Raw genomic sequence first — 142,522 nt, 5'->3', positions numbered from 1 at the left:
CCAATTAGTAGATGACCTCCTGAACTACAGCCACCAAAAAACTGTGTTTTGGAGGAGACAATAACGTGGCATAAACACTGCACTGAGACATGTTTAAAAGAAGTGGGTGAATCATATGTGTTGTGAGAGGGAAAAAGATGCAGGATAATGTGCGTTTTAATCGCATGATTCATATACATGTTTACCAATAAGCCACTTGTAACTTCCGCAGCTGTTCCATCACATTATTGTTTCTACAAAAAAACTTTAGTTCTGTTCTGTGATGTTATTTTGGAAACTCTTGCTCCTTTTTTTAAATTTCCGTTGGGTTTTGTATGCTTTTGCAGCATTTTTCTATTTCCTTGTGTTTTCTTAAGTTACAGCGCATTTGATGTCTCAGGGCCACTGTACTCAGCATGAGGTAAAAATGAGGTAAAAACAGCATTAGATAAAGAACAACAACTATCAAACCATGTCATCATTTAACAAAAAGTTAGCTAAAATGCAAAAGCATTGTGTGAAAAGCTAAGTACGCCCATACTGCGTGCTCAGCAATTAAGATTAGCAACCAAATACGGCTAATCAAATGTACTGGATTAACTGATCAACAGCAAGTGTGAGTCTGTCTATAAAGGCAGCGGTTCTGGCAGAATTCGGGTGTGTGTTAACACAATGCCAAAGAGAGAAGACATCAGCAATAATCTTAGAGAAGCAATTGTTCCTGCCCATCAGTCTGGGAAGTCTATTTCCAAACAATTTAAAGTCCATCATTCTACAGTGAAAAAGATTATTCACAAGTGGAAAACATTCAAGACAGCTGCCAATCCTCCCAGGACTGTGCCTCCCAGCAAACTCACCCCGAGGTCAGACCGTGCAATGCTCAGAGAAACTGAAGGAAATTCAAGTTTTTGTTTAGAATTCCTTTAGTTCTACTAATTTTTTCTTTTTTTTAATCTTTAAATCTCACTTACTTTTGTGGCTCAGTCACTCAAGAGTACAAAATCAGATTGCAGCACAGTTGGCCTGCTGGGGTCGACATATCATAAAAGATATGTAATTTAAAAAAAAGGCTGACAGATTGACAACATGTTGCAATCAGTTGCAGTCACTCTGCACCAATGAGCGCAAGTGGTCTGCGGAACGTTTCTTTGCAACATGGTTGCCAAATCATTTTATTCTGATGTACAACAGATTTGTGATTTTTGCTGATTTAATACATTTATTGGTGTATTATGTCAGACAGTAGCACTGAACACAGTAGCTGACTGTATATGACTGTAGCATTACTTTGTTTCTGTTAAACTTGTTGCTTAGCTTTTTAGTTTTGGGCTCCATGTAAGCACTAAATTCTCCTGTTTTCACTACCTAATCATTTGTCCTGTACAGGAAGGTAAGATATAGTGCAAGCTTTTCGGGAAACTTTATTTACCAAAGAAAAAAGCTGCATACTCCATCTAGAAGTATTACATGTAAGAGTGCATTCAATTTCCAAAACATGCTGTGTTTTGTGAAACCTCTTGGCTAAAAGACAATTAAAATAGATGTAGGTTCAGGTTCTGGTAACACACTTACGCTTGTTTAAATTTCAGACCTCAATGAAATTGTTCCTTATTACGGGTCTTTCAAATTTCAGCTTATTTAATACAGTATTATCTTCATTTATGACTTCATGGCCCCATTTAGAGAAAAACAGACAATAAAGCAGGATATGTATGCAGCACCCACAGTTTTCAGGCAGATGCCTTTTGCTTGGCTTCAAAAAACAAACTAAAAAAAGCAGCAATGTGCAAAATGGCCAAAATGTGCAAAAAAGGCATTTCCAAACTAGTTTCTGAAGCGACAGCAGGCATCTCTATACTCATTCTAAAGTAAAACCAAATGAAACGGGCCAAAAGGTGTTAAACTACATAGTGATAAAGGAATATGGGATGTGTGATAATTCTCCGAGTGTTTATCACTACAAGCAACCTCCACCACACTGCACAGAGCCATTGCTAATATAAATAGTGTTTTGAAGCTTTAAGAACATCTACCTTATCCTTACCAGGAATATAGACCACATCATCCTGAATGATCCACAGAGTGCACTGACCTGTTTTCATGGGTTTGTTTACTACGCATAATTCTACTGGAAAAAAAAAACCTCCACAGAAAATGTCAGAGACCAATGAGAAGTTGCAGACTACCTCTGCAGCAGTTCTACAGAAATTCACTGAATAAAGATAAGCATGCACTGATAGGGACATAATTAAAAATTCATCTTGGATTTGATCAGATTGTTTGCACGTGTGCTCTCATTAGACACAAAGTGTGACTTGTCAACAGATTTTCATTGAGAACACATTTTTTCAATCAGTTCTTTATTCTGAGCGAAGGAATCCACCGGCGCTCATTTCTTTTCTTTCGTTTCGACTGTTTACACAAGAGGCTTCTGTAGTGTGTTTCTGTGTTCTTCTGACTGGTTTGAAGTGGACAGGACTTGGTTGGAAAGAGGTGATGTCATGTGCGTCAGACAGTCAAAGTCTGATCACAGTCGAGGGAGTTGTTTGCCTTTCCTTCCCACAAACCGTGTCAGCACAGTCATGATGAAATAGGTTAGGATGGAGGCAGAAAGATGTATTTTTCCCTCATGTTGTTAATTTGGTTAAAGATATTTGATGTTGACGAGTGAATTGTAGAGCCTTTCAAACAAAGCTTTATATAATAAAAGATACTGCATTTCAGCCAATAAGGAAATCCCCACATTTTATTTTGTAATAAAAAGTCATGTGTTCAACATGAGTTGTCCAGAACAAAAGTTAACTTTTTCCATTGTTTGCTTTTGTTTTTTTGTGCTGTCACAGGTTTAGGAAACATTTCCATTTTCCCTTACAACTGTGACTATATCTAAGAAAGGCACAGGATCACGAGGATTGCCAGATCCTCCTGGGCGGACACGGCACGATAATCTGCAATGACGACACGACTGGACTGGTCATGGGACGAGCCTGCGTGGTTCCCTCCTATCAGTGCCTTATGGAACTCCAAGTCCAATCAATGCAACTCATTGATAATATTGCTTTTTGCTTGAAACGCATACAAAACAGAGGACTGGTGCAGTAATATATCTATATATATATATATTTATATATATAGATATATATGACGTGACATGAATGAGAGAACAAAAGCCATCATTTGCAACCCTAAGCACATTTTGAAGTGCCAGAAAGCCGACAAATCTCACATGACAAGTGTATAATTGGTTTCTTGTATTTAATGCGATCAGATTACTCTTCATTCTTCTGCTGCCAGATTTTCACTGGTTCTGTGTGTTCAGATTATTTTATTAGATCCACACAGTGCACTGTTACACACTGGTTACAATGACATAGCTTTTATACTGCTCTAAGTCACTTCTAGTGACCATGTACTAGTTTTAAAAGATTTATCTTATTAGAGTGAAATGCTATTTCAGTCCAAAACAATGACGTGTGTCGTTTGTACTCTTAACTCTGGTGCTGCTGCCACTGTCTTCTGAAAGTTTGACAGGACCCACGGAGATGAGAAGATGACCTGGTTCAGCTTTCACGCGCTACGGGACCAGGTCATAATTCACACTTCCGATACTGCCAAGAGTGTGTTTTGTATGACGAGTGTGTAAAGCAAAGTATTTATGCCTGGGGAAAGAGAAATCTGTTTGTGATTTACAGTTTGTAAAATATCAAAGGGGCACTGACTCACTAAGGTTTGTCGCTCCGAACAGTGTTTTTTCCCGAGTCATTCAAGTCTTCTGTACATCAAAGTAATACCAAACAAAAAAGGGTAATTCAATTGTAGATTAACTGCAGTCCAATTAAAGGATAACAGTAATGGCTTTTAAACTGTAGTATTTTGGATTACCTTACCATTTTCGTTAACAACTGCACATTTTACAATGAGCTGTGGTTCGCTTTTTGATTTGATTTCCTTTAATGAGCATTACAGTGTTTAGTGACTTCACTTAGTAAATGAAAATTACAAAAAAAAAAATTATGAATAAAATGGAAAATAGATTTCTACAAGGTTAAACCAGGGAGAGTCCTGGAGCTTAGCACATTTACATATTGCTGTAAGAATTTCTTTTCTTTCAAAAAGACTGTGATTCCATAGGATTTAGGGAGACACTTATCAAATCACCTGAAACTATGGGCAGATAGTTTTATATACATAAATATATATAAATATTTAAAAAACTGACAATGTGAAAAAAAGAAAGAGCAAACAGAGAAAGATGTGTACATTTAGATAAACGAGAACTATTTATATGACACAATTGAATATTGATTTCCCCTTTTTTCCTCCTTGTTTGTTGTTTTTTTGTTTTATTTTATAAGAAATTGCATGTGAAATCAATGATGCTTGACGAGCTCTGCTACTCACAAAGCCACCTTAGGTTTAATGCTAGAAAGCCAGCCCTAGTAATTCTTTTAGTAGAATCACTTTCACCGTTTTTGTTTTCTATTTTTTCTCTTTTCTTTTTTTTTGTACGTCTCACCTTCTGCAAAAAGAAAACATAATATCGCCAGGCGTAGTAGTGGGTACAAAAGAGCAAAAGATGCATGCATAATTTGCTGAACCTCATTAGTGAGGCGCTGTATAGAGAATTTTAATACATTTTGTAAATAAAAATGTACAGAAAGGGTTCCTGTGTCCTTGTGCGTGTGCTTTCACAACATTGTTTAAACCCGTCTGCGTTGAACAAAACACTGGGGCTGATTCAGTGGCCTGAAGGGATTATAGGAAAACATCTCAGCAGAGGTTAAACACACTGCATACTTTAACTCGAGCATGATACTGCTGGAGTATGAGCATCCCGGGCAGCCCGCTCCCTCTCCTTGCAGACAGCAACACAGAGAGCAGAGTTTTTCCCTATACCAGTTCAACATTGATCTGTGGAAGTATGTGTGCATGTTTCGGATCAATAGTTAGCACCATCTGGTTCTCTCTCTGTGTCTGCATTGCATCTACTGATTGAGGGCTCCATTGACAGCTTCATCTGGCATGTGATCTTTTTTTCGCCTTCTCTCTCCATCAGATGCTTTGCGACACAATCAATAATGTATTATTACGGCCGCAAACTGCCCGCACACAATACTGCGCACGCACACGTGTCGCATCAGTCATAATTTCATCGCGCGTTTTCAACTTTTTAAAACTATTTTTCAGGGAGGACGCGTTCATGTGGATTTACTAAAACAAATCCAGCCAAGGGAAAGGAGAGTGGGGGGTGTTAATCACGTTAACTCTCAGCTTCTTATTCCCACAGTGTAAATTCTCACATACACTGCAGAGTAAACCAGGCACAAAGCGCAGTAGATTGCCCAGTCTGTGTTATTTTACTAGTCTCTGGGTCTGTATTGTGTGGTAAAAATGAAATTCCTCCTTCCAGAGATGCAGCCTGCCACAGCTCAAATAACAAATCCAACATGGCAAAACACCAGCTTTTTTTTTTTTTTGATTCATTTCTGGATGCAGACTCTATGATTCAGGATTTATTCACTGCACCAGTCCTGTGGAACAGACTTGGGCTGCATGAAATGCCACTCCACGATCCAAACAACCCATTTCTGACAAAGCATGAAAGGATATTGCTTTTTTTTTTTCGTTCTTCTTTTGCTTCACTGCCTCGCCTTTTGTCATTTTTTTTTCACTTCCCGTTTTTGTCTTTTATTCTTTGTTATGCCTGAACTGCTTCCAAATAGGAATAAGACAACGTGGGGGAGTGGTGTGCAAAGATGGCACTGCACTGCAGTAAACAATGCTCATGAGACTGTTCGCTGGAATTAGTTTATTCACCTATCAAAGGTGGGTGGGGAGGAGGCGACATAGTGGCAGCACTTGTGCTGCGAGACCAGAAGAAAAAAAACAAAGGGGCAACAAGCAATTAGGACGAGTCCTTTCATTCAGAAAGTGACACGGGGAAAGGAAGTGTTAATCTAATCAAAGGACCAGGAGAGGACATTTCCTCCCACAGAGGACAACTCATCATCCCCCACTGTGGGGTAGCACACTTTCTCGAATGTGCTGAACTGTGCGACTAGAGGCTGGCTTCTCGTGATCACTGCCTCTTTGGGCCTGTGGCTGTGAGACTTAATCTGATATAACATAGGCTCTGTCACTATGTGTATGTGTGTCTGTGTGTGTGTGAGAGAGAATAAGAGAAAGACAGAGGGAAAACTGAAAAGGCAGAGGGAGGACGTGTCATGGGGAGGATACTTTGATTACTGTAGAATAAAAGAACTTTCTGGTTCAATAGCTCTCTCACTTTGCAGCTTACTGCAGTCTTTCGCCCTATCTCCCTCTCCCTTCAAGGACATAATGAATAAATCAGATTCCAACTCAGTTGTTCTACTTCTCCCTTTCCTCCACTTTAGCTCTTCAGCTGTCTTCAATTGCACCTGAAGAGACCTGCACTTGAAGTTCAGTTGACATTGATCAGCTTCCAAAACATGTGCCCTGATATTTAAACACACACAAAAGAGTAACTCAAAGTCCTTGCTGCGCGCAGAGCACTTTTATCCACTGATTTTTGGCATAAGCACTTTTATCCCAAGTGCAGCTACACTCTAAGCTCTGTTCTTCGCTGTTATGCGATGTTTTAGCATTACCACATTCTCATTTGCTTTCATTAAGCTTTTTGAAGTGCATTTTAATGAATGCAGTGACAATAAAGACGTGGAGAGGTAACATGGAGATCATATATGGAGCCTCTGGGGCACCTCGGGAAAGAGATATGAAATGAATATTAGCACAGAAACATCATTTGTATTCTGCGCTTGAATAATTTACACTAACCGTGGCTCACAAGTCATTCTTTAACATCAACCGTTACATAAAGGATTTACATTTGCTTTGTTTTTGGTAGACGTGTCTCCCATTTATGCAAAACGCCTTTCCTCCAGACGGTGAATAATGCAGGTGTGACTCACAGAAACCATACAGACAGCAAGAGGAGATCCTGTTCCTGTTTGATCAAACCTGAATGGGCAAGACTCGTGATACGACTTTGAACACAGTGTAATCGCTGTGTAATAGACGCGCCAGTACATGGATGTGCAGAGACAGCTGTTCTCATGGGAGTGTTGTGCATCAGGGTCCACAGTTAATAGAGAATGAATGGCGCAATATACAAGACACATACACTCGACTACCATCCTGACAGCAAAACACTTCAAAGTGAAAGGTCAGACGAGGATGGAAAAGAGACGCTCAAGCCCTCAGGAAGAGGCTTCTAATATAAAAAGGCACCTACTCCAGCAAAAGCCTTCTCTCAACTGCTGCTGCATACAAGCAGCTAAAGAAAACATTTTAACTTATGTTGGCTGGATTCTCATGTGATCGGTGGCTAAGAAGAAAAAATGGAACACTTGCTTCAGGTGTCTCAATTTGACAGACAGTTGCATATCACAGAACTCTCCCGACTCTGTGGTCATAATCAAAAACTCTACCCCCCCCTAACATAAAGTCTCAGATGCTTTTCTTTTTCTTTAACCTGCCATGCTGATACCCTAGGTCATAATTTTCTACATTTCTCATTTCCATCCAAAGATTTAAAAAAGGGACTTGGGGAGGATTCAGATGGTGTTGAACTCCTTGTCCAGAGCACAAAATATCTTGCGGCTGCGTTACGTTATTAATCACTAAAGCTCCAAGGAGAGCTTGGCAGTTCTTCTACAACAAGGAACTTCACCCTAATATTAGGACTCTCTGGGTGTCTAACAAAGCCTTTGCACTTTGATTCTGAGGGACATCTGTACTTCATCTGCAGTCATATTTATTAACATATAAGTGTAAATCATGCACATGTGCGCCTACAGCTGCTGATATGAGAAACACTGGCATATTCTTCAATTACAAAGCAAACAAGTCATTTTTACATGTTGATTTTTGCAAATAAACAAGTTAGAGCATGCTACTTAGGACATTTTTGCGGTGCTGCTATTACTATGACTTGTAACCATGGTGTAGATCTATAATAGCTGTTTCCATATGTTGGCTGTCTGGCTGCTATGCAGCCATATAGCCTGTATAACAAAGACTTAGAACATGTATCAACAGGTGAATCCCTGTTTAAATTCACTTGTATGATTCTAAACAAGTAAACAGAGATGAGATCGAACAGGATCTTCACAACACAGATGAAAACCTGCAGGTGCTACAGGACAGCTGCAAGACAGCATGGGCCCATACCCCTGCAGCATGTTTCTTAGCATCGAGCTGAATCTGTGTGTTGATGAACTGGAGGGGAAAGCAAGTCCAGTGCAGTGTGCGTGAGCTATTGAGTGTGTTGAACTGATTTATGCCAGCTTTGATTGTTCATGTATGTAGGTTTGTACTTTCACTGAACATGTGGAGGACAGAGAAAAAGCACTGAAGGGATTTGCTGTGTTGTGATCACAAAGATCAGAAAAAAAGAAGAAGGAGGGGCCGAGGGCCTTCAGAGCTTTATTTAAAGCTCCATTAGAACTGACAAGGAGCTCAGTGTGACATCACATCTGGACATTGCACTTGTTCATTATAGCTACAGGCTGCAGGCTTTTATACAGAAATAGATTTGGCATACAGTTGAATGCAAAATCATACTTTTTCAAATATGTTGGCCTAGATGTAGTGCACACTTCAGTGTACATTTATGAAATGAAATGATCATTATTCATCAGCTGCCACAAGCTGTCTTATTTCTCGCAAACAACAAATTGCCTTTGTGTCTAGTCTTCTGAGTTGTGCTGGTCACTGGTCTTCAGCACTGGCTTCTGCAGTCTAATCTGTAATCCAAACATCATAATAGCTTTTTCTGTGATGCTATGATTAGTTCCCACACTAACAAAAGGGAATATGAGTCAGCTGTGGTCCTGCCCCCTAGAAACCACAGAATGGCTGATGCTGAAATTTCAGCTGCATGTTGTTGCTCAACTGCAACATTTCCTAAATCACATTATGGATTTTTACTAAACTGTGAGGAATTATAACAGTCTCACGTATTCATAAATAAACAGATGATCCCATCAAAAGGTCACCATGAAATTTCTTCACTCGTACATGAGTCATATGCAGTGATATCAGACACTGATCTGGGCCATGCTTCCCAAAGGCTTCTTGAAGCTTAAATGATTGTAGCACACGGAATTACAATCACATTAAGATTATCTTAGCCTTAAAGGAACAGTTTGACATTTTGGCAGATTTTGCTTATTGGATTTTCTTGCTAAAAGTTAAAGCCCTTTTACAGAGACAGTATTTCACAATATTTAAACAGGCGGGTGACAAATTAAAGTTTTATGTGTGTGTGTGTGTGTGTGTGTGTGTGTGTGTGTGTGTGTGTGTGTGTGTGTGTGTGTGTGTGTGTGTGCCAAGTCAAACATGCAGATCATCAAAAATGAGATATCCATATGAGATCACTAGAGGCTGAAGTTAAAGACCGCCACCAGTGCTGTTGACCAGCAGGGGGCTGGTGGAAACTACCCTACTATTGGCTGAAGACAAAGGAGAAGGAGAAAGGGAAAGCATGCTCGGACATAGTGAGAAAGAAGGAAAAGCAGGATATGTGTGAAAAAGAATATGTAGATATATATACATATATTTAAAATCTCCCTTTTCACTGAAGCTTAAGTCCTCTACCAGAGGCTTGGGAGTTTGAGGGTTTTGCATAGTATCTTTATGTTTATGTCTATTAAGACCCCCATTAGCAGCAGCAATGCAGCAGCTATTTTTCATAGGGTCGCAATTCTTACCTGTTTCTAGGACTGCACTCTTCTGGAAATAGATCTTGGATGTTGTGCCTAGAATCTGCTGGAGCCACTCTTCCAGTTTCAGCATTAGAGCTTCTAATACTCCTGTTACCACTGGGACCACTTTGGACTGTACTTTCCACATTAGTTCCAGTTGTTTCTTCAGTCTCTGGCACTTCCCTATTTTCTCATGCTCATTCTTCCTGATGTTGCTGTCTGCTGTGACTCCTACATCTATTGCAACTGTGGTCTTCTGCTCCTTTTCAACCACCACTATATCTGGTTGGTTAGCTAGCAGCTGTTTGTCTGTCGGGAAATTGAAGTCCCTTGAGACCTTAGCCCTGTTGATTTCAACAAACTTGGTGGTGTCTCCCATTGGGACTTGGGGACTTCTAGTCCATACGGGGCACAGATGTTTCTGTAAACTATTTCAGCCACTTGGTTGTGCCTCTCAGTGTATGCTGCCCCAGCTTGCATCTTACATCCTGCTACTATGTGCTGGATAGTCTCTGGGGCACAGTCTGCAACTTGGGTCCTGTTGGCTGTGGTAGACACTTGTCTCTGTGGATCTGGTGGTTGGGGTCTATTCTTCTGCTTCTGTGATCAGAGCCTCTTTACTGTCTTCTAAGTCAGCCTTTTCTAGCCACCGATCTAGTAAGATTTCTTAATGTCAGCCACTTTCTCTAGCTGTTGATGGTACATCTCAATGTGGGGGCTTAGTTGTCCATGATAGTTCCCCTTCCTGATCACTATCCGTCTTTGGCTGCCAGACTCATCCTTGGAGCAGTTCATCTTGGGGGGCATCATCCCGATATGTTCACGGATGGTCCATGTTTCATTCTAGATTTTGGCTCTGACACTCACTCCTGTATATCTGAACTTCTACCTTGTGGCAATTCTGTCTTCAGTCCGGATCATGTAAATAGTTATTCAGCCACACTTATCCAATCCAAATGTCATCTTGATGTCCTCGCTGTAGATCCTGGTGAGATGTCTCATTCACTCTTGGTGTACAGCTTGATGTCATCCATCTTCAGGAGGTGGTTGATGGTCACTCCAATCCAGAATCTATATCCATATCCACTCTTAGTAATGAGTTGTCTTAGGATGATGAGGCCTATGCAGTGTAGCAGTGGGGACAGTGGGGACCATTATCTCAGTATATTCTGCACTAAATGGTAACTTCTGTGATTGCCTTGGAGTTAGCCTCCAGGATTATCTTCCACAGTTACACTGAGTTCCTAATAAATGTGATTAGCATACTATTAATCTTGTATAGTGCCAAGCACTCCAATAAGTGTGGAGCATTAATTCGTTGTCTTTCTTGTAGTCAATCCATGCAGTGCTTAAGTTGATCTGCTAGGTCTTAGAGTCCTGATGTACAGTTCTATCAACCAGGTGCTTTTATTCACTTATTTGGCATGATGGTAAAGAGCAATGTCTAAGTATGATCTTAAACATATCTTATACCTTTAACATTGGATGACTGATATAGTGTATGGTTGATGTTTTTTCTGTATTGCTGCAGGATCTTTACCTTATAATATAATGTGTCTTGAGGTGACTGTTGTTGTGATTTGGCAATATATAAATAAAATTAAATTGAAATGAACCTGCATTTTATCTGAAGGCTTCCAGTTCCATAGAAGTGAAAAAAACATCTTTCTGTCTGGACCTCTGTAAAGACTTTCCTGCTGATTTTATGGACTATTTTGGGTGACATTGAATAAAAAATTAAGTGTGCTTTCTTAATCTTGGTCATATCCATCCATCCATTTTTGTCCACTGGTTTTAAAATCTAAAATTACAAGACATTAGCCAATGAGCATATAAACCCGCTCTTCTTTATCACATCAGTTTTTACTGCAATCAAGATGGTAAATTTGGAAATTCTATCCTCTAGGGTTCAAAACAAGACTAACAGGTTATATTATCGCAACTGTATACTCTCTTTGACTAAACCAATCAGTGTCCCTCACGCTCTGTGAAAGAGGGAGGTCACGTCCATCAGTACAGAAATGTTTTATTATCAGATAGATGCCATCACTGATGATCAGTGCGACCGTGGCTCAGGGGGTTGGGAAGCGCATCTGTAACTGGAAGGTCGCTGGTTCGATCCCTGGGCTCTCTGTCCTGGTTTTTGTGTCCCTGGGCAAGACACTTTACCCTACCGCCTACTGGTGTTGGCCAGAGGGGCTGATGGCGCGATATGGCAGCCTCGCTTCTGTCAGTCTGCCCCAGGGCAGCTGTGGCGACGACTGTAGCTTGCCTCCACCAGTGTATGAATGTGAGAGTGAATGAATAGTGGAATTGTAAAGCGCTTTGGGTGCCTTGAAAAGCGCTATATAAATCCAATCCATTATTATTATCACCGTCAAGTAGGGAGGGGTATCGTTTAGGTTTTATCCGATACTGGTGCCAAACCGGTACTTTTGAAACGCTGCCGGTGCTTAAACGGTACCTGAACCGGTGCTTAAAGAATGGAGAACACAAACTTTGTCCAAAAACCTCTCATGTTTTTATTTTTAGAAGTCTCTTTTTTTCTGCAAAATGATAACCAAGTTAGCCTTTTCTGTAGATACAACATACCTCCTTTGGTCGAAACAGGTGCTTAAACAAAGGAAAACATAAACTTTGTCCTAAAACCTCTCATGTTTAGCTGTTTTTTTGGAAAATGATAACAATGTTAGCCTTTTCTGTAGCTATAGGGCATATATGGTATCACTCTATCAAACAAGAAGACAGCCGCATGTAACTACAATGGAGTTTGCTAGTTCATTAATTTAATAATTACACACGAACAACATTAAGCTACTCACGCAGAGAAGAACGGCTGCTGCTGCCATCATCATCCGTCATCATTTCTACTACACTGGCAGGGCTAGGGGCCAGGACTCTACTCTTCGGTTTCTTGGGGGATGTTGCTAACTCCGGGTCCGATAACAGGCACCACACCCGCAGTAGATTTGCTCGGTCTTGCAGCAAGCTATCAAATACGGTGCATTTCTCAGCTTTTAAAAAAACGCTATGCGTCGCCAGGTGTTCCATCAGATTCGAGGTGTTACCTCCTTTGCACAGTATCACAGTATCACCTTAAAGCACTTGTTGCAGGCTGCTGAGTTTGCATCTTTTGCTGTGAAGTACAGCCAGACGTTAGACCACTTCGCCTTGGGCATTTTTAATCTGTAGCTCTGCTCTAAAAGAACGTACGTACCTGGGCCCGCCTACTATCCTTGGAAAGGTAAAATGATTGGCTAGAATCCAAAGTGTATGACATCTCAAGAAAAAAAAAAGCAACAAAATATGCGCTGCTTTTCGGTCTGGTTACTACCATTTAGGGCTGCCACGATTTGTCGACTAGTCACGATTACGTCGACTATCAAAATCGTCGACGACTGATTTAATAGTCGACGCGTCGTTTGAAACTTTGTACGATCACAAAAGACGCAGGAATAAGTGGCAGGATTTAAGAGTGTAATAACGGACTGAAACAGAAGATGGCAGCATTGCATGTACAAGGATGTCAGCTACCGTTAAACCCCGAAGAAGAAGAAGAAGAAGCAGCTGTGTCCCAGAATTCATAGCGCGGCCCAGCGCAGTTTCCAACAATGGCGGCAGCTAGTTAGTTTTAATGTTACTCTTATTATTCTTTCTGGGTCACAAAATAAACGTTTAACATATTTTCAGGCGAGAATGTAGCTGTGTAAACCTCAAATATCTGCTCAGTTTATCAGGACACCACATATTTTCAAAAGCGCTCCGACGTTTTCGGAGACATCTGTTACCCACTAGCTCGTTAGCGAGCCGGGGGCTAGGCTCACTAGCGCCGTGAGAACACCGGACTCCCCGCAAATCGTTTTCAAACCCACCGCCGTCTTTCGCTACTCAGGTTAAATATATATGAGTCACTTAGATAACTTAAAATGTTATTGTTTGGCTTTTTTTTTTTAGTATTTTATTTGTTCCTGAGTAAATCAGTTTGTCTGAGATTAAAGTTATAGTTTTTACACAGCTGAATAAACGTCAAGCAGACAGCTGATTATCAGAAGTGTGAGATGCTCCAGAATATACTCCAGTGTCCTGTTATATTTAAGATAGCAAGGAGTTTATTAAACTTCACCGAAACAATCTGCAAATTTCATTAAAATTTAATAAACTATCATCTTGTCTTTATTTTTAGTTAGCACAGACCTTAAACACTTAAAGCTGTAAGCTAATGATAGTTATATAAGAGCAGATGCTGCTGGTGCAATAAGCTGTAGTTTTACGTCTAATGGATGATGATCTGATTAGTCGACTAATCGCAAAAATAATCGGTGACTAGTCGACTATCAAAATAATCGTTTGTGGCAGCCCTACTACCATTTATGTCAGACTGGATGTTTGCATGATGCTCATTGTACTAACGGTTCGTTTTGCAACATGGAGATGCATGAACAGCCCGTCACTAATGGCCACTGAATCTGAACAGTCTCGGAGTTGACCAATGACAAATAAAGTGTGTGTCTGACTGTTATGTTATACTGTGGGATTTATATAATGTAACAGAATGGCAACAATTGAACGCGTCACAATAATAACTAGATTCAAAGGAGTACCGTATTTTCCAGACTACAAAGTGCACCTGAATATTAGCCGCACAAGCTAAAATCAGGGAAAAATCCCATTTTGTACATACATTAGCCGCACCTGACTAAAAGCCACAGGTGTTTCAATGTTGACTTATCACATGTAAGAGAATATGCACAAAGGGAATTGTCAGGAAAGAGATGGCTGTTTGGAGACACATCACTTTTATTAATATTTTGAAAAACAAGTTATGGGTACATATTTGCATAACTTTTTAGGTATATGTACAAGTATCTGTAATTACAAGTACGAAACATGTACTGTGCTTCATAAATGAGTAACAAATGTGGTACATAACAATAACTTACAGCACACCAGAAAAATAGATTCCGCCTACCTTTTAGGCTCAGGTGCAATGACACCACCATCGTTCACCACCATCTTTTTCTTCTTCCTGCACACTAAAGTCCTCTTCTCCAGTGTCGGAAACGAACAGGCTCAGGATGGCTTCGTCATCCACTCTCCGCTTCTCTCTTTCATTGTCACTTTCAAAACCAAAGAAATCCTCATTGTCAGTGTCAGAGTCGAACACCCTCAGAAGGGCCGTGGCAGTGTCCTCCTCTCCATCATGCAGCAGTCCAGCCGTTCGAAATCCGTTGGTGATCGTGGATGTTTACACACTTTTCCACGCTGTCAGAATCCACTGGTGGAGTTGGGCATAACTTGCTTTTCACAAGTTTATCGCTGCACGTCATCCACGCCTCCCACTGAACGCGTAGCGCTACTTTGAAGTTTGTTTTTCGCGCTACTTCGTACGCACTACGTTGCCTGGCGGACGGACATGTGACCAACATACCACTCTTGAACCCCGATCCTTCCGCCAGGCAACGTAGTGCCGTACAACAGCGGAACAAACAAAACAAATCGTCTTACGATATGACAAAAATCATGGACAATCCATAGAAAAGCCGCAGGGTTCAAAGCTTGTGCAAAAAGTAGCGGCTTATAGCCCGACAATTACGGTACATTATTGTATTTGTAAGTTGGTTTCTGTGCAGTTAGGAACACGTGTTGCTAGCAAGATAGCAACTCATGGCATTCCTCTTTTAATTTTTCTTTTTTCCCCCTTTAAATTTTTTTTTAAAATATTAGTTTAATTAGTTATTTAGAACTTTATACACGTATTACACTCTTCTAATAATTTTCCTTATTACGGCCAGAACCCGTCTCTTAAAATACCAGCAGGCTTATTTCCAAAGCAAAAAGCTCGGTCAGTGTGTGAAAGTGCATGAATTCCCATCAATGTTTTAAAATACCAGGCTTCAACTACTCCTGCAACAAAGTCAAATGAGGTGCAGGCCAAGATGTTACTTGAATAACAAGGATGAGCAGAGTCAGAGAAGTAATTTCCTTCACTCAGCGAAGCATCAGAAGAGAAAAACAGTGTGTTTGTGTGTCTGAAAGCAAGTGTAAGAGGCAGAGAAAAAGACATGGTAATACCCTATTTGTTTGATGTTTCTATTCACAACTGACAGCAGTTACAAGATAATAGCACTGCTTTTTAAATTTGACAAGCCCTTGAGCAAATAAATAAAACGTAGCCTCTGAATAAGAGGGGGGGAAAAAACACAAAACCTGCATGAGACGCACAGAGCGACTGTGCCCAGCTCATTACCGTTGGAATAAAGCGTGTGCGTACAGTACAGATGAGCGACACAGTCCACGTCTTTGAAAAGGAAGCGATGTTCCTGTCACAGTTGCGCCACTAAAACCTAATTAAAGCACAAAAGACAAAGCGTCTCGTACTAGTCGTCCAGGTAGGTAGACAGGATGTACCTAAAAACAACTTTGAGCCATCATCAAAAGTTATATCAAAGCTCGACTGTAAATTGCTTTTCTACACTCCCTTTTAATCACGCATGCTAAGTTTCAGTAGATGAGGTGTATAGTACAAATGCTATGTGTGCATAGAAATGTCTATGCACACAGGAGCCACTAATGATTTTCCATCTGACGCATCTGAAGAAAAATGTCAATTTAAGAGAATTTCTACATATGCCGTTTTACTATACTGGCACTGCAGTCAAGGACGCCTGATATTTAAGCCTCTGCTGATTTTGGTTAATGTCGGAGAATTTGTCACGGCTGGCGGAGGGAGCCGTGTGGTGTGGAGGAAAAGGAGGACCCAAGATGCAGCAAACTGATGCTACGAGTGATGTTTTATTTACAAAGGTGGTGGTGACAAAAACAGGCAACGAGGTATGAGTACTTTACAAACGGAAACCTAAACTGGGAGAAACTAAGTGACCAACCTGAGACCATACAAAAGGGGTGCGGGGCAGAGAGACGCAGAGACAGGAACACCATAGAACGCAGAGGTAGACGGATGAATGCAGACGAGCCGACAACAGGCAGGAGAACACACAGGGCTTAAATACACACCAGTAATCAGGGGATGAGGGACAGGAGGGCAACACAGCTGGGAGAAATCAGAACTGACGGGACAGGGGAAATGTAAACTGAACACACTCACATCAGACAGAGACCTTCACAATAAAACAGGAAACTCAGACACGGGGAACCAAACAAGACACAGATCTAAACAGACAGCTTCACAAACAGATGGGGTGACACCATAGACAGACAGATCCAGACGCAGACTCAGAGGCAGACCGAATATAACACAGAACTAAAACAATCATCATCATGAAAATGATAACAAACTAAAAGCGCTGGGTCACCGACCCAGGACCATGACAGTATTAATGAGGTGATGTTTTATCCGGTTGTTCAGTGATGACGCGACGAATCCTACTTCCGGGTCTAAAGTAATCTGCGTTTAATATTGCTTTTGTGTTGTTAACATGTTTAATGTTTTGTATTTTCTTCTATTTGATCTCAAAAAGCTCCTAAAACAGTCAGTGATCCCTGTTGACCTCCCTCGGCTTTTATTACCACTAATCATTTATTTAAGCTCAGTTTTTAAAACCTTAGGATGTAACTATAGCCCAGCCCATGCAGCAGTATGAATGACTAACCTCGTATTGTGGATGGATTATCTCAGTTGTTCTCCTGGCTGAAGTTTGGTCCTTTTACAGCATCCTGCCATGCCATTACATTTGTTCCTGACCACCGAGAACACTCACGTTAACTTTTATCGAGTGGAAAAAAGTTAGCTTGTTTATATTATGCTAACATAGCTGTGTCGCTAGCGGTCACGTAGCACATCATTATATACCAGCTAGCCCAACTTCAGTAACCCTACAAACGTCACTGCTGTTTAGTTTTCTGTCTTCATTTATGCTGGAAGTGATAACAGAGCTGTACGTTTTAATTTGTTTCCAAAACCCCGCAGTCAGGACATGCTATATTGTATTTAGATAGAAGCTAGCGAGCTAACTCCCTGCTAACTTCTAACTCGGTTAAATGTCATCAATTCCGTTTTCATGGATGCCTGGATGTTAAACTCAATTGTTATACCTGGTAGAGCAGAACGCTGATCATTTTATTAAAGATGAAAAACTTTAGACAGTTTTTCAACTCTCAGTAATGCCATAGTGATCATTTGATATATGGACCTGCAGCGGAGTTTAGATCCAGACACGGCTAGTGACGTCAGACTGAACAACCGGATTCTCCCCCAAGTCTCGCGCTTTCAATATTTCATAAAATCCATGAGGTCGGGGTAGCAGTGTTTGCCGGGATTTGTCCGTAATTGAACCATAGAGATGCTTCAGTCTGTACACTTCACATCACTGACATGCGAACATTACGAGGATTTTCTGTAAAATATTTACATCCCTGTGTTTATGTACTCTCTCATTTTGCACTAAGGACTGACAATATGAAAAGAAAAACAGAAAAATCCAGAATTGTTTAAAAAACAAATCTATAGCATGGGCTCAGTTACACATTGTATTCATTGGCTTGGACAGTATCATTTCCCATCATCTCCAAACTGAAATTCCAGCCAACATCATGGGGAACTTCTGGAGGGAGGCGGTGGAAACACTGCCTCGTCTACATTCAGTGCAACTGCTGTTTCAAGTGGAGTCATCAGCATATTTTTGAATTCACTGTCATTTCCTTCATTGACTATAACAGCAAATGCACTTCATCTGCTCCGCCGCTTGAAGGACGCTATACAACAGGGACCGGTTCAATAGAAATGCCGAGCCCGCAGGAAAACCAGGTCCAATCACAGGGAGCGGACAGGCACGCCAGCCTGAGAGGGAGAGAGAGAGGGAGGGAGAGAGAGAGAGCAGTGGGAAAGATACTGTTGCCCACAAATTGCATTACTGGAATGCATAAACAAAAGAAATAGGTCCGATCAATAGATTTGCTCGAAATGTCAGGGAGCCATTTATGGTTACTTAATGCAAAGTTAAGAGTGAAACTTTGCTGGTGCACTGGGTAAAATGTCTTTCACATTAAAAAGCCACTACTGCTAACCTTAAACACTGTGGACTTTTCCTTAACACAAAGAATCTTTCACACTCAGAAGGTAATGAAGAGAGGAAAAACTTCAAAAGAAAGGATCCTTTAGGAAAAATGCTTTACAGTGACAAATTTATGGGATTTTTCAATTGTCTGCACATAACACCCATGTCTTATGAGGATGGCTATTTTTGAGCAATGTCCCACAGCAATAGCTCAGTTTAATAGAACAGTAACAGGATACTAGCCTAGAACAGTGTTCAATTTGATTACGCAGTTCATGGGGACTGCGGACTTTGATAAAGGATTGATTTATTTTTCAGGGAGCTTGAAATAATAATCCTCTGCTAAACCTTCATGGCCTCCGGGCTCAAACTTTTAATAACGTTAAGCGAGAGATGAGAGTAGTGCATCACTCCCGGGCCTGGTGCAGCTAGCTCTGCTCAGCCGCTCCCTACAATTGGCTCTTCCTGTAGTTGTTGGTGCCTCTGCGAGATGGACTGTTTGTTTTTGATTCTTCTATAAGTCGTCAAGGAAAGCAACCTTGGGATGTATCTTCAAAGTCATTTGTGCTCTTAAATACCTTGTGCCATGAGTCATAGCGATGCCTAGTGTTTACAAAGACAGCAGCTCTTTTGTAAAAGGCTACGGGATCTGTATGATAAATGCAGAGGTTGTTATTAAAAATCATAAAAGAACATGAAGGTTACAGGCTAGGTGAGGCTGCAACCAAATACAAAATTAAGAAAGGCTGAGATGAGGGCACAAGAGGGAGGTTGTGATATAAACAGGCTGAACTGTCTTGAACTGCCACTGGGGGCTCATAAAAACTGAATGGAGACTGCTTTATGTGAATTATTTAAATCTGGTGGACAAAAACCATACACACGCTGCATTCTTAAAGAGCACGGGAGGGATGGGCATCGTCTTCATTTAGACAAGTAAACTGGAATTAGAAATTAGACGCTGACATAAAACTGAGATGGACTTGGTTTGTTTTTTCTACGTATATGACCAACCACGCTTTTGTATACACACGCAGCTATACTATACAGCCATTTAAAACAGCAGTAAATGTTTTTGACATATTTGCTTCCTTGCCAGGAGAGAAAATTAACTCCCACTCCAGTATCTCCCTGGTAAATATGAACCAAATGCCAGAGGGTGGTTAACAAGATTACTGAAGTTCAGTGCACAACTGCAACAGGGTTTGATATGGTTGGGAAAAAAATGTGTTTTAATTACTGATGTTTAGATTGGTCTGGTGAACTGCATCTTTGAGGGTTGCTTTCATGTGGACGTAACAGACAGATATATAAACACCTAACTAAGTGTCTCCGAGACTACAATTCGACATGATGACAGATGAGCTACGCATAAAAACACAGACAGGTTCACAAATGAAAATGTATACCAGCTTTGTTTTCACATTGGGTAAAAAAAGCTCAACCTTAACGTATACGTAAAATGTTTGCTCAGTATCGGATTTTGTGGTCGAACATGTGCTTACAAACACACACACACACACAAAACTTAGTATGTAAATGCCAGTCTTCAGGGTTAGGACAAGTTTGTAAGCCCTGAAATCATGTTGTGTGCAAGAAGGTGGATTTTAATCTTGGAAGAGATTAATGGTGATTTGAAGTCTCTAAAATTAATATGAAGCGAGCAAGCTTAGCAGGAAGACTGGATACACAGGTTACAGCTGGCGTGGCTCTGTCTAGCTTTTAAAACCTATTATGTACTCCAGATAGATTTTGCTAAAACTAGCAGATGCACTAAGCAGCCTCCAGGGCTGAAAACTGAAACTGAACAGTGTCTGAAAATAGTTACAGAGGCAGGTATATACACTTACTGTCTCCAACTAATCACTTCACATAACCTCAGCCACCAAACTGGATCTCTCAGCCATGTTTTTGATGTTTGGTCCCTTTGGAGATTTTTTATTGTGTTTGTGGTTAACCACAATGGAATATCCAGCAAGTTTGTTCCCCACTGTAGGTGACGCACATGTAGTATTTTGTTTTTAAAGTCAATGACTGCAAGGCGCCCAGGTTATGTGTAAGAGTTGGTATGAAGTCTTTTTGCTGACATGTGTTTGGTGCTGTAAATGATGGCCATACAGGTCAGGTCTTTCTTGTCTAAAGAGCATTGTTCAATCCAGTTTGTTCAGATCCAGCTGCCATGTCCTTTTTAGAGAGAAGAGGCTATCTCCTGGCATATCAGTGCTCAGTGTTTTTCTAATTTTGTCATGAACTTTAACATTTATCATGCTAACTGAGGCCTTAAGAGTCTTAGATTTTTTTGTTGAAGTTTCTCTGAGCGTCACATGGTCTGATCTTGGGGTGACTTTTGTGGAACGTCCACTAACAGGCAGACTGATGGCTGTATTTAACTTTTTCCACTGAATAATCTTTGTCACAGTTGAATGATGGATTTCAACTTGTTTGGAAAAGGCATCACAACTGTTCTGAGACTGATGGGCAGCAACAGTTGCTTCTTTAGGATCATTGCTAATTCTCCTTGGCATTGTGTTAGCAGCATAGCACCATAACCAGCAAACTTACAAAACATCTCCCCTTATAGAGGTGATCACACATGCTGGTGATCAGTTAACAAAGGGCATTTGATGATCAGAACCTGGCTGCTACTTACTCTCTTAAATCTTATGGAAACAGAGGAAACAACAAGTGAAACCTTGTACTTTCTTTTTACCATGATTTTAGGTGAGCAGTGTGTGGCTACAGCTTTACATTCACTGCACAAACACATGATAGCAACTAAGCATATTCCCTAATAGTATATCTATCAAAAAATATTTTATTTGATTTTTGACATAATTTTCTTTTATGTAACTTGAACTGAAAAACTTGAAATCTATTCTTACTGGGAAGCTGCTCAAGAAAAACCACATGAGCAGTAGCAGTAACAAAGCAACATCATTTATTTATAATCATGCTGGCACCTGGTAAATGTAAGCTCAATATTAATTCTCTTCTAGCTTTCTTTTGGACCCCAGCTCCAGAGGGAAATACCAAACCCTATAGGAACCAAATGCTCCACAGCTAGTGGCTTGTTGCTGAATAGAGCTGCCTGCTGTGGCTAAAAACAAGGCAATTAAAGTAGCAAGAGAAAGCAAAAACAGCATCATTTTAGAAAAGACAGCGGTGGGCTAAAGCTTGATAAAAGCTCCATAAAGCCCAGGGAAGTGTTAGGTTCAGTTAATAAATCTCTATGTGCTTGTCATTATGAGCCATGCCTTTCATGCAGCCGCTGGATCCGTTGTTCATAGCAAAAGCATTGATTATAGCTGCCTTAAGGAAATTAACTCTCATGTTTTTGACAAGTAAGACTGTCACATGGAATCTTATCATTGCGATCTCATTAATGCATCAAAGTGCTAATGTTTCCATCTGACTTGTGCTATGCTAATAGATATACCAAGCCCGCAAACACGGATCGACATCGTTAGGTTGGTATCTGGCCTTACTTGCTATCATCAGAGCAAGATGTTATTATTTCACCAGTCAGCTCTCGTCTCCCACAGCTACAAGAGCTCATTACGATTGATAACTGATAGCATCGCTTAATCATGACTGGACAAAGGCCATGGCCATCCCAACAACTCCCCTGATTGAATTAATAGTATTCATTAAGCCCCAACGAGAGCCTTTACAGATGCTGCAACCTTATCCTGCTACTCCATCTTCTTGAGGATGACTGAGGTAGCATGCATGCGTAAGATAGAGCAGGAGATGAGGAAGAGAAGAGAAGAGAAGAATATTAAGTATGAGAGAGGTGTTCATTTTACCACCAGTAGACTGACACATTCCCACTGGGAGGAATGGTGCCAGTGCAGATTGTCCCAGAGCAGATTACCATCAGCTTTGCAGTGACTTGAGCATGCCCGGACTAATGGTCCTCCAATGCCACATTTCATCAAAAGACTACTGAAACATATGTGAACAACATTGCAGGGAAAGGGGGAAATCATTTCTTCCTCATTAATAGGACTAACCTGAGGCAAAATATCTGCTCAGGGACCCCAGACCTTGAGTTAGAGGACATCATTCAGCTGCTGCTTTAAAATCAGTACTAGTATGAACGTGCCTCCCTGTACATTATGAATCATTTACAGCCGTGCTCTAACAGCTTGCTAACATGCTGCTGTGCTTTCTCACTCTCCCCAAGCAACCCTAAACCAGTAGCTCAGGAATACACAATAATGTTGACCCCATATGTCCATGCAGGAAAGCAAAGTTATGTAGTTAAGGCAGGGTTGCACACTTTTAACCCCACAGGGAGGGCTTACCGAGTGGTTGTGCCTGACTTCACTCTTCCTATCCCGATGATGCTTTGTATCTGGTTTAAGGTTGGCTAGTTAGGACTGAGCTTTGCAGCAAGTTCTTCGGTTGTCTGCTGCGTTGTGGTCCTAGGAAGTAAGACCTTTAAAGAGTCACAGCTACTAAAATCTGTTTATTTTTGTTTTTATACAGAAAATGGAATGCTAATAGTATCTCAGATATCAGCTATCCTTTATTGATCCTTGAAAGATGTAAGCTTGTGGGGGGCACACAAGCAGACAAGAACCAAGGACTCTCTTGCTCTCAGGCTACTTCTACCAACTGTAATCTTTCTTAAAAAGAAAAGCTAGGAGGGGAAATTCTTCCAATTTTCGTGGCATATTTATACAGTTATATAACAGAGTTTGGCCCTTACAGTTGTGAACTATATTTATATGTTGTCTGTCATGCATTAGAGTAGGCAGGTTATAGAAAGCGAACTGCAAAATAGTAATTTCCCTAAAGGTGAAGTGACTAAACTTTAACTTTATCATCAGCTCTCTTTAAGATATTGACTATGAAACATCATTTGCATCATTTAAAATGACTGATAAGATGCCTATGCCCTTCAAATATGGTATCTTGTAAATAGCTTATTTTGACACAGCAGGACATCTGTAGTAAGAGCTAAAATATAGTGTGAAATTTAGCATCTAGTACTCACGACTAACTCTTTAGCTATTTTTTTAATAAGTGCCTGATAATAGGAGCAAATGTTGTTATTACCACAGTTATTTTAGGCATATGCTTTGAGGTTACAGGGAGGCAGTAAGTTTTGTGTATGATTGAGATGATATTGCAGACAATGGACAAAAAAATTATTGTTACATTAAGAACATAATAATTCTGGGATCATTTTTACCTTGTCTGTCAGCTTTGTCCATACGAAATCAGCTCTCAGAGATAAGTGGCTAACTTTAAAGTAAATCTGTTGATAATGGGTGTTATGTGGGAAGTCAATAGCAGCGTGAATTGTGTGATCCATTCATAAGATGGTCCCCAATTATGACTAACTAGCATTAAATTCACTAGCATCATAACGTTTCCTTAATGTACTACAACTGAAATAACAGAAATCCAATAACTTTGATCTGACCTCCGATTGTGTGACTTGTCAACTGGCAAGTTAAACTGATGTGTGCGACGTATAAATAAGCAATTCATATTTGATTTTGGACTTCTTTTTTTTTAATCTAATGATCATCTTGATAAAAAGAAGACAATCTTTACTAGATCAGGTAGATTTACATTTATGGAAGCTGTGAACATGAAAAAGGTTGCTTGACAGGACAGAATGAAGAAGACTGCATTTAAAACATTGATGGCTTTCTGTAATACAGATAGCCTGGCAGTAAAACATGAAAATGAAGCAGCGGGGTCGGTAATGATTTATGCAATCGACTTCATTAATAGTTTATCAGCTCTGGAGATATGGGCTGGGTATGTCCTTAAATTAGTGTAATGCATCAGGTGATCACAGCCGTATGTAAATAAATAAAAAAACATCCACACAACTGTTCTGATATCACCAGGAGCTACACAGACATGCAAGTGTCTCACAGGAAAGGTTAAACTAAAAACATCTGTACTTGTTGCACATTGCGCCCATGCTGCGCCTTTACACTGGATAAACTGGGTTAATCAGATGAGTATGAAGCACTGCAGCAAAACATTCGTGGCTTGTTGCAGTATGGCGCCCCCTATAAAGACACCATCACCGTCACGCTGCCTTTGTTTTAATAACTGTTCTTTGAAGTGCGTATATTGTGCTACAGAGCTTCACATTTTAAAACAGACCAGGGTCATATGACACCTGTGACAAATAAGTTCACATCTTATTAGTTTGTAAAATGTTGCAAAGTGTACACTTTAGGCTGAAATTCTAGAGCGTAGGCTAAGGTTCGGGAACAAATTGCCCAGTTGTTCTACCCTATAGCCATGCATCAATGTCAGGAGTGTGCACACACATTGCACTCCCCCACTGTGAAACATATAGCTGACTAATGAATGTGTGGTAAACATAGCATTTCTTCCACTTAGTTACAGCTCAGTCAGTAATTACACAGAGGGATAGCTATCAGGCTAACACTCAATGTATAAAGCTTTAGTAGGTCGTCTGCAGTGAGACTGAAAGGGGAGGGAGGGATAAAGTCCCCGGGAAAGCTTTCAGGGTATCAGATTTGAAAGGAACAGCCGTAAGCGCACAAGGGGGAAAGAAGTGTGTGAACCCCATGAAAATGTGTTTATAATTATTAGCTCTGTTGTCATTAATAACAACAACAACAAAAACACGCTTGGGGAAAAACTCTGTTTTCTGCTAGTAAAATATTTTTTGGCATTGTACATCCTATAGCTCATTTAGCGCACATGGATATGGACGAGGGAGGTGACGTTTTTCAAAGGAGCTTCGCAGGTCAAGATACTTTTCCAGTCTCCTTCCTTCTCTCTCTCTTTCTCTCTTCTCACCTTCCTCCGCTGTGACTGGTTAAGACGGTCACGGATCATCTGTGAGCCTGTTAATTAGTCCAATCACTGGCAAACAGGCCCGCATTATCACTGCAGCACGACAGTCTTTCAAAGCTGAAATTAAACCATGCACACCACTGCTTTGGTGCCAAGGGGAGTAGAGATTTAGCTCCACTGGCGCTGTGCATGGATAAATCACCACCACTAAGCAGCCTGTAGCACTGCCATGGCAAAAATAAAATAAAATAAAATGTGCTGCTGTTTATGACAAAAAAAACCATTATATATGATGACAAACTAGTGATGAGCACTTTGGTTCAAAGAGAAATCACTCTGCAGCTTCAAAGGGAGGGAAAGTCTGTCAGAATAAGAGTGGAAAGACAAAAGAAAAAAGAAAAGACTGAAGTACGTGTAGAACTGAGAAGAAGAAGAAGGAAGAGAGATGCCCAGAAGAGCCAAGGTTCTGTTTTTATTGAAGGGAAAGACGAATGGCAGAAGATGTGAGAATTAAGTGAAGGATAGGATGAAACAGAGTGGATGGGAAAAGGCAGTGAGTGGAAGTATGTGCATGAGCCAGAGTGTGTAACAGGCATGTTAGTGTCTGAGTGTCTACGTGCACAACTGTGTGCATACTTTTTCTGGCACAGACTTTGGGCTGAACGAGTATCATGAAACTGTTTCCCAGCTTAGGGCCTGTTTACTCCCCTTAAGATGCAGATGTTGGTAATAAATCCTGCGTTTGCTCATTTATTTGGGGAGACTGCACCTTGCTTTATTAAACCCATCTATCACTCAGGGCTCCTGAATCAATGGGATGCAGAGGAAAGCAGTGTCAGCACAGCAGCACGCAGGGAGAATACCAGGAGCTTGGAGAAGTTAGAATAGAGAATAAATAGCTATAGATCAAAGCATCTCTCACACATTGTAGATGCGTGGTGTCAGAGGTCAGCTTCTTTATTTGCTTGAATATGAAAAAACCCCACTTAATTGGAAATATATGCCAACCTGTTACCTGTAGATATGAAATTAGCTTTATTATTGCATATTCTAAAGTGGAAATTCTCTCGATTCTGTGTGTAAATGCAGACTAAAATACAGTCAGGTAATTAATCACACTCAATCTGCTTTTTAGCATTCAAATATGCAGCGTTATTCCATACGGCATTCATTTAGAGAGATCCGGGGTGAACTGCTGCAATCCGAGCCCATCTGGAGACTCCCTCCCTGGGATTCACTCTCCTGTGGTACAAAGGGCCACATCAACCTCTGTTCCACAGCTGCCACATCCACCACCCAGCCTGCCAGGCGCTTGTTAAATAAGTCTGTCTCAGCCTGCGGACCTGAGCAAAAGGAATATGGAAGAGATCTGGCTCAGCGCAGGGAGATGAGAGAGCAGGGAGAGAAGAAAGTTGGAGTGGAAAGTGAGAGTGGGAGGGGATAAATGTGTGGAAGGGAAATTTGGAGTCTGCAGTGAGAGGTGAGAAAGTTTCTATGAAAACAGACATCAGAGGCTCAAGATTGGTTTGTACTTTTTAGTGCTGCTGTTAATAATATAACCGACACGTGCAGCCAACTCTTCAGATGGAGGCAATAGACAATTTTTTAAAAACATGTTAGGATAGCCTCCCTCCATCATTCATTCTGAACTAGAAGGGAGAGGTCAGTTACAATGGTGGTCAATCTGTCAGTGACTGATGTGTCTGCTTGTTTAATGATACAGTGCACAGAGTGGACAGGAAAAGGAAGCGAATACTATCCATAGAGCTGTGGATTTCAGTCTAAAATAAAGAATTTGACTTGCCATTCATTTCTTTATACTCTAACTCAGAGACAACGAGTCATTATATTCCATTTGCACTGTGGCTGCTCTGTAGGGAACACATTTAAAGAGCTCAGAAAAGCAGGCTTACACCTTGATTTAAAAAGTATATTAAAATATAGAATTCAATGAATTATAGCTAACTTAAAAGGTATGAGTGTCTTAAATGTCTATATCTATATCAGTAAAAGCATCGATGAAAAATTGAGATCGTGTTGGCAAAACAACTGATTAACTTCAGTGCATTTTCGTCAATCAAGTGACATGTCATGGGTGCTAATTCTGAAAGTGCTAATAGAGCCTATACCTGTTAGACTTGCCTCTGTTATTAAACCAGACATAGTATGATTTGGCATCCCCTCTCCACCATCGAGCCTTTATTTGCTAGTGTGCTAAAGTAATTATTAAAAATATTATCACACTGCACTCAAATTCTTCCAAGGTGGTTAACAAGAGGAAACCTATCTGGTGATAGATGGTAAGTTATAATGATAAAAAGCTCTGTTTCCCATAACTGATCTCAGGGCGGGGCGAGCAGAGCCAGCAGCAGCTTGTCTAGCATGCTGGTCTCACGTCAGTTTCTGTCATGGTCCTGAGTCTGCCGACTCAGTGTTTTGTGTTTCTTTATGCTTTTGTTTATCCTGAGTATGTATTCTGTTATGATTTGCCATTTGTTAGGTTTCTGTTCTGTGCTTACCCTGGTCCCACTTCTGTGTTCTGTCTGTCTATGGTGTCACATTGTCTGTTTGTGAATCTGTCTGTTCAGTTAGTTCAGTGTCTTGTCTGGTTCTCTGTGTCTGAGTTTCCTGTTTTATTCTGAAGGTCCTCGTCTCATGTGAGTGTGTTCAGTTTACGTTTCCCCTGTCCCGTCAGCTCTGACTTCTTCCAGGTGTGTTGCCCTCCTGTCTCTTATCCCCTGATTACTGCTGTGTGTATTTAAGCCCTCCTGCCTGTTGCTGGTTTGTCTGTGTTCCACGGTGTCCTGTTCGCCATCTGCGGCTCTCTGCCTCGCTCCCCGTTTTGTATGTTCTCAGGTTTGTTATTTAGTTTTTCCAGTTTAGGTTTCTTTAGTTCCCTGTCATCCCTCACTGCCTGTTTGCCACTACACCACCCTGTAAATAAACATCACTCGAATCATCAGTCATCGCCTGCATTTTGGGTCCTCCTTTCCTCCAACACCACACGGCTCGCCTCGGCAGCCGTGACAGTGACATGGGCAGGAACTGTGCAGAAACTTGGTAAGCAGGGGAGCGCATCATCATCTATCAGAGGCAACAGGAAAACTCTAGGGCATGTTGAAACAGTCACATACACACTGGCTGGCTGGGAGGTCTTGTCTGTGTTTATCGAAGGGTCAGCACCCACATCAGCTGAGCTCCCAGGAAGGTCAGTGCACACATCACTCACATAACGCTCATATACCCATAAATCACCATCCTGATTCAAGACTATTGCCAGCAAGTCAATTATATCAGCCAATTATGCAATTATGACAGCCTAATTGCAGGTAATGTCAGTGAAAGCCCAAAGTCAAACAGAGACATGCAACAAACTGAATACTGAATGCAGTCTGCTTGGAAACATGACAGCTTACAACATGTCTCCTAATAGCTCTGTACAAGCACTTAGTAAATATTAAAACAAACAAGTCACTGTTATCTTATAGTTCCACTTATTCAGTTGTGTTCCCACACATTTGAGAATGGACTGTGAGTGATGTAGCTGAGTGGCTTACACAAACACTTTAAGAACAGAGACAAAAGCTCTAATTTCATGATTTCAAGGACTTCTATTGGGTGGGATAGTCTTAAGGTTCCATGACGCTCATGCATAAATCATGCAATCATCATCAATGCATATTCACGGAGGCTGCATCGCTCTGCTTCGCTATGGGGGATAAGAGGGAGCCCGGACTGTGACAAAACCCAGCTGATTGTAATGAGCTTTTTTTGTGGCTTCCTGCGCTGACAAAACAAGCCTAAATTAATCATGATACCACCCTCCTACTGCGGCAAGGAAGCCTAATGCTTCCATCGGCACACCCTGTCGCAAATTGGACCCTGAGACAGAAATTTCTATGATGCAAATAGGACTGGGCTCCAAAACGCTTTAATTTAAGTCATTCATAGAAAATGGCTGAAAGAATATGTTTTCAGTAATTGGCTTGCCTTTATGAAACATGACTCAAATGGTTGCAGTTTGTTTGTTGCACCATCTGCAGTGAAAGGCATAGATAAGTGAGAGGGATGGGGGAATAAACAGGAGCAGAAATACACACTACAGCTGGCGTCACAGGAAGCTTAAGGTTTATGGGTTTGTATGCGCACATGCACTGAATTTTTCAGGGTGAGACTTGGTGTTATTAGATTTTCTTTTTTTGCACATATTAGCCAGCATTGATTTTCCATCTCTTCCAGACAACTTAAACCCTTTCCATTACTTCAGCATAAATGTTGGATTCTGAGCTAATAACAGGAAGTTCTACCAAAGTACATATTTCTAAGGAGGAACTTGCTATGTGTAAAAGTTTGTCACTTTTAATATGTGTTTGGCACATAATGCTCTCACTATTGCTGGATGAACTGGCTGCCCCCTTTGCTGTTTTCTGTAAAAGTTTCCATGCAGAGAAGAATATATATCTGGAGAGTATTTGACATTTCTTCTTCTTTAAAGACTGGTCCATGAATTACTACAACTGTGGTTCTAATGTGGCTATGCTAAAATGTGTTTTTGTAAGGACTGCTTTTCAATAATAATGTGTTAGTTGACCTAGCAATATATTATTTCATAAACCCTAACACTGATCATTTCAGTCTCTCTCTTTCCTAGCGTGTTCCCAGCACGGGGTCCGATGCATGGCTCTGTCTTCACCTTTTGGATTGTTCCCGGGTGTCCTCCGGGGCAAGATCCACACACATATCTTCAGTGATTGCGTCCATCCACCGCTTCTTCGTTCTTCGGTCATCCTCTGGGTCAGCGGCCCCCAGGTTCAAGTCAGAGGGCTGTTCTTGACTTCGCGTTTCCTGCATCTTCTTTTCAATTGGGGCAACTCCGAGTTGTTTTTGATCTTCATTCGTCACACAATCAAGGCCACCATCCACCTGAGCATCTTCATTTCGGCGTTGAGGATCTGCTCGTGTTTCTTGGTGGCCGGGGAGCATTCTGCTCCATAAAGGGGCACTGGCCATATGCCTGTCTTGTAGATCTTAGCTTTAAGGTGTTCGGGCATCCTCTCATTGCACAGGATGCCGGTGGATTTTTTATGGACATTTAAATGGACATTTACTGACAAATAAGATGACTTCCTGTATGGCGAGGTGTTTACAAGATGTGTGCGCTTCAGTTTTAGTCAGTGTATTTGATTGGTTTGTTACATAGTATAAAACATGGGTATAACTTCTGCATCAGAAAAAAGAAGCCAGTGCAGAAGTGTCTCAAAACTTCACTCTATCTGAAAGCCACCGGATGGTGTTAACCGTACTTGCAAAAAGACTTCCATCCTGTAGAAAACTATGGGAAAACAGCTTTCTTTCTTGACCTCTGTAAACACTTTCTTATAAATTTATGGACTCAGTCACTCATCTGGCCTCACACTGAATAAAATATTAAGTCTATTTTGTAAATTTTGGTCATTTTCAAAATGGAGGTTTATCCGTGCTATGAAACTACAAGTTCTTTGGCTAACATCTTGCTGATTACACGTCACTAGCCAATCATCAGTTGCCAAAAAGGCAATGGCAGAAACAATCATCTCGAGGAGACAATATTGGACTTTAGAAATCAGTGGCTGCGTCCATTTTTTAATACCGCCTATGGTCTGTTATTTAACATTAACTAGCAGGTACCTGTGTCTGTGCCTTACAACTTGCTAACCTTAGCCGATAGCATAGCACTTTGCCCTTTTGGCAAAATATTGTTGTTGAGACTTCAGAACACTGCAGTTTACAGCTGATTAATTTAAAATTAATCTATTAAATATTTTTAACTGCATGTATGTTTTAGGCATGAGGACTAGCTAGCATGCTTTCAAATGTACTCCTACTATGGCTTAATCCAATAACAACTCAGTAGACAGGCTAAAGTTGCAGGCTACTCTCACATAGTAGCCTGGCTCAGCTCCTGTTCCTGCTAAAGAGATGGTTTACTGCATGGTAAATAGCATAAACAGTTTTTTTCTCTAGTCTCTCATAATGTACTGAAGTTAGCTACTGAAATGCTCAGCAGGAAGCTGCTGTAGGTAGCTGATACTGATAACATGATCTAATTAGCTTACAGTACTCGTAGTGTTTTTGTTTTTGGAAGCTAAAAATAATATCATACCACATTTCACATCTACATAAAAAAGTAATTCAAAGTTGTACCCATTTATATGTGCTATGCTTAATGAGGGCATCATTATTTATGGGAGGGGTTTAGCAAATAGTTAATCACATTTTGACTGACCACAGTTTTGCTGAGCTGCGTGAAAGCAGAATCTCATCTCAAAATAGTCCAGAGTGTCTTTTGGCTGCCAATTCTGCAATTCAAATAGAATCAAAACTGAAAATTAATGACAGCATTTTAATGGGACTATTAAATCATTTCCTAATCGCACTGCAGTCAGCACTGCAGTGTTAAATATGTAAAATGTATCATTTCTGTCAGGACATTATCCAATAGGTAATGACACCCCTTATCAGCTTATCAGCCATCTGAAGGTGTCCTCTTGGTCAAGGAAAATGACACCTCGATTATCCCACGACAGGAGGCTGAGAATTCTCACATGATCTACGTCTAACCTACACTTGCCCCGTGCTTCTATTACCTAGAGTGCCAGAGGGCCCATGGGACAAGTGCCATCTACACAGGAAGCCAAGAAGCAAGTGAAGGCAAGGAGGGAATGAAGACAGGTGCTAGGTGGACGAATGAAACATGAATATATCAAAACGACTTGAATGTCTCCTTCCTTGGCAAACACATTGCCTGGGTTGGGTAGATTTAATTCCAGCCATATGCCTCAGGGATATACTGGGTCTTCTCATTTTAAGGCTCATCTTCCCCTTTTTTTGCATGTTCAACATTTTGCGATAATAGAGAAACTGGGTCAAACTACCACTCTCATATTCCAGTCTCATGATTTTAGTGGAAGGAGAACTTCTGAGCATTTGCATTTACTATAAATAAGTCGGCATAAGTTCAAAAAACCCTAAGTTTGCCCTACCGCCTTGAGAATATGAGTGAACTCAACTTGAAGGTGGAACAATTAGTCTCCTAATTAATTTGAAAAATTTTAAACCGGCTAAGCTGAATTAAGTAGAAAGAAATAAACTCCAGATTAATCACCAGCTTTTGAATCGCACGCACAAGCATTACAGTCAGATTTGCTTTCCACTCACTTTTTTCAGTTTGAAGCGACAGTTCTTTATTAAACAATAACAACTCCTAATCCCTAAAAATTTTTTATCTCTGCCATCTTGAGCAGACATAAACAATTTAAGAGTAATTTAAGTAAGTAAAGTCGAATCTTTCTTTAAAGTGAAAAAAATAAAATCTGGAGAATTTTAAAATAGAAACAAAACCCTGTCTTTTTATATGCTGTTCGTGTCTTTGTTAAGTTTAATGAGTTGAGTGAACTCTCACTGCACTCTTCATTTAACTAATTATTTCAATTTAAAGTTTGCCAAGAAATGGTCGTTCATGTTTATAAGTTCTAAAGTGCTCTTGAAATCACTGGTTATTGTCGAGAACTATTAATCTACTTAATAGTTTTTTTTAGAAAATGTAAATTTAATTGTAAATGACTGGTGGATGAAACAGGACGCCTTGGGCTAGATATCTCTTGGTTACACGGAAGTTCAAAAGAATTGATATCCGCCTACAGAGGCTAAGTTGGCAGGAAGTCTGCTTATGTGGTAAGGCATCAGTGATAATAATCCAATATTTTACTATGATACACCAAATCTATGCCCATCTCTCTTCCCTTGAACCCCTCCTACACAATCAGTTCAACAACCTGAAGGGTCTTACCTATATCAGATATTATGACTTTGTCATATACCTACGCTATGCTACCAGTGGGGTAAAATAGCCATCACACTGACTGACAACCACCTAAAAGCTAAACATAAATTTATATGTGACATTTATATAGCGAAGCAAAACTGCACCATTACAGAGGCCTACAAAAATGGCCTACTTTTTCAGTCCAGTATTTATCTTCTATTTATTTACACAAGACCCAAGTCACCCAGCCCCAGAAACCAGTCAGTGGTTCTGGATATAGCTGGCAGTCACTATAATGGAAATGGTTGTGGTTGTGGTTGAGGTGTGCAATGCTACTCTGAAAACCTTGTGAATGCTTTGGTAGTGAGCAGTTTGCCACGTTCCCCCAGTTGTTCAGTGATAGATGCCACAAACACTTGTAAACTATTTGCCAAGAGACAGTAAAACTGTAAGTCCAATCCAAAGCAGAAACAGAGGCCATTTGCCTCAAAAGCTGCCCTTTTGAAATGCATTGTTTGAAACAATAAGTCACAATTTTTACTTTGAAGGCAAATGTCATCCATTTACAGTTTGCATTGCCCCTTTTAACAGTAAAGTAAGTAAATGGTGAAAATTTGCAGATAAATTGGCATCTTCCAAGTTGGCAGTCAGCTACCAGCCACCCTAAAGCAACAACTCACCAACCACCCAAGGGCCACTGACCAGTCTCTGGGGTAGCAGGCCTAAACAAGACCTGCTACCCCAATTCTATGACTTTCCTGTGTATGGTGAAGAAGATCAGTTTTGGAGATACAAACAAACCAAACAATACTGGAGCATGGGCATGTACTCGTTATTTTAAAATATAACACTGAGAAGGCTGATTTGCATAAAGAATACTTTTATTTAAATATATTTTCCAAATGCATGTATTTTTTGTTTAATGTTCATGACTATTTGAGTGAGATACAAATCACTGTTAAATTAACTTCCAAACAATAAAACCTACGTTAAGTCTAAGAAGATTAGCGGATTCCACTAAATTGCAGTGTAGTGTTTTTATGGTGTTATAATATTACAGCTCTCTTCTTTATAGTGGAAACTAAAACAGCTAAATCTAATTCAGCAAGTGAACCTTGGTGACTGCTGTTTTTAAGCAGAATATGGAAAGAGTTAGTCAGAGCACTTAACTGCAGCGTGGAAAAAGAAAAGGGTGGAAAAGGTGAAAGGATTACCTCTAAGAAGAACTCACTGACTCAAGGTTATCAAAACCAAAATCTCCCAATTGCAACAAAAATGGTGTGCTATTCTCAACATGGAACAAAAATAAGAGAAATATACACTTCCTAAGGGTTTAATATGAGAACAGGGATGCCCCAAAGTAATTTACCCAAAACGGCCTAGCACATGAATAATGCACAAAAGCCATACAATAGCAGAAAAAAGAAAAAAGTACTTTAATGGTTTTACCTCGCCTTATACAAACTGTCCCAAGAGAGGTGACATTACAAAAAAAAATTATATGAAAACTGCAGCTTCCAGAGCAATATAAGCTATAATAAAGTTGCTGACAGCAGTAAATATGACTCCCATCTCAGCCTGCAGTTTAACCGGTGGTGAAAGGCATTGAACTGAAGACTGTACAGACTGGAGTGACTTTGACAAGAAACTTGGTAACCGTGTTTATCGATGCACAATCATCATTTTAAAAAGCCTTTAACCAAGGCTTCCCAGGCAGAGGAAAGAGGCAAAGGGAAGATGAGTGGATGTGTGAAAGGAGGAGTAGGAGAGAGAATAATAAGGGGAGAGCAGGGGGGAGAGATTGAAAGCATGGGCCCTAGGACTGAGCCTTTCTAACTGAGTGAAGACTATAGGCGGTTATTTGGACGCCACCCAGACACCTGGAGCTGTTATCAGGTTGCGGTGAGTGGTGCTTTGAGAGGGCTGTGAATGGGAAGCTGGAACTCAGCACTAACAGGCATTTCAAGGCTCTTTTCCTCCGATGATGGTAGCGTTTTAAAGCAGGTCAAGCTAACGGGGCAGCACCCGGGACCTCTGAGCCCCAATCGACTTCAAGGAAATTTGCCTGAATGAGGGGGGACAAGTAGACTGCCTAACTTCGAGGCCAGCTCCTGGAACTGCATTACACACATCAGGGAACAGAACAGCATGTTCAGCCAGTGATACATCTGCAAACATACAGTAAATAGCTGTGCATACAAATACAGATGGTCACACTGTCTGTTTGGATTGAGAAAAATGGCAAACTTTCCATGAAATCAGAAAAATCTCCTAGAAATCTTTAGTATGGAAAGTAATGCCGTGTATAAAAACTGCAAAGTGTGTCAAAAGTATAAGTATTGTTGGTGCGGACGATAAAAACAGCAGGTAATATATGTTGGCTTAGCTTTAGTTCTGTATTTATTAAAAATGGTCGTATGGTTGGAGTGCAAAGTCATAATCTGTGAAATGTGGAGGAGTTTTAATTGTAGTAAAGGTGTACAGTAACAAAATTGATAATGCCTCGACTCCAGTGCAGCACAGCAGTAAATTCTTTTACTTTTCACTGCTTATAATTGGTCTTGACCTTTTCTTGACCACTGGAGACAGACAACATCCTTTTCCTATAAGAAAAATAATGGTGGTGATTGTGTGGAAATATGAATAAGTCTTCGCCCCAACAATGATTCTAGCTTAAAAAGGATCAGCCACAATGAAAGCCTGACAGTCATTCGTCTTTAGGTGGTGTTCTGGCTGAGTGGAGTTGGAAGGAAAGGCAGAAAGAAAGAAAGGAGGATGAGTTTTCTTTTTTTTTCTCCTCCCGCTGAACAGTCTTTGGTTGTGTCAGTCAGTGCTGAAGCAGCCTTTTAGTTTCTTAGCTGATTCCTCTACTATTCCTTCTGAAATGCTAATATGGCAACTTAGTGTGCCATCGTCAGCCTTTCCCAGCCTCACATCTTTATATCTCAGGGACGAGATTGCGCTCGCTCGCCCATTTTTCGTCCCTATGTCTCCTCTTCTAAAAGTGCACACACAAAAGCAGAGTTTAAATTCCGACTTATTTAGAATATCTACAAACGTAGGAGAAGGTCAGCGATTGTGTAAAATTTTGCATCTTCCATGACAAAAAAAACAAACAAAAACATCCAGCTGCATGCTATTGAACACTACACCTTGTCACAATTCGCCAACGCGGTGACCTTTCTTTGTGCTGAACTGAAAAGAGCCAATTTCTGGAACCTTTATCTGCTTTGCGTGTGGATGAAAGCTATAATTTCAGCCGTTTCTCCAAACATCTTTTGACAGTTCTTTCAGTGTACCTGAATCCCCAGGGTGCCCGCTAGAATATGAGAGAGACACGAGTGCTTTCACAGTCTCAGCACAAGGTGTCAAATTCTTCCGGATGCATGCCAGCTTTTACGTCCTCCTGACAGACACGTTTACTTATTCATCCAAGAAATATAAATGCGATGGCAATTAAAATGCCTCTGTGTATCAGTCAAAACCAGCGCAGTAAGGAGTTTGAATTTGAGTATAACAAAAGAATCTGACGGCATCTCGCCTGTATGTAAAACCTTGCGTCTGACTTGCTTAGGAGTTCTCGGAAATTATACTTCACATTATGACTGCAGAGCACCACGTCCTCCTTCTATTGGACCTGCTCTTTGGTTGGCTGAGTCCTTGCCTGGTATCTATTCTAATAAGCGGCCGAGTTAATCGAGAGCATAGACCAACACAGCTTCCCCCTGGGAGCATCCAGGCAGTGCTGCTGACTGTGGCGCTGACAGCCAGAGAGCATTAAGCACAGGGGTACCGCTGCCCAGTGCAGGTGCTCAGTGAACCATGACGGTGTCATTTCTTTTAATAGGGCAGCTTTTTCTTTTCCTCGTTTTCTTCCTCTCCTCTTGTTTCCCACCCTCTTTCTTTTTTTCTCCCCCATCTTATATTTTCTTTCTCTTCCTTTGTTCTGCCAATCATTAACTCTTACCAGCCTCCTCCTTCCCAGTTCTCACTTCTTTTGCTTTCTTTCTTTCTTTCTTTAATCCCAGCTCTCATCTGCCTGTTTAAAATGCAAGACGTAGGGATGCAGTTGTTGCCGAGAACCCCAACGGCGTGTGGGGAACTCTAATTGGTTTGCTTAACCTTCAGAGCACAATGAGCAGGCTGTAATGAAGGCTCATGATTCATGGCCAGGTAATAAAGCTGAAGAGGGCCGTTTACCCAGCCGTGCGCGCACACACACACGAGTACTGCAAGACGCTCTGAGTAACGCACAGCTGCATATGGGATTTAACACAACATCGGGAGTATGTTGTCAGACAGGCGTATGGTCCCTAATAAAGCCCTAAGCTATGCTACTCAGAGACTATTGAAAAGCATTCCTTGTTGGCAAGTGATTTTCATCAAAAACATGCAACCAACATGGCAACCAGGTGCGGGTAATTTAAATGTTGGATGCCAGGAGGGAAAATGATCAGAGCGTGTGACAGTTGACAACATAATGTATAAAAATTTCAGTTGAGCCTTTTTTCGCTTGTGACAAAGAAAGCTACAAAGGTTGTGCACAGGTTTGCGGCAAGCACGCTCTCTCCAAAAGTCCCGTGCATTTCACTTTTTTCAGCCTAAAGCCAAGCCAACCTATCAGCCATGAGTTTCAACAAAGGCCTTTTAAAGTGGACCCTTTGCACCCTGGTAAGACACTTATATGAGAACTAAGGGGAAACTTGTTAGCACCACAAGGCAAGGCTTCCCAGAAAGCTGAATTAGCTTGTGTGTGCATGTGTCTTAGTGTGCTCCTCTCTGCATGTTTGTGTTGTGCATGTTTGATGAAGTTTTTTAATGAACTGGCAGACTCTAGGTGGATATTGCTGTGTCAGGGTATAGTCTCCCTTTTAAGGGCTTCTGAATAAGTTATGATATTTGGAGAGATAATGAAATGGAGGGAAGGAGACAGAGGGCGTGAAGGAGCTGAGATCATCAGCACAAAAGTCGTAATGCAAAGTGACAGCTCGAGGTTTCCAAGGTCAAACTCATTTATGCAGACCAAAAACTTTCACCCTTTTACAGTTTTTGCTACGTTTGAGCAAATAAATATACTGGAGGTAAAAATTCAAGCACATTGTCAAGACTTTATTTTTATCTGGAAATATTTACTTCAAGGTGTAGAAAGCAATAGTTCCTTTGCCTTTTCCATCTAGTATTTACACGGGACTTGACCTTAACAAAATAAAACTTGGCCAAATACCTCCCCCTATAAAGTTGGACTTCTGCTCAGTCACAGTGAGAAATGTGCGGATTGCAGCAGCTAGATGACATCATTTTTCAGCATAGTGCACCAGCCAAAGCCACTTGTATGAGCTAATGAAACTGCAACACACCAGTGTGACTGCTGGTTCTTCTACCTGCGTGTCAGGGCAACATTTCAAGCTGGCTTCCACTTCAGCCTGAGTTGACATGTTAGAAATCAGAGGAACCCTGATGCTCTGAAGCACAGATGCACTCTGTCATGTAGGTGCATTGAATTATGGTCATTGCAGTTCACTAACAGGCTCTGGGGGCTTGGTGGCATTAAATCTTGATAGTTTGAAAACTACATCATTTAGGCTTATGTTTCGTGACAACTGCAATAAATCAGGAAAAGGGTTACTGGTAATACATCCTCAGGCTAATGTCTTCTGGAAACGCTAACAATCTTTGCTGGTTTAGACAACATATTACCAATATAGTGTAGAAGTGGCCTGGCTTTAAAAACACATAATAATGAGGAATGCACTTAAACTCAGAACGAATCCAGTCTGTCTCAGAGAGAAAAATAGAAACAAGCCAAATTAGCCGTTGCAGTTCCCAGGGAAGAATCATGCATTGCAATTTCTCGGAAGTGGGCAAGTTAACCAGAGACACGTGTGTCCCATTGTACTACTGTGTACAGTGCATGTTGTTATGTCTCTGTTAGCAATGTTTGATACTGTTGTGATTCTTCAAAGGAAATGGGTCATTGACGAGAAGCTGCAGAAATACAGCTGGAAAAAAAGAAAGAAAAACTCAGGCAGTACGCTGACATTTCGAAAAAGGATTACCAAGTGCAGCGGATATGGGTGTAAAGTTAATGTTACATTCAGTCCGCTGACTTTCATGTTAAAAATCAGAAGGAATCACTGAGTTCAGGGATTCATGTTAACATGCCACCTTCAGATGTTTGCTGAAGAAATGTCACCATGTTAATCTTGTCCAGTGATTTAGCCTTCCCTATCAAGCTTAACCTGCGATGAATATCAAACAAGTACATTCATGCAGTTTTTTTTACATTATGTCTTGCTGTGGACAGTACATGCAGCTAGTTGAAAAGGACTGATAAAAGAGCAGAGTATACTTTAGAAAGACTGCTGCTGCTCATAGATTTGCAAACATAAAAACCTCAATGTTACAACTGTATCTGCCCTACCTGCAGCAAAAAGCATGCCCCACAAAGCTGATTTTGCTACATGCTTCTAAGGACTGTCTGACACTCAACAGTGCTACAAGTTACCCAAGTAGAACTTGAACAGAAATTCAAGCAACTGGACTGCAGAGGTATTGTAGTCATCACTAGGTAGTTCTAATATTTGAACGTGCCTCAGTTAGAGGTGTCTGTCATTAGTGAAGGTAACCTCAACTTACCTCAATTTACCCAAATATGCTGATAAAGGTTAACTCGTATTTCATTGTTGTACTGGTTGCTTAGATTTCCTGAGCTTTAATCTCATGCTGTCATGCTCATACCAAGCACCTTACTTCTTCACACTATTAACTGTAAGTCATCCATCCACTAGCTGGACACACATATTTCTTCTCGAATACTGGAATAATGAGTTTCTTAGCAATACACTGGTCAGTCCTCAAAGTTGTTACAAATTTAAGTATCTTCAGAGTTTATCAAACAACAGTTATACTACTGACTTTGCTGTTTCCCAGTCCATCTCTGCGAGATGTTTGGAACAAAATCCAGTACAGGTATTCAGGATTCCAAGATCTAATGACTTGTCTTTAATTGCAACCAGGCTGAGACATTTGGTGCTTAGCTGAGGAGCCAATAGTCCAAAGCTACTATCTGCAGGATTATGACTGAACACCTGTAAGTCTGAATCCTGCCTAGACGCAGCGATATCGTAGCATCGTAGTTCTGTTTGTCCCGGACAGCATGAAGGAGGCCATTCATGTCTGTGTTGTGGGACAGCTGAACGATGGTCATTGCTCTCCAATGTCGCACTCATGTTTGTGTAGAACCTTGTGCAAAGTATTACTTCTATGCGATACTGCAGATTTTGATATTGATCCAATAGCAAGAAAATATACAGCCATTACTGCTGATACCAATATTAATACCAATGCTTTAGACTTCAAAAGGCAGCATGTGTGTCATGATTTATGAATCATCATCAATTAGCCAGATTCTGAGCACATTTCCACCACTAAATCACAATAATTTTTCTTTGCCACAATAATAACACACAATAAAACCAACCTTTCAGCTTTTCATGTACTTTAAAACTAGGTTTTTGTGGAGACCCAAAATGTAAATGAGCTTGTTTCAAATGCACATTGGGTCAAGTCCTGATGTTTAAACGTTATATAGGCTATAAATTAAAGAGGTGTGACCGTTAACACAAAATGCATCAGACATTTTTCATAGTGCATGTTTGAGGTATATTTTTTTTCATTTCCAAAAAATTATTGTTTAACACCAGTCAGTGGGCAACATACTGAACTTACCGGAGAAAAACAAAGTATTGATCCTATCATGCTAGTATCAATTCGATACCAGTACCAGTGTTGGTACAATGGATGTTTGGATCAGTCCACTCACCTCAGAATACCCCTCAAATCACACAGATCTGCACTGCTGCAGATCAACCATCCATCCATTCTAGTATCTGTTGAAATAAAAGTGCTTAAAATGTCCACTTTAATTCTTCACTTTATGGCTAATGACTGTAAAATCTAAAATCAGATTATATGTGAATCATACTAATGTGAATGACGTTTTCAGCATAGTTCTCTGAGGAGTTGTTATCATAACAGGATGATACTAAAGTGGTCCCTGTATGATATTCAGCCCTGAACAAAGGGATTTGAGCAGTTAAGAGACTCTATCAAATTTACAGTTCAAAGTGTCACGAGCAGCATCACTATCATTGCTCATTGTATCTATGTTGGTTAGAAAGAGAGTCAAAATAACACTTCAAAAAGTAATTTGTTCATTTCAAGCAATCAAACCTTTGCAGCTTCTGCCGGGGCATTTTAAACTCTTGCTCTTACAGTGTGCTGAAAATAACTTCTTTGTGTGTTTTTCTCTGGTGGATGGCCTTTTCAGAGCTTCCATTTGTATTATTTTCTTTCTTTTTTTGAGCCTGACCATTCAGCTGTATGAATGGAGGAATGCAGTTGTATTGTTTAACAAGAGCCGTTTTCAAGTGAAAGCATTAAAGTTATTTATCTTGTAGAGTGCAGGTAAACTCACCCTGTGTGGGAAAAAATGTGAACACTGACCTGAGTAAACTGGTATTTTTCTTCCCAGCAATCACTGTGCAGCTAAGAAAGAATGCTGTGTTGAGAATAGGAGTGAAATTTAAGGAGATAAACAAAAGTGCCCGTGGTTGATGAAGAGGACTAAGGTCACTCGGTCTCAGGAAATGGAATGCCTCACATAAAAGAGTTGTAAACTGTCATGACATGATATCACAGAGGATTCACTGAAGTCGAATCAAGGGAACGAAACTGGTGTCCTCTACAAAATATTATTTCCATTCCAAACTGAAAGGAAATCCAAGCAAGTAAAACACATAAGACAGGGAGAAATGAATGAAGAGGGTGGCACAGAAAGAGAGGCGGGAATGTAGATTACCTCTGGGGTCACCCCAGGTGTGCCTCTTGATCATGCTGTTGGTCTGGCTTAGAGGTTTTGATAAGGGTAGTGAATGTTTATTGAAGGTGGCAGCCTCACACGAGCCTCAGAAACAAACAGCGCGGAAAACATCCAGGGAACAGAGAGGCAGTAAACCATCATCCTGGCACGTATAAAAGCTCATATAAACATGTACCCCACTCATATTTCACCCCTTTATTGGACTCGGCTTCCCAGCATATCCAAGATACACAAGTGTCTACAAGAAGATAGTCTAAATTATATCTCTATCGCTGTACCTGCTGTGGGTTACTGAGCAATCTGATGCCTAAAACCCCAAAACGTAAACACTCCTCTGATAATGGAGCTGGCAGCAAAGCATGAAGAATCTGAGTGGGATAATAGCTCACAGTTTTGTGATTCATATCTCATGAATTCTTTCCGGTGGCATACTTTTCACTGTCGTAACATAAAAACACAATAAAAAAAGGGCACTGAGAAACTTCGTTTTTTTGATATATATTAAAGCTGTATGTACGTTTTTACAAATATAGATGTGCACCTTTCTATTTATAATATTCATTCCAATCTTCCTATATGTAATGCATTCAGTATACTTCAAAAAGCTTAGAATTGAAAGAAAGTAGACCCTTTTTACATTTTAAGGTTCTATGTATCAGGACATAAGAAAACATTATCTAGTACTTAGCAGGTCTTAAAATTAGGTAAACACAACCTCAGATAAATAACAAAACATATTACAGTGTCATTGATTGATTTCACAAAAATTAGGCCAGAATGCAGAAGGGATGTGTGAAAAAATGCATCCATACCGCTTTCATAGGAGTTACGAGGGTAAGTAGCAGCCAGGTGCTGCTAATCAAATCAAAGTTTGCTGGTTTAGCGTGTTCAGCGTGTGTTGCCAAGGAACAATGCCAAGGGAGAAAGACATCAGCAATGATGCTAAGCAATTGTTGCTACCCATCAATCTAGGAAAGGTTATAAGGCTGTTTCTAAATGATTTGAAGTCCATCATTCTATAGTGAGAAAAATTATGCACAAGAAGAAACATTCAGCGCAGCTGCCAATCATCGCAGGAGTGGGCGTCCTGGCAAATTCCGCTCAAGGTCAGAAAAAGACAAAAAAACAAAAAACAAAAGGTATATTTTTAACTCTACAGGCTTCGGTTAGCATGTGAAGTGTTAAAGTTTGAAAATCCAAAAACATTCAGCTCTGCTCTCTAACAGAATATGGCAGCACACTTAGGTTTGTTTGGCCATAATGCACAATGCCAAACACTGCATATCAGAGCAAACACCGCATACTAACTGCCAAGCACGGTGGTGGAGTAGCAATTATGTGAGCTTGTTTTGCAGCCACAGGACCTGGGCACTTTGCAAACATTGAGTTGACCATGAACTCCTCTGTATATCAAAGTATTCTAGAGTCAAATGTGAGGCCAGTTATCTCAAGCACAGCAGTAAAACTACGACAGAATAACTGAAATAGGAAATAATCACGGTGCTGCAATGGCCCAGGCAAAGTCCAGATTCCAACCCCACTGACAGGCTGTGAGAGAATCTTAACAAAGCTGCGCATAAATGAATACCCACAGACCCCAATGAACTGAAGCAAGAATGAAAAAAGAGTGCGAGAGACTGACAAAGAAAAGTCACAGAGAAAACAGTAACTTTTGCTTTTTTTTTCAGGTCTACAACTATCAAATGTATGACTGTTTAGGGATAAAAGGGCTCTGATAAACGTACCACAATACCTACAGGAAAAAAAACAGGTAAAAGCTAACTACCATTTGGTGAACTTTATTGATATTTAGAGGCGACTGTAGATGACAGTATTAGCCATACACTCCTAATAACTAACAAACATGTTAAACATGTTGCCTTGTTAATTATTGATTACATTAAAAAGTGAACAGTTGTGTTAAATCGTACACTCTATTTTCATGTCCATAAAATAGTTATAAATAAACACCGGAGCATCTTCCACTCTGCACTTAATGTGACATGAGCATGCTGCATGTTAAGCTGATCTTCAGTTTTTTTAATAATAACAATATACTAACACTATACTAACACAACAGGATACTCAAAGAGGGCTGACCTTTTCATCTTTTTTTATCAAAACATCACATTTTAATATGCTGTTCAAAAAATTACAAGAGCTCTTTCTGATCAGAGTACATCAAGTCAATTACTATTCTGGGATATTGAAATGTTAAAAAGTTTTAACTGCTTTAGTGTTTAGTGAAACAAGCATACAGAGGTTGCACATGAAATCCTGGGATGCATTGTCAGACCCTACGCTGGTGCGGTGGGTCCTGAGTCACTCCTGGTGCACGACAATGTCCGGTTTCATGTGATGAGAGTATGCAGGCAGTTCCTGGAGGATAAAGAAATCGGTGCCACTGACTGTCCCCCCGGTTCGCCTGACCTAAATCTAATAAAACACCTCTGGGGCATTATTCTTCAGTCAGTCCAGCGCTGCCAGGTTGCACCTCAGACTGTCCAGGAGTTCAGTGATGCCCTGGTTCAGATCTGCAAGCAGATGCCCCAAGACACCATTCATTTTCTCACTGATCAAATGCCCCACTTTGATTTCTAGGGTGTTTTTGAATTCAGCCCCTTGTAGGTTGATCATTTTCATTTCCATCAAATGATGTGGCATCATGTCATTACTAGCACATTACCCAGTCCTTATCATTATAGATATCCAGCATGATTTTTCCCCACTGAAATCTGATGTGTTTTCAAAGTGTTCCTTTCATTTTTTGAGCAGTTACTCCTTAAACAACAACACTTATAGCCAAAAGTTGCTTTTAAGCACACAAATTCCATAAAAAATGTACATACATTTCAGGTGACAAAATTCCAATGTGATTTAAACTTCCACTTTGTGATCATGTAATCTTTAGAAATGCAGAGAAAGAGCATAGAGCTTTACATTTGTGTTTATTTCCTTTATTATGTATATGGGTCAACAATAAGGCATACTTAGTACCTTTCAACAAAATGCTTTAGTGTTATTGGACGCAACTTTAATGTTGAGTTGTTTCTTGCAGCAGTGTGTCTGTGTGTGTGTCTGTGTGAAAAAACTCTGAGAAACACACTCTGTGACACTTTCCAAATGGCAGAGAAATAAAGTTAGTGAGTGAACATAGTGGAGCACTGAGGGGCGAAAGAGCCAGATAATTCCATTGGGAGAGATGAAAACTTGAGCTAAGCTGGAAAGAAACAGGATTCCTAATGAATTCGAATGGTGAACTTTTTAATGTGTCAGCCTTGTGTTCACAGCTTGCTCTACTTCCCTTTAAGTGTCCAAAGAAATAAATGAGAGCTATAAACTACAGTATTGTGCAAGTCTTGAGCCACCACTCATTTCTTTGTCTTTTGCTAGGAAAGAGTTTGTAGAATTCTAACAAGCTTAAAAGTCAATAATTTGATATGACTGTGTTTATTCTTCAACACAGGCTGAACTTTCTTAAGTAATCTTCAGGAATAGTTTTCCAGGCTTCTTGAAGGACATTCAAAGCTCTTCTTTGACTTCTGGTCAGTTTTCTCTCAAGATGATCCCACACTGCTTCATTAATGTTGAGGTGCAACCTCTGGGGAGGCCAATCCATGTATCCCTAGTGATGCACTAAACATTTTTCTATCCAAGTATGCTTTCATTGCACTGGTAATGTATTAGGGATCGTTGTCATGCTGGAAAATGAAGCCACTGCCTATAAGACACTTTCCAGATGGTACTGAATGGTGGATCAAAATATTATTGTGCTCATAATTCAATCGATTTGGAAACCATGACCATGAGCCTCCAACGTGTTTTACAGATGAATCTAGACCCTCATGTTGTGTCTCTTTTCTGACCTCCTTTGGATTCCATAAGACTCGTTGATACTGATTTTCCCAGTCCAGTTCTTGTGTAATTTGGCATACCTCAACCTTTTCTCCTTGCTTTCCTTCATTATGAATGGCTTCTTGACAGCCACCCTTCCACTGAGACCAATTCTGATGAGATTTTGGTGAACAGCAGTTGGATCACCTTAATGGTCAGAGGCATTCTTAGTCTTGTGTCAGGGTTTTGCTGGATTTTTCCTTTTCTTAAATATATGTTTTATAGATCATTTATATAGTTTTATAGTGCTGATAATTCTTCATTTGGTCCAGTCCATTGGTCCAGTTTCCTTTTTAAAGATAGTTTTTAGTTCTTCGAGCATCACCTTGTTGGTGCAAAAATACTATTTTATACCTGTGAAACTGGTATTTTTCATGGATTCAACTAAAGAAATTTGTACAAAAACAATAATATTTTGAGAAAGGCTGCTAGTTAGAAAGTATCTAAAGATACCATTTAACCTCCTAAGACCCGAACTCTTCCACGACATGCATTTTTAATTTCTCTTTATATTTGGGCATATTGGGGCCCGATGAATGTAAAAACAAAGAATTACCTGATTTTTTTTTTTTTTACCTTATTTTGTTTTTAAGAAAAATAAGAGCCACATATGAGGATATTCGTTTGAAATTTTGATAGAACAGTGGCAGTATAATGTCCTCGTAAGTGGATATCAGGCCCATGTAGAACAAAATTGAGTATTTTAGTCTAAATAACCCAAAATGTGATGTCCACATATGTGGACGTCAGGTCCTAGGAGGTTAAAATTGGTTATTTGATAAGTTTTCTGGCAAGGTTAGACACACCACTGGCTCATTCCTTACATTATGTGCCTCTTTTATGCTTAATGATTCATGATTCTGTGTTATGTAGTTTAAAAAACATTTATCTGAAAATGGTCAGATACAAGGACTGGACTAAAAATGAGTGGAAATGTCAAAAAAAGACAAAACAAACTTTTGCCACTGAACTATTCCTCAATACCACTAAAGATTAAAAATCCTCTGAAGCAAAATATAAAGAAACGGGGGGTGACTCAATACTTTTGCACAGTAGTGTACATAGATTATATGAAGTATTTTTTAAATAGTTTCTTTTTATGCTGTTCTCATCTTCTTTTTCAAAAATACTGTTTAAGATCATGTTTGATATCAAACAGCATATAAAACTACAACATGAATTGCTATAAAAAGACTAATCAACCAATGATGATTGGTTAATGTATAAGAATTTCTAATAATTTAATATTCTAGGAGAGTTGGATTGCATATCCTAATCTTCATTTTTTATTTGTAAAAGTCTATTTTTAGGGAGAGTGCAGCATTTTTAGAATGTTTTTAGATTTTAATGTGATAGCTTTTACTGTACAGTTTATGGGTTTTTTTTGTTGTTGTTGTTGTTGTCTGGATTACTTCATATGTAATAAATATCTATTAAAAGAGTTAGTGAATTTCTGTTAATACTACTACTTTGCTGTATATGTCCTTTGTTGCATGCCATACTCTCCTTTCTCAGTCTGTGTTTCCTGTCTTTATCTACTCTGTCCACATTTAATAAAGGTGAAATGCTACGAAACAATAAAAAAACAAGTCCTGTTAATGAATAAGTCCAAATAGCATTGTTTCCCCTGAACACCATTGCCTTCAGAAAAGACACAAAACAGCATTTTGCATGCTAAAAAGGCCACTAAACTCAAGCGATTCTTTGTGGAATAAAAAAAAAAATCAATTAAGTTACTCACACCGGATTGGTACTGAACTGCACACAGCAGTCAGCAAACAGAAAGAAAAGGAAAAAGAGAGAAAGGTAAAGGAACAAAAGCAGCACAGTACAAAAAGACCAGAGAGCAGGAGAGAGAGAGAGAGCTCCAATCTTGATAAGGACTCTTAAGATAGACACCCACAATGCGAGTGGATGAATCATTGTCCGGGGAAATGGCAGAGATGGTCCAATTTACTGGAGATTTATAGGTAGGAAATCAAATGTCACAGTATATCAATTAGTCAAGGTTACACCTCTCCAATTCAATGTGCAGAAACAGCAAGTCCTTCCTGAGAAGGTGATGTACGTGGTGCAGAGGTCCAAAACAATTTACGCGTGTAGTGGCATTATACTGCTGGGTTTGAATCGTTTTAGCTCAAATTTGAGTCCTCCTAATAGCAAATGAAAGTTGATTTGAATTTGCGTTCTTATCAGAGGACTAGAGAGGAACTCTTCAGCCAAGAGCATCTTCCAGCAGCCTCCCAGAGCCACAGCCCAACTGCTCAACTCTCCGTGGCAAAATATAAGAGCGCCTATTCCTTCTGTAAAACTCTATCATCTGGCAGGGAAAGCCTCTAAATCTTGTTATAAGCTCAGAGAGGATAGAGTGGCACACCATTTATGAATGCCGCATTGAAGCCCGGGGGACGTTATACGAATTACTCCTGCTCTTTTCAATGCCAAAAAACCCAATCACGATAAAACTGGTTTCATTTGTCACAGGCTTTAATGTTGAGTTGTGTTGTCTGAAACAAGGCAGGGGATAGAAGATAGGCGCATTGAGTTGAGTTTGACCTTTAGCTAAGGCCTCCTCAAAAGCAAATAAGTTTTTTTGTTTAGTTTTTAAATAATGCAATAAATAACCTAGGGGAATCCTTCATATACATTTATATAGAATAAAAAAACATTTTAAAATGTGACCATTTGTCTGAAAATACAGGAAGTGCGTGCCCTTAACTATTCCAGTCCTAAATCATCTGCTTCTAAAAGTCATTGTGCGTGCTGCTTGGATGAGAAGCGTGGCAAACGTGCTTAGGCTGAGCCCTCAGTCACAGCTCCTATGAGGGTTACTTTGAAAATCTTTCTCTCTTCAATTTCACTATCGTATGCTAACAATGAGGAAATGACTTCTCAGGAGAGAAAGGGGATGATGCTGAGGACACAATCTCAGAGATGCTATATGAGGCTATGCAAGATGTATTTACATGTTAATATGCAACTTGCATGGCGCTGGGTTTTTTTTGTTTGTTTGTTTCTTGTTTTGTTTTTTTTAGTTCAACTTTATGAGGGCACTGGAATGCAGCGTTATTGATTTATGGCTTGGCAATGCTGCCCTTCAGTGGCAGCTGACTAGAATCACTTTTTTTTCTCCTCTAGATGAGCTGGTGAAAGGAAACTAATTGTGCATGGGGGGGGAAACGTGATGATATAGTGGCAGTGGGAATTGGCTGAACCAAAAGAAATACAATAACAGATTCTTATATTTGTACAGTGGTAAACTTCACAGTAATATATATAGAGAGAGTACACAGTGATGAAATACCATTCATTGAAATTCCAAAAGCCACTTTTCATCATTATTTAGCCTGTAATATCGAGTGAGACCTAGTATGAGTCTCCCAGCCTGAAAATGTTTACCTCCATATAGGTCAAGTGCACACAAATGTCAGGGTTTGCCCCAGTGAAATAAAGACAGATGTTTGGCAGCAGTTGCCCGGAAAACTAATCTAACGAGGTGATCTATCAGCCCTCCGAGTCTCTGCCCTGCTTAGGTTTCATCATCCTGGGGCCCGAAGACGGCCAGATTCACAGGCTACCTCTGGTTCTTGGAGATCAAAGTGTCGAGTTTGGATTTTGAAAATGTGCAAACCACAAAGCCCACATTCAGCCTAGTTAAAGCATTGTTCTCAGCGGGCATTTTTGTAACACAAATGTCAAACCGTTCCCTGGATCCAGCCGAATGACACATGTTTAGATTATTTGATGGTGTTGTACACAAAGTGACGCTGACCTCACCGTGACACCGACTCCCTTCCAGGCCCACTATCATAATGTTGAGCCTGACAGAGTTCAGATGCACTAACCTATAATCAGATAATTTGTAGAATGTTTAAGAACATAATTTGTACTACTTTTCCACTCTTTGATGATTGCAGTGTAACCATCAACCGCTTGTTCTCTTTCAATAACAATACCGGGCAGTATTTTCTGAATCAGTTCTTCACACAGGACCACCACTTCATGTGCCACCCACATAACAAAACCAAGTGCCAAACAAAGCAGGCCAGTGAAAAATTGCATGTCCAAACCCCTAAAACACATTTTTAAAAAAGCACACATATAAACATTATACATTACACCGGTGACAACCCCCCTTTTCCTATTCACACTCGGGTAAGATATAATAAATCACTGAAAGAAGTCCATGAAATAATCACACAACACTGAACAACAAACATAAGAAAAGAGCGGGGGAAGAAATTCTCACATCTTTGTCTCAGAGGCGTTGCAGTAGCTCCTTCTCTCCATCGGGTGTCGCTCAACCACTGCACCTACTGCATCCCCCCCCAACCTCTGGGCTGCTAATTGCGCCGGACCAATCACAGGAGAGGTGGGCGGGTTTCCATTGTTACTACAGATACTCCGAGAAGTTTGCACCGACCTGCTGCAGCTGCACCTATGAGTCTCCATGTAAATGAATAGCCGCGGCCCGCGCGAGACAGACGAGCCGATTATGCCGAGATAAGGAGCATATGACTCGCCCCTCCGTCCGATAATGGCACGCGATGGTTCATCCGCGGAGGATTTCCCGGACAAAGTGATGCCCATAGCGGCTCCGTGCACGTGCAGCAAGAAGTGCAGGAGTCGGAGCAGCAGCGTTGTGTTCCTGGGATTATTCCTGCTGTCGCTGACCCTTCACGCTGTCACCCTCGTCTGCTATTTGGACCTTCGGTCCCAGGTCAAAAGGGAAATTATTCACCAGAAGCGGGACTCAGTGATGACACTGGCGGGGAGTGACCTGGCTGACCCGGCGGAGGTGCTCTCGCTCAGCCACCCAGTCCGACTGGACTCCGGCAGCAGCCGCGGAGGAGAGAGTCGTGAGGTAAAAAAAAAAAACAAAGACTTAATGAAGAGACACCGGAGCTTCTTTAAGGCGACATTGTTGTCATTCCTCACGCGGAGGCTGTTCGTGTTCATTCACCTCCGCTCGGTCCTCCTGTTCCCGGTATCACGGTGTCAGGTTTTGTGTCTGCGCTGTTACGGCATGTTTCTGGGCAACTTCTTTTACAGTAGCCTGTCACGGCGTTTTATCAGCTCAGTTTCCAGACAAGTATGTTTTTTGGGGTTTTTGTTTTTGAAAGGATGGATTTGCGCCCCCGTGTGCGTCATTCCGCCTTTCTGGACTGAGACGCGCTAAAAGGTGTAGGCTTTAAATCTTGTCACCTAGCCAGTGTCTCTGGTTCAGGTAAACACATCCAGGGTGGGCATAAGTTGAACAAGAATTAGGGCAGTTGTGGTTCCGATTTTTGCCTTTGTTGAGTAAAGAAAATCCTTTCTTTCATTTATTTATTGTGGGGGGAAAATAACTTTCAGTAAACTCATTGATTAATATAATGGGCGAATTATTTATTAAGTAAAACCACATTTTAACCCAATTTGACTCGGTCCCAGAGCAGACAGAAGTCCAGTACTCAGAACTTAGGCAACCTGCCCAGCTGGAATCGCAGAGGCAGGTCAGGCTATGTGCTGGAGCAGGTGGACAGAAAATTAACTGGATCACCAGCAGGTGCAAAGCCCAAGGGCTGATGTAAATTCATCAGGACTTTAGATGAGGGTACTTGGTACTTGGAGCAAAGCCAGCCCCACTTCTTGTGTGTTTTCTTCCTTGGCAGCAGGGCTGACTGAACGGTCATTTGTGTTGTCTGTGGCTTTTGGCAACAACCCACTAACCACTAAGACCACCACAACACCACCACACACACACACACACACACACACTACCTCCCTAATTTCATCAGCACAAAAGGCCCGAGTGCACCTCTCAACTTTGCATTGCTTGCTCAATTAGCTCATATGTCAGCAGTTGTGTAACCTTTTAACAGAGAAAATTATATTCTGTGTGTGGGGGGGGCATTGGCTGGACATTTAGTTGTGCAGAGCTGTCAGCTGGATAACCACCCAGAGGAATTCAAGTTATCCAGGATGGGCGCATTTATTCCTCAGTAGGAAAGATTAATGAGATCCATTGCTCATATTTGGATTTGCTCCGTTAACATTTTCCTTTCATGAGCTCAGCCTATTAATTTAGTCCTCTGTGTGTCCTCTTTGCTAAGCTTATTTTAGATAGTAGTGGTTTCCTCCAGTTAAAGCCGAGTGAGATGGGCCTGGTATTTGGCCCAGATGGTGACGCTTCATGAGGTGAAAGACTGTGGCCCAGCTGTAAATATTTAACAGTGCTGTGATGCTGTCCTTGCCAGATGTCTGCATTAAACAACTCTGATTACACATCCCACAGTTTACATAGTTGGAGAAACAGGAGCATGTGGCATTTAGACGCAGCAGCCACACTTGTTAGCTTTTCTGGCATTTCCTTTGAAGGATCTTTCTTCTTCTTCTTTTTTTGGGGGGGGGGGGGGTTAAAATTGTTTATTGGATTTTTCACACAGCTCTTCATCAAAGGCACTTCAGGAGCATTGGGGAAATTTCACGTGATGGCCAGGTATATACAGACAAGTATAACCAAAAACATGAGATGCCTTGAGAAAGCTAAAGCAAAGTACAGTAACGTCAGGTCCATACCAACACAGGCCAGCTTTCCAACAGCATATATGATACAGCGAGGCTCTGTTGTCACGTAAGTGCAGTGCTGCAGCCTCCGTTCAGATGGACCTGTTTTGTGGTCGAATTGTGTCTTGAAAAACCCAAGCGGTGTGGTCTGTCGGCATGTAAAAGCAACCTTAACATCCGGCCATTCAGCAGGGCTGGTCAGTGTCAAACAAAACTAGAGAGCGCCAACGCATTGGCATCACACCAACCGTGACGCCCAGGTACAGAGTGGTTGCGGCGTTAGTACGTAATACTTCATACATATGAGCATAACCACACCTGTCTTTGAAGTCAGCCTTAATGTTGATGTCAGCTACACACCTGTGGGATAGCGACAGAGAGTCTTTCTGATAGGTCCCACTGCAGTTGTTGTGTCAGGAGCAAATTTTGCCACAATGAATTAATGAAAAGATGATTTTATTTTTTAAATTTTTTTTGGTTAGTTGAAGTCATGATATCAAGGAAGAATAAAGTTGTTTGAAGTGAAAATCAGCTGTCTTAGCACTAAACTAGTTTTAAATGATATAAATATATTTATTCTTTTCTTTTTCCTTCTACTCTTAAGTTAGTTTTTTTGTTTCTTGAATGTTTAATCTTGCCAACACTTGTCATTTTTTCCACTGAAAGAAAACACAAGTAGAGTTATTACTGAGGCTTGGCCTTCTCTTTGCAGTTTCTTTTTGCAGATGCACACCTGATCTGAAGGTCATGATCGTGGCTAAAACTTCCAGATAAGAATCTTGGCTGTACAAGCCGTGATACTACAAGTGTGTAATCGGTTTCCAGAATCTCTCCCTGAACAGGGGAGGAAAGGCCCGTGAGGTGATGCGAGGCGAAAAAAGAAAATAACCAAAAGCTATCAAACTGAGTTCAGACTCTGTGTGGGACCATTTGTGTCTCCTTGGATGTTTTACAAAAAAAAAAAATTTTATAATCTTCATTTTCTCAGATGTAAGCACAGTATTGGAAACAATATTGTTTTGCAGACAAAGCTGGCACTGTTTATAGGTCTTAAGAGATCTAAACTATGCAGTCAAACCACAAGTGGAAATATGAAATGTTTGGTAACAGAAATTCATTTAGTTTCTTTGGAAACAGTTAAATTTTGAGCACTAATTTAAAAGCTCTCACTTTTTTCAGATCTTTCTAGCTGCTTCTTAATGAGTCGATGATCTGTTCATTTATGATCTGGGCCCACAAAGTGAACAAACAGTCGTCACCTCACCAGTCGCAGTGGGTATGCCCGTGAGCAAGGCAGTAAATCCCAGCTGTCCAGCAGACCCCGCATAGTTCCCAACAGTAAAAAATCCCCTTCCCAGGTGTGTGTGTGTGTGTGTGTGTGTGTGTGTGTGTGTGTGTGTGGGGGGGGGGCGCTAAAATCTGTGCCACAAATGTGATGTAAGGCGAGCGAGAGCAAGTGTCTCCCTCAGTCAGCCTGACCCTCGTTCACCTTACAGCAGCGAGTGAAATGTAATAAACGTCCACAGAAACATTTCAAAATGTAAGCTCAGAGAGCGTTTTACTCTTGAGCCTAACACTTTTCTTATAGCTATTATATGAAATAATTTTCCTCTCTGATGTATGCCTTTAAAGTCCCCCCGAAGAACAGATGCTAAAACATCTGGAGTCTAGTTAACGGCTATTAAAAAAGTCAGTTTGATGGGACGCAAAGTCCTCAGCAGCGTACAAGCTCTGGGGCGCCCGGGTGGGCTGTCACCCACATCTACTTTAATTGTGACCGCTGCATAATTGGTTAAAACAGCAGTATCGTACATGCGCTGAGAGCAGGTCGACATATCAGGGATCAATCAGCGCAGACATAAAAGCACAAGTCGTGAGAGCAGAAACATCAGAAATGGCGAGGCTGCGAGCGTTTGCTCCGTATAAGCTTGAATCGTCTTGACAGACAGATGGCGTAGACGCCCAGTAAAGATTGAGTCCAGAGTTGCAAACATCCACCATAATAATAAATTCTCAAGGCCTTCTCAGCACTCAACAAGGAGTAGGTTTGCCAGCGAGTGTTGCAACAATTTGAAAAGTGATTGGCTGCTGACAGGCTACATTTCCCTTAGGTTGAGCTCCACAGATTTTCAGATGACAATCTATGCATAGCGTTATTAAATTACCCAAGTTATGGTTAAAAACACATGGCCTTTCAAAGAGCGGGCTCTGATACGGGCTATGGGGAGGATCCTTTTCTTTAAGTGATATTTAAGAAGAAAACGCAAAGTCGCTGTCGGACCCAGGAGTGCACATCACAGGAATATTAGGTGTAATCAGCTCTCAGGAGTATGCATGCCACTGAACTTGGTAATGCCCATTCAGCCAGTGATGGGCATGTAAATCGCAACCACACCCAAACAGCCCTCAGTTTCACCGTCTCAAGCTTTGCAACATCAAATTTTCAACTACAACTTAGCGGCCACTAACTGTTATTGACTTTGCAAGATTTACAGACAATGCTGCAGCCAGAAAGTCTGTATTTGTGGAAAACTGTGAGTAAAAAATGCTACTGGAGACCTGCAGCATTTTATTTCTTGCATTACACTTGAAATGCTGCAAATGTCAAGGACCTTTTGAGGCTAACTGGTAAGAATATATGCAGTTTGTAATAGTAAGTGTTAATAAGGCAAAAAAAGGAGTCTTGTTATCCCAAAATTACACATCCCTGGGGTGATTGAATTTTAGTCATATCCTCACGAAGCAACAGGGAATCTGCGCGCAACAGCAACCCCCACTCTTTGAAGATTTGAAAGCCCTCTAATTAATAGCATTTTTTTCTCCCCATGCACTGAAAAAGAATGGTTTACTCAATAGTTGGCACTTGGCATACATACCAACACATTGTCATCCTGATTTACTGTAACTCTGCGTGCCTTTGAAGGGTACGAAGGCTGTAAATGTTGTAATGAAGTGAAATGAAGCAAAAAAGGGCGAAAAACCATTTCTCATAGTCATATAATGGAAGGAGAAGAAGAAAAAAAAATCACTTTGTTGCCTTCATCTAAAGTACGATGCGCACCAGTTTGGTAGTAGCCCCGTAGACTGCTTGTTTGTCTTCTGTCGTTCTGCAGGGGCTTAATCTCGGGCCAGAAATTGGCTGTTGAATCGTGTTTGGCTGTCAGAACAGAAGAAAGTGTAACGCCATATGGCTGAATATACACCACAAATCCTTTGAGAGGTAAAAGCTAGCCCCCCCCCCCGGTATGCCAACAGCTGGAGAGGAGATGTGGAGGCACCTGCGCACCAAATGAACAGCAAACGTTGCCGCTCGCAGGAACATCTGGAGGTCTGCGCGCCGATAATCTGTTCCAACACACAGTCCTCCATCAAGCTGGAATTCCCGTGCTCGTAAGGTCAGACACAGCTGGCAGCTGGTCAGGGATGTAGACGCTAACTGCGTCGAACTTGCCTAACACAGTCGGTGTCAGGTGTTTGACATGATACATCTCATCCCCCATCCAGAGGGGGGGAAAAAGGGAGGGTTCCCACATCTGAGACGAGGTATAGAAGAAATTCGAACCATAACTTCTTTTCGTGTTTTGCAGCGGCTCCGCCTTGTAAAGGCCCACAAAAAGACCCTGGGAGTTCACGCTGCTTTCAGGAGAAGGAGCTTACTTGTCATCGCGACTTAATAACGATGTTTACTCGAGTGTCACAGATGGAAACAGGGAATATATCATCCTGGGCACTACTGGGGTAGGCCCCCCAAGGAAGGCCAAAGTGTCTGTCGGTAAGCTTGTCTGCTTTGTTTCTAAGCAGTAAGGCGAGCCGATACGTGGTTATTTATTATCTTTTGATCCGTGCTAAGGTGCCGCATGCGTCACTGCTTTGGTAGATGTCAGTTATCCAAACACCGAGCAGATGTCCAGCTCTCTACAAGCTGTCTGGTTGTCAGCAATGGAGGGCCTTAATGTCTCGGGCTATTACTTTTTATTTATGCTGACACCCCAAAGTGTGACCAAAAAGCTGTCTCATTTACTGCGAGGCCTGATGAAAAGAGTTGGCTTTGGGTGGTCTCGTTTGTGTTTTCAGTGCCAGTTTTTGAGTTTTTTTTTTTTTTGGGGGGGGGGTTTTTTTGGTTTTTTTGTTGTTGTTTTTTGTTTTCTGGGAATCCTCCAAAGATGTGATCACAAACTGGCTGTTCAAACAGAAAGCGACTTGGAGCAATCCATATTTTAAACTCTAAATCCTTAGCACGAAACATTGCCTTGTCAGCACCAGACACGTCTCGAATGTCTTACAGTCGGGTCAGTGCGTCCTACCGAGTTCATGTGAATGTAGGTCGACCAGAACCAGTCCCAGATGAACAAACGTGCGGTTTGTCCCGCCGCTCACTTGCCCATGGGAACAATCCGCCGCTGTAGTGCAACTTCCCCTGTTTTTAGGGATGAGCTCAGACCAGACCAGCTACATCAGATCCTTTTCCTTTGACAATTTATTTTGTAGCTTATTCATGCCAACACTGAATGGGGCTGGGACCAGGTGCCATATGAATGGGTATTGCTCTCAGATTAACCGCAGTTCATGTCCTCCTTTTGTATAAAAAGGTGAATTTTAGAAGCAGTCGTGTCCAGGTGACTGTCTCAAACGTCAGAAACTCAGACAAAAGTGACTTGGGTTACAGGATGCGTTACAGCCCAAATGGGACAGACAATGACTTGGCCGCATGTGAATGTGCTGGCTGACAATCTCGCATCTTTTCAACTGCCCCAAGTTGTGTCTGTGCAAACATTATACCCCCCAAGAATAGAAAAGGCCACTTGTAGCAAGAGTTTCGCTCTCAAAAACTTTGTAGCATTCAGCCCTTTTGTGTTGGGTTCACCGAATTCATCTAAGGTGGCAGCAGCTGGTAACAATAGGCGCAGCGTGCTCAAAAGATGTGGCACCTTTTTCCATGCGTAATTTTCCGTCTTTAATGATATTTTCCTTTGTGTCCCACCAGGAGAAGTTACTGTACAGAAAAGCTGACTTCCACGGCACAGAGGATAACAGGGGCATAACTCAGCGAGCGAAAAGAAGCCCCGGCAAGGAGCCAGAAACAGGTGCAGCCCTTTTTTTGCGTGTGTTATGAGCATTTGACATCCTTTAATACTATTGTCTCTTTGATCTTTACGCCTTGATACACAAGACTGTTTTTTGCCTCCTAAGTTGGTCTTCTGTTTTGTTTTTTGTTTTTGTTGGGGGGGTTTTCAAGCACATCATCTATTTTCCATTAATCATTAAAAAAAGAAACTAACTTTAGCTCTCTGGTTGCACCTACATCAGTTTGTTTTCTGGATATGTACTTGGCAACTAGCGAGTCAACTGTTGAGCAATGTTTTCTGTAACACGCATTTGCTTGAACAGGACTCAATTAAGTGTAATTAACTGGCTTATGGTAGGCTTAGAGGTCTTAAATTTTGCAAACTGTTTGCTGATGGTTTCTCACTTTCTTTCTTTGTGTGTGTGTGTGGAATTGATGTTTTATTGATTTGTGCTTACTTAACAAAGCAGCGCCACCGCATAATGTTGCCGTGTTTATAGAGCGAGAGATTCAATGGAATGGGATTGATTATTACTTGGATGGCAAACAAGGACAACAAGGAGTTTGGGAGGGCTGCACCAATTTGAAACAGACAACGAAGCCCGGGTCCCCCCCAATCCCCTGCCCCTCCACTAAAAATAACATTACGTCCACCAATTTTTTTTTTTTTTAATTTAAAGTAATTATTTTTTATTTTTCTTATTGTTTGAAGCTGTCAGCAAAGCAGTTATGTACTTTGGAGTCCAGCTGTGTTATCAGTGACATTAATATCGCAGCAGATGACAAAAAGCATACTGACTTTGTGAGTCATTTTCGAGAACCCGGCAACCATGCGTGAGCATAGCTTTCATTAATTCTGCTGAATTGATTTATGCTAATCAATAGCTCCGTGGTAAACCATGTGGCCGGTATGTCTGAATTTGCTTTTGTAGTTTGTTTTTTTTTCTTTTTGTTTAGAATCTGCACTATGCAAATTAAAAAAAAAAGGAGAAAGAAAAGGGAGGGAAGCCTTTGAAGTTTCACGTCTGAGTGCAACAAGTGCAGCACGATCACAAGGCATTCCAATGTCTGTCTCGTGACACTGAATACTTGGGGGCAAGTTTAGTGATTGTGTTTAAATTAGAAGAAAAAAACTCACCTTCGAGACTTTATACATAAATCAGTAAAGTCCCGAGCCTCTAAACACTAATCATTCCCAGGTCTCTCCTCTGCTCTTAGCGCACAGACAAAGGCTTTTGTAATCTCAGCCTTAGATGTGTGTGTGTGTGTGTGTCTCCTGTGTTTGCACATGTGCGCACGTGTGTGCGTCCTCGGCACTCCTAACGGGCACCAGATTCCAGATAGGGCTGCTCGTTAAGAGAAATCTATGCGGATGCATCCAGTCATTTAGCCAGAGGAGAAACACTGGCCATATGTTTGAGGGGGGACTCAAACTGTGAGGGTTTAAGGTTAAATGGCCTTTGTAGTTATAATGACATGGTAAACACAAGAGCAACCGAGACAGCTTTTTGAAAAGGATTCTTCAGCTGTGCGCGGCACATATACGTGTGCGCGCACACACCCTCTTGCAGATGCAAACATTGAGAGTGCTTTCAAGCACTGACATAGATGCCCCACCAACATCCGTGCATGCACATCCATACACATGGTTGTAAAGGAGGAGACACGCACACACACATGCACACACACACACTTTCATCTGCATTCTCCATCTGGGCTTAATTCAAAGAAAAGGATTTTGGCAGGATAAAGTATCTCTCTAATGATCTTCTCCAGTTCCACTGCCTGTGAATGCTTAAGGCACTTGTTCATACAGAGGAGGTGAAACCACACTTACAAATTACTACACTACAAGATACCACAGACTGACATACCTCCACTCTAGTGTTCAGTGCACACCATCTCAATCTGTTATTTCAGCCTATTTAGGATACCTACATGGAATGATCTGGATGCTCGATGTGTCATTTGAGATGATAATTGTTGAAGAGGGCATTTGAAGCTTAATCACGCTGCTTCGGTTTCTTTCAGAATCAACTGGAAAGGAAAAAAGGAAAGAGAAAAAAAGAGGTATGACAAAATCCGGCATACGTTTCTGTTATTATGGTCATTCATTTGACTGTTATCTGCTGCACGTTTCTACAAATGCACTTGAGAAGTCATCCAAAAACCGCCTTAACTCAAAGTGGGCGACAAGCTTTCAGTATCTATGTAAATGTAATACTTGCCGGCAAATTAGTGATTTGTGGTGATTTATAATTAAAACTAACTTGAGTGCTAACCGTTTATTCCATCTTTCTCCACAGTGAAAAAAAGGCCTGTGCCAGGACCACCTGGCCCTCCTGGTCCCCCAGGTCCACAGGGGCCACCGGGTATCCCTGGAATCCCAGGTATTCCAGGAAGCAATGTTGTGGGACCTGCAGGGCCTCCAGGACCTCCTGGGCCACAAGGACCACCAGGCGCTCAAGGTCCAGCAGGTATATAACTTGCATCGAATCCTCCTCAATAAGCAATACTCGAGCCAGAGAGCTTGAAAACGAGCAGAGAGATCCTTTTCTTAGATTACAGTTATTTCCTGTATCCAGACACTTTCCCACAGCAGAATGGGGCTCAAGTTGTCAAAATTGATTCACTCATTGCTCGCACTGTGAGAGTTTCTGGTGCAGGATGTCAAACATTGTGTGGAGCAGAAATGATCTATCTTTAAACTATGCCAGAGTTTGTTTTCTTTTAATCATCCTCTCACCTCGGCAGTGCAGAGGCCAGAATTTGAACACGTCTCCCTCTTGCTCTTGCAGGGGTTCCTGACAAGGGCAAAACAAAGGAATTCCAGGTAAGAGTATGTCACCGTTTTAAAATTTTGCATACAATTTTCTCCCAGTCGCAGCTTCTGGTGAAACAGCTGTTCTCCTGTTTTACGTGAATTTGGATTAGTCACCAGAGATCTTTTGTCTTCCAGCCAGCAGTGGTTCACTTGCAGGGGCAGGAAACTACGATCCAAGTCAGAGAAGGTGGGTGCTCAGTCTACGCTCATTTAGTCACAAAGAACAAAAAAGCATGCATAATCCCTGCCATTGGTTAAACACAGAGTTCTGGATGTGTGCTAATAGACGTGCCTGCTAAACCTCAGAATTACAAGAGAAAAAATATAAACACAGTAGATTGTTGACATGCAGTGAATGTTTATACTTGAGATCCAGCATGCCAGATTTGGTCATTTTTAAGTATTTCTGTGCTCACCAAGGATTTTCTATCCAGGGTAAATGTTACTGCCAGTTTTTACCCATAGCACTGTGTAGGATTATAGACATCCTAAAGTTATCCTATAGCCGTTTTACAATCTGGAATGGTAACTCATACTCATGTTGCATGCTAACTGATTCTGATTATCCTTCATCACATCACAGGTAAGCATCATTAGCAGGTTTATACTGTGTGTCAATGCTGAGCTCTGGTTGCAGTTAAGCTCTGCTGAAAGCAGTTTATGTTGACCCTCTTTGTGTGTTTGTTGTGACATGTTTAGATCTGTCTCAAGGCATCCTTAAGAATTGGAAGATGGTGTCCATCCATCACCGCGTGTTTAAAATGCACTCTCGCACTGGGCAGCTAGAGGTGCTGTTGGACGGTGTCTACTTCATATATAGTCAGGTAGAAGTGAGTACGGTCCTTGACGTAACTCTTTAAATTTACAGTTGATAGTCAAAAGAGCTGGCAGTCGTTCTAAAGCTAAGCTCAAGAATGACAGAGTTGACCTGTCTGCTTTGTTTAAGCATATACATGTTACCTTTTTAATGTAAGATGTATTTCTTTTGCCCTTTCCCTGTGGCTAAATGTGAAGCTTCATAACTCATATTCATGCTGGCTTCTTTAATATTGCAGCTGTTTCAGCTTTAAATAACCCCTGAAATTATCATGTGGAGTCGTACACACTTTAAAGTCTTGTGATTTGTATGCCCCCCTCCTCCGCCCCCTCCCCGCCCCATTTACCAGGTGTACTACCTCAACTTCACTGACATTGCCAGCTATGATGTGATGGTGGACTCCAGCCCATTCCTCCGCTGTACTTGCAGCATTGAGACGGGCCAGCGCAAATTCAACACCTGCTACACGGCTGGTGTGAGCCCACTCCGCGCTGGCCAAAAGATCTATATACGCATAGCTCATGAGTACACACTCATCAATATGACCAACCACACCACTTTCCTGGGAAGTGTCAGACTTGGAGAGGCTCCATCTGCTGGACAGAACGGATAACTGCACAGTCACCAGCACCCACCCCCAACCCCCCCCCCCCCCCCCCCCCCGATGCGTAACCAAAAAGCAGCAGTCACGTTAGCCCAGAATCGCACTGCCTGTTCATCCTGCCTGACGTGGGATTGACACAGTAATTTAAAAGCCTATGTTTTGCCTCTGTTTAGAGGGCTGGTAAAAATTGAGGACGCCCCTTTAGTGACTTTTGTTCACTTTCACAGATATCTGTATTCAAATGAACCAAATAAGACAACTTCTGCTGCCCTTTACTTTAATTTTGCGCAGAGATCGATGAACCAAATGTTCTCATCAGAGAGAAGTTTCTATTTGTAGTCGCCATTTTGTACCGGCAAAGACGGGATCTCTCTTTAAAGTGAGGAAGGACACTGTGTTGATGTATACTAAGTGCTGTTGAATGATAATCTTGTATCTCCAAAAAAACAAAAAACGCTAAAAATAGCTAAAATAGCTATTTGAAATGTTTTGTTCTGGGGCTTTGTTGGCCTTTTTTAATTCATTTGAATATATTAACATTTTTAAGAAAATGAAAGATGATGCAAATGTTCAACACAAGTATAAAAGTATCTATGCAAAGTAAAGAAAATCCACTAAAACTGGAGTTATAAGGTGTTCACAGAGCAACAGCACTATATATTTTGCGCGCATTTGCACTACAACATCCCTGCAGAATATCAGTGATATGTTTTGTTACAGTGCTATTGTTTAGTTACCTTATGAATGAATCCATGTAGAGAAATGATAGTTGTTAATACATGTCTGTACATACTGTATATAAAATGGGATATACTTTTGTAAATGGAGTTGATTGATGGATTAAAATGTTTCATTTTCTGTCTAAACCATTCGTCTCTTGTGTTTGTGCAGCCAGTGGTATTAATTTAAAAGGTTACAACTTCTCTTTCATATCGGACTGAGCTGGCACGAGTACTGACAAGAACAAATGATGCTCTGCGAGCGAGGCCTTTGTCTTTATTAAAATGTGGCTTTTTACTTCAACTGCGAGTTTCACAATACATCTCAGAGTTTGGCTGTAATTTTCATGCAGTCCAAATGAGTTCCATCTTGAGAGGCAGGGCAAAGATAGTTCCTCATTTTAAAAACTAATTTTGAAACTGAACGTTTAGGTTTCCGGAGTGTACTGATGTGTGACTTCACTCGTTTGAGTAACTTGGGGACTGGGGGGGGACAGCTTGTTAGTCTCAAAATGCTCTATAATGCGTTATTATCACTCACAGCGTTCATGTTTTGTCTCAGTCTTTTCCTGGTGCACAGAGCCAGGGTTTTAGAAAATGATTTTCGCAAACTCCAAGGAGACATAATTCTACAATTAAATCAACCATGTTCTGAGGGAGTCGATGGGAAATTGGCCAAGATGCTTAAAACAAGCGAGGTATGTCACTGATTATACAGGATGGAGTCATCTTGGACATTGTACTACTGAGATTTATACCATTAGTGAGTTGTTCAGATAGCGCTGCAATAATAAATTTTATCGCAAGGCTTTGTTTTTCTCATAGGACATTAAGTCAAGAGTCTTCCAGGAAGCTCACAGTTCTCTGAAGATATCTTCTAGGAGAGTCAAAAGGGACCCAGGCAGTTCTAGAGGTGGGTCAGAGCTGAGAACTGAAAATATCTTGTTAGTTCCAGTCTAATCTGGTAATGACAGCACAAACAGTATATGCTAAGTTAATAAAAAAATGAAAGTCAAGTGTTTATTTCCTTCTCTTGCCAGCTTCAACAGCATTTCTGCAGTTAAGGGCTGACACTAACAAACGGCCAGACATAAGAGGTAAAACTAAATCCAAGTCGTTGGCTGTACCGTCTGCCATTATTTTGATGAAGCGTATCTTGCCTTTTTCTCACAGGAAATATAACTGTGATCTCTTGGATTGTTTCTGCACAGCGAGGAAATGCAATTTCACAAAAGGAAAACAGAATTGTTGTCCAAGAAGATGGTTATTACTTGGTGTTTGGACAAGTATTGTGTCACTCTAACTCGAGCAGAACTAAATTGATCATGCATATGATTTGTTCCAACCAGTTAGGTAATGTTCTGCTTAATTTGCAGGTTTTGTTTGAAAGCCCAAGCACAGTTATGGGTCATGTCGTTCGAAGTAGGGCCTCAACTGAAGCCGAGCTGTTGCGCTGCCTGCAAGCGATGCCCGATAGATATCCTGCCAACACATGCTACACTGCAGGTCAGTGAGAGACTGCTGCTGTGGAGGTTTTTTTGCTTTTGGATACAGGCGCTCTCTGTAATACACAGCGCTGTTCCTTCCTCTACTTATCGAGGTCAAATAGGCATATTTTTGAAAATGTTACACTGTTCCTTGAAAGTGGATCTCTCGTGCTGATTTCTAGTTCCACATTTTTATTCTTAGACACTATACTAAAGTAGCTTTGCAATAATTTACAGTTCAAAATAATCCCTGTTCATCTTATATCGGGGCCTTTGTGCAGCTACACAGTTTATTCCAGGTTTTAAGCCTGTGTCGGCCAATAGTTTGAAGCATTTTGAGAGCTGCTATTTTGCACTTTTGGAACCAGACATAACCATAACTGGAGCTTGCTTAGCTTTCTGCAAAGGGTATCTACTTACTGGTGGTAAATAAGAGGCTAATGAATCTCAGGAACTGTAGTAATTCAAACAAGTCAGCAAATTATACTTTTTCATATAATTCAGTTTATAAACGCTCCAAAAGGCCCTAACACCGCAAGTGCAGTCAACTGTAACTTCCTGTGTTGGGACACCTGTCAAGCTGGGCACACCCTGAGTTTTAAATATCACCAGCCTCCATTTAAAAAAGAAAATTCAGCTACCATGCACTAGCTTATCGATAAATTCCCAAATCTTTCTTTTGTGCCAGGCTATAAACATGCTTGTTAATGCTGCACAGGCCTTTTAACTGTAGTACTATACTGTACTATAGAGTATTTGACCTGGTTTTGGTGCCAGCCTCAAGCATCCATTAGACAAACTGCAGTTTTTGGTATTTCTGCACTGGCTCCATTTTTCTGCCCTGGGCAGTGCCCCTCATCTGAAACAAACCCATCAAGCCAACTTCCTAGTGGGGGGGCCACCCCTCATAAAAACCATGAGATGGCCATAATATCCAGGATATCCGACAACATACAAGTCCATTAGCAGAAAAAACAATTCAAAAGTAGCACCAATAGTAAAAAGGCTTTTGTGTATAGCAAACATGTACTGTACGTTTAAATACATTTACACTTTCTGACAGCGTTTGTCCTCTGTTGCAGGCACAGTGCAGTTGCTTCAGGATGACGAGCTAGAACTGGTGATCCCAGACAGGCCCACAGCCCTGATATCTACAGATGAAGACTCAACCTTCTTTGGTGTCATACAGCTGAACTGAGACAAGACAGTAGGAGGATGATAAGGATGCAGCTGACTGTTGCTGGAAGTGGGAAACTGACACTGAGCAGCGTGAGGGCTGTGCAGATATAAAGCAGAGTGGCAGCAGCAGGAAAACTATTTTTCCTGCCAGGCAAATACATTTTTTTCAAATATATATTAGCTTTAAAATGTAGAATTTGGGTGCATGTCCTGGGCTGACTCCCAAAAGTTTGTACTCATGTGCCAGCACCTCCTTTCATCAGTCTATTTTAGGCGTGTTCCTTTATACCTTGCTGGGGGCTTCCCTCCTGTTCCACCTACGCGCTGTCTGCTTATTTGTTCCTCTTGTCTATTTTAAAACGCTTTCCGTTTCCAGAGACTTTGTCAGGAACAAACAAATGTATAAATTTATCTCCCAGGAAGTTTCTTGAATACCACAATAAATAATGTATCATCATCTAATTAAAGTTGTTATAAATGGGATAATGTGTCGGTGCAAATTATTTCTCAACTTGTATTTAAAGTGCTAGCAAATCCTAAATGCATTTATCTCTAAAAGTGGCTTCACTTAGCACTAAAAACACAATATGTTTGTCTACAAACCTTTTTTTTTTTTTTTTTTTTTTTTTTTTACAAATTATAAGGTTTTCGCTTACATGTGACCTAAGCTTGACAGAAAGAGGCGGTCTACGTGGTCATGTCTTTATTGTCTAAATATAGTATCCACCTTCCCTATCTGGTGGCCACAGCTGTTTTCTCTCTCCCTTTTTTTTGATGAAGCATGGCTATAAGAGGGTGTTGGTGTGTGTGTGTGTGTGTGAGTGCATACGAGCTCTGACAACAGCAGTGGTACAGTTTAGCAGCAGCAGCAGAGGGAGAATGGTCAGACATATGTTCTCCAACTTCCTACTACTCTGGTCACTCAGCCATGACCTTTGCGTAACAGGACTGACGTATTATGCTTCGAGGGTAGGTTCAACATGGTCAATATAAATGCTAAATGTTTTTAAATTTGCACTATTTATTTATTTCTTAAGCCTACAGAATTGCTGGTTTTGATATTTTTTAAAAGTGCCCCATCTCTGAGGCTCACACTGTGTTCCTTTAATTTCAAGGAGCAGTCCTGGAACAATCGGAATCTCTCTTCTATCCCTGTGGATTTGGATATAAGGATCAGAAGACTGGACTTGTCCAATAACTTCATCAGACAGCTGCACAAGCTTGAGCTGCCTTGCTTGGAGCAGCTGGACTTGAGCAACAACCAGCTGGATCTCATCTCCGAGGGGCTGTTTGAAAACCTGGTTCGACTTGAGCAGCTGAATTTGTCCAGAAACGAACTAAACAACAACCTTGGCAATAACAGCAAAGCCCTCCAATCCCTCAGCGGGCTGAAGGATTTGGACATATCAATGAACGGCCTGAGTGACTTTGCAGCCGAGCACTACCTTAGAAACAAATCCGCCCTCGATCAGCTCAAGATGACCGGTAATGCTTTAACAAGACTTTCACACAAATTATTCACAGAGAGTAAAAGCCTGAGGGCCATTGCTATTGACGACAATCTGATATCTGAGATCGAAGAAGGGACGTTCGAATCACTGATCCAATTAGAGGTGTTAAACTTGGCTAAAAACAATCTTGCGCACATTTGTGATTTTAAATTGCGTCAAGTGAAATTTCTAAATCTGAGCAGAAACTCTGTAGAGTTTTTTGTCACACATGAGGACAGCAGGCTGTACAGGCTTGAAGTTCTTGATCTCAGCCACAACAAACTTCTTTATTTTCCAATCGTTCCGAAAACGAACCGTTTGCGGTATCTTTATTTACAGAATAACATGATCGGTTCCTATTCAGAGGCTGCTTTGGTGTCAGAGACAAATTCTCTTTATAGTGAGATTGTAGGTGAAAAAATTGCAATAAAAAACAACCTACACTCAAACTGGAGGCCCATGCCACTGATTTATATTGACCTGAGCTACAACCACTTCAGGTCTTTCCCAATCGAGACTTTAAGCCTATTGCTGTCTTTAGAAACTCTGAATCTCAGCTATAACTGTCTACAAAGCATCATCTGGGATGTGAGAAATGACTCTGACTCAGGACCCCTTCGCCAGCTTTTCTTCCGCTCCCTAAAGCACCTTGACCTGCAAAGCAACAGGCTGGTATATATTTCCCCACCTTTTCTCAGTGCACTCGCACAAATAGAAAGACTAAATCTGCAAGACAACTCAGTCCAACCTTGCACTTCTGCTGATCACTTAGGAAGCATTAACTCAACACAGCAAACAAATCTTGATGACCTTTGTGTTGAATTCGCCTACTTAGGGACTCTAAAACACCTCAATCTTAAAGGAAATGGCATAAAAATGCTTCAGCCTAACACATTTCAGGGGACTTCTTTGGTTTCCCTCAGCCTTGCAAAAAATCCATCACTGGTCATGCAAGAGGGGGCGCTAGAAGGTGTGCAAACAACTCTTCAGTCCTTAATTATCAGTGAGATCAACTTAACCAGCTCTCGTCTGTTGTCTCTACCGTGCATGCCGGCATTAACCCACCTGAACGTATCGAACAACCTGCTGGATACAATTCCCAGAAGTTTAAGTTGTTCTCCCCTGAGAGAAATTGACATAAGACATAATGTTTTTATAACTTTAAACCCTTCGTTGATTCGTGCTTTATCCACAAACCTTACCGTCATGCATATAAGCGGGAATCCTTTCAACTGCTGTGACAACAGATGGTTGATGGTCTTAAATGAGACAGAGATTACAGTGCCCGATATCAGTGAGGCAGAATGCTTTACGAGAGTTAGAAACCTTACGGTGACAGAATATCTGATGAACCCTTCATTGTACTGTTCATTGCGCACAAAGGCACAGGAAGTTCATTTTGGACAAATGATGATAATTGTCTTATTTGCAATTGTTTTGTTAGCAGTTTTCATCATGTTCAGCAGGAAGCTGTGCTGCACACAGAGATCTGTTATGGTGTGAAGTCTCAAATCAGTCTTTTACAGTTTTTTTTTTAGATAATTTTAGACATGCACATGGGCTATGTAAAGTAAGCATACCATAAACTTGGTGGAAAAGTGAAGATTGTGGTTATTGCACATTACAGTCTTACAGGACATACCTGCAAACTTTTCGTGACCTCTGAAGCTAAAATCTTAAACTGGAAATTGGCATTACTGATTCCCAAGTGGTTTGGTTACAGTGCACGTCAAATCAAGAATCACAAGAGTTCGTATCCATTCTTCATCGTGAATGTTTGTTTTGAAACTAAAAGCTTTAGCCAATGGATTACATTTTTATGACGTCTATGAAGCCTTGCAGAACATTCCAAGAGTCACGACTGGACTCCTGAATAATTCAACACAATTGCCATATAGACCCTTGTAAGAGAGCTTTTGTTTAAACATATTGATTTGTATATATTTTTAAATAAGAATGGCTTATTTTGTCTTTATACAAGAAATGTCATTATACCAGCCTGTTCTGTAATATATAATGTGTGGCTCTGACCCTGGAGACTGTGGTCAGATGTTGCAACGGTGTATGGTTTACATAATAAACATGTCGCACTGAATAACCACGATATCGTGCAGTTCTTTATTTAAGAATACCATTCCCCGCATTTCAGTATCTACAAAATAAATCAATGAGGTGGGAAGGTGAACAATTATAGTTGAAATGCCACCAAGTCATAGAATCCTAACTGTAAGGTCATGATCAGAGAAGGTCATCCATTAAGATTGTGAAACTAAGCAACACAACATTAAACTTTGACTTGCATCCTACAATACTGATCCACTGGCAATGGCATGAAAAGATATTTGAAATTGTAAGCAAGTACCTCTGGATGTACACCAAAAGAAAAAAAAGATATGCCATTGAGCAATCTTTCTTGCTGTCTTCCTATTGGCAAATCCCTCTTCTTGAAACTGATGCAAAGTGCCGTTTTGCAACTGGAACCAGTATATGTGATGTCAGCATTATCACGGGTACAGCAAAACTGCCTATCAATCTAACTCTTGAGCAATATTAACTTTAGTAAAATGTCTGTATTGCCCCACCCACACGTTTCAGCTTCTAGATCAAGTAGCAGCTTGACAAGTTCAAGCAAAGAGCACTTGAAGAAAAGAACACTGTGTGGATAGCATTAGGTGTCAAACCATAGGAATGCAACAAGTAAATTATATTCATTCTTCTTCTTGGTGTTGATAGTTACTGGCATTTAGACATTAGCAACAGCTTGCATGCAAAGTTGCACGACTTTCTGTTTCTACCTCTACACCAGGGGTGCCAAACACATGGCCCCTGGGCCAGAATCAGACCGCCAAAGACTCCATTCTGTCCAACTAGACAGACTTGGAAAAAAATTGAGAAAAAGGGCATAAATTTGGGACTTTTAACTGTATTTTCTATAAGGTTGACAGCTTTTTCTACTGATAAGGACCTCCTTCGTAACCATTCATAACACACCAAAGTAACTAAATAATAGATAAACAGTTAAATGCAATATCTACAACTGAAACTTCTATCTTTTTAAAGAGGGTCCACAGTTAGAAAGTCATAGTCTGTTACATCCAGTACTTACAATATGGACAGATTTCTTCCATTTAAAACAGCAGCATTTCTTTATCGTGTAGAAAAACTGAGACATTCTGCTTAAAATGTACTTCTTTTTTGTTATATGAAGATATCTGAGAAATTCAATGGATGGTTAAACTTCTTATGGATCAAAGTGGGCTCTATGCAGCCCACTATGTCAAATGAGCTTGACATCCTTGCTCTAGACTAGGGCTGAACGATATATCGCATTTGCGATAATATCGCGACATGATCAAGTGCAATTTTCTAACCGCAAAGGCTGCGATTATACTCTGGACATGTCCAAATTCATGGGCTGCATCCTCCTGAGGCCGCATTTGTAGACCGATTACGTCACAGCGACGCGCCGAAGGCTGTCCAAATTACTACCATATCCCAGAATTCATAGCGCGGCCCAGCCAAACTCCAGTTTCCAACAATGGCGGCTGCTACTAAGTTTTAAAATTACTCATACTAATCTTTCTGGGTCACAAAATAAACTTTTAACATATTTTCAGGTGAGAAAGTAGTTGTGTAAACATCAAATATCTGCTCGGTTTATCAAGATATCCCATATTTGCAAAAGTGCTTCGACGTTTTCAGAGGCGTCTGCTACCCACCAGCTCGACAGCTAGCCGGGAGCTCGAGGGTTACTGATGCGGCCGAGAACGGCACAACTCCCGGCACATCATTTTCAGATCACCGCGGAGTTTCGCTGCTCGGGTTAAACGTGATATATAAGTCACTTAGACAACCTAAAAATGTTATTGTTGGGCTTTTTTCAGTGTTTTGTTTGTTCGTGAGTAAATCGGTTTGGCTGAGATTAAAGTTATTAGATTAGATAAAATAAAACTTTATTAATCCCCCGGGTGGGTTCCTCCTTGGTTTTCACACAGCTGACTAAACGTCAAACAAAACTTATTAAACAGAAGTATGAGACAGTCGAGAATTTACGCCAGTGTCTGGTTATATTTTAGATAGCAAGAAGCAGACGGCCGAGTTTATTAAACTCCACTGAGACAGCGGTGACGCTAATCAGAACTAGACCGTCCAATTTCACGCCTTTAAATTTTAAAGGCGTGTTTGTGTGTGTGTTTATACAATTGCTATTATGTTTGCACTTTATGTGTAATGTTACTGACTGCAGAGATCAGTAAGATGTGTGTATTTTTTATTTATTAGTTTTATTTATTTAATATTATTTTTTAATTGAATGACTGTCTAGTAGTTCACAGATGTCGAAAAACTGAGTGTGGTAAAGCCACTGATTTTGTTTATGTATATTTCTGCAATCTGCACATTGTACTGACTTTCATTTTAATGTTTACACCAGGGTTCCTTGTCAGCACTTTATGCTCAGATGTTTGTAAGCTAAAAATAAACTATTGTGTATGTTCAAATATACTGTTGTGATTGAAGAAGTTAAATAAAAATGTCAGTCATCAATTCATGCATCACCTCATGTCATCGTAACAGAGGTCTGTCTTCCAGGAAAGAACAGTTTAAAATTAATGTAATATAGTATTGGCCATACTATATGATGTATTGCTTGTCTTTGTTTAATAATACAGAAGACAAAGACCTTAAAAAATAATCGCATATCGCATCGCAATCACAATATTGGGGCAAAAAATCGCAATTAGATTATTTTCCATAATCGTTCAGCCCTACTCTAGACTGTCAAATGCTGTCTGATAAAAAAAAAAGAAGTTCTAAATTCTTTTAATTGTTAATTTAATTGGAAATGAAAATAAAAATCAAACATGCACTATGAAAGATGTCTGAAATCTATTTTTTTTTTTTTATCATTTTAAAAACAGATGTAGACGCAAAGTACTTTAGAGACAGGCACATTTAGCAAAAAAAAAAAAAAAAATCAACATTCACATTTCCCTCATTCACAGTAATGCTGTTCCATACTACAAATATTGGTATCGATCCAATACCAAGTAAATGCAGGGCCAGGATTGGTTACTATTTGTTATTCGGGTAGCTAATTGGGGGAGAGTAGTATGCCATGAATTATCGTTTTAATCACTACTATATCAATGATTACTTTCCACAATAATCAGTTAACGCAACAAAACACCACTTTCAGCTTTTCAGGTCTTTTGAAACGGAGTCTTTGGAGACCTGGAATGCAAGTTTTTCTGTCTCTAAACCACACAAAAAGGTTTGGACTTTCTTCATAGTGCAGGTTAGTGAGGTTTATTTTTCGATCCATTCCGCCCACCTCTACTGGCTGGGGCCTCTTCTCAAGATGGCGGCCTGGCATTGGTGGAAAAAGGAGTGGGATACATTTTTATGACAACCGGGTTTTTAAAGAAGAAACCGAGGTCAAAAAGTAGACTAAAAGGAATCGTTCCACTATGGTAATTTGCGGAACCCCCAAGAAAATCTATGAAAAGAAAAGGACCGTCAAAGTCAGGAATAATAACGCTAATTGGCTAGCTAACTAGCCGCTAACTAGCCACCAGTCATACTGGCAGGGGTCACGCACGCCATGGCTCCTCACCAGCTGGCTGTCACCCTCCAGTCGGCGCCCTCCATGATTTCCCAGAAAGTGCAGTTAACTTACCAGCTGTTCTTGCTGGAAAATGCCCGGAATAAACTTGAACAAGACCTTCGCAACTTCACCATCAAGGTAAAGCTAGCTGGCAAGCGAGCGACTAATTAATGCATTTACTTACATTAGCTGATATTGCTAAGACCAATGGAAAAAGGTACAGTGTGTTCGTCATTACAAAAACGTGAAATATCAGCTGACTGCCAAAATTGGTTTCCTCTGAACTAATAAACACAATGTATGTGTATTTTTAAATAAACCACACAAATTTCCCCCTTTTTTACAACCAGGCCTATAAAGATGTCCAAGGTTACCTGAATTCATCTTGTCCCAGGAACTTGTTCAGCGATCTCTCAAAAGCTTTAGATGTGAAATGTCAAACAGTCGCAAAGCTTTCAGCTTCATTAAAGGACCTCACAGCTGGTAAGTTATAAATTAATCGTATAGCTACAGATGGATAAGTAACTGTATTAATAAACCTCTGCTGCCTGCTTTCCCTGTCAGACCCGCAGGTTTGTCTTCTTCCTAAGGTTAAAAATGGAGTCAGCGGAAATCAGATACAGCAGCTTGGCATCAAAGAGATTCAGATTACAGATGTTTTTAAGTTTGGGCCCATGTTAAAGAACTCGCTGATGGCGAGCTCAATAGCAAAAGCAATCCAGGTACTGGGAGCCACGGTGTCTCTTCAGCAGCTACAACGCTTCCTCACCTCGAAGCCTGCGGCAGGCTATCAGGACAACATGATATGCAGGCGTTCTTCAAGCCTCACCAGCACTGTTTTGACTTCAAGTTGTGATTTTAAGGTTGAAGAAAAGCAGGTTGATTTTGAGGAGAAGAGCCAAGTGGATGCTGGGATTTTTCCACCTGTCACTGATGAGAGCCGTGACAGAAGTGCAGAGAGGCCTCAAATACTTTTACCTCCCTTAAAAGCTGTTTTCCCCGAGCTCAGTAACCCAAAACCCATGAACACCACACCACTATTACACTGGGGATGTGAAGATGATGTCAAGGTGCAACACCAAAAACAAACATCCTCCCAGCTGCTGCACTTCCTCAGAGCAAAAGTTAAAAACATGGGTTCACTGGAGGTCACGGCCATGGAGTGGGCTAAACGTGCATACAGTTCAGATTTACAGCAGCCTGTGTCACCTACCATTACACCACAAAAAGACCAGTTCAGTCACGTTGTCACCGATCTGGTAGAAGTTCTTGCTCCAAAAACTTTGAATGCAAAGTTTGAAACCCGAGCCCCAGTCTTCAGAGTGAAAAAAGCCGAGTCAAGTGGCTCTCTCATCTATAGTTGCGTGATTGCAACACAAACTGAACTCTGGGATATTGGAGACATCTTCGCAGAGGTAGTGGAGAGGGTCTCTGATCCTGGTCCCTTGGGAAGTGAAGACTGCCAAAATATAACTACTCAGCCAGAGATCGTGGGTGTGAATATCCACTGGAAACCCAAAAGTCCCAAGTGCGCAGAGCCTGAACGTGATAACAGTTCTGATGGTGCGAAAATGGCAACAACCAACAGTTTAAAGATTCCCGATTTCCAAATCCGAAGATTTGAAGAGACTGAGGTTGTGGTGTCTCACATTGTGAGTCCGAGCAACTTCTACATCCAGCAGGCAGACTCCCATGAGAAGCTACAGGCCTTTGCCACAGAGTAAGTCATTCATTGCTGAGGCTAAACTTAAGTCTGCTTTTTCTCAGATTTTCCCGCTGATTCACTGATGACATTTTCAGAACTTAAAGAGCCATTTATGCCTTTTATTCATAACCGTTTTCTTTGTAGATTTTTTTTTCTTTTTTAATAACCCACATGTTTCTGGTCATCATCATTATTATTTTCATTTGGCACAGCTGGAAAGCCAGTAGTTCAAATGCTGAGCAGAACTGCATTCCAGATATTGGAACCGTAGTAATGGGTTGGGTCGCCGAGCGAGAACAATGGTGCAGGAGCCAGGTGATAAAGATATGTGGCGTGAGCAGAGGTGGGTTCTGTCCTTGTGTTGAAATGTTTTTGCAGATGTATGCCTCTAGATGGTAGCAGTGTCACTTTTTCCTGGTAGCCACTTGGGAATATCACACTGGATTTTTAGTCTTGCTTTGTATGCTCTCTGTCTTTTGGATGTAAGATGGTGCTGGGACAGAGACATCCATCAAGGTGGAAGTGAAAAGGTTGGACTATGGTGACACTGCCTGTCTGTCACTGTCAAATATAAAGGAGCTGACCCCTGAAATGGCTACTATACCACTTCAGGCTGTGCAGGTTTCACTGACTAATGTAAGTGGATTTACAGTACACCTGCATGGACATGTAAAAATATTCAGAGAGAGTCATACGGACTGTCCCTGCCAGAGTTTGCATACATGGAAATGTTAAAAAGCTGTGCTGTGAGAGTGTGGGCTTAATTATTTGCATTTGTCCACTATTAGTCACAGCGTTATCTGTTACTTGGTGAGAAAAGGAAATGAATTATCTCAGTTCATGGTATTTTGTGTGTATTTCCTACCCCTTAGGTGATGCCTCTGAATGGGAGAGATTGGTCTGAGGAGGCAGTCGGCTGGTTCAAAGCGACTGTACACAACAGGACCCTCTATGCTAGGCTGTACCCACAGGAAGGCAAAGTTACAGTCGAGCTGTTCATGGAGAAGGGAAAGCTCGGAGCCATGAGGTATCGAAACATAAAACACAGTCAATTAATTGTGGCGTAAAAAGTTTCAGTGGACAGAATTTTAACTGTAAAAAAATTATTACGTCACCATTAAACAATGTAAATTGTTAAATTAAGAAGTAGCATGGTGACTGTATAGTAATGTGAAAAAGTCTTGAGCCACAACCCATTTCTTTTTCCTTTCCTTTCATGTATTTTGCTAGGAAAACAAGTGCAGCAGTTTGTTGAAACATATGCAAACATACCTGGAAATGCAGGAAATAAGGCAAAAACAGAGTTTGCACAATTCTTACAAATTTCAAAATCAATATTTGGAATGACCACTTATCATTTTGAATGCAGCGTGAACTCTTAGGCAGCTTCCTTGTCACTTCTTTAAATGGTCTTCAGGAATAGTTCTCCGGGCTTCTTGAAGGTCATTCAGCACTCTTCTTGGGAAGTTTGCTGTCCTTTTGTTCTGTCGAGATGATCCCACACTGCTTCAGTAATCTGCTTTGAGGCAGCCAGTTCATTACTGACTGCGGTTTTCTATCCAGGTATCCTTTTACTGTATTAGCAGTGACATTGGGATTATTGTCATGCTGATTGGCCATCTTCAGTTGGATGCCTTGCAGATGGCATTGCATGGTGGTGGATCAAAATCTTAACAGTATTCATCAGTCATGACAAGATCCCCAGTACCTCTGGCTGAAACTCTTTTTTCCGTTTCCTCTGTTAAGCTTTGTTTATTTATTTATTTATTTATTTTTAATATAAGTTGGCTTGGCTTGAAATGGAACCTCAAACCATGACGGCACCAGAAGTTTCATCCTCATAAGACCTTGTCGCCACAGATTTTGCCTGCTACTTCTTTTGTACTCTTCTTGTCCAGTTTGCCCAAAGTCTTTTGAGGACACACTGCACTCCATGCTGAAATATGCTAAGTGTTAAGTTCATAGCTCTTTAGGAATCACCTTGTTGATGCAAAAATATTATTATGCCTGTTAAACTGTTATCTTTGGCATTTTTCATAGATTCAGCAAAAGAAATGGGAAAACATAAACAGGCAACAGGCTGTAGTTTACTTTTTCTTTTTTCTTTTCTTAATGCTCAAATCATTTAAAGGCCACAGTGTTGGGTGGCTTAACAAATGTTCCTCTTAAAATGAGCAAAAAAGCAGCAAGGGTTCAAAGAAACACTTTGTTGTCCAGGCTTTCAGAAAGACTTTTGCACAGCACTGTTTCTGTTTGTGCCACAAATAGGCAAAATACAATCATCTACTCTACATTCAAAAAGGACCAATAAGTAATGAACACACTTAACACATCATTTCAGGAGGGGTGCTTCATTGTCTTTGAGACTGGCCCAGAATGGACACGCCATCCACAGCAAACTTAAGAAGACCAGTCTCATCAAAAGAAGTAAGTTACATTATATTTTAAAAATGCATTTTCTCTAAGAGTCCACACTACACTAATATACTTCAATGCGATGTGTTTATTCCTCATTGTCACCGCTCTATGTTGATATTCACAATTTTCCGTTTTGTTTTGTAGACAGTGTTCAGCTTAAAGCCCAGAAACAGGACTCTGACTGGGAGAAGTATCTCATATCATGCTACACTCAAAGGAAGTAGTTCAGGTGTGTGTGTGTGTGTGTGTGTGTGTGTGTGTGTGTGTGTGTGTGTGTGTGTGTGTGTGTGTGTGTGTGTGTGTGTGTGTGTGTGTGTGTGTGTGTGTGTGAGAGAGAGAGAGAAAGAAAGAAATTAAAAGTAGATTTATAAAGGATTAACTGGACTAGTACACATTAAGTCATGTTTTTCTTTTGTATCTCGAGCTTTTATTCTTTATGTACAGGGAAAGCATACAAAGCTAGTTTTGCTTGTTTTATTTTGACTGTATAATTTAAAGATATTGGTTAACCTGTTCCATTTTGCTGTGTTTAAGAACAGAACTGTATTTCAAGTCCTGATTATTTTTAGCCACTAGACAGTGCCTGCTCAGTCTGATTACCCGCTTTCTATTAAGTTGTATTCATATCTATATTATTACCTTATCTGCATGGTACAACAGGTCTTTTTTGGTTTTGTTTTTTAAATGTATAATTTTTCTTTGATCACAGAAAAGCTTTGCTGACTTAATAATATTGTTCTTATGCAATGGCAAACCTATCATTATTTGTGCAGATTTGCCTTTGAAATAAAGATGTGTTTGCTACAATTGCACATTTGTGTCTCTTCCTTGTGTAGAGAGAATGTAAATGAGGTGCAGTTCATTCAGATTATTAGCAGGCCACCCAAACCCTCCCACTACGGCCTGCGAGTGATGCAGGAAAACCCATGGCACAGTGAGCCACTGTGTGTCATCTGATTGTACATGACAAACGACCACGTTGTGTTGCCGTAAATCATGGTTTCTACTGTTACGTGGAAGGGGGTGTGACCACAACTAACCTGTTGACGGTGCTATGTAAATAATAACTTTTAATATGAACCATTTGGTAACATGTTATATTGGACTTAACTGGACTAACCTGTGTGACTGGGTTAATATATTCTTGTGCTAGTATTGTTGGAATTAAAAAGTCTAGGTAACATCAAAAATTAAAGCTGTATTTTATTTTTAAAGTGCAAATGACAATTTAATCAAATCAATCTTTTAAAGTGCTGTAGCATTCAAATTAGCCACTCCATTAGACTATGCAGTAGTTCCCTAGTTCATATATAATCTGTGTGAATTCGTAAACCTGTTAATGTCGCAGCAGCAGTGACTCGGGTCAACAGCGTCCTTCACTTCCCTGCCCTGCCAAGCACAATAAATAATGTGGCAGGCTGAGGCCTTTTGTGTCCACACAGATTCTTTCTTTTGCCCCGGGGTAGGCGGAAATCGAGGCGTTTGATCTGAATTCTGAAAGAGTCTTGTTGCAGCCCCATAAAGGGTGCCATTGTATGTAAATAGTTTATATAAGAGCATATGACCGCTACGGTGCAGGGCAGTGGCTAGTGGCGGAGGAATGATTAGCATTTTCCAAACGCATGGTGTTCTCAATCCAGCCTTTTGGCTCGCTAAAAAACACAAATTTGAATTTATTTCTTCCCATTTTGTACACATTTTTGTGTACCACCAGCAGCTGAAGGTAAAAATTCATGTTATCTCCTTTCTAATTGTTTTATACTAACATTCAGTGAGAGGTTGGATTTGGGGTGAGTGATGACTGACATGCCCCAGTGACTTGACTTGGCAAATACTTGGCATGCTTACGGTCTCATCATCATTCCCTTTATGGTAGCAATGTTTTACTGAATATGCTTTAAAAGTCACATAATTTTAAGATCTGTTAAAGGAAAACCTTAAAGAACATAGCTATTCTCAAACAATAGAGATCTCTCAAGGGGAAAAAAAAAAGGAAAGCCTCAATGAGATGCATGTCTTGCTGCTCCCTTGGAGAAATTTGCTGGCAGTCTGTCAGTCTGTCTGCAGTTGGGCTGTAAGCCAGCCTGGGAGTAGAGTATTAATACAGGATGAGCATATCACGTGGTTCTGCAAATGTTTTGCAATTGGTTTCAACCTGTTGCGTCTTCTGACGGTGCATGATGGCAGGCCATCGCCCCTGTTTTTATACAGCCGGCAGGCTACTTGGCAATTCTTGTCTGTTGTTCCTGACTGCCAAATCCGGCTTGATGCTCAGGTCATACTTCAAGATGGTCATCTTTGGACCCGGTGCTGCTTACGCCGCTTGCACCGCCGGCTGAGCCTGGTAAACCTCTAACTACTCATGTTACACCGGTTCGATTTTTTCTGAAATGCTAAGTTTTGTGTGCAGTTATAGTCTAAAGACCTTATTTAACTGGCAAGCCATTGTGACTTCATGCCAGTAATAAAAAAGGGAGTAAATTTTCTTAGTAATTAGAATTTTGGGTGATTTTTAGATGCAAAGCATCCCACACATGTAACTGCCTACACCTGTAAAAACTTATATTAATCCCCTTTTCCCCAGACCTGGAGTCGAAAATGAACTGGGGGTCCTTTTATGCCGTGATCAGCGGTGTAAACAGGCACTCTACTGGCATCGGACGCGTCTGGCTGTCTGTCATCTTCATCTTCCGCATCCTGGTCCTGGTGGTTGCTGCGGAGAGCGTCTGGGGCGATGAAAAGTCCGGCTTCACCTGCAACACCCAGCAGCCCGGCTGCAATAGCGTCTGCTACGACCAGTTCTTCCCAATTTCACACATCCGTCTGTGGGCACTCCAGCTCATCCTGGTCTCCACCCCTGCACTCTTAGTGGCCATGCACGTAGCCCACCGAAGGCACATCGACAAGAAGATCCTGAAGAGGGCAGGCCGCAGTAGTCCCAAAGAGCTGGAACACATCAAGAACCAGAAGTTTCAGATCACGGGCGCTCTGTGGTGGACATACATGATCAGTATCATCTTTAGAATAATTTTCGAAGTGGCTTTTCTCTACATCTTTTACTTGATCTATCCTGACTTTAAGATGGTGCGTTTGGTGAAATGTGACTCATTCCCTTGCCCCAATACGGTGGACTGCTTTGTCTCCAGACCGACAGAAAAGACCATATTCACTGTGTTCATGCTGGCAGTGTCTGCGGTGTGTGTGCTGCTCAACCTGGCAGAGGTGGTGTACCTCATAGGCAGGGCCTGCAAACGGTCCTTCCGCAGCTCTGAAGACGAGTCAAAGTTACCATGGATAAGCCAAAGATTGTCCACTTACAAGCAAAATGAAATCAATCAGCTGATAGCAGATCATTCTCTCAAGTCTAAGTTCACTGTGACCAAAAAGAGCCCAGCCGAGAGGGGTGAGAGGTGTTCTGCTTTCTGAGACTCTCTTGAACTAATAAGCAGTAACCTCACCTGACCACGTAGTATCTCATGCATTAAAGTCACATATATACTGTGTATTAGGTCAATTTCAGCTTTTTGGCTATTTATTTATACATAATTCAGTCAGTGGATCTTAGATACTTGTTTTTATCTGTTCATTTTTACTCACAAATATTGGCTGCCGTTCTCGCCTAAACTAGAGTCTGTAGTGAAGGTTTAAAGACCAAACTGGTGCTTAAGAACATTTTAACTCAAATCCAAGGTGGCTGTTGTTACAGTAAAACCAAGCTTACCTTGATTAGATCTTTAGGGTTTTTTTCTTTGTTTTTCTTTTTTCTGGATTCCACAATGCTTCTGAAGGCTTCCATTATATTATTTTTTTAGTATAAATAGCAGTTTGTCAAGTTGTTGACAAGCTTAGGCTGACTATTAGTGTGATGCCTTGTTTTTGTAACAGCCGTATTGTTGTTGCAGCTCAGTATTCTTAGAAGAATAAAACAGGTGTACAGAATTGTTGTTGAATATGAGCAATTTAAAACATACCAGTTATAATTGGTGCAAAAAGTCTGTAAAGATTGCTGTTTGGAAAAGGGTTTGTAATCTGTACATAAGTCCACACCATAGCAGATCATTCGATACTGAAATTTAAGAAAATTGTGGACGCCACGATTCCAAACTAAACAAACGAAAACACGTAATGGTAAAAGTCAACCGAAATGCTCTGAAACATCACTTTGGTCCTTTAAAAATCAGAGGTTATTGAAGGAGTTGAAATGCTGGATGAGAAATTCAAAAAATGAAACCATTAGAAGCTAGTGGATGTATAGGAAAGCACATATAAATGGGTAAAATGACTTGAACAGCTGTTAACAGTATGGTGGTTAGATTTTATTTGATGGTCACTGATTTTTTCTGAACTTAATGTAGACCGCTTGTTGCTACAGTTGGTGCTAGAAAATAAATTTTCAATTCAAAACAAAACAATGTAATACTGTCCAAACATGATTGCCATGTCATCACCGGTGCCTGTAAGCCACAGTGTTGAAACCAGCTGCCTAATATCATGCCATCAAAAGAGCTCAAATGCACTGAAGCATGAAACTTCGACTTTTTGAAGTTGTGTGTCTGGAGAGTTTGGAGGCCAGGTTACTACCTTGATCTGTTGTGTTCAGATGGTAGCACTCTCACGCATGGAAAGAAGTTTCCACAGAGAACACTGTTTTGTAAGGATGTTCAACCATCAGCGGTTTTAATATTGTGGCTTCTACATGTGTGTTCACTTTGACTTGTCGGTAAACCTTCATCAATTTTCAGCTCATAATCCCCAAAAAGTTAAAAATGTCGGTGTTAGTCCTTTCCGCTTGTCTGCAGAGGTACCTCAGCTTAGAATTTGTCCAGTCTCATTACTGCAGATATATCCTTGAGTTAGAATACCTTTCCTTACTTTTCATCTTTGTAAAATTTTCTTCCAGTGGGCTTAAAAAAATGTTTGCAGCTGACGTACTGTTTAACAGACCCTAGTATTAACCATCACGATATATTAGTGAACATCTCACTTGTCCTGTAAATGTAAATAAAATGTAAAGTAGCTGTTTATACAAATCGTTTGCCATGTGTGCGTGTAACATACAAAAAACCCTTTCTAAATGCACCTGTAGCATTTTACATCCAGGTAATCAACCCTGATAAACTATACAATGGGTTGAAACAGTGTACATTGTGGATTATGAAGAAATAAACTGGCAGATAATATGAAATTATTTAGCAAACATGCAGTGTGTTGTTTCTTTGAGTACCTGATGAAATAATGAAATATGTCTGAAGTGAGTTGTTGTGTTTAGTAGCTAGGATTTTAACTCATTGAAACTCAGCTTTTTTAATAAATACATTTACCCCTTTCCTGTCACTGTGATTTGGAACTTCAGGATGCCAGTAGTTGTTCATCTCCAAATCATTCCTGCACCACCACCATCCCATCTCCACCCCCATGATAGGAAAAGAGACCCTTGTGATATATTTAGATCTCGGGAACACTTGTGGCCAGACAGACTTAGCAGACAAGATCATTGGCCAGCTGCCCTGTCACTCGCCGTAGCATGCGAGCAGGGGTTTGTTTAATAGTTTACACTGGACAGTGCACACCGTGCCAAATTTAACCGAGGGGGGAGGGAGGGTCAAGGGAGAGCAGGTTTGTTGGTTGGTTCTTTGGTTGAGTGTGTGTGCATATGTGTGCTGTGGCCGGCTAAAGACCCCTGGGCCTGGATTCTGATTTCTGCGAGAGTTGTATTTGAAGACAGAAGACTGAGTCACTGAGCTTGTCGGCGTGGAACTAAGTTTGTGGCTCGCAAGAGTCTGCTTTTCCTGTCCATTCAAGGGCATTGTTGGGGGTCCTAAGATTAGTGTTGCACTGAGGCCAGTCGGTAAAGCAGTGAGGCCTCATGGACCCTGCCAGACGTGGGAAGCTTTGCCACAGAGGATGTATGAGCTGACACGGTGACTTTCTCCAGTAAATGTAAGTTTTCTGTGATTTTTTTTTTTTAACTTTATGCTTTATAGACTGAAATATTTGTTTCTTCAGGAGTTTAAATTATAGTCCTAAACCTAAAGTTAACTTATTAATGGTTCATGCTGTGGCCAAATGCTGTAAGTGCAGGTTAACAGCTGTCTTATGTGAGAACAGAAGTTGAAGTTGTTTCACTTCTTTTTCCTCGAATGATGGCATTATTCTTCATTGTAATGTGGGATCTCACACCGTGGAGTGCGGGTCCCATATTTAAATTGCTGTCCAATCTGCGATAGCTGGTGCTGGCTCCCTCAGCGTCAGCCCACCTGCCACATTTCAACACTTGAATTCATCCTCCAGAGCAGCATACCTTCTACTTCCACTCTTACTACTGTATAGACCATTCATCAGAAGCAGAATCTATTTAAAACCTAATGTGTCACAGGAGCTGACAGCTCTAACATTACTCAACTGTTTCTAATTCACACTCCCACCACATCTGCCCAGTGTTTGATTTCACTTCGTGTGGCTCGTGTTGCCATGGCGTGGGTCATGAAGGCCAGGAGCCGCAGAATCATGTCTGAAACCTGCTTTCCTCCTGTCCACACTTGCCAAATATATACCCTCCCAAAGTAAATATAATCCTGTTTGCACCCACGCGGATAAGACCACTACCTGCTCAGTGGCGGCCGCCCAGTTGGACGCTCAGTTAGCAGCTTGGCTCCCAAAAGACTTGGTTGTTCTGATCTCTGCTGAACTTGGTAAGAGAATTTTTAGTCGTCAGGAAGGATGAGGCGTACGCTCAGGATTAGTTTTACTGTAGTCATTTAATCTCTGTTGCTGTGTACAACAGTCTATAGATGAAATAACTTTTTCTATTTTCAAATCCTCTGTAGTCCTAGATCTGACCTCTCACAGCCATGGGGGATTGGAACCTGCTGGGAAAGCTCCTGGAAAAAGCCCAGGAGCACTCCACCGTCGTGGGGAAGGTGTGGCTCACTGTCCTGTTCATCTTCCGCATCCTGATCCTGAGTGCTGCGACAGAGAAGGTGTGGGGCGACGAGCAGTCGGGCTTCACCTGCGACACCAAGCAGCCCGGTTGCGAGAACGTATGCTATGACATCACTTTCCCCATATCTCACGTCCGGTTCTGGGTGCTGCAGATAATCTTTGTATCCACACCGACTCTGATATACCTGGGGCACATTCTCCATCTAGTCCGGATGGAGGAAAAGCAGAAGGAGAAAGAAAAGGAGAGAGAAAAGGAGCACAGTCATCAATCAGACAAACAGACTCTCATTGTGGATGTGAAGCACAAGAAGGCTCTGATAAGAGACAATAAGGGACGAGTCCGCCTGCAGGGGGAGCTTTTGCGGACATATGTCTTCAATGTGATCTTCAAGACGCTGTTTGAGGTGGGCTTCATCGTGGCCCAGTACTTTTTGTACGGCTTTGAGCTCAAACCCATGTACACATGTGACAGACCCCCCTGCCCCAATGTGGTTAACTGCTACATATCCCGCCCCACAGAGAAAACCATCTTCATCATCTTTATGCTTGGAGTGGCCTCTGTGTCTCTGTTCCTCAACCTCATAGAGATCTACCATCTGGGTTTCACCAAGTGCAGCCAGGGCATCACCTTCAGGAGGCGCAACCAGTCCAATGGGAGTATCTCCAAGGAGCCTGGTGAGACTGCAGTGCCATTTGCCCCAAGTTACGATGACTACTTCCACGAGCACCGCCAAGTCCAGCCAGCTTACCCACCAGTGCCGTGCTACACCGCGGCCACAGACTCGTCCTTCCACCCCTACCACAGCAAGGCAGCCTACAAACAGAACAAGGACAACTTGGCGGTGGAGAGGAGCAGCACCAGCAAGCCAGAGGAATGTGACCTGAAAGGAAAGAAGGGAGCAGGATCTGCCCCTGGGTCACCTACGCAGGCCAGGCCTGGCCACAGTGCCAAACACAGCAACAACAAGACTAGAATAGACGATCTGAAGATATGAGGAGGTTTATGTTTCTCTGAGGGGTCTTAAAATGTGCAAGGGGATCATATGTTGCTTGGAAGTGTTCATACATGCCAAACTGACTCCCCTCTTCAAGATGGCACTGCTTTGACTCATTCCAGCTTAGAGGGGAGTAGTATTTACAGGGCACAGAGAGAAGCCTGAAATGGAACCACAAAAAAACAGCAACAACATTTCTGATAAACTTTCACAATAAAAGAAATTCTGCTTCTTTATATGTGGAGAAACAAAGTTGGATCTCACTTCAGACTGTAGCATTAAATGTTAGATACTAGTCTGTTGCTGCGGCAACAGACTAGTATTTGTATCTGTGTTTTCTAAGTTGTGTTGACTGGTATGAATCTTTCCACCATTCAGAGAGGGTCTGCTCAGGTTTACAGTGAGCTCGTCTTTATTTTTCTCAATGTGTGAAACATCTAGAATTCAGGGCTGGAACTTGCACAGCACTGACCTGACCTCATTCGTGGAAATCAGATAGGGAGAAAAGTTAAATTTAACTCCCTTTAAATGTTTTGAGGTCATCATCTAGCATAGTTCACTTGCTTAGACTTGAAGTAAAGAGTTGTGCAATACCTGACAATTTATTGGAGGCTTGAACTGCTGTTACTAATTCCACAGTGCGCCTCAAAAACAGATATTGCACGGGTCTCAGGAGTTCCCACATTTTTACTGTCTCTTTCCTTTTTTTTTTTTATTGAGGCAGCCAGAAAGTAGGTAATGAAAAGCATGTCGATTGGTTTATTCTTGTTCATGTCTGGATTTGTGGCGTTTGTTTGCTTTGAAGCACTTGATGACAACCTTGTTTGCAAATCTGCTTGAAATAAATTGTCTTAAATTTGCACTTCAATTTGTGATTTTGAGTCTTTATCACACTGCAACTATTCATATGTCATAACCCTGGTGATAATACATGAAAACCAGCTGTAATATTGGCCCACACAGAAGCTGAAATGCAGCGCAGCTCTGAAGGCTTCTCTTTTGAAAACGATCACACTGTTAACGAACACGGGGTCTCTGAAATGAGGACATGCCACGTGATGTTTGACTCATCATTTTAACGTGTTTAAAACAGACATGTTGAAGCGAGAATAAACACGTGGAAAGTCTTTGCTGTCTGCGTGTCCCTCGCATGCATATCTTATACTCATCTGTGCCAAGAAGGCACACATCGCTGGCATGGAAACCTTGAAACTCATAGCATGTACATCATGAGGAAGCACCCTTGTGACTCTATGCTTGATGCCTCAAGGAGTTCATCCATCCATTTTCTTAGCTTATCCATCCGGGTGTCATTGTAGTGTTTTCTAGATTCATCTAAATATCGATAGTACTGATGCCAATACTGATATCGGTATGAGATCAATACGAGCATGATAGGATCTTTACTGTGTTTCTATCCTCAAAGTTCAGTATGTAGCCCACTAAAGTGTGTTGAATAATTATCTTTTTTTGTACCTCAAACATGCGCTATAAAAAATATCTGAACCTTTTTTGTCTTGACTGTCACGTCTGTTTCATTTATAGCCTACACCACGTTTAAACAAAAGTCAACCCAAAGGGCACATTTACATTTTAGGTGTCCATAGAAAAAAATTAAAAATCTTTTCAAAATAAAATAAAAGTTGAAAGGTGTGATTTGTTGTGTCAAATAACTTTTGTGGAAATTAAATCATTAAAATATGTTCCGAATTTGCAAATTAATGATGATTCATGATGGAGTCATGACATATTATTCTCCTCTACATAACCTGCCATTATATCATATATATATGTATGTATGTATATATATATATATATATATATATATATATATATATATATATATATATATATATATATATATATATATATATCAATCAGAGGGCTACAGTTTCTCAGTTTCTATCTGCAATGAGCAAAAACTGGACGTACTAGACTATTCTTGCGTCTGTTGTGGTGCCAAGCACAATATGCTTTACATCCCTCGTGTGTTACTTGTGAAAACACATAATAGCGCAACAGACTAAAGAGTCAGCTTCATCAATCAATAAGTCAGTCTTTAAAAAACATTCCACCCATCTTTGGAAATGAAGATAAAAAATGGAGGCGATATTGAAATAAAAATGTGACCATATTTGAGAGAGAAGAAAAAAGATGACAGATGAAGAGAAATGAGTGCGCTTTGAAATGAAATCCTTCTGCAGGGCTTCACTTTCACCATCAGATTGTTGGACTGTGATAGAACATGTCCAGCGTAGCACATTTTTGGACATATTCAGCACATTCTGATAAATTATCTACAGCCATAAAAAGTTCCGTCTGTTACATAAAGCATAAATAACCTAAGAGTGGCGCTTTTATCTGTTTCCTGCTTCACAAAAATAAAAGCATCCATGAAACACATTTCTTGGACAAAACTGCGTTTTTTCTAATGTCCCGGGAGGTTTTGATAAATGTAGCATGACCACCAAGGACGACAAAAAATATTGTTATTTTAATTGGGGTGATGGACCAAAAATATTATGCTACTGATGCCTCATGTCTGTCATTATATGTGTGTTATTAATACTTTCTTTGCTTCACATGATCTCTGTTTAATATAACAAAAAAAAAGTAATGACTAAAAGTATACAGAGGTGTGCTGTGATTGTAAATTGAAAGAATTGCTATATATGACAGCTGGGATAGGCTCCAGCTCAACTCCTTTCCCTGAATTAGAGATGGATGGATGGATGGATGGATGGATGGATAGACAACTGACTGACTGACTTATTTCACTTGAAGGTTTAGCCATTTTCAAATCCCCCAAACACTACAGCAGGATCTTGTTTTTGACTCAGTTCCAGGTTTCAGAGACATCCATTGATAGATTTCCTTGTGCACTTAGCATTATCATCCTTTTTAAAGGTGCACTTCCTGTTAACATTTGGCTCATGGACAAATGGCTTTGCATTATATTCAAGCACTCTTTAATGTGATGCAGAATGTACACAGGTGAATCAGTAAATGCTCTATGTCCTGTCCCTGAGTTAGCAAAGCCACCCTGAATCACATTTTCACCGCCATTTTTCACAGCTGGTTTGCAGTTCCGCTACTGCAAAGACAACTTTGGCCTTTGTCAAGGATACTGTTACAGTTAGAGAGCATAATAGTTATTATACCTCTATGTTAGCTGTAAAAGTGGCTCTGTTTGAGTTTTCCTGAAAGACTTCATATTCTGGTCATCTATTTCTGATTGTAGCTACATGCACTATGACACTACAGCTTGCAAGAGTTACCTACATGAATTTTATGGCTTCATGGAGTCTTCTTGGGGTGTATTTAGTGGAAAAATCAATTGTTGTTATTTTCCTTACTATGCAATATTTTATTTGAAGATCTTTGTGGTTTCTCTCTGACCTTAAAGGTATCTAAAATAATAATGATAATGATAAATAATAGAAACTCGTTCTGAAGGACTTTAGGCAGGTCTTTGGATCTTACCCTGATGTCACAACACGTGTCACATCAGAGAGGACACCAGAGCATAAACAGGATAGGTTTTTCACTCCTTGATGAGCGTCTGGTCATTAGCACCTAATCTAAAAGCGCCTGATGATGAAACTTTAGTCAGTGATTTGAAAGTATGATAGATGTAGAAATCTATGTGACATATCAGTTGTTTCTGGTAAACCTAACATGTAGCTCTATGTACTGAGAATTAAATTGTCTTGAATTCTAAGTTTTAAACACCTACACAGATGAAACTGTGAAATAAAACCTTCTAAAGTGTTGAAACATATCCTGCGTCTTCTCAAAAGCACCTGAGCTGAATTTCATGGGAAATAACAACGCAGACTAACACAATAAAGTGCCTCCTTCGTTGTGTTTAATGGTGGATATGATCTCAAGTGTCCAGATGAGTTATTCTCCTGTCTTACTCTGTTTGCTCCCCGAGGTTTCAGTGTGGTGGACTTTATTTTCCACCAGCTGTAGCGTGGTACTCTACTGCCCTCTTTCTTTACTTTCACTTAAACACCAACACAGCTGCTTGTTTGAGCTTTGCATCTGTTGGGCACGCCATCTGCTGGGCAGGGAAATCTAAGTGAGGGAGGCATCTGATACACTCAGCAGCCACTTCATTAGGTACATGTTCCTGGTATTGGGCTGAACTCCCCTTTTTGCCTTCAGAGCTGCCTTAATTCTTTGTGACAGAGATTCAACAAGGTGCTGGAAACAGCCCTCAGAGATTGTGGTCCATATTGACACAACAGCATCAGACAAGCTGCGTCCATGATGTGAATCTCCTGCTCCACCACATCACAAAGGCGCTCTACAGTGGGGCCATTCTCCTCTGACCTCCGGCCACAACAGAGCTGCCGCTCACTGGGCATTTTCTCTTTTTCAGACTGTTGTCCGTAAACCCTAGAGATGGTTGTGTGGAAAATATTCAGATCAGCCCATCTGATGCCCACAACTGTGCAAGGGTCAAATGAGCTAAATCGCTTTCTTTCCCCATCCTGATGCTCGGTTTGAACCTATGCTTGGCTAACATTTGTGTTAATGAGCAGCTGAACAGGCGTGCTTAATGAAGGCTGGTGAGTGTATGTTCTACTACATGCAGTATGAGCCGATGTAAAGTGCACCAAGAACATTTGTGCTATACATGAGTTATCTGAACTCTGTTACAGGACAGAGTATACAAAAGAAAATCATCAAGGAGTGCTGACGTGTATCGCTTGTAACCCTTCATTTAGGTAGACGCTCAGCTCTCTCTGGCCTGCTTTTCATGTCACTGACACTATGCATTCAACCTGCTAATGTGTGCTAAATGACAAAGAGCCAAAAGCAAAGCCTGCCCTTGCCCCATCTTTCTGTTGTTGCAAGGGTAAGCGTATGAAATATCAGCCAAAGGAAGGGGGGGAGACATCTGATGTTTGCTGACTGAATCAGTCTGATTGCTCGCAGGCCTGTCACCTCATCACCAACACCAGCCTGTTAAACTCACTGCAGGCAGGCTGCACAGCTCCGACTCTGGAGTACAGTGTGGGAGCTACACACACATAAAGCGGTGCTGGTGAGAAGAGGCTCTCATAGTGTGAAGGGAAAAAACGAAGAGAAATCAGCTGCTGACATGGTTTCCGAGGCAGAAAACGTTGTTACGGCCAGGCAGCTGCCGGGTCTTATCCCTGCTTCTTTTACCGCGCTGTCTGTGGGAACTGGCTGACCATTTACTGCCACCATGTGACAATTCAGACTCCCTGCAGAGGTCAATAAGGTATCTTCCCAGACATGTGAGACAAAGCTTGTTTTATTTTGGCAACCAAATTCTAATGGTTTTCACTACAGTCTTTATCAGGCCTGGGAAACATCTGGGTCATGTTAATGAGGTTTGCAAATGTTTTCTTTATTTCATTAAGATATTTTTATGAATTAAATAATCAGTTTTGACAGTTTTCCACACTGAATGTTAGGATTGGAACTGTTGTGACAATGTGTAAATGTGCTTCTGGGGTGGACTATTAAAAATAAGTTTGTTTACGAGGATGTTTGATCTCTGTGCGCACATTTTTTGGTTAGTTATGGCAACAAATAGTAGGGGAAGTCATGACCTCTTGTGTGATAAGGCTCACTCATCACATGCAGGCCTTATTCATAAAAATACAACAAAAAACAAACAGTTCATCCAAGATTTAATCAGAGGATTGCAAAAGATAATACTTTAAATGTGTTTTTTAATATCACATTTATAGTAGTCAGTTTGTTGTTCTGGTATTAGACCATGTAAAAAAACAGGACGCACACTAGAAACCTGAAAACAAAACTCTGCACTTTATTAAAAATAAAAGATGATTTTGTAGAGAATCAGTTTAATTCTTTAACCAAGCACAAATCGTTTCCTTTCATCTTTGTATTTTTAGAAAATACCACTAGAAACAACAAAAATGTACACTTTCCAGTTTATTTGAACAAGTCGGCACTCACATCTGCATGACGACCAACGTCACTGGCTACATCATCGACACAAAACACACAAATTTAAATACAGTGTGAATTAGGAACTCACTGCAACACCAAAGTTTCATAATGTCGCCACGCTACGGCACACAAACGCACATCAACTGAAAGAAAACCAAATTTAAACACTATTTAAAAGGGTTAACAGATGACTCGAATGATATGGTTTGCGTGAGATTTAAGCACATTATGGGTTTATAATGATGCTGAGAGACATCCTCAAATGTACAACAACTGAAATGTGATTAAAATAACATGACTTCGAGCTAATTGAAGCATTTTGGAAGCAAATCTTTCATATGCATTAAACATGAGGCAAAGTGTGTGTGCGTGCACACCTGCACACATCAGTCAAAACCCAAGATGCTTTCCTACAAGACAAACTCTTTGCTGAGAAGGGACTTAGAGCACTTAGCCAAATGGCAGCTTATGACAAAGCCTCTTAAAAACCACGGCTGTCCTCTGTTGACAAAAGTAATATTTTCAGAGAAAAAAAGAAAGTCAAGAAGGCGGGCCCGCTGAGGCTGGTGAGCAAGCACACTCAGCAAGCTCCACTCCCCCCCGCCATTGCCGGGGAACACAGAGTAGTTTCAGGCTTTAACCTCGGAGCTCTAATGCAGCTCATTGTAGATGGTCTTACAATGCCCATGACCTGGGAGGGGGTGTGAGGGGAGGGGGGTGGGCTTGGATCCCTCCCCACGTCGGTCGGTCTGTCTCCTCTGGTCTTCTAAGCTGATAAGGATATGCCTTAATCATGTTTGCCCTTGCCTTTAGGCGCGCCTTCGTTCCAGGCCACATAAACAAACAAAGCCAGAACCACATGCACAGCGAGCACCGCAACAATGGCAGCGTAGAAATAACTGTCAGAGCTTGACATCTTCATCGAACCTACGAAACAGAAGCAGAGCGTTAATGGCGACGACCAGCAGCTGCATCACGGAGTTTAAAGTGTCACAAGTCAGGTTTATATTGAGGTGCTAAACACAACTTTCTCTGGCACAGAATGAAACCCAGAAAAATAAAAGCTGCAGTGGCTTGTTATGTCTTTCCATATAAACCTACAGCATCTCTGGTTGTATTCGATTATTGTGGGTGATATAAACCAGTATATTTGTCATTGTGGGTACTGAGGAGGTCGTCAAATGTGATAATTATGGGGGAAAGAGTTCCGATAAATCCCTAGATCCAGAATAAATGCACATTCTCATCTGGATTAGCTTTATTATATCATCTAAAATGGAAATGTTGGTATGGAATGACAAATACTATGCTAAAAGACTCTTACTATTAGAGCTTAAAGATAAACTGACTGCTCTATTAACCTGTCAGCAGATGACCACTGATCAATAGATTTTAAAATCTGGATGATGTGCTACGTTTACAAAATAAAGTAAAAACCCCAAGAAAATGTGAAAGCAGGAACAGAGTGGAGGTAAGTCCACAATCATCCGGACACACTTCACCTTCAAAGATGTACGCCTTTGATGCGAAATACAGTCCAATGGGCACCGTGACCATGAGGATGGTGAAGAACAGCAGAGTCTTGAGGGCTGAAACCAGGGAGCTTTCATTTCTGCAAAGGAGCACAAGTTCATGAGTCAGCCGGGATCAAACCACACAGCGACGGGGGCTCTGACACGCTGACTACGGATGTGGATGTGTACCCTGGTGAAAATTACATCTATGTTCCCGGATTGTGCCACATAAAAGATATGTCTCTATGGCAATGAACGGCACCGCAGAGCTCGGGTTTTCAGGTCACTAGGTATACAAGCTAGCCGTTAGCTTAGCTAGTTCGTTATACTATTTTCTCACCCTCTGAAATACTGCGGCGGTGGGGCGGAAGCGTCCAGAGATGCTTTCATAGATCCGTCCATTGCTGTACTGTAAATGAAGCGACACAACGACGAAACTTGTGCGCGAATATTCTCGCGTTTATTCTCTGTAAGCGTTGTGTTGACAGCGCTAAAATCGCTTCTTCCGGGATGGTCACGAGACTGGTCACATGATGAGATTAGACGCCAGATAGTCTCGCGATGACAGAATGTATTTGCCCGAGTAATCTGAGGATATAAAGGCTGGCTTTATCTTTCAGCAACATAAAGCATCGGACTGTTGACTGCTGTAGAATCATGAGGGTAATTTGCAGCCCAGATGTTGGTAAAAGTAGACTATTCACCACTTTCTGTTTGGGAAAGCCTTAAAAGATTCAAGTTCATGACAGTACAAGTATGACTTGTTTTTCCCAGAACTATTGGTGGTGGTGGAAGGTGATGATTTGAGCTTGTTTTGCATCCACAGGACCTGGGCACCAGTCATGAACTCCTCTGTATACCAAAGTATTCTACAGTTTAATGTGAGGACAGCTAAAACTTGGTCAAAATTGTAATATACAGCAGAACAATGAGCCAAAACACAGCATCGAATCTACTGCTGCATGGCTTGAAAAGAATCAAGGTGTTGCAATGGCCCACTCAAAGTCCAGACCCAACTATAATGCTGTGGAAGCATCTTTAGAGAGCTGTGCATATGTATAGAAGAGTGGGCCAAAATTCCTCCACAATAATGTGAGAGACTTATATAGTCGTACAGAAAATGATTCATTCAAGTTATTGCCAATAAAAGTGGTTCTGCAAGCTGTTATGTGAAATCTTAAAATTGCTAATTAAAATGGTTATTGCAATTGGATTAGTTTTAAAAATAAATGTTTTCCTAGCAGGGAGCTAGATAAATACAGTCATATAAACAGCACTTCACTGCCCTTCCATTCCCAAAGATATTCTCTGAAAATAAAAGTGGGTGGATTTTAATACGTCAACTATCATTACTTCATTCTTAAATGGAAAAAAATAACATGACATAACATAGCCTCAGTGTCCTCAGTGGCTGTGCATGCACAGTTCACATGGTCGGCATGTGTTTGTACACACACTCCTGAATAACACTGCTACACTGTTATCTCCTGTTTAATTGCTGATGTAACAGAAAGTCCATTATGAGCAATTTGTGTGGATTTAGTATTGGTGCATTACCTACGTTTCTGGTCAAAGCGTTCCTCTCTGAGTCTCAGGGAGTGGCACTTTCTGCTCCAGTTGGCTTTTGTTGTTACCAGTTTCACGCTCAGCAGGCTCCTGAAAAACACATTCAGTTTGAAAAGACTCAAAAGAGACGAAAGAGAAGCTCTAAGAAGAATCTAGGGACCCATGTTCCAAATAATCGTTTCGCTTTCAGTGGCAATTTCACTCTCAAGTAGTTATCCGAGGGGAGGAAAAAGAAAAGAAAAAAAAACTCGCTAAAGACGTCAGTGAGTGTGAAGATGCAGCCGATTGTCATGGTGATTCATATTAATTTAAAATCTTCTTGCAGATGAACCAACATGAGCAATTTTAAAAACTGTTTTCTGCCTCTTTTGTTTTGTTAGATTTTGCCCTTTGGGAGACAGAGAGGAAGCACAGGAGAGCGGTTTCTGAATCGATCGTGCGTTCTTGTGTGTAAACTTGTGAAACCAAGTGTATTTCTCGTGAGGTGAACGGGTAAGCCTTGACCTTTATATGTGGAGGAAGGAGGGCGGAGGAATTAGCAGTTTGATGAGATGGCACTGAGGTGTGGCCCTTTTCCCTGTGTGGCATGAATATTACTGCTCACCTGTGTGGGATGATGATCTCCTGCTGTCTCTCTGTTAATGTCCTGTGTAGTTTATACATCGCTTGCTTATATATAGCGCTTCACCAATTCACCTTTATTCCTTCAGTATCTTATATGATGAGCTTAATTATGATTCTGGTGATTGTAGCGATGACTCACATGGATCAGGTGGCTCGGTTTCGTTCTCATTTTAAAAGCTGTCAATCAACAGCCATCATCCCCAATGTTGAACCGTGCAATAAACCTGTCAGTGTAGTTCATTCACCTCCTGTGCCTTTATTGTGTGTCTAACCATACATCCGGTTTTTATCTTCACCTAAAAAACTACTACAAATCAGCCACTTAATATTTTTTCATTCAGTTTTTCATGTCATTCAGCCTGAAATGTAATTTCACCTCACAAATAATAAACTCTTGCTAAAGATTCTGCTTTTCTTTTCTTCCTTTCTTCCTTTTTCAGCAAAATGGATTCAGTCTGTTGCTTATTTTCAAGAGACTTCACATTTTCTGCAATCTTTTAAGAGTGCTTTTTTTACGTTTAAATTTCTTCACTTTTCACTTCCATAATGTGTGTTTCGTCCTTGTCTCTCTGTATTTTCTTGGTTCCTCTTCTACTTCCCTTCAACCATTTGAGGTAGAAGGCTGCCCGTCCCTGAGCTTGGTTTTCCCAGAGATTTCTTCCTGTTAAAAGGGAGTTCTTCCTTCCCACTGTTGCTAAGTGTCTGTTTGCTCTGTAATATTTTATGATATTTATCTTATGATAGAAAAGTGCCTGTTTAAAGCAGTTGCTGTTGCAAATTTGCACTGTATAAAAAATTGAATGATTGCATTAAAAATTCAGTATCAGTATTTGTACACGTTATTGATGTAGGGGTTTGAATAAAAGCATTTGAAAGGGGCTTCTCTGGTGTCGTGGCTCAAAGAGTTGGCAGTTCGTCTTGTAACCAGAAGGTTGCCGGTTCAAGCCCCAGCTCGGACAGTCTCGGTCATTGTGTCCTTGGGCAAGACACTTCACCTACCGCCTACTGGTGATGGCCAGAGGGGCCGATGGTGCGATATGGCAGCCTCGCTTCTGTCAGTCTGCCCCAGGGCAGCTGTGGCTACAACTGTAGCTTGCCTTCACCAGTGTGTGAGAGTGAATGAATAGTGGAATTGTAAAGCACTTTGAGGGCCTCGAAAAGCGTTATATAAATGCAATCCATTATTATTTTAATCACATGTCATTCAAATATTTATTCTATTATTTTTTAATTTACAGTTTTTCATTAATTATTTTAAATGTGAAAAACTGGCGACATGTCTGCTCTATCATGGCTGGGATAAAGTCCAGCTGTGATGACCCTGAGTGGTGGATGGATGGATGGATTTTTTACCCACAGTCTGAGCCCACTCCAAAGGGGTAGAAGATAAATCTGAAGGGTTATGAGGCAACTGATTAAAAAAAGAATAGAATAAAAGCCCTTAGTTTTTTTTCTCTATTCTTTCCATTGTAATTTTATACTTTCGTGCTTTTTATTATGACACATTCTGAGAAGCTGAGATGATACATCCCGTATTGATGGAACGGCAGGACATCACATGCTAATCATTACAGTTAGGACCAACTATAAAATAAACAGTGACCTCTTCTGATAAACAATAATCCACATCAAAATTCCTTCATCTAAACATGTTGGACTTATATTTTCCCTGGAAGCACATGAAAAACTGGAAATTAATTAGATGGTTTATTGCAGTGAGCTTTGGGAATAGACCATAAACCACACAAGACGGAGTCAGTACAGTCACTAGACGCACATGTTCACCCCGTCATGGTGGGATTACGAATTTTAATAAAACAACCAGCTCTAAAATAGAAGTCTGACAAAACTCGTGTTCTCAGTGGAATGCGAGCCTGTAGATTTGGTCTGTAGGCGTCTTTAATTGGAAGTTCATTTGAAGGTTGCCCTTCAAATGAATCTTGACCTCCGACCTTCTGGAAGTATTTCTCATGGACCCCTGTGTCTGGACTCCCCAGGCTATTTGGAGTTCACATCTCACCGACAGTCAATGCCAAACATGAGGTCCCGTAAATTCCACACCTGTTGTTTAGACCAAGCTACTCAGTCTCCTTAACAACAAGTAAGAATGAAACAGCTTTCCTGTTTGTGCAGCTCCTGATGTGGTTTAGGATTGTTGTTGGAACACAGTCATGTCAGCAAGCACTAGGAATTTATTTCACTTATTATTTCACATGATGTGCCAAACAGTGGAATCCTGGTTACTTTATAACTGAATATTTTACATAAAAAATAAATGACAGTGTGTTTTATTAAATATAGTAGCTTCTTTTTTCTGGCTTGGAACCACTTAAAAAACAAACAGATAACCTTTAAAGGAAATGATCAGGCTCTTTTAAAACAAAGGAAAATGTAAACAAAGACTTTTAGAACAGTTTCACCCAGACTCAGCTCTATATAGATCTGCTCTATATGGACAAAAGTATTGGGTCACCTACACATTACACCTGCAGGACCTTTTATGGTGTCCAATCCCTCAACCATATGCATAAACATGGAGTCTGCAGATGATGTCTAAATGATGTCTAAAGTCTCAGTTTTTACCCAGTGCATCTGAAGGGATGGCTCAGATGAAGGTCAGCCTGTCTAACGGTGTGTTCACACCGAACGCGATGGACGCGAATAGAGCGTCAGGTTTACATGTAAAGTCAATGGAAAGGCGCGATGACGCGCGATTGCGGGTCCCGCGAAAATTCGGAAGCAGATTTGCGTCGCCAAAACGCCAAAACGCGTGAAACGCGCGTCAGTGTAGCGCGTCTGGCGCGTTTGACTCGCGAATAAAACCACGCGCGTGAGTTTTTGTGTTGCATTTTGTGCATACGCGCGTTTCGCGTCTACCGCTCGAGTTGGAAAAATCTGAACTCCAGCGTCAAATCGCGCCGCGACAACCAATCAGGAGCCTGGTGACGTGGCTGTTACCTAGGTCAAAGGGGCAGATCCAGCCAAAGCCTTTCATACTTCAATGGAGGGGAAGGCTAATCAATGCGGTAGCAAACAACTCGGAGCTGTACAACACCAGCTGCTTTCAGTACCGAGACAGGAATAAAAAGGACCGAGCTTGGAGGAAGATATGTGAAGAGATCGGGCAACCTGGTAAGTTCATTCATTTCTCTTTTGAAAGTTTTCACTGACCCGGGGAAGCCGCACAAAAGCTAGCAAGCCACCGCTATTTTCCCACTGACATACAAATACCGTTCTGCTTTTATGCATGTTGTCATTTAGGAATATATTTTATTGTTTATTAATAAACAGCACACAGTGGTCCCGCTGTTCATCCGTCACTGCTTTGCTTTTTCGCTGATTTTTTATTGCACAGTACAGCATTGCATTCTGCAGCCTGATTGACAAATCTCCTGCGCTTGCCAAATTTATCACGTTTGGTTTTGATAACCATCGCGTCCAATAGAAAAAACAGCACAAAAACACCCATAACTATGAGCCTCATTCGGAAATACACACCTGCACCGTGAGGGAAAAAGGCGCACGAAAGTGGCGGGCAGATGAAGACAAACCGCGGCATAATAATACTTTTACGTTTTGCAATCTACAAAGGTTTGCACTTTGAGAATCAATTGTGAGAACTGTGACCAGGGGCTAGTTATTCTGAGAACCCCTGCAATAAATGAGGGACCACTGTCTACTCTACGATTATTATGTCCAACCTGTTAACATTTAATACTGTATTGATAGAACCAACTGATTCTGCAGCAGAGCATCCCCAGTCCCTGAGCTCCTGCTGCTGCACCCACAGATATGTACAGCAAGCACTGATACCTTTTTAGTCGGTGGGATTCCCTTGTGATCACCTTTACTAAATATCTACAACCAATCTGATTATATCCTGTTATTGTTTTTTTTTTTTTTCAATATTGAAATTAAAATCTAGTAGCAGCCTTCTCATTTCTTTGTGTTTTGTGCTGTTTTACAGGCCCACAGAGGAGGACGGCTCCGAGGCAGATGAGGGACGGGTCCCAGGACGGTCCATCGGCGGTGGAGCTGGCCATCCTGGAGTCCCTGAAGAGGCCACACCAGTCTCCAATGGAGCATTTCCTCCTCAGCCTTGTTCCTGCTCTGGAGAGCAGCTGGTCCTTTTTATTCCTGTCTCTCTGTAAATTCTTATATTTTATATATTTATGTTTAATGTTTTTCTGTTTGAGACTTTTAATATTATTTCAAATAAATGTTTATAATGACTAATGTCTCAGTTCTACTACACAGCAAATGTTGGCACACAACTTGACACATGTAGAATTTATTTCATATTATACTAATGACAAAATATACTGATACAGTGGGATGCAGAAGTTTGGGCAACCTTGTTAATAGACATTATTTTCCTGTATAAATCGTTGGTTGTTACAATAAAAAATGTCAGTTAAATATCATACAGGAGACACACACAGTGATATTTGAGAAGTGAAAAGAAGTTTACTGGATTTACAGAAAGTGTGCAATAATTGTTTAAACAAAATCAAGCAGGTGCATAAATTTGGGCACCACAAAAAAAGAAATGAAATAAATATTTAGTGTATATCAATGTGTGTGTCTCCTATATGATATATGGGGTGCCTTTGTCTGGATGTGCTTCCCATCCAGAGCTGCACAGCACAGAGGAAAGTTCCAGCGCTCCTGGAATCCCTCTGTGATGGACCGCCAGTCTCCAGGTGAAGGCACAGCCATGAAGTCGTCCACTAGACAGTCCCAGATGGACGTCGCTGCCTGGGGGGTGATCTGGCTCACCGTGGACACACCGACTCTGAAACTGAACGCGATGGTCCTGAAGGAGTCCCCGGTGACAAGGAACCTGGACAAAATTGTTCAAAATCAGTATTATGTGTACTGCAGTTACAAAATACATTATTCAAATTCCAAAATACTTTTGTGATGTCAGATATAAATCACAAAACTTAAATCTTACATAAAACATTTTGTAATTATAAGGATAATTACAAAATGTATATTAGATAATATCTAAAACAGTTGTGTTTTGTTTTAACTTTAACATATCATAATTTGATTGGTAGCAACTTTCACAACTACAGTGAGCCAATCACTCATAATTCCTAAACATGTCAATCAGGTAGGAATGAAGTAAGACATTAATAGAAATAAAGAGTTGTGTGTTGACATGTAGCCCTTTCCTTGCTTAAATCATTAATATTTTTGAAAAATTAATCTGTGATAAGACAGCTTATCAAGATAGAACCATGTAACTAGAGATGAACCAAACTGTTCACAGTTTTATCTAACTCTGTTTTAATAAAGGCTGTGACCCCTGCTATAGAGTCTGACAGCTGCAGGGATTATATACAAATATTCAACTATCCCAGAATTAAACCAGGTCTAAATAAAGAGTGAGTATCACTACAAAGGTTAACTCAGTGGTCCTAATGCTACAGTTTGATATCAGCAAACACCGAGCGCATACATTGATGTGACACCACAGCCATGCTATCATTCAAACACTGATAACAGCATAAATCGAATTAAATCGGGACTTGATGAGAGCTTCTGAGTATCACTAGAAATATTATAAAGAGTCGTCTCTGTACCACAGTTTGCTTTCAGTAAACACCGACAGCATTCACTGTTAGCATAGCACATCCATGTTAGCAGTGTATAACTGGATGGATTAGCATATTAGCACAGATATCAATAAAGGACTACCGTATTAAATAGTTTTACTAACCTCAGGCAGACGGACAGGCGCTCTGCAGGTGGGATTGAGCGTCTGTAGTTGGTGTCTAGGCGGGCGATGCTGGGACCGACGAGGGAAAGCAGGTCCTCAAACTGGCCGACGGTGATAGCGCTGGAATCGGCCGTCATCCAGGCGCAGCTCCTGGAGCAAGTGGTGAAACTCACCAAACTGCTCATGCCTCTGGAGGACCTGATGGACCCAGGTACGGCGAGGACGTCTTTTACGCTGCTGCTCTGCTCTCCACAGTACATAGAGAAGGGAGTCTCCCGCTGCTGCTCTGCTTTCCACAGTACATAGAGAAGGGAGTCTCCCGCTGCTGCTCTGCTCTCCACAGTACATAGAGAAGGGAGTCTCCCGCTGCTGCTCTGCTCTCCACAGTACATAGAGAAGGGAGACTCCCTTCTCTATGTACTGTGGAGAGCAGAGCAGCAGCGTAAAAGACGTCCTCGCCGTACCTGGGTCCATCAGGTCCTCCAGAGGCATGAGCAGTTTGGTGAGTTTCACCACTTGCTCCAGGAGCTGCGCCTGGATGACGGCCGATTCCAGCGCTATCACCGTCGGCCAGTTTGAGGACCTGCTTTCCCTCGTCGGTCCCAGCATCGCCCGCCTAGACACCAACTACAGACGCTCAATCCCACCTGCAGAGCGCCTGTCCGTCTGCCTGAGGTTAGTAAAACTATTTAATACGGTAGTCCTTTATTGATATCTGTGCTAATATGCTAATCCATCCAGTTATACACTGCTAACATGGATGTGCTATGCTAACAGTGAATGCTGTCGGTGTTTACTGAAAGCAAACTGTGGTACAGAGACGACTCTTTATAATATTTCTAGTGATACTCAGAAGGTCTCATCAAGTCCCGATTTAATTCGATTTATGCTGTTATCAGTGTTTGAATGATAGCATGGCTGTGGTGTCACATCAATGTATGCGCTCGGTGTTTGCTGATATCAAACTGTAGCATTAGGACCACTGAGTTAACCTTTGTAGTGATACTCACTCCTTTTTATTTAGACCTGGTTTAATTCTGGGATAGTTGAATATTTGTATATAATCCCTGCAGCTGTCAGACTCTATAGCAGGGGTCACAGCCTTTATTAAAACAGAGTTAGATAAAACTGTGAACAGTTTGGTTCATCTCTAGTTACATGGTTCTATCTTGATAAGCTGTCTTATCACAGATTAATTTTTCAAAAATATTAATGATTTAAGCAAGGAAAGGGCTACATGTCAACATACAACTCTTTATTTCTATTAATGTCTTACTTCATTCCTACCTGATTGACATGTTTAGGAATTATGAGTGATTGGCTCACTGTAGTTGTGAAAGTTGCTACCAATCAAATTATGATATGTTAAAGTTAAAACAAAACACAACTGTTTTAGATATTATCTAATATACATTTTGTAATTATCCTTATAATTACAAAATGTTTTATGTAAGATTTAAGTTTTGTGATTTATATCTGACATCACAAAAGTATTTTGGAATTTGAATAATGTATTTTGTAACTGCAGTACACATAATACTGATTTTGAACAATTTTGTCCAGGTTCCTTGTCACCGGGGACTCCTTCAGGACCATCGCGTTCAGTTTCAGAGTCGGTGTGTCCACGGTGAGCCAGATCACCCCCCAGGCAGCGACGTCCATCTGGGACTGTCTAGTGGACGACTTCATGGCTGTGCCTTCACCTGGAGACTGGCGGTCCATCACAGAGGGATTCCAGGAGCGCTGGAACTTTCCTCTGTGCTGTGCAACTCTGGATGGGAAGCACATCCAGACAAAGGCACCCCATATATCATATAGGAGACACACACATTGATATACACTAAATATTCATTTCATTTCTTTTTTGTGGTGCCCAAATTGATGCACCTGCTTGATTTTGTTTAAACAATTATTGCACACTTTCTGTAAATCCAGTAAACTTCTTTTCACTTCTCAAATATCACTGTGTGTGTCTCCTGTATGATATTTAACTGACATTTTTTATTGTAACAACCAACGATTTATACGGGAAAATAATGTCTATTAACAAGGTTGCCCAAACTTCTGCATCCCACTGTATCAGTATATTTTGTCATTAGTATAATATGAAATAAATTCTACATGTGTCAAGTTGTGTGCCAACATTTGCTGTGTAGTAGAACTGAGACATTAGTCATTATAAACATTTATTTGAAATAATATTAAAAGTCTCAAACAGAAAAACATTAAACATAAATATATAAAATATAAGAATTTACAGAGAGACAGGAATAAAAAGGACCAGCTGCTCTCCAGAGCAGGAACAAGGCTGAGGAGGAAATGCTCCATTGGAGACTGGTGTGGCCTCTTCAGGGACTCCAGGATGGCCAGCTCCACCGCCGATGGACCGTCCTGGGACCCGTCCCTCATCTGCCTCGGAGCCGTCCTCCTCTGTGGGCCTGTAAAACAGCACAAAACACAAAGAAATGAGAAGGCTGCTACTAGATTTTAATTTCAATATTGAAAAAAAAAAAAAACAATAACAGGATATAATCAGATTGGTTGTAGATATTTAGTAAAGGTGATCACAAGGGAATCCCACCGACTAAAAAGGTATCAGTGCTTGCTGTGGGTGCAGCAGCAGGAGCTCAGGGACTGGGGATGCTCTGCTGCAGAATCAGTTGGTTCTATCAATACAGTATTAAATGTTAACAGGTTGGATATAATAATCGTAGAGTAGACAGTGGTCCCTCATTTATTGCAGGGGTTCTCAGAATAACTAGCCCCTGGTCACAGTTCTCACAATTGATTCTCAAAGTGCAAACCTTTGTAGATTGCAAAACGTAAAAGTATTATTATGCCGCGGTTTGTCTTCATCTGCCCGCCACTTTCGTGCGCCTTTTTCCCTCACGGTGCAGGTGTGTATTTCCGAATGAGGCTCATAGTTATGGGTGTTTTTGTGCTGTTTTTTCTATTGGACGCGATGGTTATCAAAACCAAACGTGATAAATTTGGCAAGCGCAGGAGATTTGTCAATCAGGCTGCAGAATGCAATGCTGTACTGTGCAATAAAAAATCAGCGAAAAAGCAAAGCAGTGACGGATGAACAGCGGGACCACTGTGTGCTGTTTATTAATAAACAATAAAATATATTCCTAAATGACAACATGCATAAAAGCAGAACGGTATTTGTATGTCAGTGGGAAAATAGCGGTGGCTTGCTAGCTTTTGTGCGGCTTCCCCGGGTCAGTGAAAACTTTCAAAAGAGAAATGAATGAACTTACCAGGTTGCCCGATCTCTTCACATATCTTCCTCCAAGCTCGGTCCTTTTTATTCCTGTCTCGGTACTGAAAGCAGCTGGTGTTGTACAGCTCCGAGTTGTTTGCTACCGCATTGATTAGCCTTCCCCTCCATTGAAGTATGAAAGGCTTTGGCTGGATCTGCCCCTTTGACCTAGGTAACAGCCACGTCACCAGGCTCCTGATTGGTTGTCGCGGCGCGATTTGACGCTGGAGTTCAGATTTTTCCAACTCGAGCGGTAGACGCGAAACGCGCGTATGCACAAAATGCAACACAAAAACTCACGCGCGTGGTTTTATTCGCGAGTCAAACGCGCCAGACGCGCTACACTGACGCGCGTTTCACGCGTTTTGGCGTTTTGGCGACGCAAATCTGCTTCCGAATTTTCGCGGGACCCGCAATCGCGCGTCATCGCGCCTTTCCATTGACTTTACATGTAAACCTGACGCTCTATTCGCGTCCATTGCGTTCGGTGTGAACACACCGTAATTCACATCAGCAAAAGCTACAAGGTACCAAAAAGTCACAAGCTTTGATTATGATGAAAATTACCAAAAAAAAGTGAAGTGGCCAAAAAAACCCTGAGAAATCAGTTTTTATTTCTCTATTCTCTTTTTTTGTTTTAATTTTGCATGGGAGTCAACAGTATGTCAGTGTTATAACTGGCTAAAAGTTGGTAAAACTGTCAGACAGAGATGGGCGTTACTGTAATCTGATTACTTTTTTCAGGTAACGAGTCAAGTAAGGGATTACTATTGCAAAAACGGGAATTAGATTACCGTTACTTTCCCGTAGGAACGCTGCGTTACTGCGTTACTAAAACCGTGATTTTTTTGCCAGAATGTCTCATGACAGTGACGTAAGCAAGTGCGACGTTGGTGACAAAAGCTGTGTGCAGATCAACAGTGGATCATATATGAATGCAGGAGAGAGTGTTTAAAGCGTGGAAGTACTGACCTTATTTTGAGTTTAATTCCATAAAAAGTGACAAAAACATTAGTGTCCGTTGTGCGTGGGAAGAAAACTTCTTTTTACAGCGAAAAAAAACCCTAAACTTCCAAGCAAGCACCGAGTGCGCTGAGAAACTCGCGGATTCTTCAACTGACCGCCGCGGCACACCTGCACCAGGGCAAACCTCCGCCTACGCTACTCCTGCTTTACAGGTGAAAATAGAGCAACAGGACCGCTAGTCTTTGATGTTATTTATTTTCTGTGTTTTACTTGCATCTATTTGAAAGACTGAGTGAAACACACAAAAAAAAAATTGTATGTGCTGGAATGTGCAGAAAATAAGTTTAAATGTTAAGCAAATTTCTTCAAGTCAGAGAATGTTGCATATAATTAAATTTTTGCTTGATGCATAAAGTTAAAAGATTAAAACTAATAAAACAAGTTTTAAAAAGAGAGACTTTTCCATTTGATTACATTTTGTATGATGGATTATACAGAAAAAGTAGAATTGGGCTGAAAGATCTATCGGTTTATCACCTATTCAGGTTGTAAATTGTGTTTTTAAAAAGTAACTAAGTAACTAAGTAATTAATTACTTTTGAAAATAAGTAATCAGTAAAGTAACGGGATTACTTTTTTGGGGAAGTAATCAGTAATTAGTTACTGATTACTTTTTTCAAGTAACTTGACCAACACTGCTGTCAGATGTAGTTGAAAAAGGTATTCCAGTCTATAGATGCATCAATACTGAACTAGAAAATAGCTCTTAAATAACAGAAAATAAAGGAGTATATAAAGACTGCATAAGCCCATAAGAACATTCCTTTTATCCTTTTTGTATTACGGTTGGAAAAGTTCCAAGATTTTGTCCTGGTCAAAAGCTGTGTTTGTACCACATTTACTTTATTAGGATCTGGTCACCACATGATTGGAAAGAAAAGGGCCTTTCCCAAACTGTTCCCACAGAGCTCAAAGGATTAAGATTTCCTTTCACCGGAACTAAGGTCAATCCCAAAAAAGCAATATACTACTGTCATTGAATTCAGTCATTAAAAGGTGTGGCTCAGTAGTTTTTACCATGTAGGGTACTTCCCAAACACGACATTTATGATTGACATAAATGTCAATCAAGTTGTAATCTTCTACTTTAAAAATGTATTAAATTTTGGTAATTTAATTAAATATTAAGTATGACGAGCTACATATATTTTCGGCACAATGGTCCAATAGACCTGCTGTCAATAGTGAGCATGGGAACATTTTCTCAACCAGAAATAACTGAATTAAATTAAGTTAAGTCCAATCCCCAGTGTAGACTATGATACAAATAAAGTCACATCAAATCATTGTCATCTTCCCCATTTCTTGCTCTCGTTGGCCTCTTTGGATGTACGACACCTAAAACCTCCTGATACTACTGTGACCCACAGCCCATCGGGATATGTAGGAACACATCATATGCATGATAAGGCAGGCAGCGCTAAACCCGATGGACAAATGCATTAGGAGAATTGCCATTGTAGCAGCAGGCCCACAGTGAGACTCCCCCGCTGTAAAAGGCAATGATGCGCAAGCGCTGTAGAAATTCCTCTGTGCAGAGAGCGACGTTACGTGCGGCTTCATCCAGCGGGCCAAAAAACCATCCTGTCACGCAAGAGCTGTGCCATATAATGCCTCATTGCTCATCCATTTTGTGTCAGCCGTGTTTGCGACAGAGTTCTGCTGCCGTAGAAATAATCGCCCACAAACGATTTGTTTCTTTAACACTTCTCATGTGCACGTTAAACTGAAGAGGGAAGAAAATAGGTAAGTAAATGAACAGCTGTTTCATGTCAGCAGATGAATTTGAGTTTATGCCTTGCTCCACTTGGTGCAGTTGCACAGAGCTCTGAGAGATCCGCTAAAAACAAGGCAAGAAAACCGGTAAAAAAAACAAAAAAAACAAGTTATTTACATATTATCTCAATATTTTACGCTGTAACTTAGCTCTAAGCTTACCAGACCGCTGATATCGAGCTGAGACTGAGCGCTGCTCAGAAAGCCCACGTGACTCATGCGGGACAGAATCACATACGTATGTGAAATTGACAAAATAGAGTCATGAGTTATGATGGATCGTGTAGCATAAAGCGGGGTGGGTAGACCATGCTGTCCTTGAACATAACAGAAAGAAAAATGTCTTCAAGCTTTTGCCCTTCATATTAAATCACAAAGTGACAGGCACAGCGGGGGGATCACTTCAGCCATTCATCCCAGATTCTGGATTCTATTACGGACGTTTCTGCTGAGTAACATGAGTTATGACACAGTCTTTTCAATCAGTCCACTTAGTTTAAGCACAATTATTATTTTACAAAGACGCTCTATTTTAAAATGATCTAAGATGGTTAGACATATTAAAGTAGTAAATCAAATATCAAAGAGACTGTGTAAGTGATTGATATGATATGATTATTACCAGCAGTGACATACAGAATTGATAGCTGCACATGGTGTATATAGATGAATAAATCCATATGTATTTATAAATGACTTACTAAGGAGGATTAATGATATATAAAGGATTATTTAAGCACTCGCTACCTTACTAATGCTTAATAGTGTTACATTATTATAAAGTCATACCATTATTTTTATTATTAGCGGAAGCTCGACCTGCATGCAGTTTTTGCCAGATTTGCATCAGATTCGTTACAGTTGAGAATTCTAAAGAAAACATGTAATTGCTAATAATTTGGAACCATTCAAAATGTAGGATTTTTAACTTGTAAAGTGTAAAGTGTAAAATGTAACAGTAACAGTCCATCAGCCGTTGTACAGCGATTTACCTTGACCATTGTAGACATCCTTTCTGTTATTTATAACTTGATTTAGCTGTAAATCATAAGCCTACATCGCTAAATTACTGCTAAATTTGATTTTGAGAACTGTTTAAAGCTGTGCATTTCATATGTGCAGCTATATATATACATATTATAGTCATTATAGTATGATTTAGAAATAATATTTAAATGGTGCTTTAACCCTCTGGATTCAACGAACACACCAGTGCATCCAAATCACATCACTGATTTAAGACAAGCGTGTTGAAAGCGTAGGCTTCAAACTATATATGTCACAAACAAGGATGCGGTGGACTAAATGAAGAAATGGATAGGCTCAACACAGCAGGAACTCAGCGCAATTGGCAGTCCACAAATATAATCAAACAGTATATGAGCGACTTTGGCCTTCGCGATGCATGGCGCTCCCTTCACCCCAACAGTAAGGAATATACTTTTTTCTCGCATGTTCATCACTCCTATTCTCGTCTGGATTATTTTTTGGTCAGCAGCTCACTGCTGAGTGACATTTCAGACACTGAGATTCATCCTATAGCTGTCAGTGATCATGCTCCTGTATCTTTAAAACTAATACACAAGAATAATACTACGCCAAGTAAAAACTGGAGATTTAATACATCACTGCTTAAAGATGAAGACTTTATTAAATATTTTAAAAAGGAATGGACTTCATACTTGGACTTTAATGACACTCCCGGAATATCTGCGTCTGTTCTATGGGAAGCAGGAAAAGCTGTGATGAGAGGTAAAATAATTTCTTTCTCATCACACAAAAAGAAAGAAGAAAACAAAAACATTCAGGAATTAGAAAAAACCATCAAATCACTAGAAGAAGCCTACGCGTGCGACCAAGATCAGGAAACATTGAACAAAATATGCAAAACAAAACTAGAATTAAATGAAACTATTAATAAAAAAACACAATTCCTTATACAAAGACTTCGCTTGCAGAATTTTGAACACAGTAACAAATCAGGTCGATTTCTAGCTAGCCAGTTAAAAATAAATAAAGAAAAAACAACTATATGTGCTGCTAAAGATTTATCAGGGAACACAATATATGACCCTGGAAGAATAAACAACATTTTTAGGGATTTCTATGAAACTTTATACTCACCACAAATAAACCCATCTAAAAATGAAATTGATCGGTTTCTTGACAACGTAAATCTCCCAAAATTACTAGACAGTCAAGCAATGGAACTGGATTCGCCACTGACTCCAAGTGAGTTCCAGGAAGCCCTGATAAGTATGCCCAATAATAAGGCTCCAGGTCCAGACGGCTTCCCTGCAGAATTCTACAAAGAATTCTGGACAATTCTGGCACCAGTATTCCATGGAATGTTGCAGGAAATCGAGGAAAATGGCAGATTACCACCAAATATGAACTCTGCCAACATTAGTCTCCTGCTAAAACCAGGCAAAGACCCTTTATTTCCCTCAAGCTATCGTCCAATTTCTCTTTTAAATGTAGACCTTAAAATAATCTGCAAAGCTCTCTCAAAGAGATTAGAGAAAATGACCCCCCTCTTAATTCATCCTGACCAAACTGGTTTCATAAAAGGTCGGCACTCCTCAACAAACACTCGTAGATTACTTAATTTAATAGACTACTCATACAATAAAAACATTGAAACCATAATATTATCCCTAGATGCAGAAAAAGCATTTGACAGAGTTAACTGGAAATTTTTATTCGCAACTTTACACAAATTTGGTTTCGGAAACTCTTTTATAAACTGGATAAGAATATTATACAATTCCCCAACAGCTCGTATCAGAACAAATGACCAGACATCCCCCAGCTTCTGTCTCCTGAGGGGCACCAGACAGGGATGCCCACTCTCCCCTTCACTTTTTGCAATTTTTATCGAACCTCTAGCAGCAGCATTTAGACAGGCTACAACAATTAAGGGCATAAAATGTAAGAACATAGAACATAAAATCAGTCTCTATGCGGATGATGTGTTGCTTTTTCTGCAAAACACACAAACCAACCTCTCTGAGGTAATTACTCTAATAAACTGGTTTTCAAGAGTTTCAGATTATTCAATTAACTGGCCAAAATCTACAGTTCTCCCCATTAACTGCTCCTTCCATAATTCTTCCTCTGCCCCACTGCAATCCGGAAATATTAAATATTTAGGTATTAATGTTTCTCCTAAGCTTTCAGACTTAACTAAATTAAATCACATCCCACTTCTAAAGAAAGTAGAAGGCGATCTGACTAGATGGAAATCTTTACCCATATCACTCATGGGAAGGGTCGCCACTATAAAAATGATGATCTTGCCAAAAATAAATTACTTATTTTTGATGATCCCTAACAAACCATCACAAGATTGGTTCAGATCTCTGGATTCATATATTTCCAAATTCCTTTGGAAAGATAAACCCCCGCGCATCAGCTTAAAAACGCTACAAAGAACCAAGGATAGAGGAGGATTAGATCTGCCTAATTTTCACCAATACTTCTTAGCCAACAGGCTTCAGTTCATCTCAGAATGGTCAAAACATACCTTCCTAGATGAACCTTGGCTAGATGTTGAACAGGCACTATGCAAGGATCTAGAGATTTCAGACCTACCATTTATTAGCTCAAACATCAAAAAACATGAATGCTTTAAAAGTATCAACATCAGCTTTTCTCTGACAGCATGGTGGGAGTATCTAAAAATAACGGAGTCTTCACTAATCCCATGCAAACGTACTCCTATCTGGAATAACCCTGACATATTACAAAACAATAATATGATTAACTTCCCAGAATGGAGTTGTAAAGGAATTAAATACTTAGAACATATATTGGAGGGAACAGAATTGATCCCATTCGACAGACTAGTTGCACAATATGGGATCAACAAGACAAGATTTTTTAGAATATCAACGAATTAAATCCATAATAAAAAAGAAATTTAACCTCAGTCAAGTTGAATTACAAATACCACCAAGTGCGGCACATTTCCTTACTCTTAAATCCCCCAAATTATTATCTAAAATATATAGAACATTCTCTAAATTAGATGAATCAATATCCCTTCCTATTGCAAAGTGGGAAGCAGATTTATCAGTCAGTTTAGACCAAAACTTCTGGTCTCAGGTATGCTTAAAAACTTTTAAATTGATTAAAAATCCCAGTCTGCAATTAATACAATACAAAATACTACATAGAGTGCACTATACAGGTCATCGGATGTTCAAGATGGGCTTTACATCTTCCAACAACTGCTCACACTGTCAAAACAATACACCAGACAATTACATTCACGCTCTTTGGTTCTGTCCACCAGTGCAGAAGTTTTGGCGCGAGATATGTGAAGACTTATCAAAGTGTCTGAAATGTAACATTCCAACTTCCCCCTTAGTGTGTTTGTTGGGCAGCTTAGATAATGTCACCTCAGAAAACAATTTAGCCCATATGGTTTTCACTGCCCTATGCATAGCCAAGAAAACTGTCCTCATGAACTGGAAAAATAAAAATAATCTTAATTCTAACCAATATAGAAATTATCTATTAGATTACATTAGTCTTGATACAGCCTCGGCCACCACATCAGATCAATTGCTCTGGGCTCCTTTGATCGGCTCCATCACCTAGTGGGGGTGGGGGGTCATAGTTTGGTCCCGCCTTCAATGTTGTGATTGGTGTGGGGGCAGGGACAGGCTTAGGGCGTCGGGGGGTTCCCCGGAGGCATCTTCCTTGGGGGGCTCAACCCGGGGTAGCGGTCATGTCCGGTTGGGGGCCTTTTTCTGACCATTTCCTCGTGGCTGCGTGCAGCGGGGCTAGGGGAGGGTCTGTGGTGATGGACGTGGGTTACTGACCTGGTAGCCTGTCTGCCCCTGGGTGGGTCCGGGATGGGCGTGAGGGTCTGGGGCCGGGGCCCTGGCTGGGCCTCGGGGCCTTGGGTCCTGGTTTGTGTGTTGCCGGGGTTGTGGGCGGGTGGGTGCATGGGAGCCCATCCCTGGCGCAGGGTGCCGCCGGCGTGTCGAGTCGCCTGTGGGGCTCTTCAACCGGTGGGGGAGATTGTTACACCTTGCAGGAGCTTTCTTCCCCTCAGGAACTCTCTGCAGGAGGGGGAGATACAGGAGAGGTGGAGGAAGATCTCAGCCTGGGCGTCTATTGTCTCATGTAGTCTGGAAGACGAGTGGATGGTGGGGTGGGTGCAGTTTTCTCTGTGGTGGGGTTGGGTGGACTGTCCCGGGCTCTGTGGGGCCGGGGGGCGCTGCTGCGCTGGGCCCCGGTCTGGATGGGCCTGGGCCCCCCTTTCCCTGGCGGGTCGCGGAGTGTGGGAGTGCCTGCTGGGGTCAGCGGGGGAGCTGGCCCCAGGGAGGGGTCACCTGCCCCTCCCTTCCTTCCCTCCCCATCTCCAGCTGCCTCCCTCCTCCTGCTCCACCACAACCACCCACACATGCAGGGCCTTGGAGTAGGGGTATGTCACCAGGATGCAGAGGAGGCTACCCCCCCCTCTGTCCCCTTCTGGCTGCCTCTGCCTCAATTTTATCCCACAACTTAGACATTCACATTACTCACACCCTCATTACACATACATATAGGATCTTGGGGGTGGGCACGATACACGGAGTCCAAGTTACCATCAGGGTGTACGCCTCACCCCTGGCGTCGTTGCCCACCTCTCAATTTTAAATACATGTAGACATTGAGGGCTAGCAGGAGGGACTATGCGCTTACCTGCTGCTCTCTGGCAGGTAGCTCCATGCCCTCCTGGGTTTTAATTGCACCTTAGAACACACATGCATCAACACTACAATGAGCGGGTGGAGGGAGGTTTGGAGTCTTCTCTCACCCCCATTCTCTGCGGCCTGCTGGAGCGGGGGGGCTAGGAGGAGTGGGCCATCCGACTGCGGTCTGGGGCCTCCCTGCTGCTGCGGAGTCGGGGCGGTCTGCCTCTCCCCACCGCAGGGAAAAGGGTAACACCACCTGGGTCTGGGTGCAGTTCTCCCCTCCAGGGGCAAGGGTACCTAGACCCGGTTAGTAGAGTACGCTTGGGGAGTGTGATCGTGTATACAGCGTCCCTTTATGTCTGTCTCCACGTCGGTTGAGTGTGAAGTACATATGAGAGCATGAGGGTGGGAATGGATGTTTGTGTCTGTGTGTGCCTGTATGTCTGTGTCTATATGTCAGGTTGGGTATCAGACGCCACCTCTCTGGGGACATCTCGGGCCCTCCAAGGTTTGGAGGCCTATCTCCACCCACCACCACTTCCCCTGCCGGTGGCAGACTCCCTCAGGTATCGGTGCGTTGGTGGTTCTTTGTATCTGGGGGTGGGTGTCCGGGTACACACCGGCTCACTCCTTGGCGGCCGCTTATTGGGGCTCGCTCGGGCCACTTTGGAGGTGGGGTGCCCCCGGCCTCTCGGCCTGGGGCTCGGTCACTCAGGCACAGCTGGCTGCCGGCGGAGCTCACGGGCGCGTCACTGCAACTCCCCCTGGCTTCTGCTCCGCGGCTGCTGAATGAGCTCTCATCTGGGACTCTCCTTAGCTCTTACTGGGACAGTGGCGCGGCTGCCCCTCTGTGGGTCTTCCTTGGTCTCTTGTGTTCTGGGTGCCTCTGGATGTCTGGAGTTTTGATCTCCTCCATACCTGCTTGATACCATAGAGGACAGGGCTGTGGCTCCCCACACTCTCTAGCAGATCATTACATGGAGAAACCTTTGGAATGCAAGCATGCTGATCCACACAGGTATGCACACAGGTGTACACATGGGTATTCACAGATGCGGACTACAGCTTTCTTGGCTGCTGCCTCAAAGCACACTGTGCGCTGTCTATCTTGCGTGCTGCACAATATCGTTTATTATTTAGTAACTATTGATATCTATGACTAGCTAGTTTATTGTGATGGTGCTTTTTTTTTTTTTTTTTTTATTATGTTACTCTTTGTTGTTTGCTGTCTCCCCTGTTTTTTTTGTTTTTCTTTCTCTCCATACAGGTGACCCAGGAGTTTTTTTTTTTTTTTTTTCTCTCTTCCCCCCCTTCTCACCGTCTCTTCTCCCCTTTGGTTTTCTTTCTTCCTCTCCCCCTCTTTCTTTCATTCTTTCCCCCTGTCCTATTAAAAAAAAAAAAAAAGGATGACAAAGGATGAACTGAAGCTCCGCCATCACGTGATGTCACATGCTGCTGTTTCTGATGTCACTTCCAAAAAAAAAAAAAAAAAAAAAAAAAAAAAGGATGCGGTGGACTCAAAAGCAGACTCAATTGCTCGAACTATGTATAATTTATTAGAAGGAACAAAAACGTGAACAGAACTGGGTTTAACAGAAACCATTCGCAGAAACTAAGGGAAATCCGTGGGCGGGGAAACAGGCGTAGAGCACAGGGAGAACTCGAACGGGAACTTTCTGTAAACACAGGAGAAAGGTGTTACTGAGTGACAAACGAGTAAGGGACAGAGGTATGGAGTGCCAGTGGATAGTCTTGGGCTTACTTGGAGACCCTGGTTATTAAGCGGGGGAAAAGGCTGCCATGGGAGCATTCCAGAGAGGATCGAGAGTGGGGAGAGTCCGGTCCAGATTCCAAGGAGGTGGAGAGTATGGACTGAAGGGCAGGCTGAGAAGAAGTTGTGTATGTGGTCCTTGGGTTCCGAGCAGACGGAAAAACAGGATGGAGACGGAACCAGCACTACTGGTGAGTGCGACGGGTGATGAATCACAGATGGTAGCAGGACGAACTGGCAAGGAGTGGCAGGCAGTGCTGGCTTAAAAACCCTCTAGGTGGAGCCCCGGAGATTGAAAACAGGTGATGAGCTGGCCAACTCCACCCCAAAGGACGGATGACAGGAACCTGGACCATGCCCAACCAGACACTCCCACAGCATATGACAATATATCAATGTCTATGCATATTGATATATGCATAGACATTGATATATGTATATTTTGTGTGACGGTGGTACTGTTAAACTATAAAATAATCTATACAAAAGCAAAAATATTCAGAATCACATTCTGTGTGTGTACATATTAAAGAACATGCCACTAGATATTTAGGATTGAGGTATTCATTTTAGTTTGATATTGCAAAGCCCCATTTGCTGACAACGGTTGGTGTAGGTCCCCCACAGTGCGGAGTAGGATTAGGATTAATCATCAGAATCAGAACCAGAATACTTTCATAATCCCTAAGGAAATTATGTGGGTTACAGTTGCTCCAAAACAGTAACGGTAACAGACTAAACTAATTAAATAATACAATATATTACAAAGTTTACAAATGTAAGAAAAAGCAGTAATGTATACAAATTTCTTAATTATAAATCTCAAGAATATTACAGAGGAGAAATATATATATATATGCCATTTAACTCTAACCTGTGAAACATTTGTTATTTTACTGTTGGGCGAGTGCAAAAGGGTGTAACAATTGCAGTGGATTGGCATGTGGACCTCAGAGGGTTAAAACGAAACCAAATTAGAATAGATGTAACTCACTAGATGAGTGATTTTTTCAAAATAATTTCCATGCATGCTTGCACACCTGTAAACAGATCGCATTGTTTGGTTAAAAGGAAACCACAGGTTTGGTTGCTTATGGAAACCGTTAGGTTTTTCTTTCTTTGTTTAGAAAACTGCTAAGCTGGGTTATGTTAGAGCAGTACCTGCAGCATCGCTCCTCATGTAAAGAAGAAGCTATAGCGATGGGGAAAGATTACCCATAAAAGAAGGACAACAGGTAAATAGGATCTATAGCTTAAATGTTTTGGCTAATGTCTTTTTGACTGATAAGAGCTAATCAGCAAGCAAACATGTTTCCAGAGTGTCAGCAGCATTTTGCGTCATATTTGTGGATGTACCCAGTGTACTCTCTGCTCCACTCAGTATGTGTCACAATAAAACAGATGCAGACACGTGGACTGTAGGAGAAAAGAGACAGGTAAAATGAATATAACTCGACTTGACAATCAATTGTGACATTGCTGTAAGTGTAATAAAAACTTACTGAAAGAGTGTTAGTGTGCGTTGATGCTTGGCTTATAAAGACAGGTTTCTTTTTTAGGTTTTTTTACAACTATCATCTTGCTGGCCAGTGCACACCAGGCACTGAGGTTTTAATGTCCACTGACTTTTTTTCTCTTGTGATCTGCTGCAATAGGACTCTCTCTGTTTGAGACCTGCATTATAGTTTAAGTACTTTCCTCAGCACTGTGGATGAGTGCTGTGTCGCTACATGTAACAATAAAACTTAAAGGGGAACAGTAGAGTGGGCTGAGAAAGAATTGGTAAAGCAGGGGAAGCTTGGCATAATTATGCATATATAATCATAAAGTGAGGTAAATGTGCAATGGGAGTGCAAACTTTTAGCTTTATTTCAAGGCGTTTAACAAAAGCTTTGCCTAAATGGTTAGGAGTTACACCCATTTTCATGTTTAGTCCTCAAAGACTCAAAAGTAACTGGACAACTGACTGACAAGCATTTTCCTGGCTGGCCAAAGCTTGTTACCTCATTATTCCAGAATAAATTGAGTAGATAAAAGATCTGGAGGAGATTCCAAGTGGTGAACTTACCTTTAGTAGCTGTTCCTGGAGCTCTCAATGCTATCAATGCCAAGTCCAGAGGGATGTCAAAACAACTAGTGCATGATACTAGAATTGTTTCTCTGGTTAAGAAAAACAACTTCACTGCATCTAGCCAAGTGAAGAACACACTCTAGGAAATGGTAAGAAGAGAAAAGTATGGGGAAAAAGAAACAGCTCATACTTATCTGCCAATCATGCCGGAGTCAGTTTTATGGCATGGACATGTATGGCTTCCTGTGGAAGTGGGCCACTGGTGTTTATCGATGCTGTGATTGCTGATAGAAGCATCAGGATGAATTGTGAAGTGTACAGAGCTGTACTCTCTGCTCAGATTCAGCCAAATGCTCCAAATCAAATCAGACAGCACTTCACAGTGAAAATTGATAATGACCCAAAGCATACTGCAAAAGTAACCCAAGGGTTTCTTAAGGCAAAGAAATGGGAAAGTTTTTTAATAGGCCAGCCAGTCACCTGATCTCAACCCAACAGAGCATGTTTTCAGTTATTGAAAACAAAAATGACGTCATAGTGACTCACAAACAGCCGCAACTGACGGCAGCTCCATAAAGGTCTGGCAGACTCCAGACAGTCATTGACTGGAAAAGACTTTTTTCAAGTATCCAAGTATCAAAAAACATCCTTAGATTTTAAATTATGTTAGTTTGTCAAATTAGTTTTGAGTCTCTGGAAATCAAATCTTGATAGATTGGAAATCCACCGTGGTTGTGTACCAGTGTTGTGTCCGCACGCAACAGACAACTTAGAGAAGAGCAAAATTCATTTTGTATAATAAATTACATTTTGTATCTTTGTTACTAGCAGCCTTTTGGAAGAATGCATCATTTGTCCCAATTTCTTTACTTGAATCTATGAAAAGTCTCAAAGATAACCCAGCTTGACAGTAACAAAACAATGTTTTTGCACCAACAAGGTGATTCCCAAAGAGCTATTAGCCAAAAACTGTGGCATATCTCAGCATGTGTGAAGTGTGTGCTTAAAAGATTTGAGGAAACTGGACAAGTGGAGGATGAAAGAAGTGTCAGGAAAAAAAAACCTACATCCAGCAGATGAGCAGTATCTGAAAGTCATGTCTTTCACAAATACGAAAAATCCTGCAAAGGACCCTTCAGCTGATCCACCTACTGTTCGCTGAAGCCTCATCAGAAATGGTCTCAAGGGAAAGGCGTCTGTCCAGATGCCAGTCTTCAATAAGAGGGGCAGGGAGAAAAGGCTGAGGCATGCCAAATTACACAAGAACTGGACTGAAAATCAGTGACAAGAGGCCATGGATTGGCCTCCCCAGAGCCTGGACCTCAACATTAATGAAGCAGTGTAGGATCATCCTGACAGAGAACAGAACAAAGGTCAGCCAACACCCAAAGAAGAGCTTTGAATGTCCTTCAAGAAGCCTGGAGAACTATTCCTGGAGACTATTTCAAGAAATTACAAGAGAGATTGCCTAAGAGAGTTCAGGCGGTGTTGAAGAATAAAGGTGGTCATACCAGTACTGACTTTCAAGTTTGTTAAATTGTATAAACGCTACTTTTGTCTTATGTACTGTATTTCCATGTACCTGTTTCACATGTTTCTCATAAAATGAAAACAAATGACTCAAGACTTTTTCACACTCCTGTAACTGTGTCTCATTTTGATGGACAGAGATTGCCTGGTGATGCACTTTGTTTATGTCACAGTGAGCAAAATCTGCAAATTGATTTAAACAAAAAAATCTTGGGTATTTGCCTTGCTCTTTAACAGTGATGTGATGCATAATTGGCTAACCAGTGTGACGCAGTGATCAACCTTTCTTCTTTAAGCGCTCTCTCTTTATTAACCTTTTGTTTCAAACAAAATGTGACACTATTATAAGACGCCTTAGGGGACAAGAAGAGAAAATAAACAGCACAGGTTCAAAGGAGCAGAAAAAGCAGAGAATGAAAAGTAGAAGGTGAAAGCAGAGGGAAGAAGGGTGACCAAGCCATCCGTCTGTGACTCTTTGGTTCCGTAGTGAATGCTGTCATTTCCCCTCAAGCCCCTTTAGTCACTCATCTGTGGCCGACCTTGCGCTGCCATGTGGCCTGCTTCTTTTCTTCCACATCACACACACTGATTTGTTAGAAGCAGAATTGAACAGTTTTGTGTCATTTTGCTGCTCCTGAGCGAGTTGACGCCGCCTGGCTCTGTAAGACAGCTTGAGTGCTGAGCCAACATCCCTCGTGAATTCAGATTCCTATTTCTGCATCTGTAATCCTCCACTGACGATTTAAATTAGTCAGACATCAGGAAAACTATTCAAGGTTAGCTGCCTCAAAGCACAGCAGAATGCAAAAGCTGGACAGTCGACCTGTAGATAAATGTGAAACATGCCGGTGATATTTACAAATACCGAGCTACACATGTGTAATTTCTTTAATATTCCAGTAACAGTGCATCATATCAAAAATGTGTCACATTGACATCTCGGAGCCTCCCTGTGAGGTGAACTGCTCAGAGTTTGTTTGCTGGGTGGAAGTTGTGCTGGGAGGCTGTCAGAGCTCATCTTGGCTGGGGTGACATGTGCTCAGGCACCCTTGCACTATCACGAACTACATCTCCTCTTTCCTGATGCTTATCAGGTCCCCCAGGCGTTTTATAAAGAAGAAGCCTAGCTTTGTTTACCATTTGTTCTTCCTCATTGCACAGTCTCCCCAATCTTTAAATCATTTAGGGTCTAAAGGGCGATGCCCAGAGCTTTAAATGTCCTAGTCTGATAGGCATATGAATGCAATGGTTAGAAATAGTTAATAAACAGTCGTGTTTGACAAAGATCTGCCAAAAAGCTATGAGAGAATGTTTTTCAAACAACAAGACATGCTTTGTTGCATTAACAAATAAAAACCCATTGTGATATACTTGCTTTCCCCCCTCATTTCTTCAATTATAACCGGAAGAAAAGCTTCCAAAATTTGTTCCACCGCGTCATTGCTCAGAAGATGAACCCAAGGGTGAAACAGCATCACGGTGAATTAATAAGCCAGTGAAACTGAGGCTGAGATGCTCACTCAGGCTGAAGAAGAAATACGAGGTTTGAGTTAGACTGAAACTGAAATGTGTTTTGGAATTGGCACCTGCCCCAGTTTTAATACTCTTGAGTCACTACCATCCAAATAAGAGCATTAAGTCTTTGGTAATTGATCCATAAAACAGCTTCTGTTTAAACCTAAAATTAGATTAAGGATTCTATTGAATGAAAATAAAACCTTGAGGCTTTTCTATAATTATTACTGTATTTAAGACCCCAAAGACACTGTGGCCATAGAAAATACATTTATTTCATTATCACCATGGTGCTGACATACTCGTAATTGTTCTGTGCAAATAGGCAGTGAGTCATTCTCGTACACGTGATATACACATGCTGGGACTTGGCTTTAAAAGTAGGTCCCTCACCCAAAGAGTATCGGACCTTAAGTGTTCGTGAAAGATTTTGAGAATTTAAGAAAATAATTTTCACAGCTGGCCACTATATACAATCTGAATGTTCCCAGTAATTTGTTCTTTCTGCACTTTTTCCTCCCAGTTTGTTAATCTGTCTTGAAACTCACTATTGAACACAAAATACTTATAATTATACAATCGATGTTTGTTCTCAACAGGAGTGCAAAGTGTCCAGCAAGCTGGAAGGAATATGATGGCAGCAGTGTCCTCACCAAACACAAATGCATCTTTACAACATGAAAAAGAAACAGATCCTGAAAAGGCACTCTGTGAATCACAGGACACACCCACGTTCCCGGTAAAAGTTCATACATCTATCTCCGCCACATTATTGTTTGTTATAGCTGGTGAAGGCTTGCTCTTCAGTCCCTCTGTGGCACATCTTGAAGTTTCCGTGAGGAGCAAACGAGGAACGCAAAGAGCGAGGAGAATGGTCTTGTACTCTTTGCGGAAATTTTGGTTGAGCAGTCCATATATGATGGCATTGAGGCAGCTGTTGAAGTACGCCATAAAGTAGCTTGTGACAAAAAGCCACTCGGGTATGTTGGGTGCAACCTTCGGAGGATTTATGGCTACAGCCAGGCCTATGAGGTTCAGGGGGGCCCAGCACACGGCAAACAAGACAAACACCATAAACATAGTCAGGAAGTTCCTCACATCACTAGGTTTCAGTTTGGTCCTTTGCTCCGGTTTAACTCGGTGTTTCACCTGAATGACGAGCACCCATATCCTCATGTAGCAGTAGGACACCACCAGCAGAGGGATCAGAAAATGAATAATCACCACGGAGATAGTATAGTATGAGCTAACGGTCTGAGCAAAGGTGCAGGAGTAGATGCGAGGGTCATACTGCAGTGAGCCGACGAAGAAGTTGGGAATAGTGGCAATGGCGGTGAGTAGCCAAGTAAGACCCAGGTAGCAGAGCGTGTTCCTCAGGCTATACAGACGATCGTAGTGGAGACTGTGGCAGATGTAGCAGTAGCGATTGATGGCGATAGCCGTGATGTTGAAAATGGAGCCGATAACACTGAGGCCCATGATGAAGCCGCTGACCTGGCAGTGCAGGTCACCCATAGTCCAGTCATTGTGAAAGATGGCTGTCAGGACCAGTGGATAGGGGTACAGCGCCACCACCAGGTCTGCCACAGACAAACTCACCACAAAGATGTTGCCTAAAGAAAAAGAAAAAAAAGGAGGTTATGAAAACTGACAAAATGTGACCAAAAGAGAAGGTAAAATATGCAGGATCATGTTTGTAACTTTGCTTATTGGGACAGTGGAGGCTTGACTGTGACTTTCCCTTGATTAATAATGTGTTTCATCAGTAAACAGGGTTTTTCTCCTTAATCTAACCATGTAGTTTTAGCATTTTAGCCAAACAAAGAGTGATAGAAAAGGTCAAATTCACAACCAAAGTCAAATAAAAGTGCATAAAAGCAGCGATACATGCATCTGGTTTTTGCACATTCCCCATGTTAGGAAACCTAGCTAGAGAGGTATCCAGGTGCACTGGGAGTTAATGCTTAAGGGGTATAACCCTTCATGCATGAAAACATGATCCTGATGTTAGTATTTCATGAGCTGGGAGCAAGAATCTCTACATCCTTTTCATACTACATTATTTTTTATTGCCCCAATCTGGATCCAGGCCCATACTGAATTCTCTGTGTATGCTAATGCTGCTAGGTGTAGACGAGCGGTCTAAATGGGTCCAGCTGGAAAAATATTTTAACTACTAGGAAGCTGATTGCTGTGAAATTTGTCACACTGCAATATTTCCTAATTGGCACTTATTGGTCATTATATTAGGCACACCTGTTCATATGCTCATAAATATAAATATATGGTCAATGGCAGCAACTACATCTACACATTTAGACATGGTCAAGAAAGCTGCTGACGTTCAAGCATCAGAATGGAAAAGAAAGGCAATTTTAATGATTTTGATGGTGTTGGTGTAGTGGTGTGGGGAATTATTTCTTGACACACTTAGTGCCCTTTAGTGCCAACTGAAAATCATCAAAATACCACAGCCTACCTGATTATCGTTGCTAGCCATGTCTTTCTCGTTATGAGCACAGTGTGCCATCTTCCAAAGGCTGCTCCCAGCCACAACATTCCATGTCACAAAGCTCAAGTCATCTCAACTGGTCACTAGAGCTCAATCCAGCAAAGCACCTTTGTGGAACAGGGGATTTCTATCCTGAATCTGTGGCGCTATCATGTCAATATGAACTAAAATCTCTAAAACTAAAATGTTCCAGAACCTTGTTGAATCTATGCCACAAAGCATTAAAACAATTCTTAAGACAAAATAGGGTCCAAAGCTGTACTAGCAAGACATTCCCTAGTATATATAGTTTTTATTTTAACAAATATTCGGTGAATTCTCTGGATACTCATGTCCCTTGCAAAGACAAATTATAACTGACTTTTCATGGAGCCCCATCATCAGCTCAACCTATTTTGTCCTGTACTTTGATTAAGCCCAGATTTAGTCAATTTAGCTAGTGTGAGCAAAAAGTTATCTCCCTATGGGCAGGTCCATCCCAATAATATGCTCTTCGCAGTATAATAATGCTTCCTCGCTCCTGGGAAAATGCAGTCACATACTTAGAACGCAGTTAAAGTACATATCAACAAGGACGCGGGTGGTTTCGGGGTCCGATTACATCCAGACAAGCCCCCATCCTCCCGAGGTCAGAGCTGATTCTGGTGTGACACTGGATCTCCTCAGATGAAATGAGTTATAGAAAATGACATGTGATGTTGTTACAGTGCAGCTGTTCTGGGTGGGGAAGAATAAAACAATAAATCAAATTGTAAAGTCAGATAAGAAGACAGATAAGAACAAGATATGCTGGCGCCATAACGCAATTGTGTTGGTTTTGCAAAATAGGGATTAACCTTGTGTGAGGTTAGAGTAAATGTGCAATATGTTAAGGACAACATAAAGCTGTTGTTTTGCAGCCAATAGATCGAGTTGGTCCATCTTTTTTAGAGATTAAGCGCTTTAGTGTATGTTAAAATGCTGAGTGACAACTTATGAAGCCAGAATGTAAAAGGAGCAAAGCTCTTGCTTGCTCAGGCAACAGCTGAAACAACAGCGCTGGAAGTGGATTTGAAACATATGTGGCCATCAATCCGCATTCAGGTCCTGTTGTAATCTCTGCACGCCAACATGGCTGCGTTATGTTGTTTAGCAACCGGTCTAATTTCATTTCACTCCTGGAACTTTATTCAAACGGTGTGCTAACGAAGCAGACAAAACAAACAGGGGCACAGAATATTTAAAGTTTCATGAAGAAGAAAATCAGATGGTTGAGTTCACCATTTCCCGCCGATCTGGAGTTTTTACAGACAAGTCAATTTTCCAAGTCACTAAAACGGCACCAGCCGTCGCTCAAGCCTGCTGGGACAAAAATAAAATGCATTTGTTCTTCATCCTTGAGTCAGCTCAGTGGGCAAATCTGTCAGATTGCATTTGTGATGCTCCCAGTGCTCGCTCTGTGCTCTTGTCATTGTGCAGAGGTTTGATTCCTCGTTGACATGGCTCCTCCGTGTGTGTGTGTGTGTGTGTGTGTGTGTGTGTGTGTGTGTGTGTGTGTGTGTGTGTGTGTGTGTGTGTGTGTGCCGGCTGGACGGGGCACGGTCCGGCCAGCTCACTCTGGCTGAACCCTCTTACTCGCTTATCATCAGGAGGATGAGGTAAGTGCTAAAACACCGCTGAGAGGATCGCTGTGGAGCGGCCAGATGACTGTCTCTGTTTTGTTGGCATCGATTATTCAAACCCTGGACGAACCATTACCTCTCTACCTCGGTTTAATTAACCGACTTGGCCGGCGATGATGCTCATGACACCCAAACTCACAGCACTCAAGACCGCTCTGTCAAACAGAGATGTTCACACACGGATACGAGAACGGAGTCGACGTCTTTGGGAGCTATAATTACCAAGTGTTGAATAGACCTTAACCTGAATGCTAATTGGTTACAGGCCATTAGGGACAGCTGACACGCAGCCTTCGACTTGTCCTACACCGCTCGCTCTGCAGTGATCTGATTTTGCACTATGCGCGCACAAAAAACTTGTGAAACAAGCGAAATGTTGCATCAGATTAACTGAGACTTCTGTCCCGAGAAAGCCGCGCAACCGCCCAGTGAATTTCCCCAGTGTGAGACTCTGTCATATTTTTCTGGTGAATGAAACATAAATTGAAACAGCGCATCACAGGGCACAGTGTCAGAGAGAAACTGGATATTTGTCATCGCTTCGTTCCAACCTGGCGGTTCAGAGTAGTAAAACAACGTGGGAAATAAAACAATATATATTTTTTTTTTTTTTTAAAAGAGAGTGTGTGTATGTGTCTGGGGGGGGGGGGGGGGGGGGTGAAGCTGGAGCAATACAGAGTTACATTATGAAGATGCGGGCAAACGCAAGCAAACAAACCGCAAGACAAAACAAAAAAGGGCTGCCGGTCGATTTGGTTTTCAATCTCACTGCTACGCATGTGAATCTCTGGGGTGCGTGTTCCTATTTTAAATCCACCATCTGTACCCCATCACTCTCACTGCTCATACTGGAAACTTGATTTACTAAGCTTTAATTCACCCGACTATATTTATACACCTTCTGAGGAATTCACCAAGACATGCAGAAGGGTTTGGCAGTGCCTGAATCCATCTGAACGTCAGCAACGCAAGGCTTATTACTGCCAGAGCATACCCCGAATATAATTGCATTCAACTTAGTAAGTCGTAATCATAAATAAGCAAGAATAACCTTTTGGCAAGGACACGGGCGCTGATGAATTAGTAGTGGCGACTTCGTGACCTCGTTTTCGTGAGGCTTTTCTGGCCAGAGAGGCCCCAGAATGAAACTTAACATTAAACTGACATGAGCTGCCTTTTGGTGATACAGCCCGCTATGAGCCTGGTCAAAACCATCATCATCATCATCATCATCGCCAGAGCCCATCTACCAATCACAGGCCGTATGTCTGAGATAGGAAAAAACGCAGCAGCCTGGAGTTGAAAAGGGCATAAAAGAGGATCACTGGTACACAAACATCGTCCAGTGCAACAGGATTTCAAGGTAGGGTGAAAAGTGGTCATTTTAAAGAAGCCTCTTCCTGTCCGAGATGGATGAGCTGCAAATATGAGATTACATTTCCAGGTGTGGCTTAGCAAGATGATTAAAATAATCTAACAATGCCCCACGACCATGCTGGAAAACTTAATATCATCTGCTCGGGGGGCATGTTTAATGGAGCGTGCTAAGTGATATTCTCCGTGGATCTGTGCTGTCAATTTGAATTGGGTTCTGGTTTGAGTCACTCAAGTCCACTGACTCAATTAAACCCACCCACCCCTACTCCTGTGGACGCTGAAGTGTCACTGTAAAAACTGTGATTGGGGTTAATTAGAATCTAATAGGAGAGTAATAGTAATTATTACTCAGTAAAAACGTGTATGAGTAGTTTTAATCAAATCTAAGCAAAATTCAACAATTTTGAGATGTTCAGTTATTTAAATTTACACAGTTTTGTTTGGGGTAAATTCAGCAATGGTTTGTTGAGTAGATTTAAAAAAAATGTTTGAGTACTAAAAAAATTTAAGAAATCTAATAGATTTAACTGATGAAAGCATTTTCATTTTAATCATTGTACACTTCTGCCCATAATCCTTTGTGCCACGTGCAGGACACACGCGCTTCATGAGTGGACGTCTCCATTTTGTCAGAGGTAAGACTTCTTAATTTGTTCAAATATAAGACACGGTTTAAACAATAACGTATATCGGTTTTGAGTAAAGGTTTTAAACAGTATGATACGTCGAAATTTTATTAATAATCATCACTGTAATGATAGTATCGTATTTTTACACAAATGGCAGTTAGTGGACTGCTAGCACAAGGTCACTTTCCAAGCCTTCACGACTGTGTTACTGAACAGCTTTAACTAACCACATGTTTTACCGTATTAAAAAATATCAACGGTATATTCCGATGAGTTTTAACGTCTTTCATCCACGTTTAAAAGTTCATGAAAAGGTTTTGCGGTCAGTTGTGAGTGATTTTGTCAGCCACAGTCAGTTTTTCGAACTCCAGTTTCCAATAATGGCGGCCGCTACTAAGTTTTAAAATTACTCTTAGTAATCTTTCTGGGTCACAAAATAAACTTTTAACATATTTTCAGGCGCGAAAGTAGCTGTGTAAACATCAAATATCTGCTCGGTTTATCAAGATATCGCATGTTTGCAAAAGTGCTTCGACGTTTTCGGAGCATCTGCTACCCACCAGCTCGATAGCAAGCCGGGAGCTCGAGGGTCACTGAAGCCGCTGAGAACGGCACAACTCCAGGCACATCATTTTCAGATCACCGCGGGGTTTCGCTACTCAGTTTAAACGTAATGTATAAGTCACTTAGACAACCTAAAAATGTTATTGTTTGGTTTTTTTCAGTGTTTTATTTGTTCGTGAGTAAATCGGTTTGGCTGAGATTAAAGTTATTAGATTAGATTAGATAAAATAAAACTTTATTAATCCCCCGGGTGGGTTCCTCCTTGGTTTTTACACAGCTGACTAAACGTCAAAAATGATAATGTTGCTTTCCTTTCAGGTAATGGAAGATCCCTCAACTTAAATTCACCTGATCAGCATGGGATTGAAGTTGCAGGCTATCATAGCCAAGGTATTTTCCACAGACATTTCAGCTTGGAATTTTATTTAAAGAATTTTTTTGTCAAATTTCATTTGCATGGTGCACAGCTCCACTAATTTGTTTGCATGTTTTTGTCAGTGCAAGAGGACGCCAGGACGTCACTGATATAATTAACAACACAATTATGGGTTTCATGTTTTAATTGTATTTTAAATACATGTCTATTCTTAGTAAAAAAAAACAAACAAAAAACAAACAAACAAAAAAACACAAGTACAGGTATTGCTGGGTTTTTGTTTTGTCCCAAGAAGGAAAAACCCTTTCTGACGAACATAAACTAAATTAAATAAAAAAAACTAAATGACTAAATTAATGTAATTTACTAAAACGACACATTTAAAGATTGAACCTGTCAAGCATGTTGACAATACCTTTGTGTTGACTGTCAGCACCCAGGCATGTGCATTAACATCAGCTAATTATCGCACATAATGCTCCATGTGATGATAATTTGATATTTAACAGTTTTTTTTAATACTGCCAATTCTCACAGTTTTGTCTTAATAAATGGTCACTTATCTGATGGTAATTTTTGGAATTCTTGCTCATTTTTAGTCACCAAGCAATCCTAGCAATAACATAACCAGAAATCTGGTTATTCAGTGCTTGATGGTGTACCTTGGGGAGTCCATTGATCAACTGATCAAAGAGTACAGTGTAAGTGTTGAAGTAGAAACATTATTCTGTTTTTGTTATTCATATGTGTTTGTCAAGTTTCAAATAATTTGAGGCATTATCATGTTTTATTTGTCATTCAGCTACAGGATGTGTCCAGGAAATATTTCATGTGTGCAACTACAGTCAGAAAACCCATGTGTTTGTTGTTTCAGGATGCTGATGAGGATGGTGTGTCACAAGATATTTCTGAACAGAGGATGAAAATCTACAAAATCAAGGCTGTTGGATCTGAGGAGGATGACATTGGCATTGTGCTGGAGGGTGTGAGAGTTATGCCTGCTCTGGGCAATTTTCCAAGAGCATGCGCAATGCTGGTTGGATTGACATATGCAGTCGATCTTGCCTATCCCAAAGAGCTAAAATACACCTTGGAAGTATTCCAGAAACTTTTCCTTGAACTGGATTGTGCTAAGCTCTCACCAAAAGTGAACAGCCTCAAGAACAAGTTATTGGCTTAAACGAGGACTCTGAAAGAATGAAAGGGAAGTAAGCTCACTGAAAACCTTTGGTTTGTCTTTGTTAGATGCAGCTATCTTTTCAGTTTTTAAGTTAATTTCATCTTATTCATATCTTACCCAAATGACCTGCAATGTGTCAGGCTGTATTTGTGCTCTTCATTTTAATTTTGTTTTTTATTACCTACAAGTTTCTTAGGAATATTCTGTTTGAAAGGCAGCAAATTGGAGGAATCACTAGTGAAGCTTTTCTTTGTTTATAGTGTATGTTACTATAAAACATTGGTTTAAAACAACTTTAAAATTTAACAGAAGTGCAGTCCTGTAGCTGTAGAAATGTTACTTCCTCTTACATGTGTCTTAGATTTTCTCAGGTTAAACATCCAAATTGGGATAAAAGGTTGATTTACATTATTGATATTCCATGTACATGAGTGAAAAACCTTTGTTCTACAGTTATATTGAGTGATTCAATTTAACAAAAGATTGACAAACTAAAGTTTTTGTTTGTCAATCATAAATAAGTAACAGAGATAAAGGAAACGGTAAAGGATATTCAAATTTCAGGTTCATGTTGACATTACAGTCTAAAGATTAATTTCTTTTTTACAAAACTGGTTTACATTCATGCAGTTTATGTTGCTGTTGCTCTGTACACAAAGCTGTGTGATAAACTGTTTATGACACTAAAACAAATTTACAGCAGAGGAATGTATTTAGGAGATCAGGAGATTGTTGATGAGAATTCAGTGTATACGAGCAGAAAAATGTTATATTATAAATTACTGTGTTTTATTTTCCACAAAACAAATTACTGTTTTGATGTTTTCTTTGTGAAATTGATTCATTTTACTCAGAAAATAAGTAAAATTCATTTCATTTTCTCTTATTATTCAGTCATTATTTTTAAGGTTTATTTGGAAAATTATTGAATCCAATTTGAGTTTTACTGAAAAAACAAGAAGATTTCATTTCTTTGTAATGGATATTTTAGGAAGTTTTTACTAAACCTTTGCCAGATAGTTAGTAAATTCAAAGTAATTTTTCTCAGAGACTTATTTCATATCAATTATTTTTTTTGGTAAAGTTGGGCAATTTCAACCTTCAGTTTGAGATTTTGACCCTAAATCCAACACATATTTACAGTTTAATTCTATTAATATCTACTTTTGTTTTCTATTTGAATTTAATTAACATTTTCTCTACATTTTACATAAATCTTTTGAAATTAAAATCTACTTAATTATTTCAAGTGTCACTTTGTTGCCATAACTTTTTTAAGTAACCTCTAGTCACAGTTTTTACAGTGTGTCTAGGTTTTATTCATGACTGTGGAGCAGCTGAGGAGGGTGCAATGCATGATTTAACAAAAACTCAAGTCCATCTTCAACTCTCACTACCCCCCCCCCCCCCCCCCCCCCCCCCACACACACACACACACACACACACACACGACCTAGAGTTCGCACGGCACGGCAGGGCGCAAACTACACGCGCATGCGCAGCGTGGGATCTCTTCCTCCATCTACTTCCCTCTCATCCTTTTCTTTTTCCAACCCTCTTTCTCTCTCGCTCTCGCTCTCTCTCTTTCTGTCTGTGCCGCACTACTCTTTCTCTCTCCCGAAAGCATTTTGTGAGTGTATTTTTAGTATGGTTAACCCCCAGTGGAGAAGCGTAGTGTTAACACCCCATTGGCAGTCCTATAAGTGCCATGCTGTACACTTTGAGGATCTGGTGGATACGCCCTGTTACATTTGCGCACTTTGAAAGACCCCCTGGAAACCTGATACAAATGAAACATAAGGTACCAGATCTCGCCCCCAAGATGTTTCAGCACTTAGAATGTGAACCTCGTGCTTCCATGTACATGACTGTTTGTTTTTTGTTTTTGGGTGTGTGTTGAGGGGTTAAATGGTGGAGAGTGTGTGTGTGTGTGTGTGTGTGTGTGTGTGTGTGTGTGTGTGTGTGTGTGTGTGTGTGTGAGGGGGGGGGGGGGGGGGAGGTATATCGAGGAAGCGTGCAAAGCGAGTGTGTTGAAATGAAACAGAGCGGAAAGGTCCTGCTGCTGCTGTGTGAGGAAGCGAACCAGCTGTCTGAATAATGTGTAATGGAGAGATAGGATGTTTTCAGCACCCCGCCTGACACATCTATATCTGAGTGCGTGCTTTTATATATGTATGTAAACCTTAAACTTAGACTCCTTGCGAGGCCTAAAGAGTGACGCTGCATGAAATCGTATATGCAGGCCCTGCGCAAACAAGCAAACAAGAAGGGGCCCGTGTATAAAGCTACAGCTGTTCTTTAGCTGTATCCATGCTTCCCTTTTGGAAACTGTACAATTAAACATTCATACAAAGCGAGTCAAACCTATAAATAGCTTGTTAAGAACAGAGAGGAGATTGTTGATAGGCTAACGGCAGCAACAATTTCAGTCACTTAAGGACACACGTGGAAAAAAAAAAGCAAAGCGATAGCAGGATGGGCTCTGAGCTTCCACTGGAGTTTCAGGTTTCTATTCATACATGCGAACAAACCGAGCAGCACAACTGTGGGGAGGACTCGCGTGTGACTAGATATGTCAGCAAGCCCAATTAGAGCAGGGGAACACCGGCGCGAGGTCTGTAATCAGTGCAGTGCGCATGGTCCACCAGCCCAAGGTGGACTCTTGAACAGGCCATTTAGTCCTGGCCTGTTGTTTGAGATCAGTGGACTGTGCCATTATTTATTTATTTGTCTTTGCCAAGCAGATAATCAAATTATTCTCTGGGATCCTCAACTTCTTGCCAAAATGGCTTTGGGCTGCTGTAAAACGGGTATGTTATGTAATGTATTTGAAATTGTAATTAAAGCCTTGTTATCCCCAACACTGACCTAATCCCGCTGCCTCATTAGCATGCTCCATTAGCATTTTGTTGTGATCGCAAGGTTTACTGTGTTTTTTCGCTCGGGCTCAGAGGGCGTCCTTCGCTTTACTTTGAGCCGCGGAGCTGCTGGGTATAATTGCCTGGGTGCACGCTGCTTTCTCCTCCAGACCTTTAAGTTCAAAAACAGCAGAGTATCAGATGCACCGCGTGCGTTGCTCTCTGATATGTAGTCAGCCTCTGCAGGACATCTCGATGTTCTATTCTGCACTTTTTTTAAAATTTTTAGTAGGGAAAAAAAATCACGAGATCCGGTCAATCAAAGCAAAATAGGCTCCTGTGTCCACGCATCTGTTGCACAGCTGCCTCTCATGCCATAAACTCTGTAGGGTTTCAGGATCTTTACTGCTCAGTCTGTCCTGTGGCTGAGGAGGTGGGTCGATTACTGCTCATGTGTTTCTATGCCACACAATATTGGCTACTATACAGCTTTTACAAGTTTATTTACAGAGAGACACGACAAACTAGTAATGACTGCCAACATTTACTAACAAGAGACTATTATTTGTCATCCAAGAAAAAAGTGGGAGCAAATCATGAGAATATCTCTGCATATCATCTTTTCCTTTCACACGGGTTCTTTTATTTTGAATAGTTAGCATCAATATAAGGAATAACTTCCTGCAATCCTCTGTGCGTCTCACCTGGGTTCCGTAGCTTTTTGTTCCTGTACACGGACAGGATGACGAGGACGTTTCCCAGGATGTCTACCACGATGGTGAAGATCAGCACGCTGGCCAGCGCAGTGGACACTCCAGCCGAGGTAGCGCTCAGCCCGCAGTCGCTCTCATTCCGCAAACAGCTCGAACCGTTCACATCCTTCTCCTCTACATCCATCTCCTCCACCACCTCCTCAGGATGCAGCTGCCATGGTGGGCTTACAAGTGTTCAGATGAAAATTTGAAATTAAGAAGAAGAAGAAGAAGCACAAACCAAAAAGGCAAAATGACTTCACGGGAGGGAGTCTTGAACTTATTTGCGCATGAAACCACACTCCTCTGACTGTGGAATACTAGGAGGCTCAGAGGACGCGAGTCCTGACATGATCTTTAGAATAGTCACACGCTTTGCCCATCCTAGGGGAAGTATGAGGTGAGAAAGGTTGGGAAAGCTCGAGTTTCACGGCGGCTCTGAGTGCGGTCAGTCACACAGGCTCCTGCTGCGCGCCGCTCCAATCTGACAGGGTAGCTCTTCCAGGAGGCATGTGAGCGCTGTCCTGTGCGTAATGGAAATCCGAGGATGCAAAAGCGTGCGCGCACAGAGCAACACGGAGTCTGATGGCTCTGAGAGCACTGTGAGCAACACAACCTGCGTTCAACTTAAATACTGAAGCTCACCACTTAAAAAAAATAAAAATAAAAAAGCTGCCAGAATAAAGACTGGGGTCTGTTTCAAAATCTATAAATATACTCTGCCTCCTTAACCGCTGTGGTGTGCCATTCTTGCTGAATAACAACTCGTGTGATCCAAATGGAGACGCGGGCTGTGGAGAATCGTGGCCAGGGAAGTGCTGCTTATTTTCTAATCTGAAAACACGAGGAACTGTGACTAGCATATTCATCGTGGAGCCAATGTGACACATGATTTGTAAGAGCCTTTATTTTGAGAGCATCCAGAGGATCGAGAGAACATCCATGTGCATGGAAATGGCGCCTTCATGTGTCCAGAAGACATTCTTACAGTCAGATGCATACAGAGAAACAGAAGCTAATGATTTCATTATATATATATATATATATATATATATATATATATATATATATATATATATATATATATATATATATATATATATATGTATATGCATGCAGCCCTTAGTTGCCCAAATCGATTTGTGACATCCATTTGTGCATTGACGTAGCCTACCTATGTTATAGTCTAAGAGCTCTATAGAATGTTCTGAAGAGTATCATAAAAGTGGAATGAATATATATAATGTATACAAAGTCTCACATTTGGTCACATTTCCCCTGCAGTGCACTTGAATTTGTGTCCCTTTAGATGTGGAGAGAACGGGTGCAGTTTGCGATCAGTGTGTCTGTACGCATGAGGTGATCACAGGATGCCAGAGGGTGCAGAGTGGAGGTTTGAGCAGCTGAGGCTGAGCTCTGTCCTGACCATACGCTGACCACACAATGGCAACTCTTCTTGTTTTTTCCAGCTAAGGAAATATACATGATGTCATGTTTTTCATATTTGCATTGTATTATTTTGCTTTTAAACCTGTGTTATTGTTTACGCTGATGCATTTTACTGCCTAACTAAGCACTGGAAGCCCCCTTACAAATTCTGTCACCGCTATTGGTCCTCTACAAAACCAGTAGCAGAGGCATTTAGTTCATGCACACACAGAGACCTGCAGCACCAAATGTTTTTATCACAGAACAGTCTGTCCCACCTCAAGATTATAATTAAACTAATCAGTAGCTTTTGGCTGTGGAGCTCCCCTCACTCTCCTCAGCTCATTCTTATTCAAGGTGTGTCGCTTCCTTCTCAAAACCATATCGAAAAAAAGACCTCAGATATGTCATTGCTACGTGACTGGCCTGGGGAAAACCGTATAGCTCATATAAAATGCTGTGTGACTCGCCGCACATGTCCCCAATCTGCTGCCAGATGCGAATCAGAGTTCAAAGTGATGGATTTATGAGCAATGCCCAAAACAGCACAAAAGTTCACTCAGCAGCTACAAACCTACTGAACAGTAAAAGGACAACAAACAAACAAAAAAACTTTATAAGCCAAGTTCCTCAACCAAAAAAAACTTCTCACCTCTGCTAAACCACTATGAGATGCTCCGTATTTACAGTGTACTGCTACACAAAGCTAAAGTCTCGACTACCAATCAAATCCACATTTTGCATAGTTTCCCTGCTCGTGACAGAAAATCTCTCATGACAGTGAACTCAACTAACTGCTGGCTTAATGGTGGGAGTGGCAGGGATGAGGAGAGGGGCTGCGGTGGAAGTCAGCTTGAGTTAAAAAGGCTGCTGTCCTACATTTCTTCAATCCACAGGCAGCTAGCTCTTCAAAATGGAACAATCACAGCGCCCCACCTGCTTCAGCATCAGACACACAAACACCCACACACTCTCAGCGAGAAGGCGAGAGAGATCTACGCAGATATAAAATCACAGCATCTCCACACCTGAGAAATGTCAGTCAGTAAGGGTTGAACAGATTGTCAGTCTTTTTTAAACCCTTTCCTATAAGTGAAATTCCTGAAGCGACAAGCAGATGAGGTGTTCAGCATCTGAGTCAGTAACACAAAAGGAGTTTCCACTTGGGGTGGATGGGGACAAGATTGGACCCAAGGTGCACTTGGAAACATTGCAATCTCAGTAAGGCCGAGGCCTCTTTCTCAGTCCAACTGGAGCGTATATCCAATATCCACTACTGAACCATCAACCTTCTGTGCAATGCCTGTACTGGCTAGTTTTGCACTGAACTGAATGTGTCAGCTTGATGCAGCGGCAGACTGAAAGTACTTCTGAACTGACAGTTTGCATCAGCGTGAATGTTGCGGGTATGAATGGTGATGCTTTTAAGCCAACTGTGAAGCATTTACTTAAAAGAAACAGACCAAAAATGCAGACTCAGTGGAGGGATTTATACTACCCACTTTTATGACAACATTTTAATAATGCTTTATATCCATAGATGTGAATAAATCTAGGATTCATAGCTGAAAGTATTTCAAATTCCTAAACATAGAGGCTTTGTGTCTCACTTGCACTGACGTGAGAAGCTCCCAATATGATGCTGCTGAAATTAACAATGATGTCTCAGTATGGAGACTCTGAGTTATAAGCCTGAACTATATCTGTGTGACTGCAGAAAAAATTGCCCTAAAAGTGAAAGAAAGAAAAACATGTTCTCCAGTGGTCACTTAAATATTTGCTGCACTTAGAGACAGTGCACAAGAGAGGTGAAGAAGAGAGTGTAGGCAGGGTGGAGTAGGTGGAAACAAGTGTCAGGGGTGATCTGGAACAGCAAGAGCGATAGGGAAGGTTTACAAGACTTTACTGAGACCTGCTGTGATGAAAAAGAGGAGCTGGAGGTGGCAGAGTTGATGATGTTAAGGTTTTTATTGGAAGGGGTTATTAGTGCTGTGCCATACTGCAAATTATGATATCAATCAGATAGCAAGTAAATACAGGGCCAGTATTGCTCATAACACTACAGATTCTTTTGACTTATAAAGGCAGCTCATGTAGGGGACAGCATGTGTCATGACTTAAGAGATGAATAATCATTTTTTATTTGCAAATTAATGACGATTCATCAATTCTGAACACGTTTTAATGACCACTAAATAACTGCAATGTTACTTTCCACAATAATTAGCTAACACAACAAAACACACCGTTCTGCTTTTTGTGTATTTTTAAACTGTCTTTTTTTGGACTTTTTTTTGAGACCTGGAAATGTACCTGTCTCTAAAGGACTTTGGATACCAAACCTAGAGGATAGAAAGAAACTATCAAGTCTATCATGCCAGTACCAGCTTTGGTATTGATACTATCAATCCGCCCTCCTCTAATGGACAAGATTAGAAATGAGTACATCATAGGGACAGGTCAGGTCTAGGGCAGTTGGAGGCAAAGTTTGAGAGACATAATATTGACATTAAATATGGAGCTTCCAGCCAGGAGGACATGAAGGCCAAAGAGAAGACTCCTGTATGTAGAGAAGGAAGACATCCGGAGTGTTGATGAGTCAGAGGAGGATGCTGGAAATAGGATGAGATTAAGGCAGATGATCTATGATGACCCCTAAAAAAGCAGTTGAAAGTGGAAGAATAAGAGAGTGGCTGTAGGGTCAGGTAAAATGTAATAAAAATGTCAGGTCTGCGGGGGGTAAAGAGAGGGAATGTGACTATAATATGCACCATGGAGCCAATGTGACACACAAAATAATATTGGCATCAACTCCCCAAATAAAAGTCAGAGAAGCTGACACTGTGGACTTTCAGGAGTCAGACTTGTTTTCATCCCCAAAAACGCTTCAGGCTCTGCAGCAGGTCTGATCAAAGCAAGTTTTTGGTAGTCTGTTTTGCTTGACTGTAAAAGTCATCACATATTTTAATATTCTACAGTGTCATTCATTATAGAGGAGGAAGCCAAAATTCAGCCTGGAATAAAAGGCTCCCACTACCATTAAGAGAGGCCAGGCTTTAAAAAGACAAATACCTCTTTACAGTCTCTCTTTCTCTCCACACACACACACACACACACACACACACACACACACACACACACACACACACACGTTGGGGGGTCATTGTCCTGATGAAAAATAAATGATGGTCCAAGTATATGAGATGGGATGGCATGTCGCTGCAGCATGATGTGGTAGCCATGCTGGTTCACTGTGCCTTCAATTTTGAATAAATCCCCAACAGTGTCGCCAGCAAAGCACCCCCACACCCTTACACCACCTCCTCCACGCTTCACTGTGGGAACCATGCATGTAGAGACCATCCGTTCACCTTTTCTGCGTCACACAAAGATACGCCAGGAGGAACCAAAGATCTCAAATCTGGGTTCATCAGACCAAAGCTCAGATTTCCACTGGTTTAATATCCATTCTTTGTGTTTCTTGGACCAAACAAATCTCTTCTGCTTGTTGCTTTTCCTTAGTAGTGGTTTCTTAGTAGCTATTTGACCATAAAGGCCAAATAGATGTGTCTGCTACTGGAACTCTGTGTGACATTTATCTGGGCTCTAATCTGAGGTGCTGTTAACTTGCGATTTCTGAGGTTGGTGATGAATTAATCCTTAGCAGCAGAGGTGACTCCTTAGCCTCTTTTCCATTAGTACCGACTCAGGTCGACTTGGCACCATTCACCACAGTTTTTAGGGTTTTCCTTTAGGTTATAGTACCTAGAACTTAGGGTGACCAAATTTGATTTCCAAAAAAAGAGGACACTTGGCCCAGTCATGAAGAACTTAAAGTTTTCTTTAAACAAACAGTTAAACACATTTAAACGACATCTTCTCTGTGCGGTTAATGAATGGTGAAATAAAAAATGTCATATAGGCTTTTACAAGTCAAGAAGTGCAAAAAAAAAAAGAGGACCGTTAGTCACCCTACTAGTACCAAGAAAGTTTTTTAGTACCTGCTCACCGCTGCTCGGTTCTAAGTGATATGGGCAGGTACTAAAGTGTGACATCATCAGACTGCATGCCACCGATTGGCTGATCAGTGGCATCACTCGATGAGTCATGAGAAGGTCTTGTTCACAAAAATTAAAACCCCCACTTTTTAAAACCCAGCAACAGGAGAAATGGCTACAAAAACAAAACAAAGAGTGTCTTGGTCTTCCTTTCCTGGGCCGTCCTCATGTGAGCACATTTCAGCATAGTTCTTGATGGTTTTTTCAACTGCACTTGTGGACACAGTCAAAGTTTTAGCAATTTTCCAGGCTGACCAACCTTCACTTCTTAAAGTAATGATGGACTGTCGTTTCTCTTTACTTAGCTGTTTGGTTCATGCCATAAAATAAATCCTACAATTGTCAAATAGGGCTGTGAGCTGTGTACCAACCTGACTTCTGCACAACACAGCTGATGGTCCCAACCCCATTAAGGAGGCAAGAAATTCCACAAATGAGCCCTGACAAGGCACACCTGTGAAGTGAAAACCATTTCAGGTGACTACATAATGAAGCTCATTGAGAGAAGGCCGAGGGTTTCCACCACTGTCAACAAAGCAAAGGGTGGCTACTTTGAGGAATCTAATATATAAATATATTTAAAGTTATTGTTATTTCCATATATCTTGTTTCATATTATCTATCTATCTATAAATGTAGATATTTTGTGTATTCTAAAATGCCTCTATACTTTGAATATACCCTAACCATAGCTTCTCTGTCTGGTTTGATCACTGGTTAACATATAGTTGCAGCAACATTAGCTTTTATTTGATGTGAGCTGCTTGACTGTAACTACATTCTCTGGCAACTTCTGAGAAAATCATGAACATTTGGCCCAACTTACAGCATTTGATTTTCAGCCACTCCAAAACAAACCCACAACCATAAACCCATAAACTTGTGATTTTTAAACTATGAGCTTCTGGCTAACCACTTACCAACAAGGTTCATATTTATATACCCATGACAGAGCTGGAGAGTAATTAGCATCTCACTGATGTCATGTCCACAGTATAACCACAGCATTACACATGTGCTGTTCTCCAGGCTTTCTGAAGTTTTTCAAAGTTTTTCTTTGGTTCCTTTTTCGCTCGTTTTCTGTCCAGTCCTTCTACCTGACCATTTCAGAGGAATGTTTGGTTTGGTTTCTTAAGGCACCACACACTGACCTGTGGATCAGTCATGAAAAAAGATGCAATAAACTCAATGGATGAACCAGTGTTGTGTCACTCAAAGAACCAATTTTAAATAATATAATTTGGCCTTTGGCAGCACGGTAGAGCAGTGGTTAGCACTATTGCTTCGTAGCAAGAATGTCCTGGGTTCATATCCACCATCTGGCCTGGGCCTTTCTGTGTGGAGTGTGCATGCTTTTGCGTTTACGTGGGTTCTGGCTTCCTACCAAGACATGCGGTGAGCGCGGTTAGGTTAATTCTAAATTGTTTATAAGTGTGAATGGTTGGCCCTAGCGATCTGTTCAGGGTGTACCCTAGATGGGACAGGATAGATAGATAGATAGCTTTACAGGCACTTTGTTGTTAACAGTCTGTCGCAAAAAACACAGTTTGTTCCAATTTGTTTAGTTGAAGGTACAAAAACTGCCAAAGACAGTTTGACAGACATAAAACTGTACTTTTACACCAACAAGGTGTTTCCCAAATCTCTGCATTGTGTCCAGTATGTCATTAAAAAAAACTTGGAGGAAACTGTACAAGTAGAAGTGACGGACATAAAAACTACGCAGATGAACAGTATCTGAAAGTCATGACTTTAAGAAAACAGCAAAATCCAGCAAAGGCCTGGATTTGCTGGACCTGCGAGATCCAGCTGACCCATCCAAGTAATCCATCTACTGTTCACTGAAGCCTCATCAGAAATGGTCACAGTGGAAGGGTGGCTGTCAAGAAACCATTCACAAGGAAGAGAAACAGGGAGAAAGGGGTGAGGTATGCCAAGTTTACAAGAACTGGACTGATATCGGTGGCAACAGGTCTGATGGAATGAAGACTACTCAGAGAAATTACAAGAAAGCTTGTCTAAGAGTTTAGACTGGGTTAAAGAATAAAGGTTGTCACACCAAATAATAACTTTCAAGCCTGTTAGAACTGTACAAGCTCTGTTTTTGCCTTCTGTACTGTGTTGCCATGCATGTTTAAATCAATAGATTTATAGCAATAAATGACTGCACCTACTTCCCATTTTCCTAGCAAAATATAAAGAAATTAGGGGTGTCTCAAGACCTTTTGTACAACAATTTGTAAAATCATAAAAATTTCTATATACTATAAACGTTTCTGCAATATTAAACAATAAAAAGTATAATGTAATGCTATACAAAACTACATTTCTACAAACTGAACTCTGATTACACAACCTCATCAGATGATGGGTGCTTTTTAAAGTTCTGTATAAGTGTTAATAAGAAAGGCGACACACTTAAACACACTTAAATCATTTTATTAATCTCACGTTGTGCAAAGCCGGGTCCTTTCTATTACACTTTTCAAACATTCAAATCCAACACACTCATATATACTAGAACCTTCTTTCTACCTACTACTACAACTTTTATTGCATAAATTCTGTGCCCTTTCCCACCACAAACTTTTAGTACTGTACATTGGAAATATGGCTAGGATTGTTAGTATAATTACTTGGACACATTATGTGACAAAAATCTAAGGCACTAGAAGTCATAGACGATGGTCCGCATATTCTGCTAAAGCACACATAATTCTAGGACGATGACGATGACAAACGAGAAATTCAGGAGAGGCTTTTTCTGCTCAACGAATAGATGTGACATCACATGGGAAATACAAAACGGGAGCACGGGTTTCATCTCTTCTTTCATAGCCAGAACCCAGGTGCTCATGTATGGATACTGTGTATTAAAAATGAGCCTCAACACAGTTCAGTCTGTCTCAAGATATAAAATCTGATAGGCACAGTTATGTCCTAGTGTGGCTAATCTCCAGTTGAGATCAAGATCCATGTACACGTGTACAGCAAAGCCTGAGAAGGAGCAACAGGTGGTATCCCACAGCGGAAGTCACCTCACCTGTTTGAACTTTTGAGCCATCACGGCCGATATGTTTTGATAACATCTTTGATAGGCCTCCGGCATATCGGACAGCAGGCATTAATCTGTCTTTTCAACTTGAGCCCGCAGTCGTTGCACAGGCACATATGTCCGCAGGTGTAGATAACTGTGTCGACCTCTTGGTCAAAGCAAACGGTGCATTCTCCGTTTTTTCCTGCAGAGGGCAGTTCTGAGGCAGTGAGAGCCGGAGAGGTGGGAGGACTGAGAGGCGAGCTGGGAGCAGTCACTGGAGAAAAAAGCAAGAAAACATATGTGGGTATTTTAAAAAAGAGCAGACATGGGTGCATGCAGACAGATACCTTTAGGTCATGTTGTTATAGGAAGAAAATTCCAGGTTCAGATCAGCACTACTACTACTTTTATTCATTTGTGAATGAGTTAGTTTTATGTCTACTTTTACATGCCTTTTTAATTTATGAGCCAGTCTTAATCTGAGACCAAAATATTTGCTAAATTATCAATGCTTAATACAGCAGCAGAGTTTACTGGGGCTTAATCAACTGATTGTTGGTCATACATAATACAAGAACCCACACAAACCCTTATTACAGTGATCTTGAGAGGGTTTCTATATACATTGTAGCCTTGGGTATGTTGTCAACATTTGGCAACTTACCCAGAGAGGATTCAGAGGCAGAGGAGGATCTGTTGACACTGAATGCCAGGTCTGAGTCACTGTCATCTGGGCTGCTGCTCTGTGAAGTGGTGGGGGATGTAGAAGGAGGACTGGACTGCAATGTTCCTGTGTCGCAAATATAAATACACATGAACAAACTCCATATAATGTAGTGGCTTTTAAAGGTGAGCTGTGTAGCTGGTATGTTCTGGGGCAATGTGCCCTTGAAATGTTTGACAGTAACACTAGAGATTTGGGATTTATTCTGACCATGTCTAACCAGTCAGATTAGATATGCACGTGTCCTTTGTGGACTGATTTTACTTTTTCTTTTAGGAGAAAATCAGGGGATCAGAAACCGTTAAAAATGAGACTAGGAAAGAGAGGTCACAGCTCAAGGCTGAACAAGCTCACATAGACGTAAACTATTCAAATGCCTTCAAATTCCTTCAGCCTGGGAAAAAATGAATTGTAGGGGGTAGAATAGACTTTCATTATTTTAGTACTAAAGCAAAACATTTTACGGAAATATGCTCATTTGTTTTGTGTCAAAGAGATGAATATGAAGATTGATGTCACTCTTGTTCTGTACATTACATAAGCTTGTCTCCACATATACAGAACTGCATGCCACAGACAGTATCACTGTGCACAGAAGAAGGTATCACATAGTTTGTTTTTTTTTACTCTCCCACACTCATTTTGTTTGGAGATTATAGGGCAGGAACTATAGACTTAGATTCACTTCCCTCTCTGCATGGATTTGTTCATTAGTCTGCTTGTTTCAAGAGACATGTGACTTTAAAAGTTGTTTCCTTTTTAAACTTTAAACATTGAGAGTCAGTGAAACAAGTAAGGGCATGCTGTTGGGGGATTAGCTGGAAATCCACTCAGGCCAAATGAATACGCTTACAAAAAAACAAAACACGGGAAATGACACATGCCCAGGCTAAAGGCGTAACCTATTTACTGAGTGGGAAAACAACAGGCAACTTCTCAGTCATGACTGAACAAGAGGAATTTTGATCACATGATATCTCAGTTATTTTTGTGCCTTCTCTTTAATGCAGTTTTTTTAAACACAATGTAAACAAGTTTATAAAAGAATCAGACCAAAAATTCTTAGGTAAAGTAATTCAAAGCTAGAGTGTACCAAAGAGTCTTCTTGTCTTTGATTACAATAGATGTGTCTTTTGCTAGTAGCAGCTAATATAAAACTGACAAGCTTAGCAGGTGGCTATCTGCTACACTGCACTTGTAAATGGAGGCCTTAACCATTTTTTGGAGTTGCTGTTGATGTTTTGTGACACAGTTTTAATGCAAATTCCTCACTGACAATATGCCCAGCTGTGGAGTTATTTGTGCATGTGAACAAGACTTCAAAGGTAATTATGGAGTTCCACAGGGTTGTGTGCTGGGACCACTACTTTTTATGTTATGAGTGCTTCCTTGAGGCAATATTATTAGAATATATGGTATATATTTTCTTTGCTTAATGGACGATACCTGGTTTTATTTATGTGTGACGTCAGATGACGAATCAAAGAAATTAGTTAATCAACAGGCGCATTTTAAATACGTAAAGGGCTGGATGTCATGTAATTTTCTTCTCCTAGATTCAGACAAAATTAAGTCCATCTTTGTCCTTCTGCGTGCGCATTAAACAAATAAAATGACTGCTTTCATTCAAATGCACAATATCTCTAAAATTAGAAACACCGTCTCTTAGAGTGATGCTGAAAAACCTAATTCTTGCACTCATTACTTCAAGGCTGAATTGTTATATTTCATTATAAGAGAGATCATATTTCTCCAATATTGGTTTCTCTTCGCTTGCTAAACTGAGAACTGAAGTTAAAACTCATCCCCTTACATACAAAACTTTTAAAAATCAGGCCTCATCATATGTTGAAGACCTCATGATACCCTAATAGACCAGTTCATTCTCAGAGGGAAGGCTTATTTATGGTTCCTAGAGCTTCTAAAAGTATTTTCAGCTATCAGGCCACTGTCCTGTGGTACCAGCTCCTAATTTGGACTCAGGCAACAGGCAGTTTTAAGATTAGGCTTAAAGCTTTCGTTTATAATAAAGCTTTGAGTTTGGGCTGAATCAGGTGACTCTGAATCATCCCTTAGTTATGCTGCTATAAGCTCAGGATGTTGGAGCTATTCTCCTCCACTTCCCATGTGTTTATACACCAGTGCTGTATGTCATTAAATCTTGTCTTCTCTCTCCAAAGTGTGTTTTTAGTCCTGTCTCCCTATGCTGTCTTTTTTTTTTTTCAACTCAACCCCAACGAGGCATGGCAGATAGCTGCCACTGCCTAAGCTTGGTTCTTCCTGTCAAAAGAGAGTTTTTTCCTTCCCACTGTTGCCAACAGCCGACTGATTATTAGAATTCTGCCTCTAATATTGTAGGGTCTTTACCTTACAATAGTGCCTTAAGGTGACTGTTGTTAAGATCCATAGACATATGGATACCATAGACGTATACCTTGCTCACCAAGCTTGCTAATATTAGCTGATAACTTCTAACTTAAAATAATGTATTTCGTCTAACCCTGGGTACTGCTAAAGTCAGGGCTGCAAATGCATGCTGGCAAACAAACTGGTAAAGTTGTGGTGGGCAAGTCCCTACAGTCTATGGTAATGTAGTCTGAAACTGGCAGCCTCAAAGAGATGAGGAGTAAGCTACAGAGGTCTGGCAACTTCTTTCAAACTCCTTACCCTTAGATATTTATTTCATCTGCATGCTAGTAGTCCTTAGCCTTGAATGACACTGACTCAAGTGACATCAATTGAGGCACATTACGAAACACTGCAATCTGTTTTATGTAATGCAGTGATATTACCTAAGACCTGTAACTTTTTTAT

General features: G+C 41.0%; 12 protein-coding genes and 2 long non-coding RNA genes across 22 annotated transcripts in view; 9 read left to right on the top strand and 5 right to left on the bottom strand.

Moving 5' to 3' along the window:
- Window positions 1-4,636, top strand: part of LOC308408256 (glutamate receptor 3) — a 108,494-nt gene extending 103,858 nt beyond the window's left edge. For both annotated transcript variants that reach the window (XM_080900431.1, XM_080900430.1), the window contains exon 16: window positions 2,823-4,636. The gene's annotated coding sequence lies outside the window, so the exon portion shown is untranslated. The remainder of the gene's footprint in view (window positions 1-2,822) is intronic.
- A 45,893-nt stretch (window positions 4,637-50,529) lies between these two features.
- Window positions 50,530-62,814, top strand: eda (ectodysplasin A). Of its 2 annotated transcripts, none has more exons than XM_080901139.1 (8): window positions 50,530-50,983; window positions 57,653-57,752; window positions 59,765-59,803; window positions 60,040-60,210; window positions 60,532-60,566; window positions 60,693-60,744; window positions 61,257-61,381; window positions 61,724-62,814. In XM_080901139.1, exons 1-8 carry the CDS (start codon window positions 50,657-50,659, stop codon window positions 61,985-61,987), a joined length of 1,113 nt encoding a protein of 370 aa, XP_080757265.1. In that variant the 5' UTR covers window positions 50,530-50,656; the 3' UTR covers window positions 61,988-62,814. The 2 variants fall into 2 exon arrangements, with proteins under 2 accessions (XP_080757265.1, XP_080757264.1); XM_080901138.1 differs by having other exon boundaries at window positions 61,257-61,387.
- A 366-nt stretch (window positions 62,815-63,180) lies between these two features.
- LOC308408947 (tumor necrosis factor ligand superfamily member 13B-like) lies at window positions 63,181-65,718 on the top strand. 2 transcript variants are annotated; one of them, XM_080901432.1, is made up of 6 exons: window positions 63,181-63,395; window positions 63,523-63,610; window positions 63,738-63,794; window positions 63,871-63,983; window positions 64,074-64,203; window positions 65,267-65,718. In XM_080901432.1, exons 1-6 carry the CDS (start codon window positions 63,210-63,212, stop codon window positions 65,380-65,382), a joined length of 690 nt encoding a protein of 229 aa, XP_080757558.1. In that variant the 5' UTR covers window positions 63,181-63,209; the 3' UTR covers window positions 65,383-65,718. The 2 variants fall into 2 exon arrangements, with proteins under 2 accessions (XP_080757558.1, XP_080757557.1); XM_080901431.1 differs by having other exon boundaries at window positions 63,871-64,203.
- A 426-nt stretch (window positions 65,719-66,144) lies between these two features.
- LOC308409258 (transforming growth factor beta activator LRRC32-like) lies at window positions 66,145-69,392 on the top strand (the record flags this gene model as incomplete). Its single annotated transcript, XM_080901869.1, is given in 3 exon segments — window positions 66,145-66,171; window positions 66,174-66,332; window positions 66,479-69,392. Coding segments are annotated over 3 exon segments (2,064 nt in total). The 3' UTR covers window positions 68,357-69,392.
- Window positions 69,393-72,212: 2,820 nt separating this feature from the next.
- LOC308408670 (uncharacterized protein) lies at window positions 72,213-77,326 on the top strand. The gene is made up of 8 exons (XM_080901038.1): window positions 72,213-72,596; window positions 72,809-72,941; window positions 73,023-74,178; window positions 74,376-74,506; window positions 74,651-74,799; window positions 75,036-75,190; window positions 76,505-76,590; window positions 76,726-77,326. The coding sequence occupies exons 1-8, from the start codon at window positions 72,456-72,458 to the stop codon at window positions 76,803-76,805; spliced, it is 2,031 nt and encodes a 676-aa protein (XP_080757164.1). The 5' UTR covers window positions 72,213-72,455; the 3' UTR covers window positions 76,806-77,326.
- Window positions 77,327-78,175: 849 nt separating this feature from the next.
- On the top strand, window positions 78,176-80,182 carry LOC308408645 (gap junction beta-1 protein-like). Of its 2 annotated transcripts, none has more exons than XM_080901009.1 (2): window positions 78,176-78,304; window positions 79,166-80,182. In XM_080901009.1, exon 2 carries the CDS (start codon window positions 79,180-79,182, stop codon window positions 80,005-80,007), a length of 828 nt encoding a protein of 275 aa, XP_080757135.1. In that variant the 5' UTR covers window positions 78,176-78,304; window positions 79,166-79,179; the 3' UTR covers window positions 80,008-80,182. The 2 variants fall into 2 exon arrangements, with proteins under 2 accessions (XP_080757135.1, XP_080757136.1); XM_080901010.1 differs by lacking the exon at window positions 78,176-78,304 and adding an exon at window positions 78,906-78,925.
- Window positions 80,183-82,193: 2,011 nt separating this feature from the next.
- Window positions 82,194-85,895, top strand: LOC308409246 (gap junction alpha-3 protein-like). The gene is made up of 2 exons (XM_080901862.1): window positions 82,194-82,521; window positions 83,409-85,895. Exon 2 carries the CDS (start codon window positions 83,433-83,435, stop codon window positions 84,516-84,518), a length of 1,086 nt encoding a protein of 361 aa, XP_080757988.1. The 5' UTR covers window positions 82,194-82,521; window positions 83,409-83,432; the 3' UTR covers window positions 84,519-85,895.
- A 4,414-nt stretch (window positions 85,896-90,309) lies between these two features.
- Window positions 90,310-92,505, bottom strand: vma21 (vacuolar ATPase assembly factor VMA21). Its single transcript, XM_080901590.1, has 3 exons — window positions 92,331-92,505; window positions 91,979-92,088; window positions 90,310-91,403 (listed from the first exon to the last, which is right to left on the bottom strand). The coding sequence occupies exons 1-3, from the start codon at window positions 92,390-92,392 to the stop codon at window positions 91,264-91,266; spliced, it is 312 nt and encodes a 103-aa protein (XP_080757716.1). The 5' UTR covers window positions 92,393-92,505; the 3' UTR covers window positions 90,310-91,263.
- A 5,601-nt stretch (window positions 92,506-98,106) lies between these two features.
- LOC308408772 (uncharacterized protein) lies at window positions 98,107-100,300 on the bottom strand (the record flags this gene model as incomplete). Its single annotated transcript, XM_080901184.1, has 2 exons — window positions 98,107-99,023; window positions 99,909-100,300. The coding sequence occupies 2 exons, from the start codon at window positions 100,298-100,300 to the stop codon at window positions 98,753-98,755; spliced, it is 663 nt and encodes a 220-aa protein (XP_080757310.1). The 3' UTR covers window positions 98,107-98,752.
- On the top strand, window positions 99,916-101,898 carry LOC308409051 (uncharacterized protein). The gene is made up of 3 exons (XM_080901593.1): window positions 99,916-100,056; window positions 100,306-100,583; window positions 101,472-101,898. Exons 2-3 carry the CDS (start codon window positions 100,324-100,326, stop codon window positions 101,740-101,742), a joined length of 531 nt encoding a protein of 176 aa, XP_080757719.1. The 5' UTR covers window positions 99,916-100,056; window positions 100,306-100,323; the 3' UTR covers window positions 101,743-101,898.
- A 183-nt stretch (window positions 101,899-102,081) lies between these two features.
- On the bottom strand, window positions 102,082-103,571 carry LOC308409052. The gene is made up of 2 exons (XR_013973908.1): window positions 103,172-103,571; window positions 102,082-102,346 (listed from the first exon to the last, which is right to left on the bottom strand). It is a non-coding gene; the product is annotated as an uncharacterized lncRNA (long non-coding RNA).
- Window positions 103,572-118,902: 15,331 nt separating this feature from the next.
- mtnr1c (melatonin receptor 1C) lies at window positions 118,903-130,796 on the bottom strand. Its single transcript, XM_080900397.1, has 2 exons — window positions 130,414-130,796; window positions 118,903-120,165 (listed from the first exon to the last, which is right to left on the bottom strand). Exons 1-2 carry the CDS (start codon window positions 130,604-130,606, stop codon window positions 119,300-119,302), a joined length of 1,059 nt encoding a protein of 352 aa, XP_080756523.1. The 5' UTR covers window positions 130,607-130,796; the 3' UTR covers window positions 118,903-119,299.
- On the top strand, window positions 123,405-127,605 carry LOC308408227. Of its 2 annotated transcripts, XR_013973760.1 has the most exons (5): window positions 123,405-124,088; window positions 124,696-124,737; window positions 125,614-125,685; window positions 126,271-126,372; window positions 126,546-127,605. It is a non-coding gene; the product is annotated as an uncharacterized lncRNA (long non-coding RNA). The 2 variants fall into 2 exon arrangements; XR_013973761.1 differs by lacking the exon at window positions 123,405-124,088 and having other exon boundaries at window positions 124,681-125,685.
- A 7,580-nt stretch (window positions 130,797-138,376) lies between the features above and the next one.
- Window positions 138,377-142,522, bottom strand: part of neurl1b (neuralized E3 ubiquitin protein ligase 1B) — a 28,114-nt gene continuing 23,968 nt past the window's right edge. For all 4 annotated transcript variants that reach the window (XM_080901001.1, XM_080901002.1, XM_080901003.1 and 1 more), the window contains exons 5-6: window positions 139,649-139,774; window positions 138,377-139,258 (exon numbers count right to left, since the gene is read on the bottom strand). In XM_080901001.1, the coding sequence (XP_080757127.1) occupies window positions 139,011-139,258; window positions 139,649-139,774 (374 nt within the window). In that variant the 3' untranslated portion in view covers window positions 138,377-139,010. The remainder of the gene's footprint in view (window positions 139,259-139,648; window positions 139,775-142,522) is intronic.

Source organism: Rhamphochromis sp. 'chilingali' (genome assembly GCF_963969265.1).
Source record: "Rhamphochromis sp. 'chilingali' genome assembly, chromosome: 13".
NCBI classification, from domain to species: domain Eukaryota; kingdom Metazoa; phylum Chordata; class Actinopteri; order Cichliformes; family Cichlidae; genus Rhamphochromis; species Rhamphochromis sp. 'chilingali'.
This window is presented reverse-complemented; position numbering and strand designations above follow the sequence as displayed.

Coding starts and splice junctions, on each gene's coding strand:
- eda (XM_080901138.1), top strand. CDS start 50,657: ATGGCACGCGATGGTTCATCCGCGGAGGATTTCCCGGACAAAGTGATG. Junction 57,753..59,764: donor CGGCAAGGAGCCAGAAACAG/GTGCAGCCCTTT, acceptor GGTTTCTTTCAG/AATCAACTGGAAAGGAAAAA. Junction 60,211..60,531: donor AGGCGCTCAAGGTCCAGCAG/GTATATAACTTG, acceptor TTGCTCTTGCAG/GGGTTCCTGACAAGGGCAAA.
- LOC308408947 (XM_080901431.1), top strand. CDS start 63,210: ATGCTCTATAATGCGTTATTATCACTCACAGCGTTCATGTTTTGTCTC. Junction 63,611..63,737: donor GGACCCAGGCAGTTCTAGAG/GTGGGTCAGAGC, acceptor TTCTCTTGCCAG/CTTCAACAGCATTTCTGCAG. Junction 64,204..65,266: donor CAACACATGCTACACTGCAG/GTCAGTGAGAGA, acceptor CCTCTGTTGCAG/GCACAGTGCAGTTGCTTCAG.
- LOC308408670 (XM_080901038.1), top strand. CDS start 72,456: ATGGCTCCTCACCAGCTGGCTGTCACCCTCCAGTCGGCGCCCTCCATG. Junction 72,942..73,022: donor ATTAAAGGACCTCACAGCTG/GTAAGTTATAAA, acceptor TTTCCCTGTCAG/ACCCGCAGGTTTGTCTTCTT. Junction 75,191..76,504: donor GGAAAGCTCGGAGCCATGAG/GTATCGAAACAT, acceptor ACATCATTTCAG/GAGGGGTGCTTCATTGTCTT.
- LOC308408645 (XM_080901009.1), top strand. CDS start 79,180: ATGAACTGGGGGTCCTTTTATGCCGTGATCAGCGGTGTAAACAGGCAC.
- LOC308409246 (XM_080901862.1), top strand. CDS start 83,433: ATGGGGGATTGGAACCTGCTGGGAAAGCTCCTGGAAAAAGCCCAGGAG.
- vma21 (XM_080901590.1), bottom strand. CDS start 92,392: ATGGACGGATCTATGAAAGCATCTCTGGACGCTTCCGCCCCACCGCCG. Junction 92,089..92,330: donor CCGCCGCAGTATTTCAGAGG/GTGAGAAAATAG, acceptor GCTCCTTTGCAG/AAATGAAAGCTCCCTGGTTT. Junction 91,404..91,978: donor AAAGGCGTACATCTTTGAAG/GTGAAGTGTGTC, acceptor TCTGTTTCGTAG/GTTCGATGAAGATGTCAAGC.
- LOC308409051 (XM_080901593.1), top strand. CDS start 100,324: ATGTACTGTGGAGAGCAGAGCAGCAGCGTAAAAGACGTCCTCGCCGTA. Junction 100,584..101,471: donor CGCCTGTCCGTCTGCCTGAG/GTTAGTAAAACT, acceptor AATTTTGTCCAG/GTTCCTTGTCACCGGGGACT.
- mtnr1c (XM_080900397.1), bottom strand. CDS start 130,606: ATGGATGTAGAGGAGAAGGATGTGAACGGTTCGAGCTGTTTGCGGAAT. Junction 120,166..130,413: donor CAAAAAGCTACGGAACCCAG/GTGAGACGCACA, acceptor CTTTTTCTTTAG/GCAACATCTTTGTGGTGAGT.